Source organism: Camelina sativa, chromosome 10, assembly GCF_030686135.1.
Source record: "Camelina sativa cultivar CO46 ecotype springtype chromosome 10, ASM3068613v1".
In the NCBI taxonomy this organism is placed as follows: Eukaryota; Viridiplantae; Streptophyta; class Magnoliopsida; order Brassicales; family Brassicaceae; genus Camelina; species Camelina sativa.
In genome coordinates, this window is record NC_141889.1 from 14,536,052 (window position 1) to 14,672,866 (window position 136,815).

Here is a 136,815-nt window from a genome sequence, read left to right on the forward strand (position 1 = left end):
GATATTTTATATGTTGCAGGCTTATCCTGAAGCATGAAAAATTCGTCAACATCCATTGCGTGATATTCCCCTGCTTGACCATTTATACAGCAAAGTTACAATCTCGGTAAGTGACGGTTGGCAGCATCAGGAAGGACCAAGTCAGTTGCCTCAAGATATTGAATTTGAAGAAGTAGGAGTTGAAGAAATATCATCACCCTGTATGACTGCGAAAATCCAAATATATTAGATAACGAATATGATGCCTATGTAAAATGATAAAGAGAGAATAGATTCTCGGAGGCGAGATATGATCTCTTTCCTTAACCCAAAGTAGCTCCCGCAGTGTGGCGGATTAGTGAGTACATGGATCCCAGGATACAACCGAGATGAGCCCGAATCACAGCACTTGATTTTGGACTCAAACGAACGTTGGCTCAACGATACACTCTTGATAACACTTACGTTTCTTAGAGAGAGAAAGAGGAGTGAGAGAGAGTTGGACTTTTGCTGTTTTTGAGTTTTGTTTCTTCGCAAGTGTCCGAAACAATGAACGAGAGAGCTCTGTATTTATATGGAAAGAACGACGAGATGCTCTCCACAAAATCTGGGCTCGTGGACTGAGATATCGGGGAGTTGAGGTGAGCTGAAGACGCGCCCGAGTATCACACGTTAGCGAGATCTCCGGAACGACTAACTCTTCCGTTTGGAGTTGATAAGATTTCAACTCTCGACTTCATTATGCAAAACGACATATCTTGTTGGACCTAAAGGCCCATTAACCAAGACCCAAACTCGAGCTCAGTTTGATACGACACAAAGGCATGTGTGGTTTGCATAACGGTCACTCATCTCAAGCTAACCACTTCTCATTCATTATAACAACGATTTTGACAAGTAACTAAACTATGTTATAGTGCTCATTACAAGGAATCCAAAGAGTCCTTAAACCGGTCATTCCAATGATGGACATCACCGGAAAATTCACCGGAAAGATGGCTAAAGCTATGTTGTCAAAATTGTAGTTCCAACAATCCCCCACATGAATAGAATTGACTCTAGACATATAAAGACTTAACTAAACTTAATAGACTAAAAGACTAGACTGACTAGACTGACTCGACTTTCAAGAGTGTATGCGAAAAATAACTGTGTCTGAGATAGTAGCATTTTTCAGCCTTGAACTACTCATTGTTAATATCTGTCGGATTTACTGGCCAGGAGGTGAACATGATGTCTTGAACCACCCGGATATTTATGTAAACCGAGACAACAGGTATAACCCAGCTTCTTTTTCTCGAAGAACCAAGTTCTCTATTGTGTTCGTTTTGGCCATGAACATGCCTGGATTTCATGAGTGAAGTTGGAGAATATAGCCTTACATTTTATTCTCCTAGAAACGGCCTGATTTCACACTCACTAGGTGATTCGCCATTAGCGTTTGTTTTAAGAAGTTTTCCTTTAGGAAATGCTCCACTGATATATCAAAGCTTATGGACTTGATCATTAAAAGCATTGCTTAACCTCTAAAGACACAGGAAGTACTGTTTTTCATCTTAGGAACTGGGCTGTGACTATTAGTCATAGAGTACTCCAGATTGATTTTGTTTGATTTAGTTTTCCCTTTGAACCTAATTCTTGGGATCTCCAGTCATTTAGGTGGGGGTTCCATCAAACATCCTCTTAGATTGTAGGCTTTAGACCCATTCCTCTTGATGATTTTACAACTTGATCTCTAGCTCGCCCTTTAGTAAAGGGGTCCCCAAGATTAAAAACTCTATTTATGTAATCTACTGTAATTACACCAGTAGTGATCAAGTTTCTAATGGTCTTATGACGTCTTCTAATATGACGGTTCTTGCCATTGTAGTGAGTATTGTGTGCTCGGGCAATAGCCGATTGGCTATCCCAGTGTACACATAATGCCGGCACAGGTTTTTCCCACATCGGAATATCTTCCAAAAAATTATGAAGCCAGTCTGCTTCTTCTGCGGCTTTATCTAAAGCTATAAACTCCGACTCCATGGTTGATCCAGCCGTTAGAGTCTGTTTCGCAGATTTCCATGATACTGCTGCACCTCCTAGAGTAAAGACATATCCACTTGTGGATTTTGAGTTTTTGGAATCAGCTATCCAATTGGCGTCACTGTATCCTTCTAAAACTGCTGGTTCTTTACCATAGTGCAGCCCATAAATTTTTGTATATCTTATGTAATTTAATACTCTTCTTATGGCTTGCCAGTGTTTATGACCTGGATTACTGGTGTAGCGACTTAGTACGTTGACTGCATGCGCGAGATCGGGTCGTGTACAATTGGTTAAGTACATAAGACTTCCGATCACCCTAGCATACTCTATCTGTGACACCGCTTCACCCGAGTTTTTGGTCAAGTGAAGTTCATGATCTACAGGAGTTTTTGCTTTTCCTTTTGAGTAGTTTTTAAACCGCTCAAGTATCTTTTCAGCATAATGTGCCTGTGACAGAATAATTCCGTCAGCGGTTCTAGTGATTTTAATCCCTAGAATGACATCCGCTAAACCCATATCTTTCATGTCAAATTGACCATGAAGCATATTTTTTGTTTGTTGGATTATGTTTTTATTACTACCAATGATGAGCATGTCATCAACGTACAAACATAACAAAACATACCCACTAGGAGTAGTTTTAATGTATATGCACTTATCACATTCATTTATCTTGAAACCATTTGACATCATTACATTGTCAAATTTTTCATGCCATTGTTTTGGAGCTTGTTTAAGTCCATACAACGACTTCACCAGTCTACAGACTTTATTTTCTTGTCCTGGAGCAACAAACCCTTCGGGTTGTTTCATATAAATTTCCTCTTCTACATCACCATTTAGAAAGGCGGTTTTTACATCCATTTGATGGATTTCCAGGTCTCTTAATGCTGCAATCCCGATTAGCATTCTGATTGATGTTATTCTCATTACAGGAGAATAGGTGTCAAAGAAATCCAGACCTTCTTTTTGTCGGAATCCTTGCACCACAAGTCTAGCTTTGTACTTATCAATAGAGCCATCGGTTTTTAATTTTGTTCTGAAGATCCATTTACACCCTAGTGGTTTAAACCCTTCAGGTAGGTCAACTATCTCCCATGTATGATTTTGCATAATGGAGTTGATCTCACTATTAACGGCTTCCTTCCATAAAGGAGCGTCGGGTGTAGTCATGGCTTCATTATATGTTCTTGGTTCGTTCTCTGCAAGAAGAACCATCAAGAAATCTTCACCGTAAGTTTTTCCCTGGCGAGCTCGTTTGCTACGTCTTGGTTCTTTTTCTACTTGTTTTACCGAGGTAATGGCCTCATTAGTAGTGGTGATTGCATCTCTCTCTTCCCAAGTACGTTTCAGATTTTGTTTATCCTTACAAGGGAAAATATTTTCAAAGAAAGACGCATTTCTTGATTCCATTATTGTATTAACATGAATATTCGGAATATCTGATTTGTGAACCAGAAACCGATAAGCACTAATGTTGTGTGCATATCCAATAAAAATACAATCAACGGTTTTAGGTCCGATGGTAACCTTCTTTGGAGGTGGCACTGCGACTTTAGCGAGGCACCCCCACACTTTTAGGTATTTGTATGATGGTACATTTCCTTTCCAAAGTTGATAAGGCGTATCGCTGGTTGTTTTGTGCGGTATTTTATTTAGGATGAGGTTTGTGGTAAGCAAAGCTTCCCCCCACAGGTTTTGTGGTAACCCCGATTCCTGCAACATTGCATTCATCATTTCTTTCAGATTTCGGTTTTTGCGTTCTGCAACTCCGTTAGATTCCGGTGAATAGGGAGCAGTAGTTTGATGTATAATACCATTTTCTTGGCAAAAGTCATTAAAAGGTCCATCATACTCGCCTCCTCTATCACTTCTTACTACCTTGATAGTATTTGAGAGTTGATTTTCAACTTCAGTTTTATATTCTTTGAATTTCTCCAAGACTTCGTTTTTACTACGTAACAAATAAACGTAGCAATATTTTGTACAATCATCTATGAAAGTAACAAAATACTTTTTACCGCCTCTAGATTGTACGTATTTTAAATTGCACAAATCTGTGTGTATTAATTCTAGAGGTTTGGTTGCTCTTTCAACACGAGGTGATGGTGTTTTTGTGAGTTTCGCTTGAACGCATACTTTACATTTTTCTTTGGTTATTTTGCATTTTGGGATTAGGTTCAAATTAATTAATCTTTGCAAAGATTTATAATTCACATGTCCTAATCGTTCATGCCATAAATTAGAAGACTCAACCAAATAAGCAACTGAATTTTTATTCATGGAATTGTTTGAAACAGAAGTAGAAGCTACATCATTTTTCTTAAGGATTGTTGCAACACACAGCTTAACAAGTCCTCCCTTAACAAAACCTTTGCCAATAAAGACACCATTCTTCCTCAGAGTCATCTGATCGGACGCAAGGTTAGCAGCAAAGCCGTGCTTGCTCAATAGGGTCCCAGAGACCAGATTCTTCCTCATGTCTGGAACATGCTTCACGTTGTGGAGCGTGACGGCCATTCCGGAAGTCATCTTCAAGACCACCTTTCCGGTTCCAACGATCTTGGAGTGAGACACATTGCCCATCATCAGATTCTCACCAGACTTGGATTTCTGATAAGTGCTGAACATGTCTCTGTGAATGCAGATGTGGGTAATGGCTCCAGTGTCGTACCACCACTCCCTTGGGTTCTCATTGTTCATCACCACATTTGCTTCCGTGACGACCGTACACAAGTCTTCTTCAGTCAAATTGGCTTGATTTTTACCCTTGTCTTTGCTGCGACATTCAGCGGTTTTGTGACCTTTCTTGCCACAGTAGCTGCACTTTCCAGCAAACTTCTTAGCCCCGCCTTGCTTCTTGAAGAACGTGGAGGGCTGAGGTGCCGTCTTGCCTAGTACAGCCTTTTTTGGTGAAGCTCCTTTGTTGCCGTAGACAACCTTGGCTTTCCCTTTTCTCCTATACTCAGCCATATTTGCATTCTCATCAATGACGGACACAGCGTTGTCACGTGCAGTTGATTGGTTTTGCAGCCTTGAGATTAGGTTGAGCAAGGTGATTGGCTTCTGCTTGTGATCCAGATAGTGCTTGAAGTCGCTCCAACTTAGAGGTAGCTTCTCGATGAAGCAATTCACTGTGAATGTCTCACATATATTCATTCCTTCATCAGCTAACTGTTGTGCAAGCACTTGAAGCTCATGTACTTGGTCCATTATGGGCCTGGAATCCACCATCTGGTAGTTGAGAAACTCCCTTGTGGCGTGTTTCGCTGAGCCCACATTGTAGACTTTGTACTTGGTTTCTAGAAGATTCCAGAGAACATTGGAGGTTAGTGCTTTGTTAAACACCTTGAACAGCTTTTCCTCCATGTGCACAAGGATGGCATTTTTGCACAAGTAGTCCGAGTGATGCCACGCATCAACGCTTGCATTCGCATGCACGTCGTTGATATCAACAGGCAGTGCCAGAGCATCTTCGGTGAGAAACTTCTGCAGGTTGAGTGTACACAAGAAGAAGTGCATCTTTTGTTGCCACGATTCAAAGTTTGTGCCATCAAACTTGTTGGGCGTCACTGCAGAGATCGGGATGCTCGGTTTCAGCTCGGTCGGAAGGAGAGGAGCAGGTGGTGGACCGTACCCAGGTTGGGTTGTCGACTCACGAGGTTCCTCGAAAGCACCTCCGTTGTTGTTGTTATCAACACCGTTAGTCATTTGTTCATAAAATACAAAAGATATGTCAATATTTTTGAACAAATATAATTGTTAATCAAGAGTTAGCAATTAAATAATTGAATAATTAAATTAATTTAATTTGCTAAAAATTAATTATTTTCTGTAGATAGCTTTATAGTACGTTATAACACGTTTGCAATAAAGCTATTGTAGAAAAAACAATTTTTGATTGCTCGAAGAACTGTTTCACGAAACTACCACATGCATGGTCTTCATGGAAACTGTTTTAGAATCTCGAGAATCTTGTAGTGAAGTTTTGCGAAATACAACCCGAAGGCCTTCACATAAACATTCACAAATCGATTACACTACGACATTAATCGTTTATCAACTGTATGCGTCGTAAGATCCGTTTTAAACTATATGTAGAAAATGAATCTTTACTTTGGGTTAAGACTGTATGACCGCGAAAATCCAAATATATTAGATAACGAATATGATGCCTATGTAAAATGATAAAGAAAGAATAGATTCTCGGAGGCGAGATATGATATCTTTCCTTAACCCAAAGTAGCTCCCGCAGTGTGGCGGATTAGTGAGTACATGGATCCTAGGATACAACCGAGACGAGCCCGAATCACAGCACTTGATTTCGGACTCAAACGAACGTTGGCTCAACGATACACTCTTGATAACACTTACGTTTCTTAGAGAGAGAAAGAGGAGTGAGAGAGAGTTGGACTTTTGCTGTTTTTGAGTTTTGTTTCTTCGCAAGTGTCTGAAACAATGAACGAGAGAGCTCTGTATTTATATGGAGAGAACGACGAGATGCTCTCCACAAAATCTGGGCTCGTGGACTGAGATATCGGGGAGTTGAGGTGAGCTGAAGACGCGCCCGAGTATCACACGTTAGCGAGATCTCCGGAACGACTAACTCTTCCGTTTGGAGTTGATAAGATTTCAACTCTCGACTTTATTATGCAAAACGACATATCTTGTTGGACCTAAAGGCCCATTAACCAAGACCCAAACTCGAGCTCAGTTTGATACGACACAAAGGCATGTGTGGTTTGCGTAACGGTCACTCATCTCAAGCTAACCACTTCTCATTCATTATAACAACGATTTTGACAAGTAACTACACTATGTTATAGTGCTCATTACAAGGAATCCAAAGAGTCCTTAAACCGGTCATTCCGATGATGGACATCACCGGAAAATTCATCGGAAAGATGGCTAAAGCTATGTTGTCAAAATTGTAGTTCCAACACACCCATCCGTGAAGACAATCAAAAAGCACCAGAAACTAATGTTTCTATCAAGTCTCAGGAGAGATCTACCAAATCAAGATCTTCGAGAAAAAGACCTAACCCGGATCATTGGGATCGTATCACAAGTACCTTAGAAAATCAAGAGAGGTTTTGGTCAGCGGGGCGGAGAACATTTGATTCCTTCAATCCATTTAGTAGTGCCATATGTTCTGAAGAGTTGCTAAAGATGTCTACATTAGATCATGATGGCGAGTTGTATTGGATAGCTCTTGACTACCTAGCTGGAAACGAGAATAGTCGTCAGATTTTTATGACTTTACCTACGGAGCAACAAAAGATAAAGTATTTGGAAAGGATCACAGGAAAGAGGAACTAGACAATTTCTTAGGATGGATTTAATTTAGAGGGTCGTTTTCTTTGAATTATTTTTCGTTTTCGTATGGCATTTTTTTAAAAATTTTGCTTTAAGAGATTTATTATTTTAGTTACGAACTAGGTCTCTCTTTTAAAATATGCGAGTAAAAGATGTGAGGAATGAGGATAATGGATATTTAATATAATATTTTTTCTTGCTTAATTAATCTATTTTACCTTTGTTTATTACAGGAGATTGCAATGATGTGTAATCAAAGTATGGTTGTTGTGGTTTGCTTAATGGTCGAGAGTGAACGACAAGATCCATACTGTGATAGAAAATTAATGAGGACGGATCAAGGTCGCGGAGTACGTCATACTATGAAAATGATTACTGGTTCTGGTAAAGAATGCTATGAAACCTTGCGAATGAATCAAGAAACCTATAGAAGGTTATGTGATACTCTCAAGAATGATTACAATCTTAAAGAGTCACGTGAATGCACTGTGGAAGAAGCTGTGGCAATGTTCTTAGAAACACTTGGGCATGATGAAGTGCAGAGGCAAATTGCTAAAAATTTTCAACGCAGTCAAGAGACAGTGAACAGAAAATTTATGGAAGTGTTAGATTTCGTACTCTTTCTGTCAAAGGATATTTTAAAGCCTCAACCAGAAGATTTTCAACAGATTAATAATCGGCTATTAGCAGATAGAAGATATTGGCCTTTTTTTAGTGGTTGCATTGGAGCTCTTGATGGCACGCATGTGCCGGTACGAATTAGAAGTGATCAAAAAGAGAGGTATTGGAATGTAAGAAAGCAGTTCCCCTCGATGAATGTTCTTGCTATTTGCAACTTTGATATGAAGTTCACATATGTGTATGTTGGCACACCTGGAAGAGCACACGATACCAAAGTTCTTACGTATTGTGCACAAGAAGACAGTTTCTTCCCGAAACCTCCTCAAGGAAAATATTTTGTTGTTGATTCTGGATATCCAAATAGGAAGGATTATTTAGCGCCATATCGCAAAACAAGATATCATCCACATCAATGGGGTGAAGGACCACCTAATTCTGCAAGCGAGATGTTTAACAAACGACATTCATCTTTGCGTTCAGTGATTGAACGTACTTTTGGTGTGTGGAAGGCAAAGTGGCGAATACTTAAAAATGAGGCGCGGTATAGTCTTCAAACACAGTGCAAAATTGTTGTAGCAACCATGGCTCTTCATAATTTTATACGTTCATCAAGCATTATTGATGATGATTTTGAAGAGTACGAAACGATGGAAGAAGAAACATTGAATCCTTTTGATTCAGATGACGTACCCGAAAACGAAAACACACGTTATGAACCTACAGGAGATGCATATATGAATGGGATCCGAAACAATATTGCAGAAAGTATTTGGGCTGCTCGACATTAGTTATTAATAATTTTGAGATTATGTTTTATATGTTTTTATGCTTACAAACTATTTTTCGTATGATTTGTTTCATTTATTTTAATATTCATAAGTTATTGTTTCATTTGATATTATGCTTATAAGATGTTTTAATTTGTTTTTCAAAATAAGTATTTTAAACTATTTCATTAGCAACAAAATCTATATTTGTATATTTAAAATGTCTAATTTTGTAATTTTATGTCTAAATGCTAACAGCTGTATCAATCACATATCATTGTTAATATATTAATACCATACAGCTTATGCAGCATACTGCTCATGCTGCATAATACTAATGCTCCACTAACAGTTGTTCCAATCAAGGCCTTAGAGTTTAAATAAAATTAGATTTTATTTTATCTATTTACTTTTATATAAAACCCTTTTAGGTTAAGTTTTAAATTTTTTACATTTTTATTTTTTTTAAATTTTAATAATGAATCGACATGTGTCAACATCTGACTGATATAATTGACACATGTCACGATTTTATTAATGAGTAATTTTATCATCAAACTTTATATAATAAGATAGTTCCAAAATTACGTTGAAAAATAATTATATATATATATAAATAATAAGAAATTTACTCATTTTATATAACTATAACTATAAAAGTAAGCTAATGATTTAAACAGCACAAAAAAAAAAGAGTCCCCACGTTATCTAACTATACTTTTTTCTTCAAACCATCATAAATGATAGTATATTTTTATTTAGCACAATATTTTACGTAAATGAAATAGTAGTGTTGATTTTTATCATAAAAAAAAATCGATTTATTTTGGCACTATACTCCTATTTTAAATGCAGAAATAGACATAAAATAATGAAAAGAAATATAGATAAAAAGTAAGGTAGGTGATAATAGTAATTAAGTGTATATGAATTATGAAAGATGAATTGGACCCTTTCATATATCATAGACTATCGTGAAAAAGGATTAAGTGTATATGAATTATGAAAGATGAATTGGACCCTTTCATCATAGACTATCGTGAAAAAGGATAAAACGATTTAAGTAATGACTAATTTAAACAGCTTCACCTACTTATAATATAACAAGTTAACAACACTAGAAGTGCTCGTCGATCGTCTCTATATAACACAAGAGTCTCATCACATTACATTCATCACCTACAAATATTATATTACATGTATAGCAGAGAGAAATAACAAATTTGCTTTTTTATTTATTTATGTAAGTGTTACATACACATACACTGATCGACTTGTACTTAGTTCGAGACAAGAGATAACGTAGAATCAATTCAACTCCACTAAGTTATCATGGGTCGATCTCAAGAACAGGGAGAGGGACAAGGTCCGATTCACAGCATCCGGTTATCGACGGTGGGTGCGGCTCGACCGACAGAGACAGGTACAACTCACGAACCAACCGGTTTAGACCTAGCCATGAAGCTCCATTACCTCAAGGCGGCGTACATTTACTCCCCCGAGACGGCACGTGACTTAACCGTGAGACATATGAAAGAGAGCATGTTCATGCTGTTCGACCAGATCGCTTGGACCACAGGCAGGTTCTCACGGAGAGACTCGGGGCGTCCGTACATCAAATGCAACGACTGTGGGACGCGTTTCGTGGAAGGTCAATGCAATCTCACTGTGGAAGAGTGGCTCAGTCAACCGGATCGGTCAGTTGATGAGTTTCTCGTTTACCATCAACCTATTGGACCGGAGTTAGCGATCTCTCCGTTGATCTATGTTCAGGTATATATAGATAATCTGACTAAATATTCCTTTAGTTTTACACATGCAATCGATAATCTTAAATATTTTCTGTCAACCAGAAAATATGTATATAGTATATATTTTACTAAATCTTTTAGAAATGTTTTTCTATTATATTTTTGGCCTTCATTGAGATGGACTGGTCCTCACAGTTTATCTTTGCTAACAAGTAACAACACTAATAAAAAGAAGATATGTAGAAAATATAAAAAAAATGATAGAAAACACTTATTAATATTAAGCAGAAAAGAAGACCAACCATGCTGATGGATCATGGATGGGGTCTGATTTTATTGAGTTGCAAAAAGGCAATTATGAGCTTAAACTAGATTAGAAATCTATGTTAGGGTTTTTTGGGGGACTACCGTATGCCCTAATCTAGGAAAGACAAAATAACATATACTCCATTAGAACATTAAATGCATGAACTGTCACAACAAAATTTAATACACGAACGCTTCTGTTCGTACCATTAACTTGCATGAAAGAAGACTGACTCAGAGTAGGTGTACTAAATTTAATAAAACATTCCGACTTTTCAACCTTGAGTTGCGAACTAGATTGGGACGAATTTAATTCGTTGGAACTAAGAGTTTCATATGTCAAGTAGTGTATTAATTGATCCAAACCATTTTACACATGATCTGAAAAATAAAGTAAATATATTTTGGATCAATTTATTTCGATGAATCCGAGAAGTTACAACTTTCTACCTATAGAACATTTTAAAATGGTTTTCAGATAGTTTACATGCAAACTTATGGTTTGTAAATTCTAAACCGGTTTGAAGCTAATTTTATATCGGTTTTGTTAACGCAGTTGACCCGGTTTAAATGCGGAGGATTAGGTTTGGGCCTGAGCTGGGCCAATATAATTGGAGACTCATTCTCTCTATTTTACGCCTTCAACTTCTGGACTAAGGCCATTACCGGAGAAACGATTCATGCCCCAATACCCTCTAAGGGAGACAGAGGGTTCCAAAGTCCAAACCCAACAGTTAAAGATCCGGTTTCGGTTAAACGGATCGACCCGGTTGGAGATCTCTGGGTCACTCCAAACAACAAGAAAATGGCGACGTACTGTTTCAATCTCTCAGTCGCCGATCAGATATCACCACATTTTCCGGCGAACGGAGATAATTCGATTCCGGTGTTCGAGATCATCGCCGGAATCATATGGAAATGCGTAGCTAAAGTTAGGGCGGAGCCAGAGCCTGTGACGGTTACGATCATCAAAAAGGATCCGAACGATCTGAAACCTAATAACGCGATTCGTAACAGTCAGGTGATAAGTTCGGTTCAAGTTGATTTCCCGGTAGCGGAAGCGACGGTGGAGGAACTGGTGAGATCTATTGGGGAAGCGAAGGATGAGAGATTTGGAATCGAGGAGATCGGAGGGAGCTGTGATGGGAATTTGGATTTTGTTGTGTACGGTGCGAAGCTAACGTTTGTGGATCTGAGTGGTGAGGATTTGTATGGAGCCAGGGTGATGGGGAAGTCGCCGCATTCGGTTTACTTTAATGTTGAAGGGGTAGGGGAGGAAGGGTTGGTGGTTGTTTACGCCGCAGCGAAATCGGAGGAGAGGGTTGTGACGGTTACGTTGCCGGAGGAAGAGATGGAGATGGTAAAATTGGAGTTTAAGAAGTGTGGTATGATCGCGCCGTAAGTGTGTGTATTAACGGCTGATAAGTGTAAAATGTGAATTCATAAATGTTGTTGTTTTTTTTTTTTTAAATTAATAAATGTGATGAATTATTGGTTTTTGCTGAAGTGTTGTAAGTTGTGTAACGTTGTTGTAAAATTATACAATCCCTATATTACTAAAAGAGAAGTACAACTACTACCTATCTCGAAAATGTCACTATGACTTAGTCTAGAATTTGAGTCATTAAAGATAAATTAGTTATTCATTGTGTTTTGGGTCGGGTTAAATTTTTGAAATTACCCGAAATCTAACAATCGGATATTTCGCAATCGGATTCTTAATGGGTTTGGTTTTATAACCCATTCTTGAGATTTTAGAAAGCTTAATCTTTTGAATAAAAAAAATAAACAAAGCTGCATCTTTAATTTCATTACCATACTTGATCTAGGCCGACAATGACTAGGTTTAAAGTCACAATATTCAATCTCACATCAAATTAGATTATAGGAAAATCAATTAATTTAGGAGAAATCAATTTCTATAGAATATTGTTTGATCCTATAATTTAGGAAACTAATAAACTAATTCAAATGGAATTTTTAATAAGTCTTAACAATAAAATCTAAATCAATCAATATAAATCCTACGATAAACTTTAACAAAATTATCATATTTAATATATCAATAACTGATTTCCCAAATCACAAAGATCTCAATCTTTTGAAAGTGTTCTCAAAATATTTGAATGTAATTTTTCATTTGAATGAAATTTATTAAATTTCCAAATCGTAAACCTATTAAAACTCTATCGTTATATAATTGTGAACAAAACATTTAAATAGTGAACATTATACAGTATCACCAAATTAATTATGCAATATATTCTTAGAATATACCCTAATTTTTGATGTTAATCGTCTTGCTATAAATGCAATGTTAGTCATCAAGGTTGAAACATTATACCTTCCACTATTTCTTTGTTGTCTATTTCATTTACCATTTTTCCTATAAATAATGAATTCAAGAGTTTTACTATGTCACTCGCCATGGCCATGGCGTTAGCGTTATCATAAGAGACTTGTGTTGCCATGTTATCGGCTTGAATTGTAAGTTATTCATAGTCCTTTTTACTATTATTGGTTTAATTGAATTTTTTACTATAGGTTTCAATGAATTTCTACTAGATTTGGAAGCTTATGTCTTGCTTTTTCTTTAGGTCATGACTGTCTTCTCTGCTACTCTCGGATGGGCTGCTCCAAATTTGGTATAAGCCTTTTCCATGTCACCTCTATTTCTCTTTCATGTTAAAAATTTGTTACTAAATGCTGAGTCTAATGCCGAGTCTTTTTCTCTTTAGGATTTGAATCTAATGTTGTTGTAGGTTGCTCTTCCTGGTGGAATGTTTTTTCAATCATTTTTGGCATTCAATCGTATCTTACTTCTATTGAGGCCAAATGCTTCTTATGGTACGATTCTTATGGGGTTTCAACATATTTTAATGTGTAAAAGTGATTGTTTTTGTATGCTAACATGCTTCTTTTTCTTTGTTTTCTTTAGGTCATGAAGAAAAATTAACTTATAATTCTTATTTTTAGTATTCTAATTTTATTAGTTTTTATTGTATTTGGGAGAAATACTTTCAAAAGCTTTCGGTGTTGGTAAGTTTAATTTAGTAAAATTCATAAATAATTTTAACAATTAGGTTTTATATGGTTAATTTTTGTTACTAAACCAAATCATTTTAAAAAAATTAACTTATGTTTATTGATTTTAGTTTTCTATTACCTTTATTTGCACTTTGTTTTGTTTTTTTTTTATTTGTTTACTAAGTCATTAAATTTTTAAAAAAATTACAACATTAAATTAAACCTTTTCCCTACATAAAAAGAAAATTAGTAGGATTCTTTTCTTTCATTTGATTCCATCATTCTAGCCTAAAAATAATATTGGATGAAGATCAATTTGATGTGTCACCAAATCAACACTCAAAAATAAGAAAGATTTTAAATGTATAGTATTTTACTGTTCTCATCAAATCTTAAATTTTTATGACACAATTTTGCAGTTTTATCGTAGGTTATCCTTAGATCCAATGAATGATTTGAAGAAAAAAATCTCACAGCTTATCACGAAGCTCTGGTGTATCTTTAGGCATGTTGAGCGTTTTAACAAGCTTCAACAGCGAGGCAGTTTGAACTGCTTCCCTGCTTCCAAATCCTGAAAGCTACAAAGCCATATAGTTTGATATATATATATATATATAAAAAGAAAGGAGACTTGCTGATAAATGCATACATGTTCACAATATATTTTACTCAAAAACAATTTTTTTTAGAGGATTATATATATATATATATATACATCTTCAGCATATTCCAAGCCAAAAATACCATTCAATCATTAGCAAAGACTTAGAAGTAGCTATGGATCTCATATAAAAAAAGGCCATACACATACAAATTACATGAAAACAGAAAAAGAAAAAAAGAATATACCTTTTTCTAATGATGCTCGTTGGTATTTGCTGGAAATATGGAATTGTGTGTTATTCTTCCTAAACCAAGAAGAGTTAAAGTGTTTCAAATGTATAGATATTGAAAATTCGCTTAAAATATTTCAGAAAAGGGAAGATATAGAAGAATTATTGATTACCTTGCATTTCCTTGGCATTTTATTAAACAAAATTCACTCTTTGTCATCCCTAATGGCTCACCTTAATTCATAAGATGAGAATGAACTTTATTAGAATATGGTGACAAAAAAATAATGTTTTCTATATGAGATAAAGATGACTTGAAAATGTTACACATAGGATAGAAGTTTGATTTGATCATACGGGCTTGTACACGCTCAAAGAAAGCATTTGGGGATCTCCATCAACCTTCATCATAAGAATCGTTGGAAGACCTACTAATGGCTTGACAACCTGTTTCAAAACAATATGTTTAAAAACAGAGTAGACATAACAATCTCCCATGAATGTACTTGCATTCTATACCAGCGATGTCCGATGTGTGACATAACGCCAATGTCGAAGATGTGTTATAGTTGGAGACGGAGAGTTCTGGAAATATAAACTGATGCTCTGTTAGAGCAATCGGTTGGCGAGAATTTAAAGATTCAAAAATTTGCAAAAATAAAGAAATGAGTTTTGAGTACATGGTGAGTTGAATTTGTAGAAGATGATGAAACTGTTTCTACGATCTAGAGATCGTGATAACATGGTGATAGTGTGGAGAAAGTTTAGGGATTTTGTTTTGTTGTTTTTCGATCGTAATTTTATTTTTCAGAAATCTTTTAATTTAAATCAATAAAAAGAAATCTATTTGGCAAGATCTAATTGGTGAGATGACTTGTGCTTTATATGATAAATATAAAAAAACTTTTTGGGAAAATTACTAATTTGACCCAAATTGAACACTTAATTACTAGATTAGCTCATAAAATTTGAGGGTTAGTTGAGTTATTTTTATACCTAGAATACACTTTTATACTTTGTTAGGAAAAAGTCAATATTACCTTTGGTTAAAAATTCTTGCAATTTCGTTTTTTTTAATAATAAAATTCTGCCAAACAAGTAATGACAAATTTTTTTGTAAGTGACAGATTTTTTTGTCCATGACAGATTTTTTTTGGCGGACTTCTTTTGGATGGCATATTAATTTGAAAGTTTGACGGCAGATTTGTTTTTTTACGGCAGATTTTTTGAAGTACGCAACGACATATTTTTTTTGAACAACAAATTTTTTTAACGCGACATACTTATTTATAAAGTCACGACAGATTTTCATTATTTTAGACAAATGTTTAGGAATTTTGTGGCAGATTTTTTTGATTGTTGTAACAGTTTTTTTTCCTTCAAAAATCTGCCACATTACGACAGATTTATAAACGGAAAAATAACTACTAGTTTGACATCTACTGGTAATAGATTTTTTTATAGTTATAACTGATTTTTGGATTGAAGAAAAAATCTGTTGTTTGATAACATATTTTCTTAAGTCTTTTTAAAATTGCTATATTGACATATTTTCACACAATACGTTGTGGCAGATTTTCTTATGTTATGACAGTTTTGTTTTTTTCAACTATAAAAATCTGCTGCTTACTAACAGATTTATTATATACGAAGACAATGATAACATATTTTTTTTTTGTTAATATAGTGACAGCAGATGTTTTATCTGTAATGACAGATTAATTATATTGGAAGTTAATAACATTTTTTCTTATATTATTACTTGATAACAGATTTTTTTTCAGGGTAATGACAAATTTATTATTGTGTTTTGCGATAGATTTTTTTTACGGTTAAACAACAGACTTTTTAAGTAGTTGATATATATGGCAAGAATCTAGGGTTTACCTTATTATTTCGTGTTTGTCTTGTGCCTCCCCCAATATCGACTCCAATTTTTTTCTCTTTTGGGTTCATCTTATTTTTCCATAGATTCCTTCTTCCTTCTCTCCAATGTGGATTTAATCATGCTTTCTTTCCTTCTCGGGTTCATAATTGACTTCTCTATTATTTTTCTTTTAGGTTTTTTTTTCATCGCTTCCTTCACGTTTTAGAGTGCATTTGATCGTTACACAACAAAGAGAATATGAAGCAGGTGATTCTCGTTTGTGGTAATTGGATCTTCGAAAACAACAAATGGTTGTTTGTTGTCGATATTGAAAGGGGTTCACGAATTCTAGAATGTAATGATCAAAGCAGTTTTGATGATTGCATTGGAATGGTATATGAGGATTACAGACTGGATAACAAGGTATTCGATGTTGTGTTGAGTTACAAGATCTCGAAGAGGTTATTGCAGGATTTACCCGCTGATACACCACCAATTATTATTGATAATTCTCGTCAGTTGCACACTTTTTTAGGGCAATTGAAAAGGGATACAGGTCGTCTTTGTGTTGAAGTGAAGAAGAAAATACGGACTGATTCGAATCACAAAAGTAAGAAACGAGGAAGAGATGAAAACGATTATGTTGGAGAAGAGTCTCTTGATTTGACCAGCGAAGCAAAACATGAAGAGATCGATGAAGATGATAGTAAATTTGATTATTGTGATGATTCTGACGGAACAGATTTTGATGATGAGAATTTTACGCTGTATGGAATTCCACCAGAAGAAGATGAACATAAATTGCCAATGAAGAAAAGGAGTTCATCTTTTTTTATTGAAGAAAATAAAGAACCAGTTGATGTCTCAAAGGTAGACTTGTTTTCTGTGGATTTGGCTGTTGGGAAAATGTATGATACAAAGGAGCACCTAGTTTCACGGTTGAAGATACTAACCTTGGTTCAAAGATTTGATTTTTATGTTTACAAATCGAGACCAACACTATTGATTGTCAAGTGTTGGGTTAAAGGATGCAAGTGGAGGGTAATAGCTGCAACATTAAGTCACTATCCAAAGTTTGAGGTGCGTGTGTTTATTTCAGCACATACATGTTCAGTAACAGAGCGCTCTATGCGTGCCCAACAAGCAAATCATCATATTCTAGGAGAGTTGTACATAGATTTTGTTGGTAGAGTTGGTCCCAAGGTACTGCCAATGCATGTTGCTGAATTGTTGAATAAACATTTTCAAATCAAGGTAAAATTATTCTTTCCAGTTCTATTTAGCATTATACCGTTTATTTAGTTTCACAACAATTTAAAATAATATTATTCTTAATAGATGGATTATTGGAAGGCATATCGAACACTAAGGCATGCTCGCGAGTTGGTCAGGGGTAGTCCAGAGAGTGGTTATGAGCAGCTTCCTACATATTTGTATATGATAAAAATGGCAAATCCTGGAACTTTTACACAGCTTGAAGTTGATGAAGCTCAAAGATTTAAGTACTGTTTTCTAGCATTTGGTGCAAGCATACAGGGATTTCCATTCTTGAGGAAAGTGGTTGTTGTGGATGGTACTTTTTTACAAGGAAAATACTTAGGGACACTTCTGACAGCAACAGCTCAAGATGGCAATTTTCAGATTTTTCCAATTGCTTTCGCCGTGGTTGATACAGAGAATGATGAATCATGGGAATGGTTTTTCAAGCAACTCAGTTGTGTGATACCAGATGATGAAAACCTTTCCATTATTTCTGATAGGCACAAATCAATTGGGAAAGCTATTCAGAAGGTTTATCCGAAGTCTAGCAGGGGAATATGTACATACCATATGTATAAGTTTATTTTGGTCCGGTTTAAAGGTCGAGCAGAATTTGCTTTGGTTAAAAAGGCGGTGAATGCTTGTAGACTTATCGACTTTCAAACCACATTTGATCAGATAGAAGCTATGAATCCAGCACTACATGAGTACTTCGTAAGGGTTGATGTGCGTATGTGGACTCGTGTACATTTCCCATGTGATAGGTACAACTTGCTTACAAGCAACATTGCAGAATCAATGAATAAGGTCATGTCACATGCTAGGAGTTATCCTATTGTACAACTATTGGAAGAAATAAGGTCCATCATGAATAGGTGGTTTTCAGATAGAAGGAGTGATGCATTGAAGATGACAACAATTTTGACACGTGGTGTAGAGAAAATTCTCCAGGTTTATTCTTTTATCCGTTCTTAGCAAATGTTGATGTTGGTTATTTATGTTTCAAATATAATGTATATATTATTTTTATAGGGTCGTGTGGACTATGCTAAGCTACTTACTGTCCAAGATATCGACGCACACCAAGTACAAGTAACAAGTGAGACATTTCTGCATGTTTTCAATTTGAGAGATAAAAAGTGTATGTGTCGCAGGTTTGACTTGGAGAAACTCCCTTGTGCACACGCAATTGTGGCCGGTGAATACAGGAACATATCTCGTATTTCAATTAGTCATCCTTATTATCGAAAAAACTACGTGTACAATTCCTACGTGAATGCCATCATGCCAAGGGAGTTTAATAAATCTGTTCCTGGACATGTGATAACGAAGGTATGTTGAGCACCGATCCCTAAACAACAACCAGGAAGGCCAAAGAATTCAAGAATTAAATTCGCATTTGAGATTGCAATGGAAAAGAAGAAGCCAAGAAAACTATACACATGCAGTAATTGCAACCAAGTAGGACACAATCGTAAAACATGTACTCTATAAATTCCTAGTTTTTGTTATCTTCCCAAGTCCTTTTAAAATTTTTGTTGAAAATGACGCTGCTTTCTAATTCAAAGTTCTTTAATATTTTTTTGAATTGACATAGAACTCTTTTTAATTCAAAGTTCTTTTATATTCTCCAGTTCTTTTGTTAGTAATATTACGAAGTGTAGCATGTTCGAAGTGTAGCATGTTTATATAATAGTTACAAGTGTACCATAAGTAATGCTAAAACTATTAGATAATAATTCTACTCGTGGTATAATTCAAGTTATATTACCATCATGCACGTTCAGATTTAAATTATATAATGAGTATATGCTTTACTTGTGGAAAAATAAGAACGTAGTAATTCACACAAAAATAGAAGACTAGTCTACAATGATAACGTTATTAAAAACGTAAGACAATGAAACAAAATAGTTTACAAGGACTCATCAATGAGAGAAGGGATTTTAATATCTTTAGCTCGAGGATATGAATCAGACATGTTCGGTAGTATGGCTAGTTCTCTAACTTCGTCATATAATTCCGCTGCAAGCTTAATCCAAAGAGCCAACATGTTCTCATCGCAAAGCCCTTCAAATCCTTTCCCAAGAGCTAAACATTCAATATACTTTAGAGAGTACATACCACAATCACCCGGATTTTCATTTCGAGGGACATTCTTCTTCACTCTTCTCAATTCCAACATTTTTTTACTCTTCTTACGGATTGTCTCAGGAATCATGTCACTTAACATCGCTGGGATCATTCGCCATAAAGGCAAACATTCAAGAGCCATTTGATCGTCACTCACAATGCTTGGGATGCTATTATAGATGTGAATCTTGTATACTGACAATAGACATAACCTACCAACCATCATCCTCTTATCAACATCCCATGTTTTGCTAAAATCAATCACCTTTAGCAACTCACTCTACATAGGACCATCTAGGGTTGTTGGGATTTTCATTTCTTTCCAGAAATCATGGTGATCAACATCAAAGTTGTCTAAAGGGTCAAATGCATCACAATTTAAGCTTGTTATCTCCGCAAACTCATTTAAAAAAAATCTAATTGGCCTATCATCGATCAAAGACCAAACCTCATGAATGTTGTTGATTCTCAGCTGATGTGTGAGTAGATAATGAACTCTCTGCCCAGCCCATGTGTATTCCAATTCAACAAACTTTATAAACACTCCAAGAGATGATTCCTTCAGTTTATCCCACACATCCACCCCTAATCCTTCTGTCAAAATTCCAATTTTCGACACAAAACAATTGTGGTTCATACTCCTATGTTAGAGAGGCGATTTCCCATCTTCATAAAGTAAAGGAGGATATTTGATGCTATTGCTTGAAGATGCCATTCCTAAAGATACAAAAAAGAATCAAATGATAGGAAAAGAGAGCAAACAAGATGATAAATATTAAATTTGAAACCATCGATGAAACAAATCTCTCATTTAGGTAACACAAAATTGTTGGAAACTTCTAATCCAAAAAAAAATTCTCTCATTTATAGAATCGGATAAGCAATATCTCAATATCTCAAAATTGAACAAATCGACACACACAAAAAAATATAAACTTTTATCTCACAATTGAACAAATGCGATAAACAATATCTCAACACACAAACAAATTGACCAAAACAAAAACTATAATCACTCCAAACTAACTAACTATGATTAAAATATAATTTAACAAATTGATAAGCAATATCTCAAACCACAAAAAAATCGACCAAAAAAAAAACTATAATCACTCTGACCAAACTAACTAACTATGATTAAACTATAATTTCACAAAAAAGAAAGCTTTAATACCTCAAAGGGTGATACGCCCAAAATTCGAGGATCACTCAGCCGGACTAAAAAGGATAGAAACTCGCCAAGGTGCAAGGTGCAACAAGGGAGATTTGATGGATTGAGGGATCGCACAGCAGTTGCGGAAGGCTGCTGATATTCCCAACTCCAATCATTGCTAGATATGACACACTAGTCCAGCAAAAGGAGGCTGTTGCTTGGATATTACACACCAAGAAACAAAGAAATGTTCTAGACAAAGAACAAAGAGATAGACTCTAAAATGAAAAGGAAAATTAGTTGATGATTCTCAAGTGAGATTACATGAGTTTATATAGAGATAGAAAACGTGGTCACAAAGCCAAATATTATTCTTGAAACTAAAACACAATAAAGATAGATAGTTTAATGAAGATTCAACTCTAGAAGTTTGTCTTCCCAAGGTGTCCTTCCCAAGGTGAGTTGAACTCTATTTTCGTCACTCCTCTTTGACCACAAAACAAAGTGATTATTTTGGGCTTTCTTGGACTTGAATTAGGCTCAAAGTAGGCTGGACTTGATAGGTATCATCCCCAATAGTTTTTCTCATGCTCTCTTTGGCCATAAGCTCTTGAATAAGCCCATTTAATGCATTTATTAGCTTCTTAGCTTTTGCTCTAGTCATTGGTCCTTCAGGTACAAGCAATGGTTCCTCCGCTACAAGCTCCTCGGGTTCAAGCTCAGCTACTAGTTCTTCAGGTTCAAGCTCAGCTACAAGCTCCTCCTCCTTAGCTCCATCCATGATCACATCATCCCCCTCCTCTTGAAAAGGATTTAACCTCAAATCTGGATCATCTGCCACAAATGGAGCCAAATCAGCAACATTAAAAGTTGAACTCACTTTGTACTTACCTTGCAAGTCGAGTTTGTAAGCATTGTCACTGATTTTTGTCAAGACTTCGAATGGACCATCGACCCGTGGCATTAACTTAGACTCTCTTTCTAATGGTAAACGTTCCTTTCTCAAGTGTATCCACTCTAGATCTCCCACTTTAAACACTAGATGACGTCTTCCTTTGTTTGCTTGTTTCTCATATTGCTTTGTCTTTGCTTCAATATTGAGTCGAGCTTTCTCATGAATCTGCTTAACAAGTCCAGCTTTCTTTTTTCCATCCATACTAACTCTTTCACTCAAAGGCAAAGGGATTAGATCCAAAGGCGCTAGAGGATTGAAACCATAGACAATTTGGAAAGGAGAATACTTAGTAGCAGAATGAACTGAATGATTATATGCAAACTCAACATGAGGCAAACATTCTTCCCAAGATTTGATGTTCTTTTTAATGATAACACGCAAAAGAGTAGACAAAAGTCTATTCACTACCTCGGTTTGTCCATTAGTTTGAGGATGACAAGTAGTTGAAAACAACAGCTTAGTTCCTAACTTAGACCACAAAGTTTTCCAGAAATAGCTTAAGAACTTAGTATCTCTATCAGAAACAATAGTTCTAGGCATGCCATGCAATCACACAATTTCTCTAAAGAACAATTCAGCAACGTTTGTAGCATCATCAGTTTTGTGACATGGGATGAAGTGTGCCATCTTAGAAAACCTATCAACAACTACAAAGATAGAATCTCTACCTTTCTTGGTTCTAGGTAATCCTAACACAAAGTCCATTGACAGATCAGTCCAAGGTTCAGTAGGAATGTGTAAAGGAGTATACAAACCGTGGGGTTGAAGTTTAGACTTAGCTTGCTTACAAGTGACACACCTCCCACATATTCTTTCCACATCTCTCATTAAGCTCGACCTGTAGAAATGCTCATGAACCACTTTGTGGGTCTTCTTTACTCCAAAATGTCCCATCAGTCCACCTCCATGTGATTCCCTGACAAATAACTCCCTCAAAGAACATTGGGGCACACAAAGACGGTTATCAAAGAATAGGAAACCAGACATTTGATAATATTTTCCATAAGCGACTTTAGAGCATTTTCTATAAATCTCTTTAAAATACTGGTCAGTTGTATACAATTGCTTCATGAACTCAAAACCAAGCAACTTAGTCTCAAGAGCTAAAAGAAGAACATACCTTCTAGACAAGGCATCAGCCACCACATTTTCCTTACCTTGTTTGTATTTTATGACGTAGGGAAATGTCTCAATGAATTCAACCCAACGAGCGTGCCTTTTGTTCAACTTTTGCTGGCCTTTGAGGTGCTTCAAGGATTGGTGATATGTATGAATTACAAACTCCTTTGGCCAAAGATAATGTTGCCATGTTTGGAGTGCCCTAACCAAAGCGTATAGCTCTTGGTCATAAGTGCGGTAATTGAGTGTAGCTCCTCCCAATTTCTCACTGAAGTAGGCAATGGGTTTCTTTTCCTGCATCAACACAACACCAATACCCACTCCTGAGGCATCACATTCTATCTCAAAATTTTTGGAGAAATTCGGAAGTGTAAGTAAAGGCGCTTGAGTTAACTTCCCTTTAAGTATCTGAAACGCCTCTTCTTGAGCTTGTTCCCACTTGAAACCAACATTCTTCTTGATTACCTCTGTGAGTGGAGCTGCTATTGTGCTGAAGTTCTGAACAAACCACCAGTATAACCCAGCTAGCCCATGAAAGCTCCTTACCTCTCCAACAGTTTTGGGGCTAGGCAAATCACGGATGGCCTTGATCTTTTCTTCATCCACCCTGAGTCCATCAGCACCTACAATAAAACCTAATAAAACCATGTGATCTGTTCCAAAAGAGCACTTCTTAAGATTTGCAAATAACCTTTCTTTCCTAAGGACGTCTAAGACATATTTCAAATGCAGCTTATGTTCCTCACGGTTCTTGCTATAGATAAGAATGTCATCAAAGTAGACAACAACAAAATGACCAATAAAAGATCGCAAGATATGATTCATCAAACGCATGAATGTACTAGGTGCATTAGTAAGGCCAAAAGGCATGACAAGCCACTCATACAATCCTAGCTTAGTTTTGAATGCAGTCTTCCATTCATCACCTTCTTTCATGCGAATTTGGTGATATCTACTTTTCAAATCTATTTTTGAGAAAACAGAAGAACCATGCAATTCATCTAGCATGTCATCAAGCCTAGGGATTGGATGCCTATACTTTACCGTAATATTGTTGATGGCACAACAGTCTACACACATGCGCCAAGAGCCATCCTTCTTAGGCACAAGGAGAACAGGTACAACACATGGGCTTAGGCTCTCTCTTATGTAACCTTTTTCAAGAAGTTCTCCAATCTTGCTTTTGAATTTCCTTTGTTTCCAATGGATTGGTTTGATAAGCCGGCCGGTTTGGAAGTGACGCACATGGGATGAAATCAATTTGGTGTTCTATACCTCTTATTGGCGGCAAACCGTTAGGGTTTTCTTCTGGAAAGATATCTGAGAATTCCTACAAAACATCTATCAAATCACTCGGGAGTTCCGGTGCAAGGTCAGAAAATGCTATTAGTGTTTCTTTATACACAAGCAAAAGCAATGGCTGTTGAGAGTACAAAGATTTCCTTACTTGACTCTCTTTGACAAAGAAGTTAAAGTTCTTAGGAGATACCTAAGGTTTTGCTGGTCTAATTTCTTTGTCTCGACTTTTTTTCAACTGGACCTGGTCTTGATGGACCTCCAACGAAGTTAAAGGAACCAGAGTGATCTTCTTTCCTTTATGCTCAAAAGAATGCCGGTTGGTGTAGCCATCATGTATCGCCCTCATGTTAAACTGCCAAGGTCGTCCTAGAAGAATATGGCTTGCATCCATGGGAAGGACATTGCACATGATCTCATCTTCATATCGGCCGATGGTAAAAGGAACCATGACTTGCTCCCTGACGTATTGTTCGCCCGTTTCATTCAACGATTCCAGTTTAAAAGGTCGTGGATGAGGTCTTGTCTCAAGTCCAAGCTTCCAAACAAGAGTTTCACTAGCAACGTTAGTACAGCTTCCACCGTCAATGATCAAAGAACAAACTTTATCTTTAACTAAACATCTAGAGTGAAAGAGAAACTCCCTTTGTTCTCGGTCATTGGACTTAGGTTGAACGCTCAATGATCTCCAAGTGACCAGAAGTCCTCGAGTTGGATATTCAAACTGCTCTTCCTCTTCATCAAAGATTGGCTGAGATCTTCCTCTTTTTCTTTATCGTCCTTGGACACCACTTCACCGTTGTCTAGGAGGATCATTACCTTTTGATTCGTACATTTGTTGGCATAATGTCCAAGTCCTTGACATTTGAAACACCGAATATCCCTAGCCTGATTGTTGGTCTCGACTGCCTTTCCTTTATCAAGATGAGCAGGAGCATTAGTCTTAAAAACTGAATTTGATGGGGTTGAAGACTTACCTTATCTTGATAACTTGGTTTTGGAGCAAAAGAAGGTTTAGAGAAACCCTTCCTCTTGGTTTGTTGTTCGATTAGAATCGCACTTCCTGGAAATAGTCCTCCACAGATTTGGTTCCTTGAAGCAAGCGTCTGAGTTTTTGGTGGAGATCTTTGTGATAATGAGCCGGCACAAACCATTTCCTCATCAAGGTAGTGAGCTCATCCCATGAAACTATTGGTCTTCCACCTGTCCTTCTCCTGTGAGTCAAAACTTGATCATACCAGTTAATAGCATAGCCTATAAACTCAGTTGCTGCTAACCTAACCTTCTTGATTTCAGAGAAATTTTGACATTCGAACACTAACTCTATTTTTCTTTCCCATTGTAGATAAACATCTGGATCATTTTTACCTTCAAAGGTTGGAATTTTAAGTTTTAAACCACCTAAATTGTCATTTCTTGTACCAAAAGGATTAACATCACCTTGATCACGGTTTCTATGACTTCGTCTAGGTCGGTTGATGGATTTATCATCTTCTTCATGGAACTCCTCTTCTTCAATTTCGTCCTCGGGCTGGTAAGTCCTCCTTGAACGTTCTCTCCTGGCTGCGGGTCTAGAACGGGTTTGTTGGCTATTCTGAATCTCGTCGAGCCTCTGGTGTAGTTCTTCAAGACATGTATTCATAAGGTTAGTAATAATGTAATTCAATGCCCTCATTTGCAAGTTAGATAGCCCAGCGACAGAATTTCCTGGCCGATCTCTTTCTCCATCACTTTCCATGGTTTCCTGAAAAACTTAACACGAAAAGTTAGCAGATAAAAAATCCTCACACACTCAAGTGTTTCTCTCAATTTGGGTAGGTCACTCAAGAGCTTTCTCCATAAGTTCTAAGATAACAAATCCAAGCAACCCAATGAAATTCGCAAGCAATAAGGGAAGAAGGAAGATAGAAAGACAAGAGGATTTTGTGAAATTTGTTTTAACCACTCCAAGGCTGGATTTCTCCTCAGCCATCAGGATTTCTCTTCCACCACCTAGCCAAATGCAAATCTTTTTTTTGCTTTTTTTTGTTTTTTTTTGCTTTTTTTTTGTTTTTTTTTTTTTGAAAATAGAAATGGCCTAGGTAAGGAGATGACCCAGATTGAAGATAGAAAGAAGAAGAAGTATTTAGAAATGGAAGATGAGAAGATGAACAGACAAATACCGGTTGAGTGGCTCTGATACCACTTGATACGCCCAAAATTCGAGGATCACTCAGCCGGACTAAAAAGGATAGAAACTCGCTAAGGTGCAAGGTGCAACAAGGGAGATTTGATGGATTGAGGGGTCGCACAGCAGTTGCGGAAGGCTGCTGATATTCCCAACTTTAATCACTGCTAGATATGACACACTAGTCCAAAAAAAGGAGGTTATTGCTTGGATATTACACACCAAGAAACAAAGAAATGTTCTAGACAAAGAACAAAGAGATAGACTCTAAAATGAAAAGGAAAATTAGTTGATGATTCTCAAGTGAGATTACATGAGTTTATATAGAGATAGAAAACTTGGTCACAAAGCCAAGTATTATTCTTGAAACTAAAACACAATAAAGATAGATAGTTTAATGAAGATTCAACTCTAGAAGTTTGTCTTCCCAAAGTGTCCTTCCCAAGGTGAGTTGAACTCTATTTTCGTCACTCCTCTTTGACCACAAAACTAAGTGATTATTTTGGGCTTTCTTGGACTTGAATTAGGCTCAAAGTAGGCTGGACTTGATAAGTATCATCCCCAATAGTTTTTCTCACGCTCTCTTTAGCCATAAGCTCTTGAATAAGCTCATTTAATGCATTTTTTAGCTTCTTAGCTTTTGCTCTAGTCATTGGTCCTTCAGGTACAAGCAATGATTCCTCCGCTACAAGCTCTTCGGGTTCAAGCTCAGCTACTAGTTCTTCAGGTTCAAGCTCAGCGACAAGCTCCTCCTCCTTAGCTCCATCCATGATCACATCAAAGGGTGTAACAATGCCGAGGGATTCAAGAACGTTGGCGCCGAGTTCGATAATCAACCACCACCGAAGCCACTAGGGTTCTTATTTCACCGGCGGAATAAACGACCCAACTACAAAGACGGTTATTTCTGGATGGAAGAGTGAAGACCGGTGATAACACCTCTTCTTCGCCGGCGGAAGCTGTTTCTGATTGGGATTTCTTTTGGGCTGTAAATCCTCTTCTTCGCCGGCGGAAGAAACAAAGTTTTGGTTTGTTCTAAAAAAAACTATTGTCGGGTTTTTGAGAGAAGATTTTTTGATATAAGTGATTTTATTTTAATTGATTTTATTCAGTTTTATTGAAGGGAATTAATTTTTATTTCCTATTTCAATTTTAATTGGGCTTTTGGTAATTTAAACACAAAATTGTGTCATTCTAGTTTTTCCCTAAGAGAGGGTGTCAATCGAGCAATTTTTCCCCAAAATTGTGTCAATCTGGTCTATTTTCACTTAATTTTGAAGTAACATATTTTTCCATACACTAATACGAGTATAACCATTTTTAGGGAGTTACACAAAAAATTAGGGTTTGAATGGATTTGGTTTTTGAAATGGTTTTTGGTTAGATTTTTCAAAAATACATTTTTTAACCATTCAAGAATTAGAAAATTTAGATTCTTAAAGATTTTACTAATTTATTAACAAAATCCAAAATCTCATTTCAATGGATTTTTGAGATTATTTGTACAAAACATATATATATATATATATATATATATATATATATTTAATTTTCCATTTGCTTTTAGTTTTATTTTGCAAAAACCAAAAACAAAAATCTTAAATCTAAAACCTATAATATATAATCTAGAAACCATTAAAATCTCTCAAACATTCATGGATTTAGTTGGAGAAAGTGATCAGAAAAAGTGGTTGGAGGCGGTTACCTTTGGAGTTTGATTGGTGACACAAACTAAAGCTCTTGAAGGTTCCAATATCCGTCTGTTACAAATTGGGTGGACAGATGTAATAGATATAATAGAAACAGACGGATGAAATAACCGTTTATCATGTGAATAGAAGATAGAAGAAAGTGGTTATACAACATACGAAAATAAGATGCTTACGACAATTTATTTATCTAAAAACCGGATGGATTATTGTCATTTCTATTTACATTTATTTTTAAGGTAAAAAGTGTAATTTTTTTCTTTTAAACAAAATTAGGGTAAATTTTTATTTTAATAGTCTACGTTTATGATATACGCTACTAACCATTAGTTTATTATTCAATGTATAACCATTAGTTTATTATTCAATGTAAAGCCTCTGTATATTAATAATATCAGGAGTATAATATTTTATTAGAGTTATTAATTTTATTGACATATAAACTAAGATAAAAAAAACCAGTATGAAAGAAAAATATTTATTTATTTATCAAGATATTAATTTATAGAGTTTATGTTACATTGTCATAATCTTACATTAAAAATCATTCTCGACCTGGTTATCGGTTAGAAATCAGATTGATAAGTATAACATGTAGTAGAAACGGATGTATAAAATGAGCATTGAACATGTGAATAGAATATAAGGAAGGCAGTTGTAAAACGTATGTAAATAAAGTGTTTACGACATTGTGTTTACCTTAAATACCAGTTGGATTATTTTTTTATCGTTTCTATATTTTTTTTATTGTAAGGTAAAAATCTCTCTATTTTTGTTTTTATGTTAAAATGAAATTACGATTAAATTATCTTTAAATAATCTATTTACATTTATTTTAGCTATGTTATTTTTATATATACTATTAACCATTAGTTTATCATTCACAGTAAAACTTTTATAAATTAATAACATCAAAAATATAATATTTTATTAGTGTTATTAATTTTAACTATTCATAAATTTTTGAAGCGAAATACTAATTTAGAATTGAAATATATATATATATATATATATATATATATATATTAATTCATAGAGTTATGGTTATAGCCTTAGTTGAAGAGTTATTCTTTAGTATCACAGAGAACAATTTATGTCCTTATAGCCAATCACTAAGGGGATTTGATGAAAGGAATTTAAGAGCAATTCATCAAATGAATTGTTCTCGTAAGGCACAACAAGCAGGCAACAACAATACTCTCGCTAACTTTGCGGAGGATTTCAGTCTTCTCTTTCGCTGCTAAATCATAATTCTGATTTATTCTTTAATGGCAATGGGGAAACAATAGGAAAGGAAAACAATATGCAGAATCAAGAGCAAGACTTGCCCACATCTTGCCCAGAGTCAAGAGCAAGACACATAGACTTGCCCACATCTTACTTAATTCATTGGTTTATATCTATTTCATGTGCTTGCCGATTAGCATAGGCACATAGAAAAGTTTATTCATATATTATATATACAAAGTTGCGGGGTATTTGTTGCTATGCTTTTCTATATTACACACAAACAAATCAAAAAGACTATACATAAGAAGACTAGAGAGACTTGGTTGGTGTTGTTGTGTGTCAAGAAGAATCTTGACGTTGACGACGCATTCTAGCAGCCCAAGACATTGAGTTATCATTATCTTTCTGATTGCTTCTTCTCCTTAGCCCTGAGAGCTGAGTTTGCCATTTTGCCTTCCACTCACTCTTTTCCTCCACCACTTCCTAAAATCACAACATTCACATTTACATTTAAAAAACTAAACATAAAATCAACATTTTGGACCCATGGTTTTACCAACTAAAGTATCAAATGAGTTCATTTTGTCAACATTCTCTATTCCACTAATCATACCTTTTAATAAATAATATAAAAATGGACAATTTTTCAATCGACACATACGTCAACAAAGCATTGGGACCATAATAAAAAGATAAGGTCATCTCCAATGCCCTAAGGTCAGTTCTGTCGACAAAGATACACACACAACAAATACACAAATGGTTCTCGAATCTACCGAGTAAATCTCTAAAATTCCAAAAAAATAAAAGAATAATAATACGAGAATTATTGAGGATAATACTACACACACATATTTGTCCATATACGTAACCAAAAAGAAAATATCCAAATCAAACAACTCAACATCAATGGATAAATCTATGAATGAGACAGAACTAAACTAGTTCACTACTCTTAAATTTTCTTAACCATAAACCAAAACTATGGTTCTGTTTTTTTTTCCTATCACAAAAGAAATTAATTAGAATTGTGAAAAAAAAAAAAATTACCTCATCGTATCGGTTACGTCGTCGACCGGAGAAAGAGAATGAAAACCCCATAGACAAATCACGATCATACAAAACTCTCCGGCGAGGATCAGAGAGAGTTTCGTAAGCTTCTTGAACTTTGATAAACCGATCCGTGTACTCTTCGACCCGATCCGGTGGAGATACGTCCGGGTGGTATTTTCGAGCAAGTTGTTTATAGGCTTGTTTGATCTCTGGGAGAGTGACTGAATCGGTGACGCCGAGAAGATCGTAGAAGGTTAGGTCCTGTGTTTGTTTTACTGGGTCGTCGTGGATGAGACGAGATTGGATCCGGGTGGATGTGAATCGGGTTCGGGTTGGGTAAGAGAGAGTTGATGGGAGCGAAGCTGGTGACGGTGGTAGAGAGGAGACTTGTTGTTTGTAGAGGAATGGGTGGTGATTGGTTGAGAGGATTGATGATGATTTGTAACAACACTTCATTGTTTTGTAGGGTTTTGTTTTTGGTTTGTTTGGTTTTTTGGAGTTTTGAGTATTGTGGATTGTATAACGTAGGGAATGGTAATAGTTGGGAACTGTGGAGAGGTGTGAAGGTAGATGAGACTGTTGAGGAGTAATCTATTGATTTGAGAGGGTATTTTTGTCATTGTAGTTTAATGCGAGAGGTAGCCGTCATTTTGAGACTTGAAACTTCAGAAATTTATTTAATTAGGAGAAAATAAACTACTAGTGAAAAATACCAAAAGATTCATTTTCTTTGATTATAAATACTTGTAATTATATGATCAGCTGAACCAATTGGAAAGAAAAACTAAGTGATTAAATGCGAAATTGAACGTATATGTCGTACCAGATTATCCATTATACCATTTTACAAATATGAAATCAAAACTAAAAAGAAAGTGGTAAATTCATCTTTATCAAGTTCAATCTCATTCATATAAATCTTAAAGACAGACCATTTAGAAGGCGAAGACACCATCTTCACCAAATTAGAATAATCGGTTAGGAAGACGACATTCTGATTATCTGCACTAATCATATATCTCATTGCCAAAACCAGAGCTTCAACCTCTGCGTGAAGGGATGAAAAACTACGACAGAGGTTGGTTGCTCTCATAGTTGGGGTTCCCCGACATAGGAGATACAATACCATCCGCGACGAGTATATTGGTCTGTCGCTTTCCAAGACCCATCCACAAAACATCTATAATTCATTAAATGCCTATTCACCCCCAAAATACTCTCTGGCAAGAACCATCCATAAATCTCCTTTGGGAATATCCCCAAAATCTCATCATATGCGGAAGACCAAACTTTGAATTCATCCTCCGCTATCCGTTAAATTGCAAGTGGATTAGAATCTAAATTGCTAAAATTTTTATCATTCTGAACCTTTTAAGTGAATTAGATTTCAAATTACTAAAAATAGTTGTAACCTAAAAATAAATAAATTGTGTATATTGAGATAAAGGAAATATTAATTATCTAAGTTTTATCGAAGTTTCAAAATTTATGCCAAAACTTGTGTAAATTATTATTTTTTAATGATTTTTAATATAATTTTTTTATAAAAACATATTTTATAAAATTTTAGAAAGAAAAACACATATTCAAACTAATTACGCATATCTTGCATCAGCTAACACAACCTCAAACTAATTAGAAACTCAAACTAGTTACACATATTCGATATAAACAAAACACAAACTCAAACTAGTTTACATATATTAGATATAAAAAACCCCACAAAAATCAAACAAGTGAAACATATGCAGGATGAGAAAATACAAACTTAAGCTACTTATACATATTCGGCAACCAAAGACACAAACTAAAACTAGTTACATACTTACATATATTTATCAAGTGAAGACACAAACTTAAAGTAATTACACGACATCAGAGAAAACAAATAAACTCAAATTAAGTACACATATTCGACTTCAAACTAGTTACACATATTTAACATCAAATGATACAAAAACAAACTATTTACACATATTCGATATCAGGATAACAGATTACAAACTCTTTTGCTATATAAAAATAAAAAAACTCAAACTAATTACACATATTTGGCATCAAAAGACAAAAACTCAAACTCGGTACACATATTCAGCATCAAATGACACAAACGCAAACTACTCACATATATATATCTAACATTAAAGAACACAAATAAACTTTAAACGAATTATACATATTCAACATCGAAGGACAAAACTCAAACTATATGCACATATTCGACATCCGGAGATACAAACTCAAAAAGTTTTTTCGATAAAAATATATATATTTTTCTATGAAATTTTAGAAAGGGAAAAAAATATATCATTATCTTTTATGTTTTTTTGTTCAGAAAAGTAATCAGAATCGAATTGATTGACTAATTTTTAAAATGATTGTAATTGTCGAATAATTCAATACATAAGAACTTAAGATTTTATTATCAAAGAAATTTTATAATCAAAGATGTCTATAATATATTTTAAATTTTGAATATTAAAACATACGAATAAAATAAAAGAATTATGTTTGATTTGAAAATTTCACTTTTAAGTTTTCATTTCTCATTTTTATTTTGCTAAGAATGTAAATATTAATTAAAAATAAAATTGTTTAATTTTAGGTTTTACAAATTTAATGAAGCATACTTATGAAATCAGTACAACGAAAATAGCACGATCACATGATAAAAAATGTAAATCTTTGGAAAAAGGGGATAAAGTGGAGAGGCAACTTGACGAGACTGTGCTAACAAACTCATCTTTTATTATTGATAGATACTATATTGTTTTCATTTCTCTCCGTTATTCTCGTGCTCATGAGTTTTGGTGACACAATGTTAGGCGGTGCTTCGGTGGCCTAAGCTGCTGGCAATAATCCTTATCCCATTTTGCTGGGCTTGAGCTACTATACTTCCACGAGTCCATTTAGAGAGTTCTTTGGACTGACCGAATGTTACTTGTCTTTCGATATATAGTTTATGTTGATAGCAAATTAATCGTTTCGCACCAGCTGCCTAATAGTCAAAGACACCACCTGGTATTGAGTTTTTAATATATATTTTTTCCTCCAAGAGAAGATTTGACTTTGTAGAGTTGACCATTTATTTGGAAATTATTGATCATGTGGAAGCAATTAATCAAATCATCAACATCACTTAAAAAAAAAAAAAAACAAATAATGCATTGTTGTAGTGAGGGGAAGATGATAATACAGACTTTGTGCTTAATCTTGTCACTTTCTTAACTCAATACTTGTGGTTGGTTCTTGTGGGAGTTTAAGAGTGAGTTCTATGTCCAAGAACCCGACAAGATGAAGTCTGATACGACGACAGAGATGTGGAGGAACAACATTGATATTGTTGTTCTTGGTATGGTATCTCTTGTAATCCTAAGAGTTAGCCCTCAAGGACAGTTATCTCAATGGCCCGTTGAATAAAATAATAGCCTGTTAGACTACAACATCTTCATGGCCTATATCTTAGCTACAACAATCTTTCAGTATTTTAATCTAAAGTATTTTAGGTATTTTAAATCTTATTTATTACTTAAAGTTATTTAAGAGGCAATCGATTAGCTCTCACCACTAGCTCACCATACAGCCGAGGAAATTGCGTTTGCGCTTTTGAATAATCAAAAGAGTCTTTGTGCTACGGTAACCCCACACCTCATGGGTTACTTTTTTCCAAGAGGAGACTTAAATTGACTTTGTCGTTGTTCATTTGGAAATTTATATTCTCCGTGGAAGACTTGTTAAGTCAAGCTTTACTTGTTTTGAATGTTTTCAAAACTGGACCGGACCGACGATCGAACCACGTTAACCTGCGAACCGGTAGCATATCCGGGTTAGGTTAATATCAAAAACCAAAAAAATTGAACCGGTAAAAAAATCATATTAACCCACCAAAAACCCAAAAACCGGTGAACCATTGAACCGGATAAAACTGAGTTCTAACTTTTTTTGTAAAAACGAGTGCAATTAATTTCCTTTCTAGTTTTATTCTTAGCAGTAGTAGAGTTATTTAAAATAAAAATTCCTGTAATTGAACTTTTTACTTTTTATACTAGATTTTTTTTCTTCTAGTTTGAATGCTTTGCAACTCACACTACAAATCTTTAAAATCAAGATAATTTTATTGAAACCAATTATTTTTATAATAAAAGATGTTTGATTAGTGCATGCTTTCGTAATCAATTTGGTGTTCATTTTTTTCTTAGTGTACGTAATGCAAGCGAATGATTACTAAGATAATAAACCAATAAATAGTTTGTTACCCTTTAAGTTTATAACTTTAAAAAAAAAACATTATGATTATTAGAGCCACCACTCGTTTCCTTATGATCATTATGATTATTAGATCATTATGATTATTAGAGCCACCACAAGTTGTTTTCCACGAATGTACGAGACGATCGGATTACTAGAGCCACCACTCGTTTCCTTTTTCACAGAAAAAAAAAAAAAAATACACAAGTATCAAAGAAAAAATTATGTTGCATTCTTGTAGTCAGGGGAAGATGAGAATATGGAGCTTTTGTTTAATCTTGTTCCTTTCTAATTCGATACTTGTTTTGGCTTCTCATGTTAGGCACTTGTGTCGTGCAGACCAGAAGAATTCTCTTTTGGAGTTCAAGAACGAGTTCTATATCCAAGAACTCATTTCCAATGGGATTGTTGGTGATAAGAAGACAGAGAAGTGGAGGAACAACACTGACTGCTGCACTTGGGACGGTATCTCTTGTGATCCTAAAACGGGTAAGGTAGTAGAGTTAGACCTCATGAACAGTTTTCTCAATGGCCCTTTGAGATATGATAGTAGCCTGTTTAGACTACAACATCTTCACAGCCTTAATCTTCGCTCGAATAATTTTTCGGGTATTCTACCAGATTCCATAGGCAACCTCAAATATTTGAGGGTATTGAGTCTTGGTGATTGCAATCTCTTTGGAAAGATTCCTTCTTCGATTGGAAATCTTACTTATCTCACTAATCTTGATCTTTCTGTTAATGAGTTCACCGGTGAGCTACCGGATTCAATGGGGCATCTAAACAAGCTAACAGAGTTGCATCTTGGATCAGCCAAGCTCAGTGGGAAATTTCCTAGTGTGCTACTCAATATGAGCGAGCTCACCTGGATCGACCTTGGTTCTAACCAGTTCGAAGGTATGCTCCCATCTAATATGAGTAGCCTTTCAAAACTAGTGTATTTTGGGATTACTGAAAATTCTTTTTCTGGATCTATTCCATCGTCTCTCTTCATGCTTCCTTCATTGACCTCTCTTGTCTTGGGAAGAAACAACTTCAACGGTCCTCTTGACTTTGGGAATATGTCTTCACCATCTAACCTTGGAACTTTGTCTCTTCTAGAAAACAATTTCAATGGTCCAATACCGAAGTCTATATCGAAACTAGTTGGACTTTTTTATCTTGACCTCTCTTTATGGAATACAGAGAGAGCCATGGTCGATTTCAACATCTTCTTGCAACTGGAGTCTCTTATATTCCTTGACCTCTCTTATATTAATACAAGAAGCACACTTGACGTAAGCATATTCTCACCTCTCTTGTTACTTGGTTACTTGGATCTTTCCGGGATTAATTTGAAGACCAGCTCTACTCTCAGTCTTCCCTCACCCATGGGTACCTTGATTTTAGCATCCTGCAATATTGCTGAATTCCCCAAGTTTCTAGAAAACCAAACCACTTTGAACTATTTAGACATCTCTGCCAATAGAATTGAAGGCCAAGTACCAGAATGGTTGTGGAGTCTACCAGCTTTGCAGTATGTAAACATCTCTCAGAATTCGTTCAGTGGTTTTGAAGGACCAGTGGATGTTATTCAAAGATGTGGAAAACTAACCATGCTTGATATAAGTTCAAACACATTCCACCATCCGTTTCCTTTGTTACCAAACTCTACAACGATCTTTCTAGGCTCTGATAATCGGTTCTCGGGAGAGGTTCCTAGAGCAATATGCAAATTGGTTTCTCTTGATACACTTGTTCTATCCAACAACAACTTCAACGGCTCTATTCCTCGGTGTTTTGAAAAATTTAATACTACTCTTTCGGTCTTACATCTTCGCAATAACAACATCTCCGGTACTTTTCCAGAGGAATCTGTAAGTGAACACTTGAGATCAGTTGATGTTGGTCGCAACCAGTTATCAGGAGAGCTTCCCAAGTCTTTGATCAACTGCACTCGTCTCGAGTTTCTTAACGTGGAAGATAACAGAATCAGTGACAAGTTTCCATTATGGTTGAGATCGTTGCCCAGTCTACAGATTCTTGTTCTCCGTTCTAATGACTTCCATGGGCCAATATATTTTCCTGGAGAGTCTTCGAGCTTCAACAAGCTGCGAATCTTTGATATTTCAGAAAATCGCTTCAGTGGAGTCTTGCCATCAGATTACTTTGCTGGTTGGAGTGCAATGTCATCAGTCTTAGACATTGTAGACGTTATCCCGAGTAGGTATGCGGGACGTGACGACTCTGGAAACTATCAAAACTCAGTGACTATGACAATTAAAGGATTGACGTGGGAGCTTGTTGGGAGTGTTTTCGCAATTTACAAAACCATGGATGTCTCCGGAAACAAATTCGAAGGAGGTATTCCTGAATCCATTGGTTTACTTAAGGAACTGATTGTGCTCAATATGTCAAACAACGGTTTCACAAGTTCTATTCCACCAGCTCTGTCAAACTTGACCGATCTTGAATCATTGGATCTATCTAAAAACAAATTATCCGGCAAAATCCCACCAGAGCTCGGGAAACTCACGTTTCTAGCACAGATGAACTTCTCTTACAACAGGCTTGAAGGTCCAATACCACAAGGCACTCAGATACAAAGTCAAAAGAGCTCTTCATTCGGAGAGAATCTCGGGCTTTGCGGTGTTCCTCTCCAAGAAACCTGCGGAGGAGAAGAAGAAGCAACAAAGCAAGAGAAAGATGAAGAAAAGGAAGAAAAATATCAAGTATTTAGCTGGATCGCAGCTGCAATAGGCTACGTACCTGGTGTTGTGTGTGGACTTACCATTGGCCACATTCTCACTTCATACAAACGTGAGTGGTTCATGAGAATCTTTCATTATTTTACTTGATTAAAAAAACATCGTTTCTAAGGAGGATGATGTCCCCTTGTAATAATAAATCAATCACCTGCACCTGTCTCAACACTTGTTTGATTAAGAAGTTTTGGTCATAGAGGATAAGTGTAATATTTAAGCCAATACAATTGTGAATGGTGAAGAAGTATGTTAGTCTGAATTCGTATTTACTTTAGTTTACAAAATTCAAAAGTTTTGTATGTGTACTCTAATGTACTGAGTAGTATAATGAGAGTGGTTTGTTCCAAAAATTTAGTTACATGCGGTCTCTCGTCTCTCTGTCTTTTCCTCTTGCTTTCTTTTTTTCAATAAATATATAAAACTTGATTGGTAACAACTCTGTCTTTATCATCAAGAAAAAAGGTCTTAATAAGAAGGTGAGTGTAAGCTTAGCTAGAGCAGGTTCTGATTCATTGTCATTGAGCTAGATATTAATTACTCTTGACGTAGCGGCAATCATGTTTATTTTTTATGTATTGTCATTCTACTGCTGCTGCTGCATGCTGCATTACATATCGTAAACAATCCTATTTTTCACGAGAGAAAGAAACAGATCAACAAAGATTGTCAAAACACTTCATGTATGCAATGCAGCTTCATTTTCTTGTGGATGTGCTCACCAAACCATCGTTTCCAACTCCTTTCAACACTCAATGGTAAGATGAGTTTCCTTCGACCGTGTAGCCATCATCATGTTCATGAGGAATATTTAGATAGTGTTAAGTTGTAACTGGTTTCGAAGAACCAAGTAATTAAGTGTTGACCAAAGTAAACCGAGGTCAAAGCCTTTTTGAAGTTTGAGAGTTGCAATTCTTGGTATGAGATTACAGTAAAAGTCTACAAATTAATAAATAATATAAATTAATAAATTTTATTGGTTCTACAGTGTAAAAAATAACAAAATTCGATAAAATAATAAGATAATAACTTTTTAAATTTTTTTTATGTAAAATATGGTCTTAGTAAAATAATAAATTAATAATCATGTAAATTTATATATATATATATATATAACATATGCTTTAAATTTTTGAAGTTGATCCTATAGTTTATATCTATACAACAATTGTTATGTTTTTATTTTTATTTTAATAATGTAAAATATTTTATAAGATGTCATAAAATAGCTAACTTAAAAAAAAAAGATTCAATTTCTAGATATGCATCATTTCATTTTGATAGTTTATAGGCTATTAAAATACATTAATTGCTATTATTTTTCATAAATTTGAATTTTTGTATGTCATGCGTATAAGTGAATTTTTCTATAATATCTCAAATTTATTTTCAATTTCGAAACCATAAAATTTATAACATCCGAAAGTCTAATTTTATTTTGATAAAATTGTCATAATTCATAATTTTAAGAATTTTAACAATTAAAATATATATGTAAATTACACTATAAAATAATCACTATAAATTAATAAAATGTCATGGTCCCAACATTATTAATTTATAGAGGTTACTGTAGTATTTTCACTAACTTTACTAACCTCTTTATTGATGAGCGTCATAATGCTTTTTTTGTTTTTTACATACTCTGTTTTTTACATATAAATAATCACTATAAATTAATAAAATGTCATGGTCCTAAGAGCATCATTAGCAGAGAACGGATTCACCGTTGCTCAAAAAATTATATATATTTTAATATCTAACTAAATAAAAACTGAAAGGTGTTTAAAATGTACGAGAAACGTTGCTACCGAGGGTAACTTCAGTAACGTTCCTTCCTTTTTTCTCTCCTTTTTGTATTTTTTATTAATTTTTATTAAAGGAATTTGGGAAAGCAACCACCACTAAAGATAGTCTAACATTATTAATTTATAGAGGTTAGTGTAGTATTTTCACTAGCCTTACTAACCTCTTTATTGATCAGTGTCATAATGCTTTTTTTGTTTTTTACATACTCTGTTTTTTTTTTTTCGATTAACAAACGTTACATTGATTGATTTGATAGTAATTGTTAATCCAAATGTTGAAGACAATTAATATTATTCCTTTAGCTGTATTTTTAATTTTCTTATGTGAGTTAGAAGAAATCGTACAAGTTAAAGTCCCCATTTCTAAAAATAAAACAGAGGATGTTGTAATGCAAAGAAGAAGTCTAAACGAAAACTTGGAAGTAAAGAAACATAAAAGACAAAGATTTGGGAGAGCGTTTGAAGATTTAACACACACCACACAAATGGGAATGATATAGTCTTTGTGAAAGAAATATCTTATCTTGCTGTCTACAAAGGAGACTTATCTTACATTCTTTCCCCACAAATGTGAACTATATAATCAAATCCCTTTCACCGGAAAAAAAAACAAAGAGAAAAGTATGATGCATTCGTAGTGAGAATGGGACGATGACAATGATCTGGAGCTTGTGTTTAATCTTCTGCCTTTCAAACTCAATACTTGTGTTTGGTTCTTCTCATGCTAAACACTTGTGTCTTCCAGATCAGAGGAATGCTCTTTGGGAGTTCAAGAACGAGTTCTATGTCCAAGAGTTCAATTCCAATGGGATTATTGGCGATAAGAAGACAGAGAAATGGAGGAACACAACTGATTGCTGTTCTTGGGATGGTGTCTCTTGTGATCCTAAGACAGGCAAGGTCGTTGAGTTAGACCTCGGGTTCAATAATCTCAACGGTCCTTTGAGATTTAATAGTAGCCTGTTTAGACTACAACATCTTCAAAGCCTAGATCTTAGCTTCAATTATCTCTCGGGTATTCTACCAGATTCCATCAACAACCTGAAATATTTGAGGGATTTGGATCTTCGTGGTTGCAAGCTCTTTGGGAAGTTTCCTTCTTCACTCGGAAATCTTTCTCATCTCACGAATCTTGATCTTTCTGATAATGAGTTCACCGGTCAGTTGCCGGATTCGATGGGGTATTTAAACAAGCTGACAGAGTTGGATCTTCGATCGACCATGCTCAGTGGGAACTTCCCTCGTGTGCTACTCAACTTGAGCTCGCTCATCTCAATCGACCTTAGTTCTAACCAGTTAAAAGGTATGCTCCCATCTAACAACATGAGTAGCCTCTCCAAACTGAAGTCTTTTATGATTAGTGGAAATTCATTTTATGGAACCATTCCCTCTTCTCTCTTCACGATCCCTTCGCTGACTAGACTTGACCTAAGCAGAAACGACTTCACCGGTCCTCTTGAGATTGGGAATATCTCTTCACAACCTAACCTTCGATACTTATACATTGGAGAAAACAGTTTCAATGGACCAATCCCAAGATCTATATCAAAACTAGTTGTACTCTCGGATCTTAGCCTCTCTTTCTGGAACACAGGGAGGTCTATTAATGATTTCAGCATCTTCTTGCATCTCAAGTCACTGACGTCACTTGATCTTTCAGGAATTAATTTGAAGATCAGTTCCACTCTCCATTTTCCCTCACCTATAGCAGAATTGATTATATCGTCCTGCAATATTTCTGAGTTTCCCAAGTTTATACAAAACCAAACCAGTTTGCAGGTTTTAGACATCTCTGCCAATCAAATTGAAGGCCAAATACCAGAATGGCTATGGAGTCTTCCAGAGTTAGGGTATGTAAACATTGCTCAGAATTCCTTCAGTGGAGAACTAACTATTTTACCAAACTCTACCATTAGTTACTTTATAGGCTCTGATAATCAGTTTTCTGGAGAGATTCCTCGATCAATATGCAAATTGGTTTCTCTTTGGACACTTGTTTTGTCCAACAACAACTTCAGCGGTCCTATTCCAAGGTGTTTTGAGAATTTCAATTCTTCTCTTTGGATCTTGCATCTTCGGAATAACAGTCTCTCTGGTGTTATTCCGGAGGAAATTATCAGTGATCGCTTGAGATCACTTGCTGTTGGTCGCAACCGGTTATCAGGACAACTTCCCAAGTCTCTTATCAACTGCACTCGTCTCGAGTTTCTTAACGTGGAAGATAACCGAATCAAGGACAACTTCCCATTTTGGTTGAGTTTGTTGCCCTATCTACAAATACTTGTCCTTCGTTCTAACGATTTCTATGGGCCAATAGCTTCTCTGAAGGGTTCTTTGAGTTTCCCCAATCTACGAATCTTTCACTGGCCATATTCTACCATCCCTATCAAACTTGAGCAATCTCCAATCATTGGATCTATCTCAAAACAAACTATCCGGGGAAATTCCGCCGGAGCCCGGAAAACTCACGTTTTTGGGGTGGATGAACTTTTCTTACAACAGGCTTGAAGGTCCAATACCACAAGCCACTCATATTCAAAGCCAGAATAGCTCATCGTTTACAGGGAATCCCGGTCTATGCGGTGTTCCTCTCCAAGAAATTTGCAACCGAGAAGAAGAGACAACACAAGAGAAAGATGAGAAGGAAGAAGAAGATCAAGTATTGAGCTGGATTGCAGCTGCAAATAGGCTATATACCTGGTTTGTCCTGTGGACTCACCATCGGCCACATTCTCACTTCACATAGACGTGACTTGTTCATGAGGACCGTTCACTAGTTTACTTAATTAAGCACCATTATCACTTAGATTGTGTCCCCTTGCAGTAATAAACTTTCTCAACACTTGCTTGGTACTTTCAATCTACATATATGTAAAATCTACAAATTCTTCCAAAGTGTTACGAAGAAACAAAAAAATATAACACTTAGAGCATGAAAACTTTGATATAAAGCATCGCTGTATTATACAATTGGGAATGGTAGTCAAGAACTTTTTCGTTTTTTCTTAAAATATTAGTACTATTTAACTAAGCAAATTTCAGAATAAAATAAAATAAAATTTCTAAAAAAAAAAAAAACAATAAAAGTAGAACCGAAACGGTCTAAATTTAAAAGTTTTGTATATGGGTGTGTAACTCTTATGTTTTTGTGTTGTATTATGAGTGTGTTTGTGCATTAAGTTATAACTAAAGTTTCCTATAATTTCGTCACAATACTACTGTAATCTCTCTCTCCTCTCCTCTTCTTTGCTTTCATTTTTTTTTTCTTGTTTCTTTTCAGATTCAGTTCTCCACACAACACAAAAGAACCCTAAAAATTTTCACATTACGTTTACATCACCAAGATAAAGAAAAATAAACAATTTATCACGTCTTCCACATTGTTGATTTTGTTTTGGTGTACAACATGAAAAAGGTTTGAGATACGATTCGAATATTCTATTGCTACTTCTATACCTTCCAGATACTATTTTTTTTTTCTTTTCCTTAGTGATCGTTTGGTGATTTGATTTGGGCAAGGTAACGTATAAAAACCGAGTATTTGTGGGTCTTAATCCTCTTCTATGATTCGTTAATCTTAAATTGAGCAAATTCAGAAACAATTCGAAAGATCCTAGATTTTTGTAGTCCCAGCTGTTTCTTGAGACATCGTTTGATTTATTTTTGTTTATGTGTTAAGATTTGTCTTTTTCCTTGCTTACATATCTGTGTTTTTGTCTCTATGGCCTCTCTATGTAATCTACTTATGCCATTTGTCTGGTCTTTAATTTTTCAGCCACAATGAGATTATTTAAAAACTTAAGATTTTTTTTTGTCAGAATCTATTGTTCCAGGATTTGTGAGGCAATTGCTTAATTAATCAGTAATCTTCTTTGTTTGATTTTTGATTATAGGGTGGATATACTGATTCTTCTTTGTTTTTGTTTGTTTTTTGTAGACGCAATAAGCTATATCTGAAAGCCAAAAACTCTCTGGAACTTTTCATTATTATTAACAGCAAGCAGCTGAAAACATTTTAATTGTATATATAAGCAAAAGTACTATAAAAGATCATCAAAGATGGAGGAGATGTCACCTGATAATATACATGGAGTCATTTTAGCTGTGTCTTCGAGTGTATTCATCGGTTCTAGCTTCATCATCAAGAAACAAGGTCTTAAGAAGGCCGGTGTTAGTGGAGCCAGAGCAGGTTCTCCTGATTTATATATTCAGAACTTTTTTACGTACTTCAAAATCACACATATTGTTTAACTAATTCTTCTTGTTGATCATTTGTGATCAGGTGAAGGAGGGTATGGATACTTGTATGAACCTTGGTGGTGGGCTGGAATGATAACAAGTAAGTATGATGACTGATCATTATCCCTCTATAAAGGTTTTGGGAAGTTCTGCTGCAAATCTTACTTTTTCATGTTTGCTATTTAGCTTAGAGATGTTATGACTTTGGTAGTTTTGTGTGGTTGGGACATGTTTTGGATCTTATCACTACTGAAACAGTCTCTCTTTGTCTTATCTGAAAATTTTGGGTTTATATTGAGATATCATGGTTCTGTCTGACAGAAATCTGATAGCTTGGAAGAGTATCATCATTAGATTGATCTTACATCATATATTTTAAATAATATGGGATAAGAAGGAGATATGAACAAGTAAAGTCATAGAAAAAAATTTCAAATCCAAGATTCTATTGGATTTCATCTATGGAAATGAAGCTTTGGTTATGATTACTAATTTTGTCTTCCTACTTGTTATAGTGATTGTTGGGGAGATAGCCAATTTCGCAGCATATGCATTTGCACCGGCTATTCTAGTGACACCTTTGGGAGCTCTCAGTATTATTTTCAGGTATCTGTATCCACTATGCCTATCTCTTTACCGTTATATCTATGTAAAACAACGTAGTTTCCTGAAAACGAGAACCTTGGTATGCAGCGCAGTGCTAGCACATTTTATTTTGGAAGAGAAGTTGCATATGTTTGGTATACTTGGCTGCATTCTCTGTGTTGTTGGATCAACAACGATTGTTTTACATGCTCCTCATGAGCAAGACATTGAATCAGTCAAGCAAGTGTGGCACCTTGCTACTGAACCAGGTATATATAGCAGTAATAGCTAGAGTTTTTTTAAAAAATTTTGTCAAACAACATTGATTCTCTAATTGGACTGATATACATGTTTGAATGTATTAACCAGGTTTCCTTGCGTATTCTGCTGTGGTCTTGGTTGTGGTGCTTACATTGATCTTCTACTACGAGCCACGTTATGGGAAGACGCATATGATAGTATATGTTGGGATTTGCTCTTTAATGGGCTCTCTTACAGTATGTTCTCATTTTTTCTTGAGCCATCTCTTAGTAGCTAGATCTCTCTTATTCTTAAGTAAGTGTCTCTGTCTTTGTTGCATGTTAGGTTATGAGTGTTAAAGCTGTAGCAATTGCCATAAAGCTGACTTTTTCGGGGATGAACCAGTTCAAGTACTTCCATGCATGGATCTTCATCATAGTAGTGACCGTATGTTGCATTCTACAAATCAACTACTTGAACAAGGTAATAAATAATTAACAAATGTTTGTTTTACTGGTACATTTCCAAGTTTTTCGAGTAACAAATTTTTTTTCAACTTTTGTATTCATTTCTCGCAGGCTCTGGATAATTTTAACACAGCGGTCATATCTCCAGTTTACTACGTTATGTTTACAACGTTCACCATTATAGCTAGCATGATCATGTTCAAGGTAAAAATGTGGTTTGTGAGAAGTGTTTATAAACTAGATGATTCGAATTTATGAACACATTATCATCATTTGTTAATGGTCCAGGACTGGGCTTCTCAAAGCGGATTGCAAATTGCTACCGAGCTATGTGGCTTTGTGACCATTTTATCCGGAACCTTTCTCCTCCACAAGACAAAAGACATGGGAAATAGTACCAGCTTACGCGGTTCCACAACGCACTCGCCAAGAGACACTCCTGTCTTCATAAATTCAGGTTCCAGTCGCAGTTCCACTTCCACTAGGCCTTCAATATTATAATCCCATAGGTCAGATGGTAGATCATCTAACGGCCTAGAACGAGGCAACAAGAGCAACAAAAGCCTCAAAGATAACTTTTTTTTTTTTTTTTTTTTTTGTGTGGGTGGAAAGTAAGAAAACATAGCAATTGGGTTTAAAGGGTATGATGTTTTTTTGGAGAAGGGAATGTTTAGTGAATGATTTGTTAGGGTGCTGATTGATTGCTTCATGTTATTTCATTTTATTTTATGTCTTGTTTCTCATATATAAAGGAAGTTTTAAACACATAATTAAAGATCACAGCTTCACCATTTTTCTTCACTTTGGGAGATATTGAGACGAAGAACGATGTAACCACATTATCTCTTTTTTTGTGTCTCTAGCTTTCATCGATCATCGATGTATACTGTAATGTGACCTTTAGCAACCTAGCAATCTCTAAAGAGATTTGATCATGAGAAGAACAGTTAACAAATAAAAGAAAAGCCCAAATAGCCATAGCTTCAAAATGTGTATGCCTAGAAAAAAAATGTGAGAGGTTAGTTTAGTGAGTTGTAGATAAAATGGCACATGATTTTGTCTTATAAAGAAGTTTTTTTTTTGTTAATGCCATATTCCAAACAATAGACCGGACAAAAGACCTAATAATAAAGGGCACTTGTGTTCTGGTGATGATCTTCCGTTGTGATTGAAGAAGCAGACAAGTGAAGATGGGGACATGAGAGTTTGGTCGAAATATTTAATTTTTATGTGAAACCAAAATTGACTTTCCTAACTAAACAAACTTCCACGACTCTTCTACTCTTTTTTTCCATGTGATCTTCTTCTTTCACTCTTTTGGGGCTATCGTTAATTCAGGACACTCGCCTAAGTACCACTTTAAATCTTCTTTGAGTACCTCTCGACAGAACTAAAAAAAGGGGTCTAGGATGAGACTAGTGCCGAAACAAATAAAATATCAGAGAACCGTACGTACTTTGGCCCGACCTGTTTTGGTGAAAAGGAAAATCATCGTATTTCTTTTTGTCTCTTAGATAGATATTTTGGGGTTTTCAGATATTTTGAATCGGGAATATTTTGAGACTTGAAAATGCTTAAACTCAAGTATAGTGAAAACTACGAGTATTTTGATGTCTACTTGTTATACGATCTCACGATATTCGAGGGTCTTGAATTGATTCAGACTAGATACGAATCGGATAGCATATGAATAATGTTCACGTTTGCTTGTAAATAATATTTTGGTAGTTAGGTACTTAGGTATATATGGATACTACGAGTATTTTGATACGCACGTACTTGCGCTACGATCGGGTATCTTGATTTCAGACTAGATATGAATCAGATAACATATACGGAACACAAAATGTGCTTAGGAGTTCGTGTGCAACGTTTACGTCAATAAGTTCACTACTCATACATTAGTTACTTGGAAGATGTAAAAGCCAACATTAAAAATTCAATATTACAACAAAGATAAACAATAAGTTCTATTACCGTTATTAACAATAACAATGTTAATGATTAACATGAAAAACAAAAAAACAATATTAATGTTCTTAGTTAATTTAATGTGTACAATTGATCCGTCAAGTCAATAAAATATCGGGTGTCTTGACATTAGCAGCTGAAGACAGAATTAATGTAGCCATTAGTCACATGCATGTAGGACACATACTTCATCTCAACACCCCAACATTAATTAAACTACGTCTTCCTAAAATCGAAATTGCTTTATATAATCTATTTGTCAAAACCATGTCCTTGTAGGTCACACTCACAATTCATAGAGACATACGTTTTTTTTTTCTTTAATTTCAATAAAACCTTTCTAACTCCACCAATATATATAGACCCACATTTCCCTTTGGCTCATAATTAAACCAAACAGCTTCTCTCATCAAACAAGATCAATTTATCTTAAGTTCAGCAATTAGTTCAAAGCTTCTTTTTGGTTTCTAATAGTAGAAATGGCATTCTTGAGAAGTTTATTTGATACCAAGCAAATCATTCGCCGGTCTTTTACTATGGAATCATCATCAACACCCAAAGGGTTCTTCGCTGTGTATGTTGGAGAAAATCTGAAGAAGAAGAGATATCTTGTTCCGGTTTGTTTCTTGAACAAGCCATCTTTCCAAGCTTTGCTTAGGAAAGCAGAAGAAGAGTTCGGTTTTGATCATCCAACCGGAGGTTTAAGTCTACCATGCGACGAAGCTTTCTTCTTCACTGTCACTTCTCAAAAAAGATGTTTACACTCTCTTAGTTTAAGGAGGGAAATACACATTGTAAATATTACACTTTTATATACACGCCGATGAGAATAATCTATTTTGCTTTCGAATTCTATATTATTACAAACACGCTCCATGCATATATATAATTCTGAAGCCAGTTTCAAACTCTTTTTTGTATAGATTTAATTGTAGGTTCTCTACTTCAGTATTTTCATCAACGGTATACTTTTTTTTTATTCACATCAAACTTCAAAATATCATTCAAGAGATTAACCAATTCGAAAATACAAACGAACTCTCTCGAGAGGAGATATTTAAAAAGTAACAAGCTATACAGAAGTGCAACAATATGTTTCTATTATTATTATTATTATTTTTTTTTTTATTATTAGACTAAAAATGTTGTTGTAACTTGAGTACAGTATGTACTAAATCAATATGTTTGTTACTTTACTTTAGAGGTTTCACAAATTTTGTAATGTGAGATAAATAAATCACTAAACTACTGAAAAGCTGTATTTGGATTCCGGTTTAATTTTATACCAGTAAGATCAATTAAAATGCAATGTATCAAAACCGGTCTGAAATGAACCGGATCTATCTGTGGCCGCCGTTACTTAGGTTTTATGCTAAAGAGCTTTGCGTCTCTTTCTCAGCCTCTCTGATTCTGTCTTTCTCCTGCCTCCGACTCTTCACGAAAAACCCTAATTAGCTTTGTGGTCTTGTTGCTTTCGCCATGGAAGACGGCGGAAAGAGCGACGTCCCCAAGTTACCAATCCCTGGAAAGAGAAATATACTAATCACCAGTGCTCTTCCTTACGTCAACAACGTTCCTCATCTCGGAAACATCATTGGATGTAATTTGAATCTCTACTCTCTTTATCTGTGTGCAATTTATGTCTTCTCCTTCTCCGATTTGCGTGTAGTCGTGTGTGTTTGTTTTAGAACCAGATGCTTTGTTCAGATATAGAAATCAATTTAGCCTCGAAATCATCCGATTCTAGTTTTACATTTCAAATATAATGGAATTGTTAATAATGTGTGGACCGAGTTTTCGGATTGAGTTTTTTTTGTTGTTGTTGTTGTTGAGTGAGTATGGGTGGCTATTTGGATGTTTCTTTCTGGGGTTTATGCAATGCTTTGTGTGTGTGTTGTTTTCTTGCAGGTGTTCTGAGCGCTGATGTGTATGCTAGATACTGTCGTCTCCGTGGCTATAATGCGATATACATATGTGGGACTGATGAATATGGGACTGCAACTGAGACCAAAGCTTTGGAGGAGAATTGCACCCCCAAGGAAATCTGTGACAAGTAATGTATCTTCATTTTCTAAAATTTGATAGACTTCGTCTGTAATGATGGTTTATGGGATTTAGACGTGTCTTGAAATATTTTTTTATCAGTGGATTTGCGATATTGACAAGAATTCTGAATCTTAATAGTTTATCCTTGTTCAACTTAATCAAGAGAGAAATATACGCAAGTTTCCACAGATTTTCAGGATTTGTTTTTGAGAGAACCTTTCAGATATTTTTGCTGGAGAATTTTGGACTGTAGCATCATTTGTTGTTGTTGTTGTTGTGAATTTAGGTACCATGCCATTCATAATGAAGTTTATGACTGGTTTGATATAAGTTTTGACAAGTTTGGGCGAACTTCAACTCCAGAACAGACTGAAGTGTGCCAAGCAATTTTCAAGAAGTTGTGGGAAAACAAGTGGCTTTCTGAGAACACCATGAAGCAGGTGAATGCTTTTACTCAAATACCACTTAGCCTTATTTGATTACAAAAGCAGACATATGCTCTTCTTAAGTAGAAGGATTTACACCACTCAATTTGTGGGGTTTTTAACTCTCATGTCTTTGTGGCCCATTGTATTTTCAGCTTTATTGCGATACATGCAAGAAGTTCTTAGCTGACCGGCTTGTTGAGGGTTCTTGTCCGTTTGACGGGTGCAATTATGGTTCTGCTCGTGGAGATCAGTGCGAAAATTGTGGAAAACTCCTGGATCCTACTGAACTTAAAGATCCGAAGTGCAAGGTTGGCTATACTTTTCTTCTTCATGGCATCATCCCATCAAGGGATTGTATTTGTGTTGTTTTATACTGTTTATAGCACTGCATTTGCTATGTTTTGTGGGAAAATTGCATGCTTCAGCACGTCAGTTGAAATTTTCATTCACAAACAGCTGCTATTTTTTTTTCCTGTGGTTATAAAGATGATCTTAGGTGTGAAATTTTTTCTATTTTAGAGATATCTTGTTAATTTAGATGTTGAAACATGAGACGCAGTTGCATCAGTTAATAAGTGATACATATGTATTACATATGGTTATAATATAAATCACTGGTAATGGTTGGTGATTTTGTTTCTCCAGAGCATGCTTTGTTTTTCTTCCTATCTTGATACTTTGGTTCACAGATTTCACAGTTCAGGCCACTGTGTTTGTTGATTTTGGCTTTCTATAGAGGCACAAGACTATGGTCTTTTATTGCGGATACTAATGATTTATCCCTCAAACAGGTCTGTCAAAATACACCCCGAATTCGCGACACAGAACACCTGTTTATTGAGCTTCCGTTGCTGAAAGATAAGTTGGAAGAGTATATTAAGGAGACATCTGTTGCTGGATCTTGGAGTCAAAATGCTATTCAAACAACAAATGCATGGCTTAGGGATGGGCTTAGACAGAGATGCATTACAAGGGATCTTAAATGGGGAGTACCTGTCCCACATGAGAAATATAAGGAGAAAGTAGGAGCCTCATTTCCAGCCAATTTCATAAACATTTAAACATCAACTACTAATTCAAATCATGGTTATAGGTCTTCTATGTTTGGTTTGATGCTCCTATTGGATACGTCTCAATAACGTCATGCTACACATCTGAATGGGAGAAGTGGTGGAAGAATCCTGAGAATGTGGAGCTTTATCAGTTTATGGGGAAAGACAATGTGCCATTTCACACTGTGAGTATATTACATTTCAGAAATTTGTTTACCGCCAGTTTCTTGTTCCAATGGCTTTAATTATTTACTCTTTTCTTCATCTTATTTTTTTCAATAAATTAGAACATCAAAAGTCTGTTTGGTTTTCGTCTTTTCTGAAGCTGTGCTCAAGGTCTGCTTAAGAACGGTTTATCTTTTGTTAATTTGATAGTTTCCCCTAATTTATTGTTATGCAGGTGATGTTTCCCTCTACGCAGCTTGGAACCGGGGAAAATTGGACACTGATGAAGACAATCAGTGTGACCGAATATTTAAACTATGAAGATGGTCAGTTGATGTTTCACCATGGCTTCCTTGGGGACTTAGCTGAGTGATTTTATTTAAAAATTGTTTTTGTTTGCTTTGCTTTTTCTGCTATTTATAGAAAACAAGGACATGTTTTTGTATGGGTTTTCAGGAAAGTTCTCCAAGAGTAAAGGTGTTGGAGTGTTTGGTAATGATGTAAAAGATACAAATATACCTGTTGAAGTATGGAGATACTACTTGCTGACCAACAGGCCTGAGGTAACTGATTGCTGTTACGAAATTGAAACATTTTTTCTTCTTTCATCATAGGCATGCTTAGCAAGTGTGTAAATTTCAGTAACACTGATTGATTCTGGGGATCGTGCCATCTAGGTGTCTGACACATCATTTTCATGGAAAGATTTGCAAGCAAAACTGAATGGCGAGTTGTTAAGCAACCTAGGCAACTTTGTTAATCGAGTTCTGAGTTTCATAGCAAAGCCGGAAAGTTCAGGTTGGTTATCTTTTCATATTTAAGTAATAGGTGTTAGCTGATTTGAGTTTTTAGTTTGACATCCAATTTAGTATATGGGATGTGTATTCTTTTATTAAAGACCAGCCAGTTGGTGTGCAAGTGAGAGATACTTGAACCGTGGGGGATCAGTTTGTTGTCAAATGTTAGCTTGTGATTATGGGATTGAAGGTTCAGTTTCTTTTTAGAACAAACTTGGTAGTCTAAAATGATAGAAAGGTGCATTTGGCTTGCAAGCGTCGTTATTATTATTCTGCTAAGCTAATGTAACGCTCTCTGATAAGATTTCCTCTCTTTGTAAACTTGTATGGACATGGATTGATCAACTGATCATAGAAACATATCTAAAGATCAAATGCCCATATATATGTATATGTATATCTGTTCATACATTCTAGAGGATTGTCAAATCTTGCATTTGGCCTTCCCAAAAAGACAAACTGAGCATGAGGTTGTGGGATAGCATAAAGTATTAAAGTCTCTTTGAAACAGTTAGAAGAAAAGGCATGAAAAATTAGCTAGAGTTCTGGTTACCTGCTTTGTGATGCTCTTGACGACTAGGGCAAGTCTTTTTCATATCTCTCTTTGATGTGTCTACCGCCTCACTATTGCATGTTTGAATTGATGTGAAGGTTATGGGTCTGTCATTCCTGATGCTCCTGGTGCTGAGTCTCATCCTTTAACAATATCACTGGCTGAAAAGGTTGAAAAGTTGGTGGGAGAGTATGTTGAAGCCATGGAAAAGGTGAGAAATATTGTTATGAACTTTGGCCTGTTATGGCTATCTGACTTTCTGTGCATGTTTGTTTAGGTTCTTAATAAATGCCCTTTTCATTTGATGCAGGTTAAGCTCAAGCAGGGCCTGAAAACTGCCATGCTGATTTCAAATGAAGGGAACTTTTACTTACAAGTAATTCTATTCTCATTAACAAACTATCTATTAGCTTTGCTGGCTATTCAGTCTAACTAACTATGCTGTTATCTGTAGGCAAACCAATTCTGGAAACTCTACAAGGACGATAAACCTTCTTGTGCAATTGTTATAAGAACTGCTGCTGGTTTAGTACACCTTATTGCTCAATTGTTAGAACCTTTCATACCATCCTTTTCTTGTGAGGTCAGTTTGATTGAAAGTTTGGGTAAAATTGTTTCTATTTAGTTGTAATAGAAAGCCAAACGTGATTAGTGCTGTCTATTGCATTTTGTAGGTATTTAAACAACTAAATTTGCCTCCACATTTTTCTCTCTCCGATGAGAGGGGGGAGGTATTACTAGCAAGTAGACCATGGGAGATTCTACCTCCCAGCCACAGGATAGGCACCCCTCAACCTTTGTTCAAGGAGTTGGTATGTAGCTCTCTGATTTTATCCATAGAAAGCCGGCCTTGTTGTATGTTATAAAACGCCATGTAGCATATGAATTATATCTAAATGATATGATCACAGGTTGACGAAGAAGTGCAACAGTACAGAGAAAAGTTTGCTGGAAGTCAGGCTGATAGACGTGCTAGGGATGAAGCAGCAAACTTGACAGATCAACTTAATAAAACAAAACTTTCAGGTTCTCTATTGTTATTATCAAAATCCTGTTTTACATTCTTTAGGCTTTTAATTGCTAGAGATCCTGAGCTTACTACAGACTGAAATGCTGTTTATTCCCAGATGCCAAGAAACAAAAAGCATCATCATCAAAAAGCGGAGGAAAACCCAAACCTCAACCGGCTACTGATCGTGAAGTAACTATGGCAAGACTTGATATCCGAGTTGGTAAAATTTTGAAGGCTGAGAGACATCCTAGGGCAGATGCATTGTATGTGGAAGAAATTGATGTTGGGGGAGGTGAAATCCGCACTGTGGTTAGTGGACTGGTCAACTATATACATCTTGAGGAAATGCAGGTTTGTTCAATCAACCTGTCATATGTTTTCATCCCAATTTCACTATCTATTCCTTTCTAAAATCCAGTTGATCTAATATTGTTTCTGGACAGAACCGTATGGTTTGTGTTCTTTGCAACTTGAAGCCGGCGAAGATGAGGGATATTGTGTCGCAAGCAATGGTTCTTGCAGCTTCCAGTAGTGATGGCAGCAAGGTAGAATGCGCAAGAGTCTCTCTGACCTGTCTGTAGTTCCGCTTGTTTCATTTCGGTTTTATAACAAATTGTTTTTGCTGGAAACCTTTCAGGTGGAGTTAGTTGAGCCCCCTGAATCTGCAATTATTGGTGAGCGAGTTACATTTCCCGGGTTTGAAGGCGAGCCAGACGATCTCTTAAACCCAAAGAAGAAAATATTTGAGACACTCGCGGTGGATCTACACACAAATGAGAATCTAGTTGCTTGCTACAAAGATGTGCCCTTCACTACATCTGCAGGTGTATGCAAAGTTTCATCCATCAGCAATGGCCCGGTCCGGTAAAAGCTTACTTGAGCCATAAGCGCCATCTAAAATTCTCCATTTCTATCTTTTCTTTTTTTTTTTTGTAAGAGGGAAACGAAACGTATTTCCGAGATTTCATTTGAAAAGTTTATTCTAATTACAAACATGTTCTTGTAAACTTTTAAAGTTTGGTACGATTTTGGTTCTTGATTTGATGTTGTGAGAAAATTTCATCTTTTTAAAATTACCCCGCACGTAAAACGACAAATGCCACACAACTTCTGATTCCAACTATTGCATGGAACTAGTTGAGAGGTCCTTAAATTTAGTAAATCTAATAATTCTCGTTTACATTCTAAAAGCAGTCGCATCTTACGTTTTGAGAATTTAGTAAAAATCTAATAATTCTTGTTTACATTCTAAAAGCAGTCAAGTCATTCGTTTTGCTACTTTTGTTACTCGTATAATATCACAAAACAAATCGTTCTGCTTAATAATAGCAACATCTTACGTTTTTAACCTTTACAACTAATTTCTGGAAACAAAATATTTATATACCTTGCACCACCTAATTTTTTTTTATTAATGTTATTTTTTTTTTATGGCCACGACAGCTATGTTTTCTTTTCACTGATCCGAATTATAAAGGTGAAGAACATGCATCACGATAAAGAGTTTTCTACAAAAACAGATAAATCACTCAATTGAATGAAACTCATGACCGAGTAGAGTGAATGGATTGGACACCGCTGGGACTGAAATTTTGAGAATGCCAATTTGTTGGATTGAGCTCAACGGAGCGTTATTACAAACTAGACCAACCCATTCGGATTAAGGTACATATGTTTCTATATTTATATTTTTTTAAAAATCCTACTTATGGCACAACCAGTAATATTTATATAAACTCATCTGTAAATTACGGGTTGATAAATATATTTTATCCAGTTGATAATTGCGATTGACGAAACGTGTAATTTTAATGTTCTTATGTATGCAAGATTAATTTGTTGAATGTCGAGTATAGATACACGAATTGCCCTCAAAGTGTATATTGTCTATACGTAAAACAACACCGGAAAAATAAATAATAAATAAGAAGGTTGAATGAATCAAAGGTGGATGGATACTAGTTTAGAGAGTTGAATAAATGGATCAAAATAACGAAACTAATTCCAAGTCATAATATTTGTTGTTATAATTGTCAACTATATAGCTACTAAAATATATCAAAAAACACGGACATTATTTCTGTAAAAGTTTAGGGAGTTGAATAAAAATTTAGAGTGTTAGATAACAATTCAACTCTCTAAATTGTTATCTAACTTTGATTTGTTCAACATTCTTAGTTATTACTTATTACAATTCAGTCAAAGAATTTGTATCCAATGTTGTATCTTTATTAGATTAACTATTTACAGAAAAATGTCCCGTGTTTTTTTTTTATATATATATTTTAGTAGCTATATAGTTGACAATTGGTTTTGGTAGTTTCGTTATTTTGATCCATTTATTCGACTCTCTAAATTGTTATTTCACTTTGATTTATTCAATCTTCTTAATTATTATTTATTAATCTTCGGTCAAATAATTTGTATCTTTATTAGATTAATTATTTATAGAACAAACCTGCATGCTTTTTGGATATTTTAGTTTATTATATTGTCTATGGAATTTGAGTAACCAAAACTTGTAATTATTGACAAAAGGCGAGCTGATTTATATAATGAAAAAGTGAAAATTCATTGGTTTAATTTAATGGCAGTGGTACATGTTGATGTTTTGCCCGTATGCGGGGTTTTGGCTATTTATGACATCTTCTGATTTTTTCCCCATAATAGGTTTACTAAAATTGGGTATGATGAACTGGATTGTGTATGTAGTTCCGGTCTAAGTAAGTAGATCCTGAGTTCGTTAGACCAATCAGTGAACGAAGTGACAGATAAAATTTTTGTGTAAATTACAAAATATAGAAAAACAATCAAATGAGCGTGACTGCATGAAAACCACAAAAGCATGTACGATATTTAGTGGGATGATGGGTAGGTGAAGGTGTTTTTAAATTCTAACACGTGAGGTTTCGTAAGTAGGTGTATAAGAGAGTTACCATTTGATAAAAATAAATTCGTTTTCGGTTAAAGTATTTGGTTTTGCGTGGTTAAGAGAAGAATAACGTAGTCTATATAATCATATATATTGGGCTGTGCTGTTCAATGTAATACTCAATATAAACTAATAATGGAAGATATTATAATAGGCCTGGTGGCTCTTGCCGCGGTTCTTCTCTTCTTTCTTTACCAAAAACCGAATACCAAACGGTACAAGCTGCCTCCAGGCCCATCGCCGCTTCCGGTGATCGGAAACCTCCACCAGCTTGAGAAGCTTAACCCACAACGCTTTTTCGCTAGATGGGCCAAAATATACGGGCCAATCTTGTCATACAAGATAGGAAGCAGAACAATGATGGTGATATCGTCGGCTGAACTAGCTAAAGAGCTTCTCAAGACGCAAGATGTCAACTTCGCCAACCGACCTCAGCACCATGGCCATGAGTTCATATCCTACGGCCGGCGTGACATGGCATTGAACCACTACACGCCGTATTACCGAGAGATGAGGAAGATGGGGATGAACCATGTGTTCTCACCTGCACGTGTGGCCACCTTTAAGCACGTCCGGGAGGAAGAGGCTAGGAGGATGATTTATAAGATCGATAAGGCCGCGGAAAAATCCGAAGCGGTCGATATAAGCGAGCTTATGTTGACCTTCACGAACTCGGTTGTGTGTAGACAAGCGTTCGGGAAGAAGTACAACGAAGAGGGGGAAGAGATGAAGAGGTTCATCAGTATTCTCTATGGGACTCAGAGCGTTTTGGGGAAGATATTTTTTGCAGATTTTTTTCCCTATTGCGGCTTTCTTGATAATTTGTCAGGCCTCACAGCTTATCTGAAAGAATGTTTTGATAGAGCAGACCTTTATCTTCAAGAGGTTGTCAATGAGACGCTTGATCCCAAAAGGGCCAAGCCCGAAACCGAGAGCATGATCGATCTCTTGATGGGGATTTACGAAGCACAACCTTTGGCTTCTGAGTTCACTATTGATAATGTCAAAGCCGTGATCATGGTAAGTATAACATCTCTTCTTTTCTATGCTTTTAACCTTTGCTTGCCCTACAAGCAATCATTTGCGTGTGATTTACTCTTCTTTTGGTTCTTTCGTTCCAAAAGGATATCATAGTGGCGGGAACAGATACCGCAGCTGCGGCGGTTGTGTGGGGGATGACGTATCTAATGAAGTACCCTCAAGTATTGAAGAAAGCTCAAGCAGAAGTGAGAGAATATATGAGAGAGAAAGGTTCAACGTTCGTTAACGAAGATGATGTCAAGAACCTTCCTTACTTCAAGGCCTTAGTTAAAGAAACCCTAAGGATCGAACCGGTCATACCTCTCCTTATCCCTCGTGCATGCATTCAAGACACCAAGATCGCGGGTTACGACGTCCCGGCTGGGACTACCGTTAACGTCAACGCGTGGGCTGTGTCACGTGACGAGAAGGAGTGGGGACCGAACCCTGACGAGTTCAGGCCCGAGAGGTTTTTTGAGAAGGATGTTGACTTCAAAGGCACGGACTACGAGTTCATACCGTTTGGGTCAGGCCGGAGAATGTGCCCCGGAATGCGTCTTGGTGCGGCGATGCTTGAGGTTCCTTACGCGAACCTTCTTCTTAATTATAACTTTAGACTTCCTAATGGGATGAAACCAGACGAGATCAACATGGATGTCATGACTGGTCTCGCTATGCACAAGGCGCAGCATCTCAAGCTTGTTCCCGAGAAAGTGAACATGTACTAATTAAGATATAGTCAAATAAATCTACAATCTCTCATCTTGGTTTGGTTTCTTTATTAAGTGCACTCGTATCTCTTATCTTTCCATCTTTCTCTTCACATTTTCATGAAGGAAGCAAACTATCTTTTGTGATTCTTATATATATATATATATATCACTGAATAATTAATTTTAATAGAACTTGGTTTGGTTTTAGTTCTGATAAAAACCCAAAACAATAATTAATTCAGACTAATAATGAGCATGAAGGAAAATTAGATAAATACCTAAAAAGAAAATTCACAATTAAAAAACAAGATAAAAACCCTGATCACACCAAACTTAAGAAAACAATTATTATTCAGAAAAATAAATAATCAAATAATACATAACTATCCCTTGTTCAAAAAATTGCTAGGCACTAGTTAGACATCTGGGGTAGATCTGACCCCTAGCGAAAAAATTGAAAGACTCAATCAGAAAATATTTTTAAGGTTATTTATTAAATTAATAATAAAATAAAATAGAAAATATTTGAAATATGTATAGTTTTGCCCCTATTTATTAAAAAACACCAAATAGAATATAAAAATATAGTCTTGAATTCAAAATTATGGTAAACACATGAAAACATATTTTTAAGATTTATGATTCTGATTAAATTTTTAACATAACTTATGGTAAAACATCACAAACTCTCGATCTCAATGTCTAAATAACAAAAAAAATTGTTATATATTTGTAATATTATTTAAGAAGGATATGTAAAATTAGGCGGAGTATAATTGGGTGACTGATTTTTTTGGAACAAGGTAATAGTTAGAGAATAATAGTAGTTAGGTGAAGCCATTTTTGGAACAAGGTAATCAATACTAGATTACTTAAAAAATTAATTATCTTCCTCATTTAATTGATAGTTAATGAACAAATCGGGTTTACTTCGCTTTTAAATTGAGCTAAGTCCATTACTCCATTTGGTTACGGCAAGGACTATTTTTTTTTTGTTTTGCCAACAACTTTGGTGAAGAACATCTAGTTTGGTTTGGTTTGATTCTGCTAAATTACCCATCTCTGTCTGAAAGAATTTAAATTAAAAATAATTAAAAAGTATAATATTGTACAATGCCAAGAATCTAATCTAATTAACAAGAGAGAGCGATTGACTGGGTTTTTAAAATGAAACGTTGACCTCGTTTCGCTGGTTTGGCATGAGAATCAATAACCGGAGATGACCTTCTTGGCATAACTTGACCGGGTTTCTATGCTGTGTGAGGATTGCATTACTGTTGCCTAACAAAACATGAGCAATTATGTAACCATCCCCTTTCTCATTTGCAAATTGCCATTCTCTCACTGTCAAGTTGAAATAGTCTTTCCGCGTCGACACCGTTGCTTTCACCTCCACGTACTCTTTCTTACCACCTCGGCTTTCGATCAGTAGGTCGTAAGGTAAACCGGTTTCACTCTGGTCGTTAACCCATCTAACCAGAGCCTCATTGCCATATTTTGCAACAAAGTATCTGTACGCTATTTCTTCACCTTTTCTACCGGTCTGTTGCGCTTGTGCAGCCCAGGGTGTGCCGGTGTGAAGCTGATCTCTTTCGCTGAAGTTAACCGAGAAGGAATTGTTCCATTCATGAGGAAGATTTGGATTGAAGTTAGTAGCAGCTTGATTCCCTGGGGTTGAGCCACTAATCATATGCATTGAATGCAATGGGTTTGGCTCACTAGTTCGTGAACTTGTGCCTGCATAATTATCATATCCAGAAACCAAGTTGGTATCAGTCATCTCAGTCGGTATTTTTTCGTCAGGAGCCTCTGTTTCATCCTTTTCACCGCTGCTATGCATACCAGAGGCCAGCTCTTGTTTAGAATCATCAACGTGGGCCTTGCTAGAACCATGTCCTGGTTTGGAACTTGAAGGTAACCAGCTCAAGCTTATTCCAGCTTTCTTCTTCGCTTTAACAACAGACTTAAGGGACCAGATCTTCTCATCGTCAGGAATCTGATGAACTTTCTGACTGTTCAGAATGAAAGATTCCATTTGCTCCTCGCTCAAACCAGATTCTGCCATTGTTTTTATCAAGTGAAGGAAATTTGCCAGATGCAGATCAGGAACTCCGTTGAAAAGCAAACGAGACAGTTCCATGAACAAGGAATGGGAATCCAGACATGGTGTTGTGTACAGAGCTTTATCCTGAAGACAACAAGAACCAGCATAATATTATAACAGTAAAAAAGCTGCACTATAAAAATCTGCATCGGATTAACATATAAGAATGAACTTGCATAGTAAAACTTCAAAAAAAAGCACATGCTAATTTTCCAGATTGGGAATAAACAACTGACGTATTACAAAACCATAGTTCCGGTCATATCAAAGGATACTTTGCATATCAGCAGAGAGGAGTTTGAAATAGCCCCTAAAATCCCGCAATATTTTGTGTAAATAACGCAAAAAAGAAAAACGAAAGAAGACGTACATGTAGAAGAGAGCTGCATTTGAACTCCTTTTTAGAGCTAATGCCATATTGCGGTATGACATTCCTATAGCATAACTTATCAGCAACAAAGATTTGTAGACGCTTGAGTTGACTATGGACTGCCTTTTTTGTCTGGATATACTTCACATGATGAACAGTATAGATATATCGCTGGGCATAAGGCAGAGCCCAGTTTACAAGTGACACTGTTACAGTATTATCTTGCGAACCTTCATATTTAGCTTCACGTTTTACCACCTGAAAAATACATAAACACCACAAGAGTGAATTGGAATTAAGGTTACATAGTAGAAACGGAGACACATATATCAGTTCTTCCCTGGTATATAAGCTACAAGATGATATTTTTGGAGTAAGTGCATCAACACAATAAGAAAGGCTTACTCTTGTATTTCAGAGCAAATCTAATGTCCCTAGGAAGCCCTTACATGTACAACTAAGTGGCTTGCATTTTTCAATATATATTTGTGAAGGAGAAGATAAGTTTACCTCAGAAATACTTGGAATGCCCAAGCTGTGCATGAGTCCAGACACTTTTGTTTGAAGCACCTCTTGCTCTTCAACATCATTTTCCCCAAAGTTAATAAACTCAATGTTATCCTTCTTTTTAAATCTCTTCTTTAACTTCTCATCATCGCACCAACATACGAGACCAAACGAGGAGTGCAAGGAAACCCACTTATCATTTTCAGTAGGAAGTACAGTGTACTCGAGTTCTGAAAGTCTCTCTTTAAAATGAACAACATCTTCGGAAGATTTGCCAGAATTCAAGTCATCACTCCACTTCAGGAAAATTTTGAAGACCTATAGGCATGAACTTAAAACTTTAGCAAAGAAGAGCATAGATTGAAGATAAACAGGACGAGATGAATCAGTAAATAACTTACAGCCTTGGCAGCACATGAGGGTGACACATAATGTGCGAACTGCCCTAGAATTTTAAGGTATTCTTGAAAAGGAGGCGTCTCAGGTACTCCACACCCATTCACAAAAAAGTCATGGAGACCTGGATAGATAGTGCACAACGTTTTCCTACGCAATGATTCCACAACACTGCTGATCTGCGAACTGATCTCTTTTATCTCATTTAAAACGCCAGCAGAATCATTCCAGTAAACATCGCCAAGTGGCAAGAATATTCCAGATATCAGATCATTCTGCCTACTTCCAATTTCATGTGGTACAAATACAGACGGGAGAGTATGAAGTTTTTCAGATATTTTCTCCTTTGAATCAGCCATTTCATTCCACAAATATTTGTAAAACCTGGTAATCTGAGAGATGCTGCAAAATTAAAGACAACGTTGTATGCTGTTAGAAAGAACATCAGGAAAGGACTGTCTCGTATCATCATCAGGGGTTTTGGAGTCACAACAAGGGGTTGGAAAAACAAACACTTGACTAGAAGAAGCATGTTGTAACTATATAAAAAGAATAACAACTAATTGCAAAATAAATTACATGGAAAATTTATCTGAATCCCATGAACTCTGTTCATATGTACACATAAAAGGCACTTGAAAAACGTTTAGAACTCAGTTCTCATGTCATTAGACCTGATATTTTAGAGCTAAAAAGAAACAAATCTCCAGCAGAAAATCATTTATCAGCCGTAAATCAACCAATGCAGAATAGTGAACTGTGTTTAAGAACTTCCTTATTCGTAATAAAGTGGAAAGAAAACAGGTAAAAATGAATGTAACTTAAATCACAACACTCATCTAGAAAAGATGGGAGTCACTGTTTTAAAAAGAAAGAACATGTTGAAATTGCTACCTTGATTTAAAAGAGTCTCCACAGTGTACCCAGGTTTCTAGGATTTCCAGAGCATCATTGAGGCAAACTTTGGTCTTAAAACCAATATCACTGAGTAACTTCACACTTGTAACCTGTTCCACAGTAGCCCAAATATACAGGTTAAATATATAGGTAAGAAAACTCCTCCGCTCAGTAAGAGACTGTAGGAGGTCCATATGGTAGTGAACTAGTAATCATACCAAGCAAAATTTAAGATATCAAAACAACACCCCGTCCCACAAAGAACCCAAACCTCTAATCAAATTTCAAGACCATCCATGTAATATTATAAGTCCATAGATAAATACTCAAAAATCAATTTATTCACTGCGTATATTCGACCTAATAGTTATAATACCAAATAAGACAAAACCAAACCAACCTTAGGAACTGCATAGGGAGCGTTCAAGCCAAGTATTGACTTCACATCATCACAATCATGATAAAGGTTTTTTGCAAGATGCAATTTGTTGTCCATGCTTGAAACTATCCACTGAGAATCACAAATTACCCTCATAAATGAAGATTCTGATGATCTGATGACACCATGCGTACCCGAATAATAGTTAACAGTTGCTTTATCATGGTAACAATCATCCCACAGTCTATTAAGGACTTCCAAAAGATACTTGCAACCTTTGCGGCCATTACTTTTGTTCAAGAGAGACAAGAGATCAACTAGTTCCGGGGATTCCCAATCTTTGACAACTAACTCGGGAGATAACAAGTTGATATCATACTTTTCAAAACGTGAAACAGAATAGAATTCAGCAATGCTCTTTTCAACTTGCACCACTTGAACAAAATCAGCTATTCCAATCTCTTGAAAAAAATCCCGCCACTCCTTCAATCCGCATGCATAAAATTTTGATGCTGGATGTTTCAAGTAGGTACCATCAACCACAGGCCACAATATATCCAAGTTTTTGGTAAGCTTCTTCATGTTGACTTGGTTTCCAAATTCTTCACCGAAATGAATTGACCCCTCACCTAGCTGTTTCAACCCATAATTTGACAATATCAGAGCTTTGCTTCTTAACTCAGAAATAATGTAGTTCCTCTCATTATGACAAATATGACAGCCAGATCGTAGATGTGTCATCACAAAGCATAAGTAATCAACCATCACACCCTCCTCTGTACCTCTAATCCTCGCCTCAAAGGCTGGTAATATCTGAACTTTGATGATTTCATGTGCTGACAGCTTTTGAACGCCAATTGCACAAAGCATGTTTGTGAGGTCATCTACACAGGATTTTTCATCAACAGAAGACGCCAAAAGAAGGGAATGATCAATGGTTCGGAGATTTCCATATAGCATAGGAAATGCTTCAAATACATCACCAAGATCTAACCCAGAGGTGTCATGGTGCAACCATACTGCACCTTCATCTAAAGCGGTGAACTTACCATTTGACAGGGGAATAAAAGGGATCTTGTGAAGGTCATCTATAAGAGTCTTATCTATACCAAACTCTACATTACCATGCCCAGAAGAACGGAATAGTATGTAAAGTTCAGTAATTATAGACGATAACCATGCAAATCCCATTGACTGCAGACAACCTTTCTTGTGACTCAATGAAGAAAGAATCTGCACCAAAGTCTTCGGCCCGTAGTCTTCAATGCCCAGTGACCTTGACAGAGAATCTGACAAAACTATATCTTTGTCCAAAAATCCCAAAGCAAGATGCTCCTGAAGCAATCCATCCTTAAGAAGAACCCTTATCTTTTCATTCCAGTTTCTTAGAACCTTGCAAGGAGGAACCCATTCTTCACCGTCTCCCTCAAGCAGCAAGCAATTTGTTGTTCTCAATCTAGATATAATAGAACGAGGAAGAGAAGAAAAGAATCCATGCACCTCGCCGACTAGAGGTACGAGCTGCATGTATGAGGACACAGCTTTACCCAGATTCTGGGCGAAAGAAGGAAGACTGCAGAAGGACCTCAAAGCATCCACAAACAAACCCGGAAATTCTGACAAAAGCCACTGGTTCCAAGGGCTATCCTCATCAACATCCTCCCTTGATGATGTAAGAATGAAATCCCCTTGTATTATAAATTTCAAACCATAAGTTCTTAGAGGAAGAAAAGCAAAAACGGGTTCTTGAATCATACATGATCTGTAAGTTCCATCTTCCATCATGTCAAGAGTGAATCCTATAGAAATCTCTGTTGTCTGAACGCCATCACGAAGATTGGAAGCCTTTAATTTCTCTGATGCCACAAACCAGGTCATACTATTTTCTCCACATGAAATCTTTATGATATTCTTGCTCACAACCTCTTTCCTCATGACCAAGAGAGAATCGTCAAGCATGTTTCTGTATACTATGCACTGGAGGCGATGTAGGAAGAGTAGTAATGACGGATGAAGGTCTGAAAACATAGGTTCAATGTGATTCACTGTCGTTCTTTCAGAATCAATGGCTCTGAAAGGAAGTGTAATGCAAGTGTTCCATCCTGCATCCTTTAGGTGTAAAGCACGGCCAGATAACATGCTGATAAGCGATTCCATATCATGAGGAGGTACAACAGTCGGTAAAATATATCCAATCTGACCCTCACTTTTATCAAACTTGAAATGGAAACCATTTGAGTGGATCTCAGGAGCATCAGAAACCTGGAAAGTGGGCCCAAGCAAAAGCGTTAGAAGGATTTATCTGAGAAAGAATTTGCTACGATTCGTGCATCACTTAGCTATTATACATATGCCTTTCAAGCTGGCATGTCTTTGAAGACATGTTTTGGAATAGAAATTCCAAGGCCATTTCTTAGCTTAGCATACTATAATCGTAAACTTAGTATAAGCTTGGATTGTACATACCCGAAACACTGACTTGAAGCCAATTCCTTTCTTCCCTATGTATCCACCAGATCCTTTCTTTGTGGATCGACCAACATCACACAGGGCCCGAATATTCTCAGGCATGAAGCCACACTCATTGTTTAAAACAACAATCCCGGTCTTTTGAAGAATGAATGTGAGTGTGGGTTCCACGTGTTCAGGGTACTTATTGTCATCAGCATTTTGAACCTGAAGCAACAATAGCGAGAGTGTAAGAGGATCACAAATGGAATGTCCATTAAATATCTCCTGTCTACAGGAATAGTGATAAAGAGACCTACGATGTCAAACAGGTATAACAAACATTTGAATACTTTAACCCTCCCCATTATAAGAATAAATGATAACGGATTCATCTACCAGTTGACAGCATAAAGTTATTACCGAATAGCCAATCATCTTGGACAGAGTAGAACTCGGTCATAGGAACAGACATATGCATAAGATTGCCCCAGTGAACCTAATTATAATGCTTGCAAGAAGATTATAAAAAAAGAGAAAGAAAGAAAGAAGGTAAGAGTTCTCACGAGTTCAAGAATGAAGTGTGAATCTTGAGAATACAATTCCTGGGACAAACACTGAAGTGCTCTTCCTAACCGAGCATGTTGTTTCTGCAGCATATTCATCTCAGTACCAGAAGAAGTTGAGTCCAGCCCAAATTCATCCTGTCTGATTGAATCAATAACAGAGACTGGATTATCATGAAACTCGGGTGCAGTCTGGGTGAAAGCCTCCCCAACAGAATCACATAAAGTACCAGCATCACCAACAGTGTGACAAGATTCATGAGGTTCATTTTTGTATTCGCACGACTTCTCTGATACGATCATGCATCGTTGTTCGGTCTGAATTAGGTCATCCAATTCTGTTTGCACAAAACCTGCGCCAGAATCTAAGTTGGACAAAGCATTCTCCACTACAGCTGAGTTCGGTAAAAATGATGAGGAAAACTTATGGTAATCACTAATCCACTCAACAATGCCTAGCAGCAACCCGACATCATGAAGCATAATGCGCTGCTCTGTGTGTTCGCATGCAGACAAAACACTTGTAGGAGCATCTTTAACAACAGAACGTAGTCCCGAAAGCAAGACATCAACAACTAGACTGCGAAATTCACCAGGTAGATACCCCAGACAATCAAGAAGAAACTTAGAGGCAGCATAGTTACTTTTAGCCACTTTAGTTCTCTGTTCTACTATCATTTTGTCCAAAGAAGTACTCGGCTTCACTGGCACATGCATGTGCACAACAGAATTCCTATCATTTAGCTCCACCTCCTCGGAATGGTTATCAAAAGAAACTTCAAATGCACGTTTTGCGTAGCATTTTAAAAGGGAAAATGGTAGATGTGTTCGTCCATTTAATGATATCAACGACAACAACTGTGCAGCCGTATGGTAAGCAGATCCTCGAAGAGCAGCCTCTAAGAACGAATCTGCTGTTGCAGAAGGATCTGTTCTAATGATCTTACCATCCCTTGTCGCTAGACACAACAGATCTTTTGAATTAATCTCATTTAAAAAGCCCATAAGAGGACCAAACTGTGGGGCATACCTAAGATCCCAGTGACACCATGAATTCAAGTCTGACAACAATGGAACTCTAAGCAAAACATCTAAAACCTCTTTGGAAGCAACAGCATTAAGAATGCTGCTTCTTGCTTCAGTATCATTTCCCACTGTCAGAGATTCTTCCAGATGCTTACTGGTCAAAGAGTTTTCAGCTCCAAACAATGTTGCAGAAAAGAGGACACATTTAGAATAAGACTTCTTCTTAGCAATGATTTCAGTGAAATTTTCCTCTGAATCTCTTCCTACAACCTTAAAATTGATTGATGGAAACTGTTCTGCAAGCAGTCGAGCTACCATTTCTCTAGATATTACATTATCACCTGAAAATTCAGAAGCTTGTGAAAGCAAAAGGGTCAACAGATTCTCATTCACGTGGGCCTCCAGAGGAAACTCTTCCCGTAATTCTCTAGATAGAAACCTTTGAAGTTGTGTTGGTAGTAGTAACATATGTTTTTCCAAGAAAGTGAAAAACCCACCCCAACCAAGAGACTCAAAATTATGCACTTGAAATTGCTCTACCAACAAAACCTCGCAACTCTGTAGCTTCCTAAAGATACCAATGTGCTTCTCTCCAGAAAGATCATGCTCAAAATACAAGGAAAGTCTTCTGATAATTTCCTCAACAGTGTTACCTAATAGATAAAATTGATCAGATTGCAAAGTGTAAGAGAATTGACTAGCCCCAAAAGACTACCACAGAACCTTATTAGATAATGCATCTCAAGAAAACATTTCCCATTCTATTATAGTTCCTTAATCGTATAACTTGGATAACTAAGGTACTATCATGATGCTACAGTGTAGCTTGACCATAATTTGAAAAAGTACTTGGCAACAAATAACCGAAATTAAACATGCAGAGAGCGCAAATGAAGATAGAGAATAAAAAAATACTCACTGTATTTAGGAGGCATAACATGCTGAGTTTTGCTTAACTCACGGTTTTCACTTGGGTTAATTTCACCAACTTGATTTCCTGAGCCTGTATTAGTCGTGTCACTTAAGCTAGTCATTTGCAAATTATCATCTATGCTATCCCACATTCCACGTCGTAATGAAGTTACCTGCCAATGTAGCATAAGAAAAAAATGAAGCAAAAATAAGAGACAATGGGTATAGGAAGCTCATCTTTAAAAAAATTAGAACCAATGCATGCAAGCAAATGAGAAAATATCAGTAGAACTGAAGATATCCTGCTTTAACATCTATGTCATACTAGATGTGTCGGAAAATATATGTTTTGTCCATACATTAATTATTACAATTAAACATAATATGAAATGCTTCCAGGGCAAGTTAGCTTTCAATTTAACAGATAGTATTTTCACAACACAAAACAGCACTCTGCATATTTCATTTAATAAAGCAAATTGGTATCACTAAAGATGCTCATTCTACCGTATTTCAGTGAGAGGAAAGCATAGTCATATGTAGTAAATAGAAACTGATGATCTTGATTTGACAGAGAAAGGTAAAGTCAACCCAGAAAAAAACATCTATACTGTTCCAAAAGTAACTTAAATGAAGCCCATAACAGAGAGAGATAAAAGTCGATCTACACAAAACATTTGAACTCTTTTGCCAAACAATATGTGACACATTTCAATTTTCTAATCTATATCCTACACATTTTTCTTTATTTTTAGCTGAACAAAACAAATTCATAATGAAGTAAACAAAATCCGTAGAAAAACTTCTTAACAAGGGGGTAAAATGAAGTTACTACTCAATTACGGCAAACATCTGCAACTTTTCCTTCAGCAAAAGTAAATGAAATAAATTAATTGCAAAGAAAAAAGAGATACAATTGCTTGAAACAGCTTTCCCACTGGACCTAAAGGACGCTTGCAATGTTGCGGTTTTATTTTCGTCTGATTGTCAAGAATAAACAAAGACAATTAAAGAAAGACAATGCAGACACTTCTCGAACATTGAATAAGATGCTTTTTGCACAAGGCACGAAACCAGGTAAATTTTTTATGAGATGCTACAAACTCTATGTTAAATTTCAGGTGTAAAAAGGAATAGCAACGAAATTTCATAATAGTAACATGAGATGTTGGAAGATTTTCATTAGTTTATTTAATAGGGAAACAAAGAGATGAAGTAGGGGCTGGAGGTGACAAGGAGGTAAAGTTTTGAATGATCCACAGTGTGTAGTATTTTTTACCCTTATTCAGCCTGCCTCAGTGACATTGTGATTTATCAAAGAGCAAAGCTGAACTAGAGGAAGTTTATACATTTGCTGAACTCAACTCCAAGACTTTGCAACTGGGTGCTAAGACTTAGTTCAGGAGCAGGGAGGCTTGAACTACACAGAAACAAAAAAAAAAGAGTACGAGAAAGAACAGAAAAACAACAAGAGAAAAACCAACATTAAACCAAGTAACTGTAGATGTATGAGCGGAAATCGTCTAGCTTTTAGATCCAGCAATACTTCCAGAATTTGAAAAGGAGATATAACAGAAAATAGTGAGCCTGTGTTACACAGTGAAACTATCATATATCTGTTCAACTGGAAAAAAAGCAAACGAAAGAGGGAAAAACAAAAAGGGTAAAGTAAAAAAAGTAAAACTGAGGAGTGGAGTAAAAAATGAGTTTGAATGTAAATCGGAATTGCAAACGTGAAATAATCTCGCATCCTTCACTATGAAAGATATGAGTAGTTCACACAGACCTAGACACAATAACCACATCATTTTCCATCTTCAAAGTGACGGAAAACAACAGCTTTTTCTTTAATAAATATTTGATGGATGAAAAAAAAAATCTTAAATGTAGTAGCCAAACATCCGTCTGTTCTAATCCAAATTGGGAGATAGGATAAAACAGCTATTTTGCAGAGAAAAAAAAATACATCCTTGGATGAGGACGTCAGATTAGGAGGCACTAAACGAGATTTTTACTAAAATTCTTCAATTAAATTCAATGAAAGGAAAAAAGAAAAACGCAAAAAACTAACAAAAGTAATATGACCACTCACAGCGACATTTAGTAATCCAACAAACGGAAATGATGACATCGCTTTAGCTCTTTTAATCTGAGCTCGTCCTTCAGAGCCCCCCAAGTTGTAAAAAGACAACATCTTCTCGACAAACTACAGTAATAAAAGAGACTATTAGAAAATAAACGAACATGAACCTACGGTTTATTTGATATATGAATCAAAAAGTCATCCAATCTCTATATGAACTTACGGTTGAAATGCTTAGCTCTTTACATGTGTCCTTCCAAGTTGAAATAAACAACCTTAAATCTCCTTCAGAAAGTGTGAAATCAGCCTCATCGATACTGAGAACCTTCTTAGCATCAGAATCATCAGCCAATTTAGGTATCTCTTGTTTTGCGCGTCCTTGTGACTTAGAGGGGGATTTTCTAAGCAGTTTGGACGAATCAGATTTTTCGTGATTACGTTTTTCACCCTTCCTTTTCTTATTGGAGCCCCCAAGCCGCTTCATCTCTTCCGCAACAGATGGATATGGACAACTATTGATATGGTCAGAACTATTAAGATTCGCAACCTCATATACATTATCATTATCATCTGAGCTTGATGAATCAAATCTTGTATGCTTGCCACAGTAATCCTTATGATGTAAAGCAAATGAGTCAGCACGCTCAGAGACAGTTAAGGGTTTATCTTGCCGTTGTTTCTTTGATGAGGGGATGTGATACTTTTGATGCAGCTCAGTCAGTAAGACTTTCAATGTTTCACCTTCTTGTCTCTTCGCGTCTAGAATGAACGATACATACATCCTACAAAAGATGTACATATAATCAGGCTAATACAGTTCATACTAAGAACAAGCTGAGAACCTAATCTAGTAATCTCTTATAAAACATGATCCAACATTTGAAAAACCAAAAAAAAATAATTCTAAGAATGACATCTCGATCATGTTTTTAAAACCAAGCTTACTGTACTACTAAAATAAGTTAACTCATAAGCAAGTTTAGAATCCAGAGAAAAATCATACCGCAAGCTCTGAATACGCACACCAAGCTTTTCCTTGCTTGTAACTGACTTTTGGCTTGCAACAAAATTGAGAAATTCATCGAGCTTAACATCTTCTGTCATATAAGTGTGCAGATAGCTATCAAGAAATGTTATTATCTCCTCACTAGTGATCTGAACTGGGCCAGTAGAACTGGATATGGATGGAAAATAGAGCAAGACTAGTGGATGCTGCAGCAAAGGTCCCAATTCCAAATCATCGAAAGAATCAACAAACTCGTTCCGGCAAATTGCCACTTCCAAATCATACAGGGTCACGATTCTTCTAGCCCCAACGAAGCAGTGAATAAATGCATTGATCTACAAGAGATACATCAAAATCTTTTTCGCTCTGCAGAAGAAGATAGACATAGTCCAGATATCAATAGAGAGAAAGTTTCCGATCTTACCTTGCCTTCAATGGCCATAAGTTGACGTAGAGAAGGAACATCTTGCATTTGAACACCCAAGGAACGCCAAGAATCAGCCTGAAGTTCTTCAAGAACCGCTCTGGACACTCTAGTCGAAGAAACACTCTCTCCAGCAGCAGCCACTGCTTTACGCGTCTTGTTTACCGCCTTATCAATCCGCATAACTTCAACTTTGCGCTTCGGTTTTGCCGATGACTTATCCAAAGTTACATTATGACTAGTAGAGATCGGTAGAGTCACACTAAAGGAATTAGCACTCTCACCAATAGCAAAATCAGAATTCGGGGGGACAACATCAGTCCCCTGTACAACAACCTCCTCTTGCCGTCTTCGTTTAAAGGAAGAGCTTTCGAAAGTTCCATGATTCTGAGAGGAGGTACTGATATCGTTGTTAATAGGCAGAGATGATTGAAGAGGGAAAGAGAAGCTGTTCTGGCTATGGTTCTGAAGGAAAACATTAGCGTTAGCCCCAAACTGGTGAGGGATTTGTTGTGGAGGATGGAAGCTAAGATTCGGCTGGGGTTGGAAATTAGGGTTTCCGAGGGAGAAGTCTGGGAAACTAGGGCGGTAAAAATTCGCCGGAAACTGAGGGAGAGGGTATCTAATAGGTTGTTGATTGAAATTGGGAAACACGGGATTCGCCTGAGGAAGGTATCCTCCTCCACCGGGAACGGTGTTGATGATGTTTCCGTTGCCTCTGCCGCTTCCAGTGTTGTTCGTGGAGGCGTTTAGAGACCACGAACCGTCGCGGTTCCCTTGCATTCGTCGGCTGAGGGGAAAAATTAAAAAAACGGTGTAGTTGGAGAAGAAAGGGTTTAAGAGCGTCTCCTCTCTGTTTTATATACACGATGAGAGTGAGTCTGTGTCTCTCTGCTAGCTTCGGAGGGTTAGGGTTTAGGGACACGCTTGTCCGGTTTTGGTTCCGATTTTGCAAACCGGAATCCGGGTTCCGTGATTCTGAGAGAGGTACTGCTGATATCGTTATTGTATTTGGTATTACTAATACCGATGGGGTTATTGGTTTAAGATTTGAATAGAGTTTTAAAAATTTTAAATGTTACGTAGAATATGTTGTTATTAGATAAAGATTTTGTTAAACTGTGTTAAAGTTTAGTGTTATTAGTTTGTGATTTGTAAAAAGTCATTTAAAATCTTAACAAATCTAGGTTATTGGATTCAGACTTCTATAAAGTCATTAAAAGTTTTGTGTTATTCAATTAAAACAAAAGAATCTAGGATTGTTAATGAGTTCAATTATTATGTTATTGATTCATGATTTTAGACACTTTCTTTACAAAATAAAATTATTGAAAATATCATAAAAATACATGTATTGTTTGGAGAACTTTACAAGATTTTAGAAAACTAATTAACAAAACTCTCTAGCAATCTTTAACAATCTTTCACTTATTCAATTTTAATGATTTTGTTGAACTCTTCAAAAATAATCATAAATCTCAAACTAATACCACCCCCCCAAATCTCCATCATTCATTTGATGAGAGGGTTTTCTCGTATTAAAAAAATTATTTGTTTTTTTGTCGGTCGATGCAGTTGTCGTAGTTTGTTTGTGATTGTTGTCTGTTGGTTAGAGCTATCTCAATTGCTAGTGTGCATAGCCCAATAGATGAGAGAATTGCCTCACTGAGTGTTTATAAAATAATCATGCATCTCATATGTGTTGTGGTGCACGTAAAGGCAAAGTGTGATCGTGGAATCCAGGCGATGAAGTGGAGGATGTTCTAGTGGCTCGTTGTTGTGGTCTGGCTTTTGTTAGGTTGCTAAAGTTGAGTCACTATAATATTTATTGGTAAAAAAATATACAACAAAATCGAAAATGGAAACAAAAACTATGATATATTTAACCACACCTTCTATTGTGTATGGAAGATATGCTATCTCTCAATTTGATTTCTATTTTGTTATCCAAAACCTGTGGGCTTTGATTCTTAATTTAAAAAGAACTCCGATTCACATTTATTTAAATATTATAATTAATATCTATAAACTTAATACAATTTTAAAATATTACGAATATGTAAAATTTAAAAAGTTTAAAATACTATATAATCTATACGATAACATGATTTTCACCCAGGGTATCAATTCTCTATGCAGTTGTAGTACAAAGGGTTTTCAATCCAAATTGTATTCAAGCTACGACATCCTAATCGATCAAGAACACATAATCGCGTATCCCATCCTTAGAAACCTCGATTCACTACTCAGATCTCATGGTGAAAAGCATAAAAACACAAACGAACGAAAGTTGCATTGAATTGAAAATAAGATAAAAGTGATAGAGTACATAATCGAAACTGAAAAGGGTAATGAAAAAAAAAATCGAATCCTAACAAAGCAAGAAAATGTGTAAATCGCTCTCTCTCTCTCCCTTAGAAGCACTCGCTCTCTGGTTCGTGAATGTCTGCGGCGTGCTAGGTCGAGAAAAAGACAAGGGGTTTATATATGGAAAACCCTTTGACCTAGCTGCTCGGTTCTGCCCGAAGGTCTGCTCGAGGCTGTGTACGAGATTCGAGTCAGATAGATCCTCGGGTAGGGCTTTGAATTGTTATTCCTACGCTCAGATCCTCTTTGATCGGGTTGATGTTCGGACTGTTCATCTCGCGTGATCACTCCTTCAGGTACATGTTCGGGTTTTACCTCATTCTTCCCCATTATAAGGCTCCAAAGCACCTGTTTTGTCCAAAATGCACAAATGCAACAATGCAGCACCCTAAATGGTCTAAATGCAAATTCCTAAGGTTAAGGACCTAAAAATGTAAGGTTAAGGTATATATAATGCAAAACATAGATGAAAAAGGGTGTCTAAAACATATGCATTAGAGAGTTATCACTACACTAAATAAAAGTATGGGCTATAAGCTCATAAAGTTGTCCACATAGGATTTAAAACATCCAATAGAGTTTGACATCTCACTAATTAACATTTTTAAAAATTTCTAGAATTTTGTATATTCAGATATTTTAAATGACCAATCGAAATCAGAGATCTAAATATTTAATATTTTTGAAATTATGTAAAATTTCTATCTTAAAACACTTATAACTATAAATGTATGTACAACGTCCTACATCGCCTGTGAAATTTTTAGACAATGGCTGAGAAGCATTATAAATAAGATTAAAATGCTTCCAGCTACGAATAAGCAGGAAGCTTAATTTAACAAGCGTCCAAATTCAAAAATTTAAAATTTTATAAATATTACAATTTGAAATTTTTAAGAGGTTCAAAAATATTATAAATATTTATAATCTATAGAATGTTTAAAACTATTATAAATACCCCCATCACTACAAGATAGTGAGTCCATTTTCACGTAATATTCTGTCACAATAATTATTTTTTCGTCACAATAAAAATATTGTTACGAATATGTGACGATTGGTGAATGGTTACAATACGCTGGTCACAAATTTGTTTTAGTCACTAAAACGTCACAAAAGTTGCGACTAAATCATACGTATCTATTTCGTCACCAAATGTAACGATTTGTAAACGTATCTAAAATGTCACAATTTCTTACTAAAATTATCGTCCCAAATACGTTTTATTTCATGACCGAAATCACGTATCAAGTTAGTCAGTATTTACGATGCAGTTGTAGTCTCAAAACGTCACACTTAGTGACCTGTTAAATGTCACTTTTCTGTCACGGTTACTAACTAAGAACATGTATCAAAACTGTCATTCATTATGACAAAACTTTAGTCTCAAACCGTCTCTGATGATTACAAAAAAATCGTTGCTAATTAGTCAAAAATATCAACTAAAACTTCGTCTCAAAACCATCATATGTTGTGACCAGCATAACCGTTTTAAATAAGTCACTCATTATAACAAAACCGTAGTTTCAAAATGTTACAAATGACGACTAAACATCTTCACCTAACTGTCACAAAGTGTTGCATTTTGTTACTATTATTACGTGATAATTTTAACTCATGAACACCAGCTATTTGTGCCAAAATCGTTGTAATTATGACCTAAACCATCATCCCCTGTTTTTTTTTTAAATTATTGTTACAATGATACATAATTTATATATTAATAATTAAAATAATATTTTAAAATAAAGACACCAATATCCAACAACGTGCTAATCCAAATCAAATTTATGAAAAATAAAATAACATCATATAAAATAGAAATAAAAACCATAGTATTATGAATAAACTAAATAAAACCAAACCAAACTTAATTAAGTAGCAACTAGAAATAAAGCCAAACCAAACTCGATTACATAGAAATTCCAGGGGAACTTGTGGAAACATAGTTTTCCTCTAGTGCTTGGAGACGTTTCTCGAGGAGTAAGTTTCCATCACGACTCTTTTTCAATTCATTTTCAAGTTCTTCAAGTCGATGGGTTAATGTACCCACTTCTTCTTCGGTAGGTTGTGGGACAGATGGATCATCCAAAGACATAGAAATTCCATTGTGCAGTGACCCAATTCCAAATACATGACCTTGTTTTGATATTCCAGCAATCTATTAAAAAAACACACATTTATAAACAATGATATGTATTTTCAAACACAAAAAAGAGTAGTAAATTTATAACTCAACAAAACATATGTAGCTATGCATAATTTAATCTAGAACTCTTACCTTAACATAAATTTCGTTTTTCTCCTCTTGGGTTAAACCCTCACCATTTGAAGACTCTCTCTGTGACAAGAGTTCTTCCACATGTTCATCAAAATTTTCTCCAATGAGTCGTGCTTTTTCATCAACATATGTTCCATCAGATTTCTGGTGTGTTTTTTTCATTACAGCAATGAAAGAAGAGTCTTCGTTGTTGGCAACCTATAAGGGAAAAATAGTCAATGTGAGAAATAATATAAATCTTCAATTACAAATAGAGAAGTTTTGGTGGAAAAAATAGGAATAATAATAAACATAAACATTACCAAATCATCTTGCACTTTGACATAACTGCGTGAACCTGCTCTGTGTCGATGGACACCTAAACCATCACGAGTAGATAGTCGCGAAGTACGAGCTTTCTCACTTTTACCTTTGGCTTTTGGTGTCCTCCCATAATCTGACATTACGTTCCAATGTTCAGAGAGAATCCAATCAGGTTTTTCTCCATTGGGTTTTGCTGCATTGGACTTTGCAAGGCTAACCATTCCTTTAAGACGAGTAGCAGCAACCTGATCAAAGTTGGCTATAACAAGATACTCGATTGAGGCATCCCACTCGAAGTATGTCTAGAATATAAATTATGTCAAAACATTAATTAAAGAAATGATGAAAGTATTATTCAAATGTTTAATAACAAAAGCAAACCTTAAATGTTGTAAACCACGAATCTTTGCAAAAACCAGGCACTTTTGACCAGCTATACCATGGTCCGTTAAAACATGATTCAATGATCTTTCGAATATGTGTTGATACTTCAGTGTTACTTTTGAACCTGTAACACATGTGATTAAAAAATAGTCATATTCATATTTGTACCTATAAGTACATATTTAAAAAAAAAAAAAAAACCATTTAGCTCCATTTCTTCTTGACGGATGAAGCACTCGAGTATCACGTATCACTGGTGCAATTTGTTCTCTTTCTTCATTTGGTTCAATGATTGCTGCAGCATTTGAGTTTGATGGTCGAGGAGATGATGGTCTTCGCAAGCCAGCACACTGAGAACCTCCACACACAACTGTTTTGGGAAAACATTAAACTTCTTTCAAGAGCTCTTCACTTGTAAGCAGTTCAGGCGGAGTATCAGTTACAATCCTACCTTTCTTGAAATTTGTTTTGTTCTGTCGAAAGCTGTGATATATTGGTAGAAAACAGCGATGACAATCAAACCAACTCGTTTTCCTACCATTCTTTAGCTGAAATGCATTCGTCTTATCCAAACAATAAGGACATGCCAACCGACCATGAGTAGTCCACCCAGAAAGCATAGCATAAGCAGGAAAGTCACTTATTGTCCACATAAGTACAGCTCGTAAGAGAAAGTTCTGCTTTGTATAAATATCATATGCATTCACGCCGTTATACCACAAATCTTTTACCTCCTCTATTAGCGGTTGAAGAAAAATATCGAGACTTCTCTTAGGATGATTAGGACCAGGAACCAAAACTGTTAAAAACATTAATCCTTGTTTCATACATACCTCTGGTGGCAGATTATACGGAGTCAAGATCACAGGCCATAATGAATAGTTATGTCCTGACATGCCAAATGGACTAAAACCGTCTGTGCATAACCCAAGGTACACATTTCTTGGCTCGGATGCAAAGTCAGGGAATACTTCTTGAAAATGTTTCCAGGCTTCTTCATCAGATGGATGACACATTTCTCTACTACTCATCGCATGTTCAGCATGCCATCTCATATCTTTTGCAGTAACCTCGGATTGATACAATCTCTTCAATCTGTCAGAAATTGGCAAATAAAACATCTGACGATATGCGATTTTTTTTTGCCCAGGCTTTTGAGTAGGATGGAATCTATCTTTCTTACAGAATAGACAATTCTCTTTGTCTGCATCATCTTTCCAGAATAATATGCAATTATCTTGACAAACATCAATTTTTTGATAAGGCAAACCCAAAGACCGCATAAGCTTCTTTAATTCGTAGTAAGATTCCATTGCGTTATTACCTTCAGGCAAATATTCTTTCATCATCTCACAAATCGCATCCATACAATTATTGGGTAGATTATAATCGGTCTTCAACTTCATAAGTCTAGCTGCTAAAGAGAGTTGCGAAAGACCTTCTTTACATCTATTATAAATTGGATGTTTTGCAGCATCCAAAATAACATAAAACTTTTTTGCTTCAAGGTTAGGCTCTTCTTCCATATTGTGATCAAATCCAGATTCTGTATAACAAAATGCATCAGAAACCATTGCCACATAAGGATTCACGGGCTCTGTTTGAGACGCAGATCCCAAAGCATCTTCAACAAAATGATTTTCAACGAAATCGTAATTTTTCCCATAAGAAATCTAAACCCAATAATTAGGCATAAAGATCTGCCATTCTTGCAGATGTAACATGGACAAAAGAGTTTGCCATTCTCCAAAAATAAACGTTGATTCTTTGCAAATCTCATAAAATTTTCCAATCCTTGACAATATTCATCTGACGGCAAATTTGTTTTGGGGTCAATTCTTTTATACATCCAACTTCTTGTAACATATCTATTGTTATTTGACGACATTATATATTTGACCTGAAATATTCAAAAACATATGTCAGAACAAAACTTATTATGTACCTTTGTACTCTCTTGGACAAGACTTATACGATAGAACATTAAATCAATTATTTAGAAAATAACTATACAATCTTTACAGGGCGAATAATAAAGAACTTAGCTCTCTCTAGCTAGATATACTTGTGTAAATAAAAGCTGGTCGGTATAATATAGAATTCAAAAGAGAGATGAGACAACCTTAACTGGCTTAATTATACATAAAGTAAAAATAACAAAGAACCTCTACAACATACGACATCTAGAAAGAACCCAAAGAATAAATTATTGATAAATTGTATGAAAAGAAGTTTACCTCTGCCCAAAGAATACGATCTCTAAAACTCAATTGATTTTTTTTTCTATCTCCATACACAATATATGTTCAACACACATGATAAGATTTCCTATTCGTATCACTAATATAGTAAAAGAATAATAAAATTTGTATAATTATATCTAACTAGAATCCAAAAAGGATAGTTATCAAAAAGAAATTGTTAGAAAGCAATTGAAATAATTTTCTTTGCATTTATCTCAATATTTTACTTTTTCATAATTTTTCTTTGTAATATTTTCTAACTAATTTTGGCGGCCTAATATTTTTGTTTCCCGCAAAGAAATAATTTATTGAGATTCTTTTACCATTTTTTCCTAAATTTCCTTTCAATTAAAATTTTTCCTTATATAAACTCCCTAATTGTCGACAAAAAAAAAAAAAAAACTCCCTAATCAAACTAGCCTCCGTTACTCTGTTTGCTGAATCTCTCTATACCACAAATCGATCTCTCTACTACACAAATCGAGTTATTTTCCTCTCCATCTATGATTTGTTCCTTGTTCATGTCAATTATTTATTATTTGATTATAGTACTCTTGTAGATTTGTTCCTTGTTTCAGTCACTTATGAAACATGGTGTTTGGCAATTTAGAATTATACAATATTTGCGCAAATTTGTTTTTTTCATTGTAGCTACAAAGCTTTCGGTGGTGCTTTGTTTTTTTTTAACATCTTACGGTGCTCTGTTTTTATATTTTATAATTAATTAAACATGCTTCTCGTTTTCTTCTGGTGAGTCTCTTAATAATTTGACTAACTAATAATTAATTAATGTTAATGTTTCCATACAGATTTCACCTCTGTTTTTACTGAAGGGTAACAAGATGAACCAGGTACTCTATCTCACTATTGTAGATTTTGAGTTTTTGATTTGTTAAAACCATCTTTTATTTTAGTACTTCTATGCAGATTCCAGATGATAGTCTTGAACCACTTTCTGGTAAATACTTGTTCACTTATCCTCTTGTAGACCTAGTTTTCTTATTTTAATTTATTTGGTACTAATTTATGTTGATCAATTTTTTTTTTTAGAACCTCCTGATATACGTATATGGTTTCCAGACTATGTGTATGAATCGCCAATGTTGGATTCAAGTGATTCTTGTTTTGATTCTTTAATTCCTGAAAGAAGTGAATGTATAGAGGAAACAGAAATGAAGACATACACCACAAGATTTGAAAGTGCATACGATGTTTGTCCTACAACAATATTGCTAAATACTTTTGAACCAATTTTTATCTCTATCCAGCTGACATATTATTTTTCTTGTAGATTACATAACTAGATCACCTTATAGTTGACGAGAGTGACATAGAGGAAGATAATACGTCAAGTATTTTTCGAAAACCTGCGAGGAAGCAAGATTATAGAATAAGAACAGATAATCAGAATAGCACTACAACAACAACCATTGAATCAGAAGTGATTTCTTTGAAAAGCCGAGTCAATCACCTAGAAGACGAAGTAAAAAAAATGCATGATCTTATTAACTCTTTGATATCAAAGGTACATTATGTTGACTATGTATTTTGTTTATATTTAGAAAATCATTAAGTGGTGGACAATAGACATGAGATTAACATTCTTTTATTTATATTCATGCCTTTTCAGGAATTAAAAAGGTGAACATGAGATGGATGGACATGAAGCAAGCCTAAGATGAATGCTTTTTTTTTTCAACCCTAAGATGAATGTTTAACTATAAGTTAAAATAGTTATCTACTTTAAAAGAGTATAATTTTTTTTTACTTATTAATCTATATTTTCCTTAATACAATACAATGAACATTCTCCATATTAAAAGGTCACAAATGTGTGACAAATAATTTTGTCTCAAATAAATGTCCCTATTTGTGACTACATGATTGTAGTAAAACCGTCACACTTGTTACAATTAATAATATCGACACTATTTAGTCGCTAATAGAGACAATTTTTTTGTGACGATTTAATTCGTAATAATATTGTGACGAAATAATTACGAATTTATGACTGAAAAGTTTTGTCACAATAAAGTATCTAAACGGTCACAAATTTGTGACAAAAAAATTTAGTCTCAAACTAATGTCACAATGACAGTTTTTTCTTGTAGTGGCATAGAAAGTTTAAAATATTATAAATATTTAAATTCTATCAAAAGTTTCAGTATCATTAATATTTAACACTAAAAATTAAAATGTTATAAATATTTAAACTACATGTAAATTTTTAATATTTTATAAAAATTTCAACTCTATTAAAAAGTTTAAAATTTAAGTATTATTAAATATAATATATTTGATTTTTAATATCTTGAAAATATCTTATTTATCTCTCTTTGTACTTTATATCTCTTATGAGCTTAAAACATGTTTTTGTGTATGACTTTATAGGTGATTTGATATTGTTTCGGTAAATTTTTGGGTCTAAGGAAGAAGGATTAACTTCGCAAGATCTTGATTTGTGTTGTTTGAGTTAATTTTTGATGTTTGAAGAAAGATGGACCACAAGCACACATTTTTTATTAACTATACTGTTGGATAACCTTCTAGAATGTTCTAGAATATATATCCTTAAAGGAATTAGGAATTTAGTTAGGAAAAGGAAAAGTTGTAATCCTAAACTAAAAAAGAAGTTAGAATGTTTAGAAAAGGAAGTCTAGAACCATATAAATATAGATCATAGGGAGGATGTATGATCATAAGGAAAAACAGAGCTTATGTTTAGTTTTGAGAAGATTTTCGAAACATTAATAAAGGAAGATTCTTTGCTCGAGCTTTAAGGTTTTGTGTCTTTGATTCTTTATTTGGTATCAGAGCAAATCTTGGAGTAAGGAGAGCTCATACGAATCATGGCAGAGACAAAACCATCATAGAAGACGACGTCAACCTCCGCAGTTCAATGTCCGATGTTGAATTCAACCAATTACACCGTCTGCACATTGAAGATGAAGGCAACACTGAAAGTTCATAAAGCTTGGATCACAATTGAACCCGAAACGGATATTAAAGAGAAGAACGACGTTGCAACGGCTTTGCTATATCAATCCATAGATCTGACTCTGCAAATTGGTGAACAAGACTCACCTCGGGATATTTGGGAAGCTATAAAATCAATAAATCAAGGCGTAGAACGAGTCAAAGAAGCTCGCCTCCAAACCCTAATGTCTGAATTTGAGTCCTTAAGGATGAAAGACTCAATTACTATTGATACCTTCTCGGGTAAGTTATCGGAGCTAGCCTTGACATCAGCCTCTCTAGGTCAACCTCTCGATGCACCAAAGTTGGTGGAGAATTTTCAAAATAGCCTACCCGCCAACAAATACATACACCTCATTTCTTCTCTTCAACAAGTCTTGGATCTTAACAAAACTAGTTTTGAAGACATAATTAGGAGATTTAAAGCTTTTGAGGCTCGTATAAACGGGCAAGCAGCACAAGAATTTCAACAAAACCTCTTGTTCTCAAATACGGACGGAGATAGTGGGAGAGGTAGAGGACGCTGCATAGGCAGAGGTCGTGGTAGAGGAAACAGAGGCAGAGGAAGGGGTTGAGGAAACTCGCAAGATAGAGATCAAAAGGACATATCTCAAATTATATGCTTCCGATGTGAGAAATCAGGGACAGATCTCAAATTATATGCTTGCGTTTGTTTGTCCAGTTAAGTTCGTAAAGGAACAAGAACTCAACAAAAACGAGACAGAAGAAGCAGATAAAGCTCTATACATGCATGAAATTGTGTACTTAAATGAGGAGAAGGTAATTCCAGAGAAGTACGAGATAAACAAAAGAGAGGATGGAATCTGGTATTTGGGTAATGGTGCAAGCAACCATATGACATGAGAGAAAGGATATTTTTCTGAGTTAAACGATAACATCAAAGGAACCGTAAAATTTGGTGATGGATCTTGTGTCAGCATTGGAGGAAAATGATCAATCCTCTTTGCAGTAAAGAACAGAGAACAAAGACTTCTAACAGACATTTATTACATTTCGGTATTGAAGAGCAATATTATTAGCTTAGGCCAAGCTACATAATACGGCTGTGATGTGAGAATGAGGGCTGATCATCTCACTTTACGTGATCCTAATGAATGTGTGTTGGTTAAAGTAGCTCGTTCTCAAAATAGATTGTACAAGATCATCCTAAAGATAGGCAAACCAACATGTTTACACTCAAGGATAGATGATGATTCATGGAGGTGGCATGCGAGACTTGGACATATCAGCTTCACGACAATGAACTTTATGTCCACACAAGAGATGGTACGAGGTATGCCTAAAATCACTAGTAAGAAATTGTTGTGTGAATCATGTTTGGTAGGAAAGCAGACGAGACATGTTTTTCCGAATGCAACTCAATATAGGTCTGCACGAGCTTTAGAGTTGTTACATGCAGATCTTTGTGGACCTATATCACCAGTCACACTTGCTAGAAATCAGTATATCTTTGTAATAGTGGATGATTACACAAGATATATGTGGACAATTCTGCTCAAAGAGAAGAGTGAAGCCTTTGAGAAGTTTAAATCTTTTAGAGCTCTTGTTGAGAGAGAAAGCGACAAGAAGATTGTAACTCTACGCACAAACAGAGGTGGAGAGTTTACCTTAAGAGATTTCCAAGATTTTTGTAATGCAAACGGGATCAAAAGACATCTTACGACACCCTACACTCCCCAACAAAACGGAGTAGTTGAGAGGAGAAACAGGACATTGATGGAGATGACTCCGAGCATTTTTAAGGCAATGAATGTTCCAAATTATTTGTGGGGAGAACCTGTAAGACATTCAACATACTTGATCAATAGAGTTCCTACTCGAGCTCTAAAGAATCAAACACCATATGAATGCTTTAGAGAAAGAAAGCTGAGTATCGAGCATCTTAGGATCTTTGGTTGCATTGCTCATGCGAAGGTAGAAGTTGAACATCTAAAGAAACTTGATGATCGATCACAACCACTTGTTCACCTCGGCATAGAACCAGGAACTAATGCATATCGACTATACAACCCAACAACGAGAAGAGTGGTGGTAAGTCGTGAAGGTTTTTAATGAGAAGGAATCTTGGAATTGGAAGGGAGCAGACAACGAAGGAGATAAACCAGGGATGTTTCGAATGATATGGGGAGAAACTATAGACATTGGACAAGGACCATTCACTGACAACAGTTCTCAACCCACAGAGGATCAAGAAACTGTAGAAGAAGAGGAAGTGCAGGATCATGAAAACATCGAAACAGAGCTAGCTCCGCTTAGAAGATCAAGTCGACAACACAATCCCCCTAGTTATCTTGCCGACAATGTTCTTCTAGCTGATATAGAATGTGAAATACTTCTCCTGTCGCTAAACGATGAACCTATCAACTATCAAGAAGCAAAAGAATCAGTCGAATTGACAAAGGCTTGTCAAGAGGAAATCGACTCGATCAACAAAAACAATACATGGGATCTAGGTGAGAAACCATTTGGTGTAAAAGTGATTGGTCTTAAGTGGGGTTTTAAAATCAAAAGGAATGCTGATGGAACAATCAACAAGTTCAAAGCTAGACTCGTTGCTAAAGGTTATGCACAAAGAGAAGGAATTGACTTTGATGAGGTCTATGCACTGGTTGCAAGGCTGGAAACAGTTAGAATGTTGATTGTTTTAGCAGCTTCATGGATGGGAATTCATCATCTCAAAGTTAAGACCGCTTTCTTACATGGTGAGCTAACGGAGGACGTTTATGTCTCACAACCTGAAGGGTTTGAAAAGAAGGGAGAAGAATATAAGGTTTTCAAACACAAGAAAGCTCTTTATGGACTTCATCAAGCACCTCGAGCATGGAACACAAAACTTGATCAAATTCTCAAGAGCATGGCATTTAAGAAATGTCATAAGGAAATCTCTGTATATCACAAGGAAGAAAGAACTAAGATTTTGATCATGGCCGTGTATGTTGATGAACTATTTGTCATAGCAAGTACATTGGAGATCATAATGGAGTTTAAGGCTGGAATGTCTACTAAGTTTGAGATGAGTGACCTTGGTAAGCTTACTTACTATCTTGGTATTGAAGTTAGTCAACGAATCAATGGAATAGAAATCAAGCAAGAAGCCTATGCTCGTCGAATTCTTAAGGAAGCTGGTTTAGACTCTTGTAACTCGACGGTAATACCAATGGAGTTCGGGTTGTAATTGTCAAAAGGACTAGATGAACCAGAGATTGATGCGACCATGTATCGAAGAAGGATATGATGCTTGAGATATCTTCTGCATACTCGACCACACCTTGCTTTCTTAGTAGGGATTTTAAGTAGGTACATGCATAATCCAAGAAAATCACATGGCATTGTACTGAAACAGATCCTAAGGTATTTGAGAGGAACAATAAGCTATGGAGTGACATACAAGAGAGGAGCACCAGATATTGTTGGCTATAGCGACAGTAGTCACAACACGGACCCTGATGACGGAAGAAGCACCACATGTCATGTGTTTTATCTCGGAGAAGCTCCTATAACTTGGTGTTCGCAAAAACAAGAAATAGTGGTTTTGTCCTCATGTGAAGCAGAGTTAATAGCAGCTACGGAAGCGGCTAAGCAAGCCATATGGATTCAAGATTTACTGAGTGAGATCACCGGGAAAAGGTATTTGAAGACTATGATCGGCATTGACAACAAGTCGGCCATAGAACTTACAAAGAACCCGGTTTTTCACAAGAGGAGTAAACACATACACAAACGTTTTCATTTTATTCGTGAGTGTGTGGAGAATGGACGACTTGAAGTGGAACATGTACCTGGGGAAGAGCAGCATGCAGACATCCTTACCAAAGCCTTGGCGAAAAACAAGTTTCCTGAAATGAGAGAGATGATCGGAGTTCAAGATCTCATGAAGAACAACTTGAAGCTTAAGGAGTATATGTTGGATAACACTACAAGAAAACATGCTATTTGCGACTCCAGTAATCGTCGCTCAATAGTCGCAAAAAAGGGTTTTGCGACTCCTTAGCAACTATTTGCGATGGTCGCTAGAAAACGGTCGCAAAATTTGTTGGTCGTAACATGGTGGCTTATTTTCGACGGATTTAGGACTCTGTAATATAGTCGTATATTATCGACGTTTGTGTGACCGTATATGGTAGTTGCAGTTTCCGACTAAACTGCAACCAAGTCTATTTGGGGACATTTTTGTGAATGTATAGAATAGTCCTAACATTTTTGTGATTGTATAGAATTAGGACGGTTTTGGGACTAATGTAAGAGTCTGTGTTTAGCGACTATTTTTGTAATTTGGATTGGTCACGAAGTGTTCACATTTTTTGAATTGGTTTGGTCACAAAGTAGTTACATTTTTTGAATTGGTTTGGTCACAAATTAGTCACGGTTTAGCAATCCTAAATCTGATTAATTTCAGATTTTGAAATGATATTAATCAAAAGGAACGATGATTTAAGGTATTAATCATGCAAACTTATCATCCTAAACATAAAGATCCTCCAAAAAGTATTCAAAAGCAAAACAAGTTCATTAAAAAAAAAAGGGGAATTGCAACACATTCAGTTGGAAGCAGTATTAGAGGAAGGGGAATTGGCAGCTGGACTGGAGGCTGGTGTGGTGCCCCCGTCAGTGGATTGTGCATTGGTTGCAGGTGCGGTAGTTGGATGATTCAGGAGGAGAAACCATAAAAGCTTCGAACCCAGGATTTTTTCTTTCATGAGGAAAAGCCTCTTCAGCTCAGCTTGAGACTCTCGGTGTTCCTGATCACATTGTGCATTCTCAGCCTCGTGTTCAGAAATCTTGCGCCGAAGTTGATCTTGAAGCTCCCCAAGAATTGTTGGAGAAGCGCTTGCATCACTCTCTGTCCTTTTCCTTTTCTTTAGTGTCTCCACAAGTGATCCAAGTCCAAATGGGTTGCCTTTGTGGTCTGTATGAGTACACTAAACCAAGAGATAAAAAAACAAGATAGAAACGAATTTACCTGAAAGAATAATTCATTTCTTTCATCAAGGGTAAGATTTTGATGTGTTGAACTCTCTGAACCATCTGGACCATCTTCCTCCGTTTCAGCTTGTCTCTCTTCTATGGTCCTCTCATACCTCTCAGCAACTTGTTTGGCTTTTTGATCCACAAATGTTCCATCCGGACGAGTGTGTGTTTTAAGAAACACTTCCACCAGTGACACAGGACGCCCCAACTCTTCCTCCTACAATGATAGTGAAACAGATTAAATCATGGAAATATCAGAAAAACATGGAAATATCAGAAAAACTTTGAGCTGAATTCGACAAAAGAGAAGTCTTACCATCTCTTGATGAATTTGCACAAATGATTTCTGACCAGCTAAGTGTTTGTGCACTCCAAGACATCCACGATCAGAGTTTCTGCACTGTGAAGCATTCTCAATGGCATCAGGGGTGTTCCAATATTCGCACATAAGAGGCCATATTTATCACCAATCCATGGTGGTTGTACACCACTCCTCTTAGCTTGACTGACAATTCGTTTCATCCTTTTCTTGGCTATCTTCAAGAAACCTGCTTTAACGAGCTCAGTAATGCCGATATCCCAATTGTACTTCCGCTACAGTAACACAAAGTTTAGTTAGAAACAATACCAATTCATATATAGAGTACAGAAATAAGGAGTAAACCTTACCGCAAATGTCCTGAAATATCGCTCTTGAATGGGCAGTGGAGTAAACTTCCAACTGTAGTAAGGCCCATCAAACTTTCTCCTCAAGATTCCAGAAATCTCTCAAGACAGCTGGCCTTTCTGCCGGTTAAACCTGTTACATAAACTGAGTAAGTCTACTACTAAATATGGACTTGAAACTGTTGAAACAAACTAATGAATATCAAACAACAAATGAGTAGTTGAAACAAGGATTTTTTCAAGTATCTACTTATGAATGAATGAATGATGCAATCAAACAAACAAACATAAGTATGAATGATCAGAATGTAAATGCAAGGTGTTTCAATTCCCTTATGATGTTGTAGCATAAAGGATGTCAATCCATAAAGAGTGTGATATGTAAGCAGTCAAGATGTGATCAATGCATTCAAGTTAAGCCAAATATCAAGTTGATTTGTTTCTAACAACCTAATGACAATAATGAAATAAAATGAACTAAGGCAACTTAAGACAATACTAATGCTGAATTAAACTGTAGAAAAAGTGCAATAAACAAGACTAAGCAGAATTAACTAATAAGCAGAAGAAAACATGAACAGAACAATGCATAAGCAAGAAAGTAAAATGGAGCTCGACCTAGCACTCGGTCGAGTGCATGGTCGAGTGGGAGGTCGAGTTGACAAGCGAATGAACAGAAACAGAGCAAATAATGAAAACAGAGCAAACAACAAGCAATTAACGATACTTAAACAGGGAAATCAATAAACAAAGAAAATCCTAAGGATGGATTCATGGGATGGACTCAAGCTATGGCTATCTAAGTTGGTCAACAAACCTCAATCAACAATGAGCTATCTCTAGACAATGATCTTCTAATACATGTTAATCCATTCTCATGACAATAACAATCAAGCCAAGATACTTGTTAGACCTAGTTCTCACTAGCTATTACATATCAAAGCAGGCATTAAAACCCAGATCATCAATGTCAAAAATCACTTTAAACATCTAATCTCTTAGCATGCTTCATGATAATCTCTAGCATTAGCCTTATCTAACAACTTAGACATTGGTGTGATGCTAAGAAGCTTAAGATCTATCCTTACCCTCTCAGTATAAGAATAGCATAGAGCATATCTAATCTAGAAGAGATATATAACAATCAAGCTTGACCAATCTAAACAACCATAACCCTTATCCAGCCTAATCCATCCCTAAGATCCTAAGCCACTAATAAGATCTAAAAATCATCATGAAGAACACAAACCCAGAAATTAATGAAACTATCATGACTAGAAAGATGAGATAAAGATGAACAATATTGAACAAAGAAGTGAAAGCAAATATTCAACAGATTCAAAGTTATCAAGGTTACAAATGTGTGAAAATCTAGAGAAAAGATAAGAGATGATGCAATAAAGTAAAAGAAGTTAAAAATGGCAAAAACTAGGTTATGAGGTGGCTACATGGTCTCCAGGGTCTCACTTTTTTCGGCCACAAGTGCAAGTACACATATATATAATAAAGAGAGAAAAGGCCTATTTAGCTAGAGGACAAAACAGAGAGGCGGCAGTCAGCTCGACCATGTGCTCGGTCGAGTGCATGGTCGAGTTGTTGGTCCGTCAAGTAGCTTCAGTCTTCGATCTGGCATGATATCTGTTCAGTAAAATCCGTATAACTCTGGTACAACACCTCCGATTGACTTGAAACCACCGGCATTAGAAACATAACTCCATGTTCTACAACTCTCATGAAGGATGCAGAAGCTGAATCGCAACGGAAGATCTTCATTCGGATCGATCTTTGAGGAGCTCGATATATTCATCCGACGGAGTACTCGACCGTGTGCATGCTAGTGCTGTGGTCGAGTGGACTTCCGAACCTTCCTGATATTCCCTATCCTCTTGTTTAGCTCCAGAAATAACAGCAAGTCCTTCCTTACCCTTTTAGAGCTCCATAATACCTAATAATACTCCAAATGCACAAATGTGTGCAATGCATGCTTCTAAACATCCTAAGTGCATATTTGGACAGAAATGGTGATAAAAGCTAAGTAATCACTTCTATATGATGCAAAACATGAACTAAACAAGGCCTAAAATATGGTAAAATATAGTGACATCAACACCCCCAAACTTAGTCTTTGCTTGCCCTCAAGCAAATAAACAAGACATGAGTAGGAAGGTGAGGTTTGAAAGTGGGATCTTAGAACCTAACAACTTACTAATGAGCTACCTAGAATCAATGTCCAAGTTACTAGTACTATGATGCAAGGTGAATGAGCTGTACTTAAAAACTTTAGACAGACCTATTACAACCTCTACTGATTCAAGCCTTAGATATCCACATGCATTCAGATCAATCATTTCCTTTAACATTCATTAAGCAAGAACATGAATCAGATTGTGCAATGTTTAAACTCATTTGGCTTGGAGATAAAGGTTTAGAGACAAGGATGGTCTCTCTTTAGAGTGGGGCTCATTAAGTCAAGGTTCTCTCATAAAAATAGATTGAGCTTTAGAAGAAGGCTAAAGGTAAGAACTAATAGACACATACAAGAACAAAACCTTGTCTACCCAAAGGCACCCAAAGTGTTTGATCCTAACATTCTAATCCCAAGTGGTCCTAATTCTACCCTTTGTCTTCTTCTCTTCTCAAGTACCCTTTTTCTCTTTTTGTTTTTAAGCCTTAGGAGAGGTTTCTTATTTGAATCAACTAGTGGAATGGGGACTTCTTTCTAATTGATATGGTTCCCTTTTCTTCTTAATCTTTAAGACATAAAAGCTTTTTGCTAGACTCTTCTTTTCTTTCTTTCTTTTCTTTAGTTAGAACCATCTTCAACAATCTTTATACTTCCCATTCTTTCACTTGAGCTTAAATTCTCTTAAACACATTCCCCTCCTAAAGACTCTAACCTTTTCTTTCTTTTTTTTTTTCTTTTCTTTTCTTTTCTTTTCTTTTTTCAAAACAACCAAGTCCCAAACCCAACAATTAAACCACCTAGTCCTATCTAGTTTGAAAATTGCAAACTAGAACTACACAAGGCTTTACTCTTGTCAGCTCAAACCTAACACTTTCTACCAAGCTCAATTCCAAAAAGGCCTCACACACTCAAGAATAAACATGGCTTGAAAGAAGGGTTGGTTAAGGGTAGGAGAAACTGATTTAAAAGTGAAATCAGCTATTTGGATCAACAAGAGTGGTAAAAAGGAAAAAGATGATCCAAATATGTGTATGGTATCCATGAGTTTAAAACAATGCACAACCAGATAATTACAACTCAATATTAGGTTCTTATAAGTAGGAAATGACATCAAATCACAACATGCTTCCATTTAGACCAAAATGCAATATAGGAATTCAAGGCTTGGTTCAATCTTATGTTTCTAGCTCACTCAACTAGCATCAAAGTACTATTAACTTGGGTATTGATCCTAGTCTAGCTAATTTAAACAAGTTAAAAAGGCTGAACTCATCATAGATCCCTAATGCAAATATGAAACAGTCCTACATGAAATATATTAACAAGATCCTAATATGCAATGCAAACTACATGAACACTCTTTTTTTTTGTAAAGATTTTTGCAAAAATTTTCAAATTTTTAGGTTTTTCTATGCCATAGATGAAATACAAGTACTAACATGATTATGCTAAAAATTTGAAATAAGAAAACAAAACACAACATCAAATGTCATCTCAAACCCTCCCCCAAACTTAAATTACACAGTCCCTTGTGTAAGAGAAATTTGAAGGAGGATTTAAGAATCAGGAAACAACACAAAAACAAAAAATGCAATGTTATATACAAATATAGAGTTGGAGTATTACTTGGGATGGGCTAAGGGTGGGATTCATTTGATATCCACCAATTGCTTAAAGGACCTCCATGCTACCTGACCAACCATAACAATAAAGAAAACAAGATCAAAATAACAAGAAACTTAAAGCCAATATGTACAAGGATACCTTTGGGACTTCCTCCCAACTGAGCTTGTTTAAAGTCTCTAAGCTTGACTTTGCATACTTCTTATGCTTTGGAAGGGTTATAGAGAGGTGATGAAGTCCCCTATGTTCTTAAAGATTCCATTGCTCTTCTTATTCCTGGGTCAATGCTAAAAGAGCTGTGTCTGCTAATAATACTCAGACCTTGTCTTGCTTTCTTTGGAGAGGAACTTCTCACTCTACCATGAAGCTTCTTGATTTGCCCCCTTATGTCCTCATCCTTAGTTGTTAAATCCCTCACTGAATCATGTAGAATGTTGATAGTTTGAAGCTTAAACAGACCATTGAAGGAAGGATTTCTTGGCTCTTGTTGTTGATGAAGCTTGGGGATGAAGTCTGGGCATTTTGGGTGACTTGGTACCACTCGGTCGAGTGACTTAAGGTGCTCGGTCGAGTGGCAGGTCGAGTGGTAGGTCGAGTGGAAGGCCGGGTGACCTAAAATCTCTGTTTCTACCCCATTCACTCCCTGAAAGATTTCAGACTCAGTTTCATGACCTTTCTTTTCAATCCTGAAGGTCTGCCCATCAATAGTTGGCTTCTTCTGCTCAAGCTTTTTAACTTGTGGCTTCTCTTTCATTTCAACATCTTGTAACAAAGGTTCATGACTCAAGACCATCAATGCCTTCTTATCAATAGAAGCCTTGTACTTTTTCAGCATTTGCTCTTTAAACCGTCCTGGAAATGGTAAAGGTGGCTGATAGGGAGGAGGAATGAACCGAACCGGCTTGCTAGATTCTTGAGCAATGACTCGATCAGGCACTCAACCAGGCACTCGACCGTGTGCATGGTCGAGTGTATGGTCGAGTGGTGTCTCAAGCTCAGTTCTCTTCTCATTCTGCAGCTCTGGTTGAAGAAAATTCTCCCCAACTTGGTTGTCACTGTCCTCAGTGAGCTTTGAAGGTAGTTCTTTGAGAGAGATAGCTTGGGCAGTGGCATACTCCTTTAGATTGTCAATTGATGTCCCATTGAGTTGTCTAGAAGACGAAGATTCACTCTTGCTCTCAAGGTGAAGGATTCTGCAAGTTAAAGCTTCAATCTTGATATTAAGGGCACCATATGTGGAGTCTATCTTGTTTTTCATCTCTGTGAGCTTAGTACTTTTTTCCATATCTCCAATAGCTTGGCCTTGTAGCAGTTGTTGAAGCATACTCTTCATCTCTTGATCTAGAGCAGGAGCTTGTTGGAGTTGTTGTGGAGGATAGACTTGAACCATAAACTTCTCATCATCACAAACAACATGTACATGCTTTTGTTGGGTTAGAAGTAGTTTATCTAGCTTCTCAAGCTTCTCATCTAAGGCTTGCAGTTCCTTTATATGCCCTTCCTCATAAGCAATACCTTCTCTTAAGCTTCTATCATATTCCTCACTGTAATTGCCATTGGACTGAGCAAAGTTCTCTACTAAGTCCCAACCTTCATCTACATCTTTATTCATGAAGCTTCCATTGGAGGCTGTGTCTAGGAGCATCCTGATCTTGGGAAGAACACCTCTATACAAAGTACACAACAAATATTCCCTGCTGAATCCATGATGTGGGCATTGTCTCTGGTAGCCTTTGAAGCGCTCCCATGCTTCACTGAAAGATTCACCATATTGTTGGAGAAATCCTGAAATGGCATTCCTCAAATGTGCAGTTCTTGAACTAGTGAAGTATTTTGCAAGGAAGACTTTCTTACAATCAACCCAAGAGGTGATTTTTCCAGAATGTAGAGTCTTCTCCCACTGATGTGCTTTATCTCCTAGAGAAAAAGGAAACAACCTCAGCTTCAAGGCATCCTCACTAACTCCATTGATATTGGTAAGGCTACAGAGCCTATCAAACTCATCAAGATGTGCAAGGGGGTCTTCACTAGGCAGTCCATAAAATCTGTTGCTCTGAACCATTGAGATCAAACTAGTCTTGATTGTGAAGGTTGTGTTGTGGACAGGAGGAGACACTATCCCATATCTCTGAGTATGAGTAGTGGGAGCATCACTATCACCAATCTTCCTTCTTCTTGGAGGTTCAATCTGATCTTGTTGTAGTTCCATTTCCACCTCTTCTTCTGTTTTTTTGAGACTCTGAACAAGTGCTCGACCAGGTTCTCGAACAAGCACTCGACCGTTTGCATTGAGGTACTCGGCCGAGTGCCTAGTCGAGTGGTACCTGAAAATGAAAACACAAAACCAGAACAAGAGAGAGGTGAGTAATAGAATCAAAAGTAACATAGCTTAATCTTGAAACAATGAAATCTCCACTGGAACATATAAACACCCTAATGGCAACGGCGCCAATTGAAACAAGGATTTTTTCAAGTATCTACTTATGAATGAATGAATGATGCAATCAAACAAACAAACATAAGTATGAATGATCAGAATGTAATGCAAGGTGTTTCAATTCCCTTATGATGTTGTAGCATAAAGGATGTCAATCCATAAAGAGTGTGATATGTAAGCAGTCAAGATGTGATCAATGCATTCAAGTTAAGCCAAATATCAAGTTGATTTGTTTCTAACAACCTAATGAAAATAATGAAATGAAATGAACTAAGGCAACTTAAGACAATACTAATGCTGAATTAAACTGTAGAAAAAGTGCAATAAACAAGACTAAGCAGAATTAACTAATAAGCAGAAGAAAACATGAACAGAACAATGCATAAGCAAGAAAGTAAAATGGAGCTCGACCTAGCACTCGGTCGAGTGGGAGGTCGAGTTGACAAGCGAATGAACAGAAACAGAGCAAATAATGAAAACAGAGCAAACAACAAGCAATTAACGATACTTAAACAGGGAAATCAATAAACAAAGAAAATCCTAAGGATGGATTCATGGGATGGACTCAAGCTATGGCTATCTAAGTTGGTCAACAAACCTCAATCAACAATGAGCTATCTCTAGACAATGATCTTCTAATACATGTTAATCCATTCTCATGACAATAACAATCAAGCCAAGATACTTGTTAGACCTAGTTCTCACTAGCTATTACATATCAAAGCAGGCATTAAAACCCAGATCATCAATGTCAAAAATCACTTTAAACATCTAATCTCTTAGCATGCTTCATGATAATCTCTAGCATTAGCCTTATCTAACAACTTAGACATTGGTGTGATGCTAAGAAGTTTAAGATCTATCCTCACCCTCTCAGTATAAGAATAGCATAGAGCATATCTAATCTAGAAGAGATATATAACAATCAAGCTTGACCAATCTAAACAACCATAACCCTTATCCAGCCTAATCCATCCGTAAGATCCTAAGCCATTAATAAGATCTAAAAATCATCATGAAGAACACAAACCCAAAAATTAATGAAACTATCATGACTAGAAAGATGAGATAAAGATGAACAATATTGAACAAAGAAGTGAAAGCAAATATTCAACAGATTCAAAGTTATCAAGGTTACAAATGTGTGAAAATCTAGAGAAAAGATAAGAGATGATGCAATAAAGTAAAAGAAGCTAAAAATGGCAAAAACTAGGTTATGAGGTGGCTACATGGTCTCCAGGGTCTCACTTTTTTCGGCCACAAGTGCAAGTACACATATATATAATAAAGAGAGAAAAGGCCTATTTAGCTAGAGGACAAAACAGAGAGGCGGCAGTCAGCTCGACCATGTGCTCGGTCGAGTGCATGGTCGAGTTGTTGGTCCGTCAAGTAGCTTCAGTCTTCGATCTGGCATGATATCTGTTCAGTAAAATCCGTATAACTCTGGCACAACACCTCCGATTGACTTGAAACCACCGGCATTAGAAACATAACTCCATGTTCTACAACTCTCATGAAGGATGCAGAAGCTGAATCGCAACGGAAGATCTTCATTCGGATCGATCTTTGAGGAGCTCGATATATTCATCCGACGGAGTACTCGACCGTGTGCATGCTAGTGCTGTGGTCGAGTGGACTTCCGAACCTTCCTGATATTCCCTATCCTCTTGTTTAGCTCCAGAAATAACAGCAAGTCCTTCCTTACCCTTTTAGAGCTCCATAATACCTAATAATACTCCAAATGCACAAATGTGTGCAATGCATGCTTCTAAACATCCTAAGTGCATATTTGGACAGAAATGGTGATAAAAGCTAAGGAATCACTTCTATGTGATGCAAAACATGAACTAAACAAGGCCTAAAATATGGTAAAATATAGTGACATCAGTAGTGAACCTATTACCACAAACTAGTAAGCAACCTAGTGAACACTAGTGAATATCAAACAACAAATGAGTAGTGAAGACATTAAAGTAACCAAGTAGCAACTGAGTAACAACTGAGTAAGCAACCTAGTGAACACTTATAGACAGGACATTTTCGGTAAGCAACCTACTTAACACTTATAGACAGGACACCGACTAAGCAAACAAGTGAACAGGAGAGAGTTAGCAAAGCAACTTAAAGCAACTTAACACTTACCTTCTACATTTCAAGAAAATTAAAGCAAAGCAAAGGAGAGAGTTTTATACCATAGAGTTTCGACTCCAGGGATAGGATGCTCAGACAGGAGTGGTAGACGTTCACGGCCTGGAAGAGCTAGCAAACCATCCAACAGCTCTTGGTAGTAATCGACATTTGGATCAGGGTTTTGTTGCTCTTGGTTTCCTTCTTCACCATGTTCTTCCTCTTCATGATTAGGGTTTTGTTGCGGCAAACCAAACTAATCATTCGGAACTTACACTGGTTGACGAGGAGGCAGTCTGTGAGGATTCGAAGGCGGTGTAAGTGTCCTCCGCGGTGGATGTGTAGGATTTGTCCTCCACGGAGGATGTGTACTCGGTTCTGGATCTTCCCTCAACGGTGGATGGGTACTCGGCAATGTATTTGTCCTCTCCAGTGGCTGTGTACTCGGTTCAGGATCTTCCCTCAAGGGTGGATGGGTACTCGACAATGGATTTGTCCTCCGTGGTGGATGTGTACTCGGTTCAGGATCTTCCCTCGATGGTGGATGGGTACTCAGCAATGGACTCGTTGGAATTGTCCTCGGCGGAAACTGAGAAGGACGACTTTGGTGTGAATGGATTGTCGAATGTGTCGTAGACTGTGTCCGTTCAGAGGGGTTCGACGAATGAGAAGACGATCTGTTATTACCATTGAAGATTTGGACACCTGTGGCGATTCTGGCACTGTGACCTCTGAAGAACCCTTACCCTTAGGAGGCATTAGATCGAGAACGGAGGAGAAATCGATTTAGAGGAGAGGAAGGAGAGGAAGGAGAGGAAGGAGAGGCAGAAGAGTTGAGAGATTGGATTGAGGAAGGAGAAGGAGAGATTAGATCGAATCGAAAAAGAAAGGTTTGAGGGATTGAGGAAGGAGAGTTGAGAGGTTTTTTGAGAGAGAACCCTAGATCGAGTCAGAAAAGAAATGAAGAAGTGTTAAGTCGTTTAATGGGTTTGCCTAGTTAATAACGAAACTCCGTCGCACTTTAGTCACAAATCAGTCACGTACAAAATAATTGGGGGGGGGGGGGGGGGGGGAAAGCCAAAACAATTAGGAGAAATTCCACTAATTAAGTGGTGGGAAGATAAACCGCCAAAACTCGGTAGCAAAACAGTCGCAAAAGTAGAAACAAAGCAATCTCTAATTTATAGCAAAAGAGTGACAAATAGAGATAGTCGTAACATAGTGGCAAATCAGTCGCAATATGTGACCATTTTAAGACTACCATATATACGTCACACAATAAAAATCTTGAATTTTACACATTATGAACAAAACTGTTGATATAAATCACTAAAAAGAACTCATATTAGTAGTATAAAGTACATGTAATAGTAAGATTTAGTAAAACAATGTTTACTTAGATTAGTTTTGAATTTTTCTTCATTGCAACACATTCTCATATAAAAGAACATGTAACACTTAAGATAAATTTTGAACTTATGGATGTTTAGTTTATAGTCATGAAAATTTAATACTTTGAGAAAGTTATTATTGATAAGGTGAGCAAAACAAAGCATAAACTTCAACCTAAAAATGTAAATGAATCTCAAATGTTAAATTTCAAAATAAAAAATATTTAGAGTGGCTAAACAGTCTTAAAAGAGTAGCAAAGTCAGGTGTTAGTCGCAAAGTCTTCAGATATCATTCACAATATCGTTGCAAAGCAGGTCTCTAATTTGTAGCAAAAGAGTGACAAATAGAGATAGTCGTAACATAGTGGCAAATCAGTCGCAATATGTGACCATTTTAAGACTACCATATATACGTCACACAATAAAAATCTTGAATTGGACACATTATGAGCAAAACTGTTGATATAAATCACTAAAAAGAACTCATATTAGTAGTATAAAGTACATGTAATAGTAAGATTTAGTAAAACAATGTTTACTTAGTTAGTTTTGAATTTTTCTTCATTGCAACATATTCTCATATAAAAGAACATATAACACTTAAGATATATTTTGAACTTACGGATGTTTAGTTTATAGTCATGAAAATTTAATACTTTGAGAAAGTTATTATTGATAAGGTGAGCAAAACAAAGCATAAACTTCAACCTAAACATGTAAATGAATCTCAAATGTGAAATTTCAAAATAAAAAATATTTAGAGTGGCTAAACAGTCTTAAAAGAGTATCGAAATCAGGTGTTAGTCGCAAAGTCTTCAGATATCAGTCACAATATCGTTGCAAAGCAGGTCTCTAATTTGTAGCAAAAGAGTGACAAATAGAGATAGTCGTAACATAGTGGCAAATCAGTCGCAATATGTGACCATTTTAAGACTACCATATATACGTCACACAATAAAAATCTTGAATTGGACACATTATGAGCAAAACTGTTGATATAAATCACTAAAAAGAACTCATATTAGTAGTATAAAGTACATGTAATAGTAAGATTTAGTAAAACAATGTTTACTTAGTTAGTTTTGAATTTTTCTTCATTGCAACATATTCTCATATAAAAGAACATATAACACTTAAGATATATTTTGAACTTACGGATGTTTAGTTTATAGTCATGAAAATTTAATATTTTGAGAAAGTTATTATTGATAAGGTGAGCAAAACAAAGCATAAACTTCAACCTAAACATGTAAATGAATCTCAAATGTGAAATTTCAAAATAAAAAATATTTAGAGTGGCTAAACAGTCTTAAAAGAGTATCGAAATCAGGTGTTAGTCGCAAAGTCTTCAGATATCAGTCACAATATCGTTGCAAAGCAGGTCTCTAATTTGTAGCAAAAGAGTGACAAATAGAGATAGTCGTAACATAGTGGCAAATCAGTCGCAATATGTGACCATTTTAAGACTACCATATATACGTCACACAATAAAAATCTTGAATTTTACACATTATGAACAAAACTGTTGATATAAATCACTAAAGAGAACTCATATTAGTAGTATAAAGTACATGTAATAGTAAGATTTAGTAAAACAATGTTTCCTTCACTTAGTTTTGAATTTTTCTTCATTGCAACACATTCTCATATAAAAAAACATGTAACACTTAAGATATATTTTGAACTTATGGATGTTTAGTTTATAGTCATGAAAATTTAATACTTTGAGAAAGTTATTATTGATAAGGTAAGCAAAACAAAGCATAAACTTCAACCTAAACATGTAAATGAATCTCAAATGTGAAATTTCAAAATAAAAAATATTTAGAGTGGCTAAACAGTCTTAAAAGAGTAGCAAAGTCAGGTGTTAGTCGTAAAGTCTTCAGATATCATTCACAATATCGTTGCAAAGCAGGTCTCTAATTTGTAGCAAAAGAGTGACAAATAGAGATAGTCGTAACATAGTGGCAAATCAGTCGCAATATGTGACCATTTTAAGACTACCATATATACGTCACACAATAAAAATCTTGAATTGGACACATTATGAGCAAAACTGTTGATATAAATCACTAAAAAGAACTCATATTAGTAGTATAAAGTACATGTAATAGTAAGATTTAGTAAAACAATGTTTACTTAGTTAGTTTTGAATTTTTCTTCATTGCAACATATTCTCATATAAAAGAACATGTAACACTTAACATATATTTTGAACTTATGGATGTTTAGTTTATAGTCATGAAAATTTAATACTTTGAGAAAGTTATTATTGATAAGGTGAGCAAAACAAAGCATAAACTTCAACCTAAACATGTAAATGAATCTCAAATGTGAAATTTCAAAATAAAAAATATTTAGAGTGGCTAAACAGTCTTAAAAGAGTAGCAAAGTCAGGTGTTAGTCGTAAAGTCTTCAGATATCAGTCACAATATCGTTGCAAAGCAGGTCTCTAATTTGTAGCAAAAGAGTGACAAATAGAGATAGTCGTAACATAGTGGCAAATCAGTCGCAATATGTGACCATTTTAAGACTACCATATATACGTCACACAATAAAAATCTTGAATTGTACACATTATGAACAAAACTGTTGATATAAATCACTAAAAAGAACTCATATTAGTAGTATAAAGTACATGTAATAGTAAGATTTAGTAAAACAATGTTTACTTAGTTAGTTTTGAATTTTTCTTTATTGCAACATATTCTCATATAAAAGAACATGTAACACTTAAGATATATTTTGAACTTATGGATGTTTAGTTTATAGTCATGAAAATTTAATACTTTGAGAAAGTTATTATTGATAAGGTGAGCAAAACAAAGCATAAACTTCAACCTAAACATGTAAATGAATCTCAAATGTGAAATTTCAAAATAAAAAATATTTAGAGTGGCTAAACAGTCTTAAAAGAGTAGCTAAATCAGGTGTTAGTCGCAAAGTCTTCAGATATCAGTCACAATATCGTTGCAAAGCAGGTCTCTAATTTGTAGCAGAAGAGTGACAAATAGAGATAGTCTTAACATAGTGGCAAATCAGTCGCAATATGTGACCATTTAAGACTACCATATATACGTCACACAATAAAAATCTTGAATTTTACACATTATGAACAAAACTGTTGATATAAATCACTAAAGAGAACTCATATTAGTAGTATAAAGTACATGTAATAGTAAGATTTAGTAAAACAATGTTTACTTCACTTAGTTTTGAATTTTTCTTCATTGCAACACATTCTCATATAAAAGAACATGTAACACTTAAGATAAATTTTGAACTTATGGATGTTTAGTTTATAGTCATGAAAATTTAATACTTTGAGAAAGTTATTATTGATAAGGTGAGCAAAACAAAGCATAAACTTCAACCTAAAAATGTAAATGAATCTCAAATGTTAAATTTCAAAATAAAAAATATTTAGAGTGGCTAAACAGTCTTAAAAGAGTAGCGAAATCAGGTGTTAGTCGCAAAGTCTTCAGATATCAGTCACAATATCGTTGCAAAGCAGGTCTCTAATTTGTAGCAAAAGAGTCACAAATAGAGATATTCGTAACATAGTGGCAAATCAGTCGCAATATGTGACCATTTTAAGACTACCATATATACGTCACACAATAAAAATCTTGAATTTTACACATTATGAACAAAATTGTTGATATAAATCACTAAAAAGAACTCATATTAGTAGTATAAAGTACATGTAATAGTAAGATTTAGTAAAACAATGTTTACTTAGATTAGTTTTGAATTTTTCTTCATTGCAACACATTCTCATATAAAAGAACATGTAACACTTAAGATAAATTTTGAACTTATGGATGTTTAGTTTATAGTCATGAAAATTTAATACTTTGAGAAAGTTATTATTGATAAGGTGAGCAAAACAAAGCATAAACTTCAACCTAAAAATGTAAATGAAACTCAAATGTTAAATTTCAAAATAAAAAATATTTAGAGTGGCTAAACAGTCTTAAAAGAGTATCGAAATCAGGTGTTAGTCGCAAAGTCTTCAGATATCAGTCACAATATCGTTGCAAAGCAGGTCTCTAATTTGTAGCAAAAGAGTGACAAATAGAGATAGTCGTAACATAGTGGCAAATCAGTCGCAATATGTGACCATTTTAAGACTACCATATATACGTCACACAATAAAAATCTTGAATTTTACACATTATGAACAAAACTGTTGATATAAATCACTAAAAAGAACTCATATTAGTAGTATAAAGTACATGTAATAGTAAGATTTAGTAAAACAATGTTTACTAAGTTAGTTTTGAATTTTTCTTCATTGCAACACATTCTCATATAAAAGAACATGTAACACTTAAGATATATTTTGAACTTATGGATGTTTAGTTTATAGTCATGAAAATTTAATACTTTGAGAAAGTTATTATTGATAAGGTAAGCAAAACAAAGCATAAACTTCAACCTAAACATGTAAATGAATCTCAAATGTGAAATTTCAAAATAAAAAATATTTAGAGTGGCTAAACAGTCTTAAAAGAGTAGCAAAGTCAGGTGTTAGTCGTAAAGTCTTCAGATATCATTCACAATATCGTTGCAAAGCAGGTCTCTAATTTGTAGCAAAAGAGTGACAAATAGAGATAGTCGTAACATAGTGGCAAATCAGTCGCAATATGTGACCATTTTAAGACTACCATATATACGTCACACAATAAAAATCTTGAATTGGACACATTATGAGCAAAACTGTTGATATAAATCACTAAAAAGAACTCATATTAGTAGTATAAAGTACATGTAATAGTAAGATTTAGTAAAACAATGTTTACTTAGTTAGTTTTGAATTTTTCTTCATTGCAACATATTCTCATATAAAAGAACATATAACACTTAAGATATATTTTGAACTTACGGATGTTTAGTTTATAGTCATGAAAATTTAATACTTTGAGAAAGTTATTATTGATAAGGTGAGCAAAACAAAGCATAAACTTCAACCTAAACATGTAAATGAATCTCAAATGTGAAATTTCAAAATAAAAAATATTTAGAGTGGCTAAACAGTCTTAAAAGAGTACCTAAATCAGGTGTTAGTCGCAAAGTCTTCAGATATCAGTCACAATATCGTTGCAAAGCAGGTCTCTAATTTGTAGCAGAAGAGTGACAAATAGAGATATTCGTAACATAGTGGCAAATCAGTCGCAATATGTGACCATTTTAAGACTACCATATATACGTCACACAATAAAAATCTTGAATTTTACACATTATGAACAAAACTGTTGATATAAATCACTAAAGAGAACTCATATTAGTAGTATAAAGTACATGTAATAGTAAGATTTAGTAAAACAATGTTTACTTAGATTAGTTTTGAATTTTTCTTCATTGCAACACATTCTCATATAAAAGAACATGTAACACTTAAGATAAATTTTGAACTTATCGATGTTTAGTTTATATTCATGAAAATTTAATACTTTGAGAAAGTTACTATTGATAAGGTAAGCAAAACAAAGCATAAACTTCAACCAAAACATGTAAATGAATCTCAAATGTGAAATTTTAAAATAAAAAATATTTAGAGTGGCTAAACAGTCTTAAAAGAGTAGCTAAATCAGGTGTTAGTCGCAAAGTCTTCAGATATCAGTCACAATATCGTTGCAAAGCAGGTCTATAATTTGTAGCAGAAGAGTGACAAATAGAGATAGTCGTAACATAGTGGCAAATCAGTCGCAATATATGACCATTTTAAGACTACCATATATACGTCACACAATCAAAATATTGAATTTTACATATTATGAACAAAACTGTTGATATAAATCACTAAAGCGAACGCATATTAGTAGTATAAAGTACATGTAATAGTAAGATTTAGTAAAACAATGTTTACTTAGATTAGTTTTGAATTTTTCTTCATTGCAACACATTCTCATATAAAAGAACATGTAACACTTAAGATAAATTTTGAACTTATGGATGTTTAGTTTATAGTCATGAAAATTTAATACTTTGAGAAAGTTATTATTGATAAGGTGAGCAAAACAAAGCATAAACTTCAACCTAAAAATGTAAATGAAACTCAAATGTTAAATTTCAAAATAAAAAATATTTAGAGTGGCTAAACAGTCTTAAAAGAGTAGCGAAATCAGGTGTTAGTCGCAAAGTCTTCAGATATCAGTCACAATATCGTTGCAAAGCAGGTCTCTAATTTGTAGCAAAAGAGTCACAAATAGAGATATTCGTAACATAGTGGCAAATCAGTCGCAATATGTGACCATTTTAAGACTACCATATATACGTCACACAATAAAAATCTTGAATTTTACACATTATGAACAAAACTGTTGATATAAATCACTAAAGCGAACTCATATTAGTAGTATAAAGTACATGTAATAGTAAGATTTAGTAAAACAATGTTTACTTAGATTAGTTTTGAATTTTTCTTCATTGCAACACATTCTCATATAAAAGAACATGTAACACTTAAGATAAATTTTGAACTTATGGATGTTTAGTTTATAGTCATGAAAATTTAATACTTTGAGAAAGTTATTATTGATAAGGTGAGCAAAACAAAGCATAAACTTCAACCTAAAAATGTAAATGAAACTCAAATGTTAAATTTCAAAATAAAAAATATTTAGAGTGGCTAAACAGTCTTAAAAGAGTATCGAAATCAGGTGTTAGTCGCAAAGTCTTCAGATATCAGTCACAATATCGTTGCAAAGCAGGTCTCTAATTTGTAGCAAAAGAGTGACAAATAGAGATAGTCGTAACATAGTGGCAAATCAGTCGCAATATGTGACCATTTTAAGACTACCATATATACGTCACACAATAAAAATCTTGAATTTTACACATTATGAACAAAACTGTTGATATAAATCACTAAAAAGAACTCATATTAGTAGTATAAAGTACATGTAATAGTAAGATTTAGTAAAACAATGTTTACTAAGTTAGTTTTGAATTTTTCTTCATTGCAACACATTCTCATATAAAAGAACATGTAACACTTAAGATATATTTTGAACTTATGGATGTTTAGTTTATAGTCATGAAAATTTAATACTTTGAGAAAGTTATTATTGATAAGGTGAGCAAAACAAAGCATAAACTTCAACCTAAAAATGTAAATGAAACTCAAATGTTAAATTTCAAAATAAAAAATATTTAGAGTGGCTAAACAGTCTTAAAAGAGTAGCGAAATCAGGTGTTAGTCGCAAAGTCTTCAGATATCAGTCACAATATCGTTGCAAAGCAGGTCTCTAATTTGTAGCAAAAGAGTCACAAATAGAGATATTCGTAACATAGTGGCAAATCAGTCGCAATATGTGACCATTTTAAGACTACCATATATACGTCACACAATAAAAATCTTGAATTTTACACATTATGAACAAAACTGTTGATATAAATCACTAAAGCGAACTCATATTAGTAGTATAAAGTAAATGTAATAGTAAGATTTAGTAAAACAATGTTTACTTAGATTAGTTTTGAATTTTTCTTCATTGCAACACATTCTCATATAAAAGAACATGTAACACTTAAGATAAATTTTGAACTTATGGATGTTTAGTTTATAGTCATGAAAATTTAATACTTTGAGAAAGTTATTATTGATAAGGTGAGCAAAACAAAGCATAAACTTCAACCTAAAAATGTAAATGAAACTCAAATGTTAAATTTCAAAATAAAAAATATTTAGAGTGGCTAAACAGTCTTAAAAGAGTATCGAAATCAGGTGTTAGTCGCAAAGTCTTCAGATATCAGTCACAATATCGTTGCAAAGCAGGTCTCTAATTTGTAGCAAAAGAGTGACAAATAGAGATAGTCGTAACATAGTGGCAAATCAGTCGCAATATGTGACCATTTTAAGACTACCATATATACGTCACACAATAAAAATCTTGAATTTTACACATTATGAACAAAACTGTTGATATAAATCACTAAAAAGAACTCATATTAGTAGTATAAAGTACATGTAATAGTAAGATTTAGTAAAACAATGTTTACTAAGTTAGTTTTGAATTTTTCTTCATTGCAACACATTCTCATATAAAAGAACATGTAACACTTAAGATATATTTTGAACTTATGGATGTTTAGTTTATAGTCATGAAAATTTAATACTTTGAGAAAGTTATTATTGATAAGGTAAGCAAAACAAAGCATAAACTTCAACCTAAACATGTAAATGAATCTCAAATGTGAAATTTCAAAATAAAAAATATTTAGAGTGGCTAAACAGTCTTAAAAGAGTAGCAAAGTCAGGTGTTAGTCGTAAAGTCTTCAGATATCATTCACAATATCGTTGCAAAGCAGGTCTCTAATTTGTAGCAAAAGAGTGACAAATAGAGATAGTCGTAACGTAGTGGCAAATCAGTCGCAATATGTGACCATTTTAAGACTACCATATATATGTCACACAATAAAAATCTTGAATTGTACACATTATGAGCAAAACTGTTGATATAAATCACTAAAAAGAACTCATATTAGTAGTATAAAGTACATGTAATAGTAAGATTTAGTAAAACAATGTTTACTTAGTTAGTTTTCAATTTTTCTTCATTGCAACATATTCTCATATAAAAGAACATGTAACACTTAAGATATATTTTGAACTTATGGATGTTTAGTTTATAGTCATGAAAATTTAATACTTTGAGAAAGTTATTATTGATAAGGTGAGCAAAACAAAGCATAAACTTCAACCTAAACATGTAAATGAATCTCAAATGTGAAATTTCAAAATAAAAAATATTTAGAGTGGCTAAACAGTCTTAAAAGAGTAGCTAAATCAGGTGTTAGTCACAAAGTCTTCAGATATCAGTCACAATATCGTTGCAAAGCAGGTCTCTAATTTGTAGCAGAAGAGTGACAAATAGAGATAGTCGTAACATAGTGGCAAATCAGTCGCAATATTTGACCATTTTAAGACTACCATATATACGTCACACAATAAAAATCTTGAATTTTACACATTATGAACAAAACTGTTGATATAAATCACTAAAGAGAACTCATATTAGTAGTTTAAAGTACATGTAATAGTAAGATTTAGTAAAACAATGTTTACTTCACTTAGTTTTGAATTTTTCTTCATTGCAACACATTCTCATATAAAAGAACATGTAACACTTAAGATAATTTTTGAACTTATCGATGTTTAGTTTATATTCATGAAAATTTAATACTTTGAGAAAGTTACTATTGATAAGGTAAGCAAAACAAAGCATAAACTTCAACCAAAACATGTAAATGAATCTCAAATGTGAAATTTTAAAATAAAAAATATTTAGAGTGGCTAAACAGTCTTAAAAGAGTAGCTAAATCAGGTGTTAGTCGCAAAGTCTTCAGATATCAGTCACAATATCGTTGCAAAGCAGGTCTCTAATTTGTAGCAGAAGAGTGACAAATAGAGATAGTCGTAACATAGTGGCAAATCAGTCGCAATATGTGACCCTTTTAAGACTACCATATATACGTCACACAATCAAAATCTTGAATTTTACATTATGAACAAAACTGTTGATATAAATCACTAAAGCGAACGCATATTAGTAGTATAAAGTACATGTAATAGTAAGATTTAGTAAAACAATGTTTACTTCACTTAGTTTTGAATTTTTCTTCATTGCAACACATTCTCATATAAAAGAACATGTAATTTTTAAGATAAATTTTGAACTTATGGATGTTTAGTTTATAGTCATGGAAGTTTAATACTTTGAGAAAGTTATTATTGATAAGGTGAGCAAAACAAAGCATAAACTTCAACCTAAACATGTAAATGAATCTCAAATGTGAAATTTCAAAATAAAAAATATTTAGAGTGGCTAAACAGTCTTAAAAGAGTAGCTAAATCAGGTGTTAGTCGCAATGTCTTCAGATATCAGTCACAATATCGTTGCAATTTGTGACGTCTTTGTTACTAAATAGGGGTATAAAATATGGACGCAAATAAGTCCTCAATCTGCGACGTTTGTGCGACTCTCTTTACCGACTATATAGTTCGTCACAGAGTAGTCGCAAGATTGTGACCATTATGAGATGAATTTAGTTTCGATGCAAATTAGTCCTACTGTAGTCGCTAAGTTAAGACCATTTTGTGACTTGTATGTTTTGTCGTTAATAAGCGACGTTTTTCTCTGCAATTTTTGTGTAGTCGTTTAGTCGTCGCAAATTAGTCTCAAAAGCATTGCTATATTTTGCGACTGAATAAGTAGTCACAAAATGTAGTCCCAAAATGCATGTTTTCTTGTAGTGTAAGCTTCTAGAATAGATATCCTTAACAAAATTAGGAATCTAGTTAGGAAAAGGAAAAGTTGTAATCCTAAACTAAAAAGGAAGTTAGGATGTTTTAGAAAAGGAAGTCTAGAACCATATAAATATAGAACATAGGGAGGATGTATGATCATAAGGAAAAACAGAGGTTGTGTTTATTTTTGAGAAGATTTTCTAAACATTAATAAAGGAAGAATTATTTGTTCTTTATATACATGTGTTCATATTACTTTCTCTGCGAGTAGTTTGCAATTTTGTAGTATTAAATATTTTGGTTCGAGAAGTTTTAATATGTGTGGATCTATAACCGAGTAAGTATACACGTAAAAGTATCAATAATTGAGTGCATGTAATGACAATGATGATCCATGAATTTCACAAATTTTATGAGAAAAGAGGCATGATTTAACAAACAAATACAATATAAAATATAAATAATAATAAAATTTATATAAGCATAAAATTTATGTACCAAAAAAGGAAGCAATTGAGAGCATTTGAAGTTTTTTAATGATTCCATATATAGTTTCTTAATAAATGTTGATAAGAAGATAAAAATAATAATGCTCCTCAAAATTCTGTTCAGTCAAGGCCTTAGGCTAATTTTTTTATATGCTAAGCATTCTTGGATTAGTGCTAGGCACATATTTAGACATCGATAGTGCCTACAAGAGGTTATATTAACTAGAACAAATCATTATTCCCGAAACTGAACACTGTTACTAGAACCAATAGAACACAATATGAACTTTTTTTTTGGGAAAAGAACATCACAAGATTTTCATATATATATATCAACCACACGTTTATTAGAATATATATATATATATATAGTAGTTGAAAAATTAAACAATAGTTTTAGATTAAAAATTATGAAAAAAATTGTTAAATCTTATTATATAAAGTATAGTTTCAAAAGTTACTAACTCACTAGATCATGACATGACATGACATGACATGTATCAAAATCTTATTATGTCTCACCAGATCATGACATGTGTCAAAATCTTATTATGTTATTGTATATTATGTTGTTGATTATTAAAATAATAATTGTAAATTAAACAATATATTATGCTGTAGATTATTAAAATAATAATTGTAAATTAATTTATTTTTGTAATTTAAAAGATTAGGAATCCTCTAATCAAACCAAAAAAATATACACAAAAAAAAACATACAAATAATCTTACAAAAAAAGATACATGTAAAGATACTCCTTCGCCTAATCTTAAAAAAAAACTTATTATACGAAGATACTCCCACAAGGAGATGTATTCTCTCACATTGTCATATATATATAGAGGAAGACGTGATTTTAATGGTATCAATCAAACTCAATTAGATATTTCGCTAGGAAGAACGTTCAAACAATAAAATAGCGATGATCGAAGAGAGACAACAAGAATTTCAACTGGCTTTGCTTAGCGCTAAACAACACAGCTTCATAATGAGCACTACAGATGGAAACCAAAACTGTGAAAATAATGAAAACTCAGCCAAGAAAAGGAATAAAACTATTATGAATAATGATCAAATTATTATGATGGAGAAGGTGCTTACCGATGAACATCATATGCGGCTAAAACTAGCTACACTCCAAGCATGGGTCGATAAACTAAATCAATGCGTAAGTATAAAACTCATATTCAGCTTCTCATACATATTTTTCTATTATTGACTAATATTATTTTACAAAATATAGGGACCCCACATAACAACTATGCAGCTAAGAAAATGGTAACAACTTTAACCTTTAAAATTTTTCCTCTTTTACCGAAACACTTTCATCTAACAAAAACAGATATTTCAGGATTTATTACAAACGATCAAAAGAAGTAAAAACTAGCAAAGACTCAAACCCATCAAATTTAACCACATATATCTTGCAAGGGAATCTAACAAAGAAAAGGAAATATATTTTGGATGGCAATGCATCTAATAGAGGATGTATTGATAACAATCAATATAATCATGATGTAAACCAAAAACGAAGATGTCTCCGGAATAAAACGTCACGAGGTAACAATTATATCCTATATTATGTAGTTCAATATCTTCGAATATAATAATTATTTAATTAATAAAATTACAATAAAAATCATGTTTTTTAATAAAAATGTATTGTTCTTTATTCAGGAAACAATAAAGAGGAAAAAAATGAATTAGTGACATGTAATTAGTGTGAGGCTTTGGTGTGGAAATCTGAAAGTCTTAAACAAAGTGGGAAAGAATTGAAATTTTCGATTTGTTGTCAACAAGGACGAGTTGTGCTGCAACCATCTCGACAACCGCCAACTTATTTAGATGACTTACTGTCATAGTCAACATCGTTTCGGAACAACATACGAGCATATAATTCAATGATTGCTTTTACATCAATGGGTGGAAAAATTGATTACGATATCAATTCAGGAAATGGACCTTTCACTTTTCGTATTCATGGTCAAAATTACCAAAAAATTGGATATCTACTACCAGTCGAAGAAGATATACCACGTTTTGCGCAGCTATACATATATGATACCGCCAATAAACTACATAATCGTCTCAATGCACTTGCCAAAGGAAGAAATAATGAGTTGAATGAAAGTATTCTCAGCGGATTAATTGAAATGCTTGACAAATACAACGAGTTAGCTAAAGTGTTCAGAATTGCTAGAGATAGATACGAATCCGGAACAATTGAAGAATACTCAATCAGATTTATCAAAAATAGAGAGCGTGGTAGCCAATTTGACCTCCCACAAGGAGACGAGATTGCTGGACTTATTGTGAGTGACATGACTATTCCAAATTGTGAGAGAGATGTAATAGTGTATCCAAAAATGGACAAACCACAATACATCGGCTTTTTACATCCATCGTACATGTCTCTACGATATCCTTTATTGTTTCCATATGGTGAACAAAGTTATATGGAAAGAACAGTTCCATATAGAGAAGGATATACTACGAAGAGGTCATATGTGACAATGCGAGAGTATTATGCATACCAAATACATACACGATTGACATCTCCAGGAACAATAATTCGATCAGGCCGTCTTTTCCATCAATATGTAGTTGATGCATATACTGCTATGAAACAAGAACGTATAAACTTTTATCTGTATAACCAGAAAAAACTTAGAGCGGATCTGTACAATAATGTATGTGATGCAGTTGAACAAGGAGATGCAGATTCGAAAAAACTAGGCCAAAAAATAATTTTACCATCTTCATTCACAGGCGGACCGCGATACATGGTAGAGAATTATCGAGACGCAATGGCAATATGTAGACGGTATGGAAATCCATACATTTTCATTACTATAACAGCAAATCCAATATGGGAAGAAGTGAATGACCATATAAAAAGGCGAGGAATGAGAATGCAAATGACAGACCTGATATTTAATGTCATGTATTTAAAATGAAATTAGAAGAACTTCTTAAAGACCTACAGGATGGAATCTTTTTTGGCCCTATTACAGCAGGTACTATTATAATTTATTACCAAATATTATTAATATTAAGATTTATTAACATAAAATAGTTTACAAGTGTTTTATTCGTTCCCTAAACAGTTGTTCATACAATCGAGTTTCAAAAACGTGGACTTCCTCATGCACACATACTTTTATAGTTACAAGAATCAAAACAAAATCCAAATCCAGAAGATATTGATAGTTTCATTAGCTCTGAGTTACCAGATAAGGAGAGTGATCCAGAAGGTTTCTTATTGGTAGAACAATTTATGATGCATGGACCTTGCGGGCCAAAGTGTATGGATGATAACAAATGCACCAAAAATTTCCCAAGATCGTTCAACGGGAAAACGGCAAAAATATACCCCAACAATTTCTCGTTAGCTTTTTCATACCCCAACTTTGATACCCTGCAAATTACAGCCCCAACTCAAGGTTAATTCAAATTTCCTATCTAAACTCCATCGAATTTTTCTGTTTCGACATCCGTCCAAACGGTGTTAAGCGAAAGATTAACGGTTGATTAGTCAGCTTTGACGTGGCACTTCGGCTTGACAAAACGACGTCGTCTTACAATTGGGGGTTTTAAATCGATTTCTTCGCCAAATCGATTTTAGGGTTCATATCGTTTGCTAGAAAGAAAAGAGAGAGTGATTGAGTGTAGAGATGGGTGATCAAGGAAGAGGGTTCCCAACGAGATGCAGATGTGGTGAAGCTGTGAGAATGGTTACGTCGAGGACTGCCAAAAATCCAGGAAGACTGTTTCACTCCTATCCAAGAGGATCTGAAGAGGTATTGTCAATTGACAAAATTTTGTTTAACTTTGCTTGTTTTAATATTTGATTTTACTTTGCTTGTTTTAAGTTGCTGCAGAGTAGATGGTATCACACTTTTAAGTGGACTGATGAGTGTATGGTTGAAGAGATAGAGGATATGAAGTTGAAAATGAATACTGTGGAAGAAGACTCTATCACATTACAAAAGAGTTTCAATGCTTGTGAATCAGAGGTTGAAACTCTCCAAATGGAAACTCGTGTTTGTGAAGCTGTGATTGAAAAGGAGATTACAGAGTGCAAAATGGAGCTTCGTAGCTTGAAGAATATAATCGGATGTGTTGTGGTGATGATTTTCATTTACATGTTTCTGTTTTGAGTAGTGGAGTATGTAAGTTGTAAGGGGTTGCTGATGTATTCATGTAAGAAGGAAGAACTAGTTGTAATGTATAAGAAGAAGTAATTGGAAAAACTTGTTCACATTGAGAAACATGTTCAAAAACTTGTTCACATTGAGCAACTTGTTCAACATCTATTTAAAAAGATCAACAATATCCTAGAAACTTGAAAACTAAAACTTATAGTCGCATCCTCAATGCTTCAAAAACCACCAAATCATCACAACTCTTCCAAAACCTCCAAAAAACAGCTCCTCTTAAAACTTCCAATCCATATTCCAAAACAACAAATCCTTCAAAAAACAGTAGTTGAAGTCAGACACGATTTAACTAAACTCCATCAAAGTAAGCTTTAAAAGAGAAGATAAACCTGATAAACTATTGAGTTGGTTGGATCGGTCCTTGTGACTGAGATGGTCCTTGTGACTGAGATGCTTGTTGTGACTGAGATGCTTGTGACTCACCTCTTGGAGTCTTCTTTTTTGGCCTATGCATCTCTAGAACTATATTCTTACACTTTGTTATATTGTGACCCGCTTCTCCACATCTTCCACAATGCATAATTCTTCTCTTTCTTGAAGCTTTCTTTGTTGGAGATTCATGTCTGGGCTTATTCCTCTTTGGCTTTGGTTTTCTTCCTTTCATGTTTTCAATTTCTTCAACCAAATGAGCAGGTGGTTTGATTACATCGCTAGAGTTCCTCCAAAACCGCAAACCATTAAATGGTTCTATGTTGGAAGAATAAATAAGTTTATGCTTTGCATTTGAATACCATTGAGATGAGTAATCCCCATGATTAAGCTTCTTCTCGGCAATGACTCGTAGTGCATGACGACATGGGAGTCCACTCATCTCCCATTTCCGACAAGCTCAAGTCCGCATTCCCATATGTAGGCTAACAGATCTTCCACAATCAAGAACTTCACACCTACCTTGTGCGGACCCTGAAACGTACTTGGTGTATTTAAGACGTTCCTGCTCCTCAGTTATGAATGTTGCCGCTCTCTTTGTGAACCTACCTTTGTGGAGACATGCTTTCTTCATCCTCAACTCTATACGCTGCATTGTTCTCCGTCGGATGATCTCCAACATTTTAACCATTGGAAAATACCTTGAGGGGTCAATTGCATTGTTGAATGATTCTGAGAAGTTGTTGTGCACATCTACACACGATGTTGTGGGTTTCCAGAAGGCAAGACTGCAATTTTGTGGATTCCTCTGCATTATTGCATCATACAACCGCATATCATAAGCTTTAACCCTTTCCAGATTAGCCTCATACTCCGACAGTATGTAAGTCTCAGCAACTCTCCAGAACAACCCTTTCATCTCGCTTTGACATGGGAACTGCTTTTTAAGATTCCCATAAATGTGCCTTGCACACATCTTGTGCTCGACCTTAGGCAACTCTCTCTCTACAGCGTTTAACAAACCCTATACAACCAAACAAGCACAAGTTATTTAACAAACTATTTAATAAACCCTATACAACCAAACAAGCACAAGTTATTGGTAAAACTCACCTTTTGCCTATCAGATATAACCGTGAAACCCTGACCATCCCCAATTTTTTCACAGTCTGCCTTAATGTTTCTTAACCAAGCCCAATTATCTTCATTCTCTACATCCACAATAGTCCAAGCAAATGGATACATTCCATTGTTTTCATCTCTCCCAACAGCTGCTAGTAATTTTCCTTTCAGAGTGCTTTTAAGAAAGCATCCATCTAGTCCAAAGATAGGACGACATCATGTGGTCCACTGCTTTCCAAGATTTGCGAAACACACATAGAATCTGTGAAAAATTTCTGATCCTTCATCATCCAAAGTTTCTGATCCTTCATCATGTGGTCCACTGCTTTCCAAGATTTGCGAAACTCCACAGTTGATCCAGGATTTGACCTACTAAATCAAAATGATTAGTCAAATAATTAGTCAAATAATTAGTCAAAAAATCAAATACTTAGTCAAATTATTAAAACTTACCGTATCAGCTCTATGCGGTAGTCTTTGAGCCTAAAGAACTGCTCCTCATGCTCCTTCTTGATGATATCCAATGCCTTATTCTTCCCTTTTCTACACTTATCTCTTGAGACAATCAGATTGTAGTTCTTCATCACTGCCTCTTCCATTGTCCTCGGTTTAAAGTCAGGATCAGTCCTAATATCATCCAGAAACATCTTTGCAAGTACTCTTGATTTCAAGATCTTGCAATATCCATCAGGAATGCAAACATGTTCATGCTCAAACGATTTCACCTTGTACTTTCCAATACACTCTTCATAGGAGCAGTAGATCCTCCATTCACAAGGGATCTCACTCTCCTTTACACCACACACTGCTTCACACTTTTCTTTTCCCCATCGGATTAATTTAATATTATTCTCACTTTTCAATGCATAATCTACCAAAGCATCCTTGAACTCATCCAAGCTTTCAAAAATCTGATGCATCTTCAACTGACCACTTCCTGGCTTGCATCTTACATGCCTCTTCTCATCACCTTCATCATCAGAGTTAGGAGGAGTATTATGGTAGTCAAACTCTTCATCTTCATCTTCATCAACAAAAGGATCCACATTTCTTTCAACTCTCACTTCCTCCTCACACGGATCTGCATCCCTTTCATGTACATATGTTCTTTCAGATACAAACACGTTAACATCTTTAACCCATCGAGCTCCATCACACATTTTTCCGTAACTACTATCACTTAATTCCTTCCGATCCTTACTATCTTCAAAAGGGAATCAATACCACAATTGTTCCCATAGAAAGCATCACCAAAGGTATTTCCCATCTGTGTATAAAAATCCTCAACCTTACAATCAATTGTTAACATCTCACCACCAATATAAGCATCTTCCCCATCATTTGATGTCCAATATCCACCATAGTAAACAGTGAATGTTACCTCAATACGACTGACACAACAAAGGCATAAAAAACAACAATTCAATTGCTCTGAACGGTCCCGAAAAGTTTGATAGAAATTGAACCCAAAAACAAAATTGGACAGGAAATTGAACCAAAAAGCAAATCATTACCTCATATTGTCTTCTCAATTACCCGATTTTGACCTTCGACGTCGACCCAACACAATCACCACGCTCTCGATTCGATGCGAGCAGACATGAACCCTACGAGCCAACACACGAAACCTTTCACTCTTGAAATCCACAGAACACGAACCCACAAATATATGTTTTACGAGACTCACTCTCTTCCTTGATCACCCATCTCTACACTCAATCACTCTCTCTTTTCTTTCTAGCAAACAATATGAACCCTAAAATCGATTTGGGGAAGAAATCGATTTAAAACCCCAATTGTAAGACGACGTCGTTTTGTTTCAGAGCTCAACACATGCCAAAATGACAAAACGACGTCGTTTTGTCAAGCCGAAGTGCCACGTCAAAGCTGACTAATCAACTGTTAATCTTTCGCTTAACACCGTTTGGACGGATGTCGAAACAGAAAAATTCGATGGATTTTAGATAGGAAATTTGAATTAACCTTGAGTTGGGGCTGTAATTTGCAGGGTATCAAAGTTGGGGTATGAAAAAGCTAACGAGAAATTGTTGGGGTATATTATATGAGTCATATAAGTATGTCTAACATTATTTAAATACAGATGCAATCGGATATATTAAACATATGGACAAAACTGATGTTCATGCTACTACTACACCCACGTTAAGAAAGGTCACTTTGACTCTATTACTAGAAGAGTAAGTTTGATGCATATATCATTATTATTTTATGTAACTATATTTTATGAATTTTAATTAAGTTCAGGAGTTAATATTAATTTATCTTACATGATTAAGTGGAAACGAAATACCTGCAACATTATGGGCAGAACAAGCAGAACTCTTGGAAGACAAATATCGTAGAGTGGAAAATAATAATATTGTACTCATCATGACGAGCGTCTTAGTCAAGATATATCAAGGTGAAATATATTTGTCAGCATCCTCAGGCACTAAATTTTACTTGAATCATGACTCTGATTCGGTTGATGCATTTCGAAAGAGGTATAATCTCAAACCTTAAATTATACTATATTTTGTTAAATATTTTTAATTCATGTTATAAACTAACTTTCCAATGTAACTTTAATAGTTTGAGGTATGATGGTGAATGTTAGGTTAATTTGGATGGCATAACTAAACAAAATATACGTCCAGAAAACCAACAATCAATTAATGATATTTGGGAATATGTCTCATCAGATGAGCGCAAGGTAAAAATAAACTCCTTTTTAACTTTATAATGAATATATACTATTGAACAATCAATAAAATTATTAATGAGATATATTTCAAATATTATTATAAATGCAGGAAAAAAAGTTCGTCGTCAAAGCAACTATAACTGAAATAGTGTTACGAAAAATTTGGTACTACATATCATGTTCGAGTTGCTCTAAAAAAGTGACAAAATCAGCAACCTCTCTTATATGCACAAACAAAAAGTGTGGTAAATCACCATATGTTGGAGTACTAAGGTAGATTATTATTTTTCTCTATTTTTCATTATTTTAAAATTTCAAAAAAAAATAATTATTTTTGCAGATTTAGAATTGAAGTAATAGTGGACTATGGAGATGCTTCAGCAACTTTTGTTATATTTGATAAAGATGCAGAAAAAATCACTGGAACAACTGGAGAAAACGTAAGAACAATAAATTATATAAACTATATTTAATTGTATGGATAAAAATATTATGCTTTGAAATTAAGTTATTGTTATTCTATTATTCACACAGATAAAGATTGATTTGGGCGAACAAGAGTTAGAAGACATTCCCATGTGTGAAATCAATTGTTGGAAATACTAATTTATTCGAGATTCAAGTTAAAAAGTATAATTTTGATGCATCATATCAAACTTTTATGGTGTCGGAGATTATAGATGAAAGAAAGGTAAATATATATGTTATATATTTTGATGTGTTTTGTTTGCTAAATATAATATATTATTTCACTTAACATATTAGTGGTTTATCTATATGTTTTTAGACAAATTCAGATGAAGTCAATTGTGGAACCAAAAGCGGAAAACGTGAGGAACGTCAAGAACCAATTGATGAACAACGGAAGAAACCAAGAAATGAAGACTCAATTTAATTTCTAATTTTAAAGTGTATGCATAAAATAGGTTTTGTTTCTCTTATTTAATTTGGTTTTAAGTCATCTTTAGGAATTTTTTTTTTGGCAAACAACTCATCTTTAGGATAATATTTATTTTAATTATACAAAATAAACATAACTGATACAAACTTTTGGATTTCATGATTTTTGGGAAAATAATTAATTAAATAACATATTTTTAAATATTGATCTAAAAAGATAGCTGATAATATATTATTCAAATTTAAAGCAATAATAATGATATGTAAATGAAAAACAAACATACTACAACAATGAACATAAACAATAGCAACTGATCAGATATGTTTAAAACAAGCATACATCAATAATGATCACAACATTTAACATATAAGAATGGATGACTCCTAATAAACATATATACATAAATTAATCTTTTACAATTATATATAATAAACTAATTAAAAACAAAACCAAACCCGTGCAACACACGGGTCCATTTCTAGTAACATATATATATATATATATATATATCCGGTACGCCTGAGATTTCCCATAGTCTAACTTCACATTATTGAAAAAATAACACATTATTTAAACTTGTATTTAGAAATAATGAATGAATAATTTGTATTTTTTTCAACAAATAATTTAAAATCAATGAGTCAATCACACATGATTTTGGTTTGGATTTCTAAATCATTTGATACCCATTCAACAAATAAACCATTTGGTATGGTTTAGTTTCAGTTTCGAGATTAGTTGTAATATCTAACTAAGATTTTTTTTAAAAAATCTTATTGGCCAACCATAAATTTCGGACCTAAAATATCGTTTGACCAAAGTTATATTTTGTTCATGCATGGTTGCGTCTAAATTTAGTTAATACTATAAAAATAGTATTATTTACTAATTAAATAGAAAATGTATTCCACAATAAAAACTATAAATACTACAAGTGGTTTGTTACTGTCATTACTCCAACAATTATTTCGTTCTGAAAAATGAATCATCTAATATTTTTCATGTTCGTTACTGCCATTTATTTTGGGTTAAATGAAGCTGCTTGCAACTTAAATCAGATAGTATTTATAAACAAACTCGGACCCGGTAGAGTTCTCCAATATAAGTGCCGCTCAGGTGGCAACACAAATACATGAGTCCAACACGTAAACAACAGTGGTAAAAAAGTCTTTGAATTCAAGGATGAAGGACCCGTTAAATCGCGTTGGACTTGTCATATTGAGCACGGGCTTAAAACTAGGGTTTTTGTTGACACTGAACCTTACCGTCGAGATAAAAATGTTCCTATATGTGGTAAAGTACATGAATATACAGCAAAACTGGATCAAATATATATTCGAGTGGATGACATGCCATCTCCAGTACCCCTGTACCGTTGGGAAAAAAAAAGGTATGAAATAATGTGCTTTATTTTGCCTAATATAATTTAAATTTCTGCAATTTTATGCAGCTTATCATGACCTAGACCATACTAAATCATTTATCAAATTGTTTTCTTTTTCATAGAGAGATCATTTGACATCTTTATGTATTGTATCAATGTTTTAAGTAATAGCATTGATGCTTTTTGTTTTTCAGATGACTCTATATCTATTATTTGCTTCACTTGTAATATATATATATATATATATATATATATGAATGAGACACTATTTGCAACATTGGTCTTTTTAATAATTACTCTGAAAACTAACATTGTTATTAGTATCATTATTCACATAGCGTAATGGAATGATAAAACTTATTGTTTGCCTAGTGTAATCGAATTGTAAAATATTATCTGTACTATTTCATATATCTATATATACATTTTTGGAGACATTTATAAAATAAATCCTGAAGTTGGCACTTATATACAGTCATGTCATTAGCATTAAATAATTAATTTAATAAACACAATTAACTCTACTTATATTTGATTTATTTTTATAGAAAACTAAATATTTTAAAAGGTAACAAACATAATTGTAAATGTATACAAATTTTATTTCCTTATATTATAAGAAGGAGAGTGAAGAGGTATTGTTCTTTAAAAGTTTAAAAAACTGATTTGATAAAAAGTGATTTTTAGTCTCACATACTATACTTTTTAGTCTCACATACTGTATTTTACTTTCACGGATTTCGTCTGATGAGTTTTTGCAGATTAAAAATCTTTGAACATGTTGTCTGATCCGCCAAGCATAACGGGTTTGGACTATAGAACCAATACTAAAACTATTAATTTATTTTATATAATATAGATTTGTAGTCACAGTTTAGAAAATTAACTTAACATATCATATAAGCATATACCTCTGTTTAATTATAGAAAACAAAACTAAGTGTTTTAAATTTTTTTATTCTATCTAATAACAAATTTAATGTAATTAAGTTATAAATTGTATAAAACGTAAGAAGAAGAAAAAATATTCTAAACAAAATTATAAATTAATTAGATAAAATTTAATTAATTGGGAATTTGAAAACTAAATAAATTAAAAATTATTATATAAAATATTTTAATTTATAATTTAGTCCCGCGGTGTACCGCGTGTAAAAACCTAGTTGTAACTATTTCAACTTTATGAAAAAAATAACAATTTGATTATCATTTTGTTTTCCAATACGTATGAGGTTTGATTAGAGTATAAAAAAATTTGATTCATATTTATTTTAATATTAGAATTGATATCTGTAAACTTAATAATTTTTTTAAATATTACGAATATGTAATTTTTAAAAAAGTTTAAAATACTATAAAATATGGTTATATAGTAGATGAATTATAAAGAAGACATGTTGGATTTAATAAAATATCATTAAATTTGTGCTAACACGGGTTAAATCCTCATTTTATTATTTTTTAACACTATTAATATTAGAATATTTGACATATAAAATCAATTTTATTTAACTAAAATTGTGTAAAATAATTAAATCATTAGAAACAATGTGACTTAATAATAGCGTATAAATGACTTATTATGTATTTAGATCCCTTCTTTTTTTTTTATAAAAATTAAAAATCAAAATAGAATCTCAAACACTAAATAAAACAAAATAAATATAACAAACGAATGGTCATGAAGTATATTGCGGGTTAAAAAATTAATATAAACATTTAGCCGTACAAGCTGCCGGAAAATTTAGTTATTCCTCTATTTACAAAACATCCAATATATAACAAAACAAATACAACATAAAATATAAATAATAATAAAAAATTATATACACGCAGTGTATCGCGGGTTAAAATCTAGTTATCTTCATTAATTTTACTTAGTGAGTACATATACTTTAAACCCTTTAATTAAAATTTTGATTACTCTAATATTGTTATTCATCTAAATTAGACAAATATTATAGAACATGAAATAATCCAAACAAAAACTGAACTCAAATCTGATTTAACATGTCAAATCAAAATGTCAAAAATGGTATAATTGGTTAAGAAAATATACACGTATTGCAATTAAATTACATCTTTAACAAAAAGTTTAGTGTGAGACACAAACGATTATTTCAAAAGTTTTGGGGAATTTGTTTTTATAAAGCCCTCGCTATTTTATATTTGAGGGTTTAATACCCGGTCATATATATATACTTATATAGATACAAGCAAAGAGAGATCAAAATGTATTATGTTCTAGAGGGAAAAAAAAAAAAAAGGAATGATGTGACTCACTTATGTCCAGATCTGCTTAATGTCTCAAGAGAAATCGCCAGTCTTCAAAGTTCAAACAAAGAATCCAACCATAGATCATGTATCGAACTAAGAACCTTCAACAGAGTCTTAAAATTCTCCAGGAAAATTAAGATAGTAAGCAGCAAGAGCAAAAGCAAACCAGAAAAGAAAAGAAGAGAAGGAAGAGATATAAGAGTCTGGATAACGAAGAATCATAATCAAGACTAGTGAAGGAGAATTTCTCCTAGAGACAAGCAAGAAAACATTCAAGTATTTCTCTTTCCTATCTACTCATCCGCGGTATAAGGACTTCATATCAGAGGCTTGGCTTACGACAGTTCCAGTGGGCTCTAAGCTTTTTACCTTTGCTCAAAGATTGAGGAGGATCAAAACTAAAACTGCCTGTCGTAATCTGAATATAAAAGGTTTCGGGAATATACAACAGAAAACTAAGGATTCTTTGGCTCAGTTGGAGACAATTTCCAGTCTGCTTTACTAAATAATCCATCGGACATCGCTTTTCAGAAAACGATGGAAGTTTTTTGCTAAGGCCCAGGAATCCTTTTACCGACAGAAATCCAAACTCCAATGGACGAAAGAGGGTTGCGTTCTTTCATAGGGCATTCATTGCACATCAGGGTCTAAAGTACCTCCGAGGTTCCAATGATGAACGTACTCACATTGTGGCTCAAATTAAGGATATGTTGGTGGCTTATTTTCAGAACCTCCTAGGAACAGAGAACTCACGAGTGTCTCTTTTTCAAGTTGAGGATATTCGGAGTCTCACTCCTTTCAGGTGTACTCGTAGCTTGATGGATCAACTTTTACAAATATCTACTGATTAAGAGATAAGGAATACAATTGCTTCTATGCCCAAGAGCACGGCCCCTGGTCCTGATTGTTTTCCGGTGGAATTTTTATGGGAAGCATGGAATTTCATCAGTCAGGATACAATGGAAGCAGTGTAGGAGTTCTTTGTCACGGGATTATTGCAAGACTCCTCAAACAGAAGCTTAAGCTCTTCATTCCCGGACGCGGTTCAAGGTGGGGTTTCTTCATGGAAGACAACTGTGTGAGAATTTTATTCTAGATTTTGAGTTGGTTAAGAACTTCCATGTCTCCGGTCCGACGACGAGGGGGTGCTTACAGGTGGATTTGGCAAAGGCGTATGACATCTTAAACTGGCAATTTTTCGAGAATGTTCTCTACTCTATTGACCTTCCATCTCGTTTTATTGGTTGGCTCAAAGAGTGTTTCACAACAACAAGCTTCAGTATAGCCTTTAATTGTGAGCTAATAAGATATTTCCCGGGTAAAAAGGGGCTGAGGCAGGGAGATCCCATCTCCTCTTTTTTTTTTGTTTTTGTTTGGAGAACAATTTTGGACCGCATCTGATGAGTGTTGCCCCTTTGGTAACCCACTTGAGCTTCGCTAATGATATTCTCATTTTCTTTGATGGACTTGAGAGCTCCCTTAATGGTATCCTAAGAATTTTGGAGGATTTCAGAATGGGTTCAGGATTGGGAGTCAATAGAGAGAAGACGGCCTTCTTTCTAGATGGGGGTAATAATCCGGAGAATCAGGAAATTGCCGCTTCAGTGGGAGTCCAACAGGGGTCGTTTCCGGTTAAATACTTAGGGTCCCCTTTGTCTTCTAAGTAGCTTCGGAGACAGGACTACCAACCCTTGATTGGAGGCCTAGGTTTAAAACGCTTACACTCATGGAACAAAGTTCTAGCGCTGAAGTTAATCTCGATGATCTTTACATTGGGGGGGTTCATTATGGGTAGCATGGATCAGAAGAAACCTGATTGGAAATCAGAATTTATGGACTCTAGATGCGGCAGCCTCGGGAAGTTGGATTAGGAGGAGCTTGTGTAACGTTAGAGGTCTAGTACGTCCCTTCATAATCTGTGAAATCAGCTCTAGTATCATTTGCAGCTTCTGGAATAATAATTGTTGGAATCAAACCTTGATTAATGCTCAAACTTGAAATAGAGAAAGAGTAAGAAGATTCACAAGAGAAGAAGAAGAAGCGACGAGAGTCACGAGACTGAGGGAGAAGAGGAAGAGAAGACTTTTGTTGTTGTTAAGAGTTTAAAGGTCATTGGGCTATTGTGTTAATCAAGCCCATTAAGTGTTGGGTTTAGTGTTGATGCAAACTATAGGTTAAACATTAACCTAAGTATAAATATGTTGTAAGTTGTATAATGAGAAGATAAGAAGAAAGTTTTAAAGAAATAGAGAGAGACTGCAACAACGTAACTTCGAACATGGTATCAGAGCTCGGTCAATCCCGGTGAACAGAAATCTACAAAAGTTTAATGGAGCAAATGTCAAGGAAGATGAATGAAGTGAGAAGACACTGCAAAATTTGTAAGAAGAGCAACCACAAGGAAGGTGAGTGTTACCTTCTACAAAATTATGAATCTCAGTTCTTCAGTAAGCAATTTAGACCAAGGAGAGGTTGTTTTGCTTGTGGAGAACCTGGCCACATCAAGAGAGAATGCCAGAAAAGGCAAACACAACAACAATTAGAAGAGGAGACTGGTCTATTTAGTGCAGCTCATGTAGTGGACCATACAAACAGTGATGAAATATGGTTAATAGACAGTGGTGCTACCAACCATATGACCAAGGAAGAGAGATTGTTTACTACAATAGACAAATCTGTTCAAGTACCCATTAGGATTGGAAATGGGGCAAGAATAATGACCGCAGGGAAGGGAAACATAGAAGTGATGACCAAGAAGGGAGTAAGGGTTATCAAGGATGTTTTTCTTGTTCCAGAGATAGATAAGAATCTGCTAAGTGTACCACAGATGACAAGAAATGGGTATAAGGTTGTGTTTGTAGAAAACAAATGTATAATCCACAATCAAGGAGGAGACAAGATTGCAGAAGTAGAGAGTGTAAGAAATGCTTACTTGTTGCGTATGCAGTTAGCTGAAGAGAGTGTAAGGATGGCCAAATTAGAAAACTTGTCTGAGTTATGGCATAAAAGGCTCGGACACTCTGGTTTTCACAATTTAAAGAACCTGCAAACAAATCAAATGGTCAAAGGTCTACCAAACTTCAAGGTGATACAGGAGGTTCGTGAAGCATGTGTTAAAGGTAAACAATGCAGAGAAGAATTTCCTAGGATCTCAGAAACAAAAAGTAAAGAAGTGTTAGACTTGATTCACACAGACATATGTGGACCAATGCAAACCCCATCATGTAATGGAAGCATGTATATACTTACTTTTACAGATGACTTCTCGCATATGTTGTGGGTATATTTTCTGCGGTTGAAATCAGACACACTTGCAACTTTCAGGAAATTTAAGAGCCTCGTGGAAACTCAAACTGGCAAACGAATAAAGAAACTCAGGTCAGATAGAGGGGGAGAATTCAAGTCAGAGCAATTCACAAGATTCTTAGAAGAGAATGGAATAGAGAGGCAGTTCACTGTGGCTTACTCACCACAGCAAAACGGAGTTGCTGAGCGTAGAAACAGGACCCTGCTGGACATGGCAAGAAGCATGTTAAAAGATAAAGATATGCCAGATGACTTCTGGGCTGAAGCAATATTTACAGCAGCTTACCTTCAGAACCGACTTCCCACCAAGGCGTTAAACCAAAAAACACCACTTGAAGTCTGGAGTGGTCACAAACCCTCAGTTGGTCACCTTAAGGTATTTGGCTGCGTTTGTCATGTGTGGATACCTGCAGCTAGAAGAAGAAAACTAGATGACAGGTCAGAGAAGGCTGTGTTTATAGGATATAACACCATAAGTAAGGGTTACAGGGTGTATGTCCTAAGTACAAAGAGAATAGAAGTTTCAAGAGATGTGGTGTTTGAAGAAAACAAAAGTTGGAATTGGAAAACTCAAGAAGAAGTAAACGAGAGAACTGAGAAATCTCCCAGTAAGGTCAGCCCATCTCAGAAAACAGATGTAGAAATACAAAAGAGAAATGAAACTAGTCCAGAAGCTAGATCAAATTTCAGAGATGAAAGACAAGGTCTAAGTCCTATACCTTTTCAGTTAAGTGGAGGAGAAACTGAACCTGGGAGCTCTTCTCGAGTTGTTCACAAGGTTAGAAGATTGGATGATATATATAATGAAACAGAAGAACAAGGGGAAAACGCAAATCATGTTGCAGAAGCATGCTATCTAATCTGGGAGGAGCCATCCACATTTGAAGACGCTATAAACAGCAAGGAATGGAAAATTGCAATGGATGATGAAATCTACATCATCAACAAGAATGAGACCTGGGAGCTGGTAAGGTTACCTGAAGGCAAGAAAGTGATTTCAGTCAAATGGATATATAAAGTGAAAACAAATGAGAGTGGTGAGATTCAAAAACTGAAAGCAAGATTGGTGGCCAGGGGGTTTACTCAAACTTATGGAGAAGATTATGATGAAACGTTTGCCCCAGTATCCAGACACGACACAATCAGAACTCTAATAGCCTTAGCCTCCCAAAATAAGTGGAACCTTCACCAAATGGATGTTAAGTCAGCATTCCTTAATGGAGAAATCACAGAAGAGGTTTATGTTGAACAACCACCAGGGTTTGAGATAGAGGGCGCAGAGAACATGGTTTACAAGCTAAAGAAAGCCCTATATGGATTAAAGCAGGCACCAAGAGCTTGGTACAGTAAGATTGACTCTTACTTCATGTCACAAGGATGCAAGAGAAGTGATTGTGATGCAGCAATGTACACAAAAGAATGTGAAGGTGAAATTATGATTATTAGCCTATATGTTGATGATCTTATCATTACAGGGAGCAGTGAGAAGATGATCAACCAATTCAAAGAGAATCTGAAGAAAACTTTTGAAATGACTGATCTGGGAAAACTCAAGTACTTTCTTGGGTTTGAGATTACTTACACCAAAGACAGAGTGTTTTTAAGCCAAAGGAAGTATGCTAAGCAGCTGTTGGAAAAATTTGGAATGAATCGCTGCAACCCTGTGAGCACACCTCTAACACCCCACGGGAAAAATCAAGAGGAAAGTGAAATCCTACCTAATCCAAGACTGTATCGAAGCATGATCGGTGGACTTTTGTATCTTGCAGCAACGAGACCTGATCTTGCCTTTGCTGCATCGTACTTGTCCAGAAGCTTGTCTCAACCTACTGAACAAAACCTACAAGAAGCAAAACGGGTGTTAAGGTACATACAAGGCACTATAGACTATGGATTGAATTTCAATGAGACCAATCAAGTAGAGTTGGTTGGATTCTCTGACTCTGACTGGGCAGGCTGCAGAGAATACATGCGAAGTACTACAGGTATGTGTTTTACCTTGGGTAGCGCTATGTTCACATGGCAAACACAAAAACAAGACACTATTGCACAATCTACAGCAGAAGCAGAGTATATGGCGTTGTGCTCAGCCACTAATCATGCAGTATGGTTGAAACGATTGCTGGGAGAAATGAGAGTCGACACTACCAAGAGTGTGCCAATATACTGCGACAATACATCTGCAGTTGCAATAGGTAGAAATCCAGTTCAACACAGGAGGACGAAACATATCCAAATACGATATCATGTGGTTCGAGAAGCAGAAAAGGAAGGAGTGATAAACCTGAGATACTGCAGTGGCGATGAACAAATCGCTGACATCCTCACTAAGCCTCTGGGAACTAAGAGGTTTGAGGAGCTTAGATCGAAACTCGGAGTTATGCAAAATCCCACCAGAAAAGTCACTGCAGATATAAACATGGCACAAGTTTCTCAGGTTGATAAAAAGTTGCATGTGAACAAGCTGAAACAGAGCAGGAGTGAAGAAAAACAGAGAGCAATCGAGATTAAGAACAAGGCAGAGAAAGAAAGGGATACGGAAAAAGAGGGAGACCTCATTGAGCATAATCCAATGAGGGAGATGGAGATGTTGTCGATGAGTTACGCAGATGCTGTAAAAGGAACATCTAGACAGATAAAAGAAAGCAACTTGAAGCATAATGGAGAGATGAGGATCCAAAAATCAATTTTGAATTTGGGGATTAATCAAGGGTTTGAGAGGGAGTGTTGGAATCAAACCTTGATTAATGCTCAAACTTGAAATAGAGAAAGAGTAAGAAGATTTACAAGAGAAGAAGAAGGAATCATAAGAGTTCTTAGATTGGAGAAGAAGAAGAAGCGACGAGAGTCACGAGACTGAGGGAGAAGAGGAAGAGAAGACTTTTGTTGTTGTTAAGAGTTTAAAGGCCATTGGGCTATTGTGTTAATCAAGCCCATTAAGTGTTGGGTTTAGTGTTGATGCAAACTATAGGTTAAACATTAACCTAAGTATAAATATGTTGTAAGTTGTATAATGAGAAGATAAGAAGAAAGTTTTAAAGAAATAGAGAGAGGCTGCAACAACGTAACTTCGAACAATAATTGGACTAATCTGGAGCCTCTCTTGGATATTATCGGGGAGATGGGACCAAGGACAACCGGTTTGCATAAGGATGCAATGGTTGCAGAGGCTATAAGAAATGGCCATTGGTGGATATCTATTAGCATAAGTAAGAATCCCATTATCCAACTCCTGAAACAATGTTTATCGGACCTAGCTGGTGTTAATTTTAGGTTGACGCAGAAGGTGATATTTATTGGTGGAAGGTGGGTGAGAGTGAACCTTCGACCAATGTCTCAACCGCAAAAACATGGCTGTTCTTATTCCAGTGGATCAGAGAGTCGATTGGTTCGATGCAGTTTGGTTTAAAGGAAGGATTCCAAGGCATGCTTTCATCTCTTGGATTAATTGCCAAAGCAGACTACCCACAAGAGATTGTCTCATAAGTTGGGGTTTGAATGTGTCCCCCATTTGTCTCCTTTGTAATGTGCATGATGAATAAAGACAACAACTCTTCTTTGATTGCTCGGTTGCCTCTGAAGTGTTGAATTATTTCACTTCAAGAGCACACATATCTTCCCCAGCTTCGTTTGAAGCTACTCTCACTTAGCTAAAGAATCCCTGTCCAGACAAGAATGTGGCTTTGATTCTTCGTCTGGCCTATCAAGCGACAGTCTACTCTATATGGAGAGAGAGAAACTGTCGCCTCCATAACGACACCTCCAAGTCAGCTCAAGCGTTAATACTTGAAGTCAAAAGCATCCCACGGTGCCATTTGGATCCATTATCTCGAGCTCAAAGAATTGCATACCCGGCAGATTCCTTCCTTGTTTTATGGTTTGGAATGTTTCACTAGTTATTGTAAGATCTGTAATTCCTTTTAATTTGCTGATTGTAGGACTTAAATGAAGGTATGTTTAAAAAAAAAAAAAAAAAGACTAATAAAACTGTTCCACATCTCATTTCTCTGTTTCCTACCTTGTTCTTCATAAATATCATTTTCTTTACATCGAAAAATACATCAGCAATCACTTCTTCATTAAGCATTACACATATTTTTTAATCAAATCATTTGCCAAATCAAACCAAGAAAGTTTTTTGAATTAATCAAAGCAAAATATACGATGAGACAAAATCCTAAAACTCTCTCTCTCTATTAATATATCTCTTTGTTACACACCAAGACCATAATAGTCTTTAATGTTAGGGGTGGGCTTACACCCCCGTAAAGGCATCTCTACAATTAATTTCTAAGCACGACTAATAGGTGGCGTCTTTAGAAATTGTGTAGGTATTTCGGTTATTGAACGATTCCCCTATAAATATGGGGTACGACACCTGAAAAGGGGGAAAATATTTTGCCAAATATAGTAAAAAAAAAAGTCAGAGCGCCGTCAAAAAAGAAAAAGGACACTTCTGGTCATCCACCTTGGTCGCCTCTTTTCAGCTAGTATTAACTTACATTCGTCTCGGCCTCGTCGAGACATTGTAGCTCGTCGATGAGCCTTTTACTCGAAATCTTGTATTTTGCAAAGTCCTGCATCGTTTAATAAAGAGAATTTTGACTGCTTGCCTAAAGAATTTAATTTACTAATTGGACAACATTTGTACATCAACAATTTCATGCGCCAGGTACGAGTACTAGCACGAACACGCCCGTACGCCGGACAAAGATAAAGCTGGAGTACAATAAGGGGAAAACCAACCTGCGTTATTTTCTTATGACCTTTGGCATAAGATGTGACAGATCCAGTTCAGCGCAGCCGAGTATGGTGCTGGAGCATTTGATTGGAGCAATGTTATGTTTGTTCTCCCATCTTGAATGAAACTCGATCTATAGTTTCCACGAGCTCTCATCGGCTTTCATCAAGCATTACTCCGTCCTAATGGAGAACAAAGGTTCGTAGGCCGAGTTGTGGTCGCTCACTCAAGGAGCCAATAAATCCGCACGGCTTTCATAGGGAGATTTAAGGAGATCATCGTCAGCGTCTCTGTGCCTCACGAAGCAGCAATCATAGTTCTATGGAACGCCCTTTGCAATGAGTCAAGATTCAAGAAAAGACCTTTCCTTCTTGAACCTAGATACGCTCGCAGACACATTACATTGCGCATCCCGGCTCATTGAGCTCAAAGAAGAAAAGGTGACGTTGGCCAAGAAGCACGCTTTGGATAAAGGGCCGACTCTGAGGGAGTCACAATCTTCGAGCTGAGACAGCACCTCAAAAGCTTCGAGTGGACACAACGAACATGTGCTATTGGTGGATACATAAGTGAAACGCCGAAACATAAGTGAAACGACCAGAACCGGTTTTTTATATATATAATAATTATAATTAAACCAGGGGTCCTATACCCACTAGGCACTAGCCACCTGACCACATCCAAATCAAACAGCCGAAAATAACCAACAAATACCAATATCCAATAAATGATAAACCAATAACTCAATAGCAGTATTAAATCAACCAACACAAACATAAAACATCAAACCAGCAACCTAGCAATATTCTACTAACTCAACTCTAGCAACCTAACATAAGCCAGACAACAACCAATCGAGCCACTAAAAAATCTCCATCTTCATAGCCTTGATTCCACGATCACACTTTGCCTTTACCTGCACCACAAACACAAATTGAGAGGCATGAGTATTTTATAAACACTCAGTGAGGAAATCTCCCAATCTATTGGGATTTAGACACAAGCAATTCCAATGGCAAACAATCAACAAACAAACACACAAACTAGGGAAACAAGTAACATCTGCTTGCTGTAAGGGAGGTGTCGACCGTCACCAGCCGAGTGTCGACCGACACAAGCTAATGGTGTTGACCGACACTACCACACAGTGTCTATCGATATTGTTCCATGGTGTCGACCAACACCCCCTGGTGTCGATTGACACTAAATCTGCAGACGCGATCTGCTCGAAGCCGAGACTCGAATCTATCTTTTTATCCTCTCTAATCCGTCCAAAACTTTATCAAAAGCCACATGAAACTGTAGGAAACCTATAGAAACCATTAGAAGCAAGAAAACACCACAAACAACACATAACAAGCAAGACAAAGCTAATCTCAGGCTTCGATCAGCCATGGTCATGCAATCACCTCTTTTGAAAGAAGATTATGGGCCAAATTGACGAATCCAACACCTTAGAAGGCTTCTCCTTCATTCCTAGCACTAGATATCCACTTTTCTGGAACATATCTCACCAATCAAGCCAAAAATCTCCAAAAATATCTCAAGAACACTCTCTAACACTTTTCTCCTTTTTCTCAAACTCTCGGGAACGACAAAACTCTCAAAACCCACGACCCTAGGTTGACTTTCCCTTTAAATACCTTTGTTTGGAGATTCCACTTAAACCACAACATCAACAACACAAGCCTAATGACCCCGTACCTAAAACCATAACGGCTATGATACAAAACTGAAATGACCAACCCATTTTCTTTTCTTTTTAATATGATAATTAATTAGTGATCTCATACTCACTAACAATCTAACAACATTCAATTCAAACAGTTGGAAATGCCAACTTTAAACCAACAAATTCCTCAATAGAATAAATAACCAATATCAAAGATGTCTAATAATCCTAAACCAATCATTCTGAAAGCAAACAACATGAAATAAATAACCAGAAACAAAAAAGAAAATGTTTTAGACCACATCATTCCATTCTAGCAACCTAACAACAACATAGAACAAACAACCGAGCCTCTAGAACATCCTTCTCTTCATCGTCTTGATTCCACGATCACACTTTGCATTTACCTGCACCACAACACAAATGAGATGCATGAGTATTATCATAAATACTCAGTGAGGTGATCCTCCAATCTACTGGGATATACACACAGGCAAAAAGACAAACAAAATGAATACACGAAAAAAAAGAAAACAAGATAACTCCCTAACTGCATCGACAGATGCAATACTTGCATCGATCGATGCAGTCGTGTGACACATCGCCGCTAGCAATCTCTTCCGTCTTCTCTCGGCTCCATGATGCTGAATCCGACTCCAAAGGCCATAAAAACTCACAACAAACACTCACACACGAGCACATAAGCATTAAACAGACAAAATTCAGACCCACTTCTCTCTCTCCCTTGATTGGAGGTTTAGGTTTAAAACGCTTACACTCATGGAACAAATTTCTAGCGCTGAAGTTAATCTCGATGATCTTTACATTGGGGGGGTTCATTATGGGTAGCATGGATCAGAAGAAACCTGATTGGAAATCAGAATTTATGGACTCTAGATGCGGCAGCCTCGAGAAGTTGGATTAGGAGGAGCTTGTGTAACGTTAGAGGTCTAGTACGTCCCTTCATAACGTTAGAGGAATGATAATTGGACTAATATGGGGCCTCTCTTGGATATTATCGGGGAGATGGGACCAAGGACAACCGGTTTGCATAAGGATGCAACGGTTGCAGAGGCTATAAGAAATGGCCATTGGTGGATATCTATTAGCATAAGTAAGAATCCCATTATCCAACTCCTGAAACAATGTTTACCGGACCTAGCTGGTGTTAATTTTAGGTTGACGCAGAAGGTGATATTTATTGGTGGAAGGTGGGTGAGAGTGAACCTTCGACCAATGTCTCAACCGCAAAAACATGGCTGTTCTTATTCCAGTGGATCAGAGAGTCGATTGGTTCGATGCTGTTTGGTTTAAAGGAAGGATTCCAAGGCATGCTTTCATCTCTTGGATTAATTGCCAAAGCAGACTACCCACAAGAGATTGTCTCATAAGTTGGGGTTTGAATGTGTCCCCCATTTGTCTCCTTTGTAATGTGCATGATGAATAAAGACAACAACTCTTCTTTGATTGCTCGGTTGCCTCTGAAGTGTTGAATTATTTCACTTCAAGAGCACACATATCTTCCCCAGCTTCGTTTGAAGCTACTCTCACTTAGCTAAAGAATCCCTGTCCAGACAAGAATGTGGCTTTGATTCTTCGTCTGGCCTATCAAGCGACAGTCTACTCTATATGGAGAGAGAGAAACTGTCGCCTCCATAACGACACCTCCAAGTCAGCTCAAGCGTTAATACTTGAAGTCAAAAGCATCCCACGGTGCCATTTGGATCCATTATCTCGAGCTCAAAGAATTGCATACCCGGCAGATTCCTTCCTTTTTTTATGGTTTGGAATGTTTCACTAGTTATTGTAAGATCTGTAATTCCTTTTAATTTGCTGATTGTAGGACTTAAATGAAGGTATGTTTAAAAAAAAAAAAAAAAAAAAGACTAATAAAACTGTTCCACATCTCATTTCTCTGTTTCCTACCTTGTTCTTCATAAATATCATTTTCTTTACATCGAAAAATACATCAGCAATCACTTCTTCATTAAGCATTACACATATTTTTTAATCAAATCATTTGCCAAATCAAACCAAGAAAGTTTTTTGAATTAATCAAAGCAAAATATACGATGAGACAAAATCCTAAAACTCTCTCTCTCTATTAATATATCTCTTTGTTACACACCAAGACCATAATAGTCTTTAATGTTAGGGGTGGGCTTACACCCCCGTAAAGGCATCTCTACAATTAATTTCTAAGCACGACTAATAGGTGGCGTCTTTAGAAATTGTGTAGGTATTTCGGTTATTGAACGATTCCCCTATAAATATGGGGTACGACACCTGAAAAGGGGGAAAATATTTTGCCAAATATAGTAAAAAAAAAAGTCAGAGCGCCGTCAAAAAAGAAAAAGGACACTTCTGGTCATCCACCTTGGTCGCCTCTTTTCAGCTAGTATTAACTTACATTCTTCTCGGCCTCGTCGAGACATTGTAGCTCGTCGATGAGCCTTTTACTCGAAATCTTGTATTTTGCAAAGTCCTGCATCGTTTAATAAAGAGAATTTTGACTGCTTGCCTGAAGAATTTAATTTACTAATTGGACAACATTTGTACATCAACAATTTCATGCGCCAGTTACGAGTACTAGCACGAACACGCCCGTACACCGGACAAAGATAAAGCTGGAGTACAATAAGGGGAAAACCAACCTGCATTATTTTCTTATGACCTTTGGCATAAGATGTGACAGATCCAGTTCAGCGCAGTCGAGTATGGCGCTGGAGCATTTGATTGGAGGAATGTTATGTTTGTTCTCCCATCTTGAATGAAACTCGATCTATAGTTTCCACGAGCTCTCATCGGCTTTCATCAAGCATTACTCCGTCCTAATGGAGATTAAAGGTTCGTAGGCCGAGTTGTGGTCGCTCACTCAAGGAGCCAAGAAATCCGCACGGCTTTCATAGGGAGATTTAAGGAGATCATCATCAGCGTCTCTGTGCCTCACGAAGCAGCAATCATAGTTCTATGGAACGCCCTTTGCAATGAGTCAAGATTCAAGAAAAGACCTTTCCTTCTTGAACCTAGATACGCTCGCAGACACATTACATTGCGCATCCCGGCTCATTGAGCTCAAAGAAGAAAAGGTGACGTTGGCCAAGAAGCACGCTTTGGATAAAGGGCCGACTCCGAGGGAGTCACAATCTTCGAGCTGAGACAGCACCTCAAAAGCTTCGAGTGGACACAACGAACATGTGCTATTGGTGGATACATAAGTGAAACGCCGAAACATAAGTGAAACGACCAGAACCGGTTTTTTATATATATAATAATTATAATTAAACCAGGGGTCCTATACCCACTTGGCACTAGCCACCTGACCACATCCAAATCAAACAGCTGAAAATAACCAACAAATACCAATATCCAATAAATGATAAACCAATAACTTAATAGCAGTATTAAATCAACCAACACAAACATAAAACATCAAACCAGCAACCTAGAAATATTCTACTAACTCAACTCTAGCAACCTAACATAAGCCAGACAACAACCAATCGAGCCACTAAAAAATCCCCATCTTCATTGCCTTGATTCCACGATCACACTTTGCCTTTACCTGCACCACAAACACAAATTGAGAGGCATGAGTATTTTATAAACACTCAGTGAGGCAATCTCCCAATCTATTGGGCTTTAGACAAAAGCAACTGAGATTCCAATGGCAAACAATCAACAAACAAACACACAAACCAGGGAAACAAGTAACATCTGCTTGCTGTAAGGGAGGTGTCGACCGTCACCAGCCGAGTGTCGACCGACACAAGCTAATGGTGTTGACCGACACTACCACACAGTGTCGATCGATACTGTTCCATGGTGTCGACCAACACCCCCCTGGTGTCGATCGACACTAAATCCGCAGACGCGATCTGCTCGAAGCCGAGACTCGAATCTATCTTTTTATCCTCTCCAATCCGTCCAAAACTTTATCAAAAGCCACATGAAACTGTAGGAAACCTATAGAAACCATTAGAAGCAAGAAAACACCACAAACAACACATAACAAGCAAGACAAAGTTAATCTCAGGCTTCGATCAGTCATGGTCATGCAATCACCTCTTTTGAAAGAAGATTATGGGCCAAATTGACGAATCCAACACCTTAGAAGGCTTCTCCTTCATTCCTAGCACTAGATATCCACTTTTCTGGAACATATCTCACCAATCAAGCCAAAAATCTCCAAAAAAATCTCAAGAACACTCTCTAACACTTTTCTCCTTTTTCTCAAACTCTCGGGAACGACAAAACTCTCAAAACCCACAACCCTAGGTTGACTTTCCCTTTAAATACCTTTGTTTGGAGATTCCACTTAAACCACAACATCAACAACACAAGCCTAATGACCCCGTACCTAAAACCATAACGGCTATGATACAAAACTGAAATGACCAACCCATTTTCTTTTCTTTTTAATATGATAATTAATTAGTGATCTCATACTCACTAACAATCTAACAGCATTCAATTCAAACAGTTGGAAATGCCAACTTTAAACCAACAAATTCCTCAATAGAATAAATAACCAATATCAAAGATGTCTAATAATCCTAAACCAATAATTCTGAAAGCAAACAACATGAAATAAATAACCAGAAACAAAAAAAAAATGTTTTAGACCACATCATTCCATTCTAGCAACCTAACAACAACATAGAACAAACAACCGAGCCTCTAGAACATCCTTCTCTTCATCGTCTTGATTCCACGATCACACTTTGCCTTTACCTGCACCACAACACAAATGAGATGCATGAGTATTATCATAAATACTCAGTGAGGTGATCCTCTCATCTACTGGGATATACACACAAGCAAAAAGACAAACAAAATGAATACACGAAAAAAAAAAAGCAAACAAGATAACTCTAAACACATATATCGGTCGATGCAATATATTTGCATTATCGATGCACTCCTTGCATCGATCAATGCAATTTCTTGAGTCGTCGTCAACTCCCTAACTGCATCGACAGATGCAATACTTGCATCGATCGATGCAGTCGTGTGACACATCGCCGCTCGCGATCTCCTCCGTCTTCTCTCAGCTCCATGATGCTGAATACGACTCCAAAGGGCATAAAAACTCACAACAAACACTCACACACGAGCACATAAGCATTAAACAGACAAAAATCACAAAACAAAAACAAGCATTTAATCGCTTAGATCAACCATTGTCATGCACTCACCTTTGAGAATGACGAATCTGATTCTAAACCCACGAAAAAACCTCCTAGCAAGGTTTTCCCACGTTCTTAGCCTCGGATCTCCACCCTTCGGGAAAAATCTCTCAAGAACAAATTCTCTTTTTCGTTTCTCTCTGGGAACGACAATAGAGGCTAAAACTCTAAAAGCCATCAAGTCTTCACCTTTTAACCAAAACGACCGTTTAATTTTAGTTGTCCCTCAAATGTGTACCTTGCGTCAACATACACAACCTTGCGTCGACGGACACAACCTTGCGTCGATTGATGCACAACCAAACCGGGATTTTGGTTCGCGGGCGTTACATTGAGTGGGGACCAAATTGTACATCCTTAAGTGTACCAGCGTGGAAAGTTAGAGCCCTACCAAAATATTAAGCATTTTCTTTGGTAAATATCTTCGATTACACTTCGAGTAACAACATGTTTAGCGGGGGGGGGGGGGGATCATTTTGCCACTTTGTGTAAGAGATGTGAGATTTCATAACAAAAAATTAATTACTCACTCTTTGGGTGTCCCCCTTCTCGATGAATTTGGAACGTCTCTCCCTTTCCAGTGCTCCCAGGATGCTTCCCATCCACCTCGGTGTACTTGAATCTGGGTTTCTTATTTTAGAGAGTATTACCTTACTCTGATGATCAAGCTAAACATCATTGTTACTCTTGGATTTTTTGGTTTTTATAGAAAGGAATAAGACGGTAATTACGTCTAGAGCATTTGATATTATAAATCAAGCTCTAAACGAACATTAATTATGGGAACAAGCTCATACCATTTGAATGAGCTAAGCGAATCAATGGAATCATTACCTAATCCTTCACATCTAAGATGTTGTGACACCCCGGTTTCGAAGACATACGGAGAGGTTTGAAAGAATTGATTTGGCCACCTATGTCATCAAAGTGCACTTATCTTTTCGATCAATGGTCCTGAGAGAACTCCATAGTTAAGCGTGCTTATGTTGGCGTAGTCTCAGGATGGGTGACCTTCCAGGAAGTGATAGTCGGAATTGTGCGAGTTAGGAAAAAAACATAGGGAAAGATCATGTGGTGATTTGTAGAAAATCGCTCGTCGGATATATATGGGCTCAAGGGACTAGTGAGAGGACGTGAGGCCCATTAAGAAAGGTAAGCCCACGGATTGGGAGTGGATATGAGGCCACTAAGAGGTCAGTCGGGGCGTTACAAGTGGTATCAGAGCCGAACCAAGATGAGTGTGGAGTCAAGTGGGCTCACACCATCGGGGTGGATGTCTTGGTGCGCAACGAGGACGTTGCGATCTATTAGTGGGGGTGAATTGTGACAAGTGGTATCAGAGCCACCTATGTCCCCAAAGTGCACTTATCTTTTCTGTCAAGGGTCCTGAGAGAACTCCACAGTTAAGCTTGCTTATGTTGGAGTAGTCTCAGGATGGGTGACCTTCCGGTAAATAACTATCAGAAATGTGCGAGTGAGGACAAATCAGAGGGAAATATCATGTGGTGA

General features: G+C 35.6%; 12 protein-coding genes, 1 non-coding gene and 5 pseudogenes across 17 annotated transcripts; 14 read left to right on the forward strand and 4 right to left on the reverse strand.

The window, feature by feature from the left end:
* The first annotated feature begins 7,568 nt into the window (after positions 1 to 7,568).
* LOC147936145 (uncharacterized) lies at positions 7,569 to 8,732 on the forward strand. Its single transcript, XM_087468605.1, has one exon. The coding sequence runs from the start codon at positions 7,569 to 7,571 to the stop codon at positions 8,730 to 8,732; it is 1,164 nt and encodes a 387-aa protein (XP_087324731.1).
* Positions 8,733 to 9,675: 943 nt separating this feature from the next.
* Positions 9,676 to 12,330, forward strand: LOC104719076 (protein ECERIFERUM 26). Its single transcript, XM_010436918.2, has 2 exons — positions 9,676 to 10,484; positions 11,325 to 12,330. Exons 1-2 carry the CDS (start codon positions 10,044 to 10,046, stop codon positions 12,168 to 12,170), a joined length of 1,287 nt encoding a protein of 428 aa, XP_010435220.1. The 5' UTR covers positions 9,676 to 10,043; the 3' UTR covers positions 12,171 to 12,330.
* A 4,423-nt stretch (positions 12,331 to 16,753) lies between these two features.
* LOC147936146 (uncharacterized) lies at positions 16,754 to 17,729 on the forward strand (annotated as a pseudogene).
* A 104-nt stretch (positions 17,730 to 17,833) lies between these two features.
* On the forward strand, positions 17,834 to 19,096 carry LOC147936147 (uncharacterized). Its single transcript, XM_087468606.1, has 2 exons — positions 17,834 to 18,706; positions 18,788 to 19,096. The coding sequence occupies exons 1-2, from the start codon at positions 17,834 to 17,836 to the stop codon at positions 19,094 to 19,096; spliced, it is 1,182 nt and encodes a 393-aa protein (XP_087324732.1).
* Positions 19,097 to 29,680: 10,584 nt separating this feature from the next.
* LOC104719077 (chaperone protein dnaJ 20, chloroplastic) lies at positions 29,681 to 31,314 on the reverse strand. Its single transcript, XM_010436919.3, has 2 exons — positions 30,568 to 31,314; positions 29,681 to 30,000 (listed from the first exon to the last, which is right to left on the reverse strand). Exons 1-2 carry the CDS (start codon positions 31,024 to 31,026, stop codon positions 29,857 to 29,859), a joined length of 603 nt encoding a protein of 200 aa, XP_010435221.1. The 5' UTR covers positions 31,027 to 31,314; the 3' UTR covers positions 29,681 to 29,856.
* A 3,482-nt stretch (positions 31,315 to 34,796) lies between these two features.
* On the forward strand, positions 34,797 to 37,912 carry LOC104720416 (receptor-like protein 48). Of its 2 annotated transcripts, XM_087469449.1 has the most exons (2): positions 34,797 to 35,715; positions 35,846 to 37,912. In XM_087469449.1, exon 2 carries the CDS (start codon positions 35,880 to 35,882, stop codon positions 37,653 to 37,655), a length of 1,776 nt encoding a protein of 591 aa, XP_087325575.1. In that variant the 5' UTR covers positions 34,797 to 35,715; positions 35,846 to 35,879; the 3' UTR covers positions 37,656 to 37,912. The 2 variants fall into 2 exon arrangements, with proteins under 2 accessions (XP_087325575.1, XP_087325574.1); XM_087469448.1 differs by having other exon boundaries at positions 34,798 to 37,912.
* Positions 37,913 to 39,871: 1,959 nt separating this feature from the next.
* LOC147936148 (receptor-like protein 48 pseudogene) lies at positions 39,872 to 42,262 on the forward strand (annotated as a pseudogene). Its single transcript, XR_015568657.1, has one exon. The product of XR_015568657.1 is annotated as a receptor-like protein 48 pseudogene (transcript).
* Positions 40,532 to 45,689, forward strand: LOC104732327 (putative magnesium transporter NIPA2). Of its 3 annotated transcripts, none has more exons than XM_087469450.1 (9): positions 40,532 to 40,670; positions 43,305 to 43,556; positions 43,650 to 43,706; positions 44,122 to 44,212; positions 44,300 to 44,460; positions 44,561 to 44,688; positions 44,777 to 44,914; positions 45,010 to 45,102; positions 45,187 to 45,689. In XM_087469450.1, the coding sequence occupies exons 2-9, from the start codon at positions 43,427 to 43,429 to the stop codon at positions 45,397 to 45,399; spliced, it is 1,011 nt and encodes a 336-aa protein (XP_087325576.1). In that variant the 5' UTR covers positions 40,532 to 40,670; positions 43,305 to 43,426; the 3' UTR covers positions 45,400 to 45,689. The 3 variants fall into 3 exon arrangements, with proteins under 3 accessions (XP_087325576.1, XP_087325577.1, XP_087325579.1); XM_087469451.1 differs by lacking the exon at positions 40,532 to 40,670 and adding an exon at positions 42,645 to 42,782; XM_087469453.1 differs by lacking the exon at positions 40,532 to 40,670 and having other exon boundaries at positions 42,933 to 43,556; positions 44,305 to 44,460.
* Positions 45,690 to 47,214: 1,525 nt separating this feature from the next.
* On the forward strand, positions 47,215 to 47,729 carry LOC109126984 (auxin-responsive protein SAUR15 pseudogene; annotated as a pseudogene).
* Positions 47,730 to 48,179: 450 nt separating this feature from the next.
* On the forward strand, positions 48,180 to 53,995 carry LOC104719079 (methionine--tRNA ligase, cytoplasmic-like). Its single transcript, XM_010436923.3, has 17 exons — positions 48,180 to 48,469; positions 48,778 to 48,922; positions 49,202 to 49,355; positions 49,496 to 49,651; positions 50,135 to 50,365; positions 50,437 to 50,580; positions 50,796 to 50,886; positions 51,017 to 51,123; positions 51,238 to 51,358; positions 52,009 to 52,121; positions 52,221 to 52,286; positions 52,365 to 52,493; positions 52,585 to 52,722; positions 52,822 to 52,936; positions 53,038 to 53,273; positions 53,366 to 53,467; positions 53,560 to 53,995. The coding sequence occupies exons 1-17, from the start codon at positions 48,349 to 48,351 to the stop codon at positions 53,788 to 53,790; spliced, it is 2,400 nt and encodes a 799-aa protein (XP_010435225.2). The 5' UTR covers positions 48,180 to 48,348; the 3' UTR covers positions 53,791 to 53,995.
* A 1,879-nt stretch (positions 53,996 to 55,874) lies between these two features.
* Positions 55,875 to 57,651, forward strand: LOC104719080 (cytochrome P450 83A1). The gene is made up of 2 exons (XM_010436924.3): positions 55,875 to 56,874; positions 56,979 to 57,651. Exons 1-2 carry the CDS (start codon positions 55,990 to 55,992, stop codon positions 57,600 to 57,602), a joined length of 1,509 nt encoding a protein of 502 aa, XP_010435226.2. The 5' UTR covers positions 55,875 to 55,989; the 3' UTR covers positions 57,603 to 57,651.
* A 999-nt stretch (positions 57,652 to 58,650) lies between these two features.
* Positions 58,651 to 71,568, reverse strand: LOC104720419 (protein NO VEIN). Its single transcript, XM_087470135.1, has 13 exons — positions 70,706 to 71,568; positions 70,279 to 70,616; positions 69,499 to 70,057; positions 69,285 to 69,398; positions 67,200 to 67,365; positions 65,255 to 66,933; positions 64,707 to 64,916; positions 62,262 to 64,502; positions 61,859 to 61,971; positions 60,970 to 61,366; positions 60,572 to 60,886; positions 60,062 to 60,319; positions 58,651 to 59,775 (listed from the first exon to the last, which is right to left on the reverse strand). Exons 1-13 carry the CDS (start codon positions 71,486 to 71,488, stop codon positions 58,750 to 58,752), a joined length of 8,199 nt encoding a protein of 2,732 aa, XP_087326261.1. The 5' UTR covers positions 71,489 to 71,568; the 3' UTR covers positions 58,651 to 58,749.
* Positions 71,569 to 74,984: 3,416 nt separating this feature from the next.
* LOC147936149 (uncharacterized) lies at positions 74,985 to 77,614 on the reverse strand. Its single transcript, XM_087468607.1, has 6 exons — positions 76,579 to 77,614; positions 76,242 to 76,410; positions 76,038 to 76,164; positions 75,656 to 75,958; positions 75,354 to 75,551; positions 74,985 to 75,233 (listed from the first exon to the last, which is right to left on the reverse strand). Exons 1-6 carry the CDS (start codon positions 77,612 to 77,614, stop codon positions 74,985 to 74,987), a joined length of 2,082 nt encoding a protein of 693 aa, XP_087324733.1.
* Positions 77,615 to 81,189: 3,575 nt separating this feature from the next.
* Positions 81,190 to 82,123, forward strand: LOC147936150 (uncharacterized). Its single transcript, XM_087468608.1, has 2 exons — positions 81,190 to 81,829; positions 81,942 to 82,123. Exons 1-2 carry the CDS (start codon positions 81,190 to 81,192, stop codon positions 82,121 to 82,123), a joined length of 822 nt encoding a protein of 273 aa, XP_087324734.1.
* A 10,299-nt stretch (positions 82,124 to 92,422) lies between these two features.
* Positions 92,423 to 92,528, forward strand: LOC147936151 (small nucleolar RNA R71). Its single transcript, XR_015569764.1, has one exon. It is a non-coding gene; the product is annotated as a small nucleolar RNA R71 (small nucleolar RNA).
* Positions 92,529 to 111,095: 18,567 nt separating this feature from the next.
* On the forward strand, positions 111,096 to 111,581 carry LOC104720421 (uncharacterized). The gene is made up of 2 exons (XM_087469278.1): positions 111,096 to 111,221; positions 111,303 to 111,581. The coding sequence occupies exons 1-2, from the start codon at positions 111,096 to 111,098 to the stop codon at positions 111,579 to 111,581; spliced, it is 405 nt and encodes a 134-aa protein (XP_087325404.1).
* A 397-nt stretch (positions 111,582 to 111,978) lies between these two features.
* LOC147936152 (uncharacterized) lies at positions 111,979 to 114,441 on the reverse strand (annotated as a pseudogene).
* Positions 114,442 to 130,897: 16,456 nt separating this feature from the next.
* Positions 130,898 to 131,874, forward strand: LOC147936153 (uncharacterized; annotated as a pseudogene).
* The last annotated feature ends 4,941 nt before the right edge of the window (positions 131,875 to 136,815 follow it).

Bases quoted from the DNA above. Each gene is read 5' to 3' on its own strand.
- LOC147936149 (XM_087468607.1), bottom strand. From the start codon at position 77,614: ATGGTTTCTGATGCATTTTGTTATACAGAATCTGGATTTGATCACAAT. The intron at 76,411-76,578 runs GTAGGAAAACGA...TTCCCAAAACAG, and splicing joins TGCATTTCAGCTAAAGAATG to TTGTGTGTGGAGGTTCTCAG. The intron at 76,165-76,241 runs GTTTTTTTTTTT...CATGTGTTACAG, and splicing joins AGAAGAAATGGAGCTAAATG to GTTCAAAAGTAACACTGAAG.
- LOC104719079 (XM_010436923.3), top strand. From the start codon at position 48,349: ATGGAAGACGGCGGAAAGAGCGACGTCCCCAAGTTACCAATCCCTGGA. The intron at 50,581-50,795 runs GTGAGTATATTA...ATTGTTATGCAG, and splicing joins ACAATGTGCCATTTCACACT to GTGATGTTTCCCTCTACGCA. The intron at 52,287-52,364 runs GTAATTCTATTC...TGTTATCTGTAG, and splicing joins AAGGGAACTTTTACTTACAA to GCAAACCAATTCTGGAAACT.
- LOC104719077 (XM_010436919.3), bottom strand. From the start codon at position 31,026: ATGAAGTGTTGTTACAAATCATCATCAATCCTCTCAACCAATCACCAC. The intron at 30,001-30,567 runs GTAATTTTTTTT...TTGTGATTTTAG, and splicing joins GACGTAACCGATACGATGAG to GAAGTGGTGGAGGAAAAGAG.
- LOC147936150 (XM_087468608.1), top strand. From the start codon at position 81,190: ATGTTGAATTCAACCAATTACACCGTCTGCACATTGAAGATGAAGGCA. The intron at 81,830-81,941 runs GTTGAGGAAACT...TTGTTTGTCCAG, and splicing joins AAACAGAGGCAGAGGAAGGG to TTAAGTTCGTAAAGGAACAA.
- LOC104720419 (XM_087470135.1), bottom strand. From the start codon at position 71,488: ATGCAAGGGAACCGCGACGGTTCGTGGTCTCTAAACGCCTCCACGAAC. The intron at 70,617-70,705 runs GTAAGATCGGAA...TATCTCTTGTAG, and splicing joins TTATGGCCATTGAAGGCAAG to ATCAATGCATTTATTCACTG. The intron at 64,917-65,254 runs GTGAGAACTCTT...TTGTTGCTTCAG, and splicing joins CACACTTCATTCTTGAACTC to GTTCAAAATGCTGATGACAA.
- LOC147936145 (XM_087468605.1), top strand. From the start codon at position 7,569: ATGTGTAATCAAAGTATGGTTGTTGTGGTTTGCTTAATGGTCGAGAGT.
- LOC147936147 (XM_087468606.1), top strand. From the start codon at position 17,834: ATGGATTATTGGAAGGCATATCGAACACTAAGGCATGCTCGCGAGTTG. The intron at 18,707-18,787 runs GTTTATTCTTTT...TTATTTTTATAG, and splicing joins GTGTAGAGAAAATTCTCCAG to GGTCGTGTGGACTATGCTAA.
- LOC104719080 (XM_010436924.3), top strand. From the start codon at position 55,990: ATGGAAGATATTATAATAGGCCTGGTGGCTCTTGCCGCGGTTCTTCTC. The intron at 56,875-56,978 runs GTAAGTATAACA...TCGTTCCAAAAG, and splicing joins ATGTCAAAGCCGTGATCATG to GATATCATAGTGGCGGGAAC.
- LOC104720416 (XM_087469448.1), top strand. From the start codon at position 35,043: ATGTTGCATTCTTGTAGTCAGGGGAAGATGAGAATATGGAGCTTTTGT.
- LOC104719076 (XM_010436918.2), top strand. From the start codon at position 10,044: ATGGGTCGATCTCAAGAACAGGGAGAGGGACAAGGTCCGATTCACAGC. The intron at 10,485-11,324 runs GTATATATAGAT...TTGTTAACGCAG, and splicing joins CTCCGTTGATCTATGTTCAG to TTGACCCGGTTTAAATGCGG.
- LOC104720421 (XM_087469278.1), top strand. From the start codon at position 111,096: ATGGGTGATCAAGGAAGAGGGTTCCCAACGAGATGCAGATGTGGTGAA. The intron at 111,222-111,302 runs GTATTGTCAATT...AAGTTGCTGCAG, and splicing joins ATCCAAGAGGATCTGAAGAG to AGTAGATGGTATCACACTTT.
- LOC104732327 (XM_087469450.1), top strand. From the start codon at position 43,427: ATGGAGGAGATGTCACCTGATAATATACATGGAGTCATTTTAGCTGTG. The intron at 43,707-44,121 runs GTAAGTATGATG...TACTTGTTATAG, and splicing joins GTGGGCTGGAATGATAACAA to TGATTGTTGGGGAGATAGCC. The intron at 44,915-45,009 runs GTAATAAATAAT...CATTTCTCGCAG, and splicing joins AAATCAACTACTTGAACAAG to GCTCTGGATAATTTTAACAC.